The following is a 144,179-nucleotide window of genomic DNA, read 5'->3' as shown; positions in this document are numbered from 1 at the left end:
GGACATCTGACAGCCCCTTTAGAGAATGAAACGATGTAAATGTCTCTGAGCACAAGGTCCAATGTGGGAAAATAAAGGAAGTCTTTCTGGAGAAGAGAAGCTATGAACTGGGTCTGGAAGGAGAGAAAGAGAAGAAGAAGCCCAGTAGGAGAAGGTGTGTGCGAGGGAGGTAGCATCATGAGAGGAAATGAGGCGGGGGGGCATAACAGGAAGGGGACACTCAGGATTCCAATTTGGATGAAGTCATTATCCCTAGTGGTTCACTGGTAAAGAATCTGCCCCCAATTCAGGAGACTTGGGTCCGATCCTGGTGTTGGAAAGATCCCCTGGAGGAGGAAATGGCAACCCACTCCAATATTCTTCCTTGGAGAATCCCATAGACAGAGGAGCCTGGTGGGCTACAGTCCGTGGGGTCACGCATGAGTGGGACATGACTGAAGGGACTTAACATGCACACATGCTACTCTTGGAAAATAGAGCTTTCCTATGAGATCTTTTGGGCCAAAATAGCATAAAGGCAAGAAGCGATTACCTGAGGACGTGTTTTGCTATGGGATGCACAGAAAATCGAGAGGAAGCACCGATGCTCAAGACACAGTTCACAGTCCCGGTGGCTGGACGCTGAGATGTTGAGCGTGGTTCCCAGGAAGAAGCCTGATGTTGCCTCCTCCCTGCTTGGTGCTCACTGGCTCCACAGTGCTCCCCGCAAAACGCACGCTGGATGCTATCGTTCCGTTTTGTCATTTTTTGTAAAAGTGAAAATTCTGTTTAGCTTTCTTTCAGTTAGTGAGACCAGGTTCTAATGTAGGTCTTTCTTAAAAGCAAAGTGGTATAGATTAAATTTTTGAAAAGCTAAGAATACCTGTGTGTTTGCCAAGTAATAACCACAAGAAAGACCCCAGCAAGATTTCTGACCTTTATTCTGTGTCTGGGTATCTAAGAGTGCCCGTCCATTCCACCCCCTCCAGGAGCCTGTAGCCAGCACTCAGAAGACCATGCCATCCTGCCCCATCACCAGCATCCTGCACCTTGAACTTCACACAATGTCCTCTCCTCTAGGTCCTGATAGATAAGCTTTGTCTCAATGTGTCATCCTTAGCGGCCAAGAGCTGACCCCTGAAGTATGGCACCTTGAGGGATTTCTGAAAGGGTGAGGTGATGCCCTGTGCTTCCAGGCTGCATCATGGCTGAAATGGGAGCCTGAGGGTACTGGGAGGAGGGGGAGGAGGAGGGAGGGTGGAGAGGAGCCTTCTTAGGCAACTCCGGCCACATCTGTTGTTTCCTGTCTGTTCTGAAGCCCCAGAGAAGAATGGGCTGATCTCTGAGGTCTGACTGCCTCCTCACCATGTTTGAGCTTTCTGGTCAACCACCTTGTTCTCAAGAACATTGGATTAGACACATATTTTGATGGAGACTCAGAGCAAGAACAATTCTACATTTTAACTCATTGCATGTTTTTGGCAACAAATGTTTCACCCCCACACACTCTTTGTGATCCATTCTCCTAGTTTCTCTTTTCTTTTCCTCCCTTCTATCATGCTCTGTTTTATTTAATTTTGAAGGAACCCTTGTTGTGACTCAGTAAATTGACCTCATGGTCCATTGGATCAAGGCTGAAGTCTGGAAAATACAGCTCTAAAAGAACTCAGAATTCCTGACCCTACCTGCAGTCTAGATCATTCTTTGTGCATCCAAAGGAGAGCAGAGGGGGCCAGCTGAAGGGTACCTCCTCTTAGCTCCCCCAACACTCTGGGCGCATTAATACGGGATGCATGTTAGGATGTTCTTATCTGTTAGCATGTCTGCCCCACCCCCCCACCATCAGACTGTCACTTCCTTTGGAACAGAGTGAGTGAGTGAAGTTGCTCAGTCATGTCCGACTCTTTGCGACCCCATGGACTGTAGTCTATCAGGCTCCTCCATTCACGGGATTTTCCAGGTGATAGTACTGGAGTGGGTTGCCATTTCCTTCTCCAGGGTATCTTCCCGACTCAGGGATCGAACCTGGATCTCCCTCATCATAGACAGATGCTTTACCATCTGAGCCACCGGGAAGTCGGGACAGAGCCTGGACCTTATACATTTTATTGTATCCTATTCCTGGCTCAGGTGTGGAATGTAATAGGGGCCCATATATGCCATGTATTTCTTAAGATAAATTCTTCCATCCTCTTTCCATTGCTTCCTCTCCACATTTCTCCCTTCTTTCTTTTTTATGCATCATTCACTCTATAACATTTGCTGAACATCTTAAAGGGCTCACAGGATAAGGGAATAGAAAGGCAAGCATGTAGTACCTTGTGGCGAGTGCTACAGTGGAGGCAGATAAAGGGTTAAGGGTTGAGCCGGCTCCTTAGAAAGACTCTGCGTAAGTAGCAAATTATTTCCAGTGCGTTTTCAGGCTGGTTGGGCCTCGGGGGCCCTGAAGACAGCCTAGAAAAGAGATAGGAAAGACTTTGTAAGGTTTATCGATGTGCATATCCAATGCGGCATTTAAGGCTATAATCATTTAGAAAATAAAAACAAACATCTGCATTCTTCTCCTTCAAGCAAAAGTACCCAAGTGTGGAATATGCCACATGACGCTGCTCCTTTATTCAATTGATCAAATGGTATGATCGATAGGCCGAAGATGGAAATAAAGAAATCAATGTACACAGAGAGAATTTAAAACTCTGTTTACATAATCAGTTGATTAGGGGAATTGATTTGAAAGATACAAGTAAGAGGAAAGGGCTTAGAAGTAAAGCAGGAAAAAAAGTCATGTACTTCAGTGAAGAAAGAGATAAATGCGGCTGTGGGATGCTGGCGTAAGGTAAAGATGGAAAACGCAAAACTAAGACCAGACAGAGTTCGGTTTATAAAAACATGCTTTCTATTGACATTTAGGGTATAATATGTTGTAAAATCATGCATTTTCATTGTCATTTCTAGTTGCCTGTGGTTTAACAAGCAGTGCTGGGCCGTTGGAAAAGGCTCAGAGTTTTACTTTAGAAGATTACATCAGCCAAGATTCCCAGTCAGAAGCACAGAGAATGACTCTAACCGGTGTGAGCAGAGAAGCCGTCTAGGGAGAGGACTCTACAGAGCATCTGAGCTGACAGCCAGCGCGTGTACCCTGGAGCTTTGGCTGATTCATCCAAGGAGCCCTAAGTGACCTAGCCAAACGTTCATTTCAGGTATTATTGTTTTTCTTTGTGGAAACCTTCCTTCCATGGGTGCTAAAACCTTGGACTCAGCAGAACCTAGAATGCCAGAGTGAGGAATCACATTTATGTGGACGGTTCATCACGGAATGTCCTAATGAAAGCTTCATTCTCATGTCCACCTTCTTTCCTAGAATTGTGTGCTCCGGTCCCGCTGTGGGAGAAACAGCTGTATTGTTGTGTAACAGACACGCTCCACCCTCACAAGGTTTACAATTGCAACAGTTTATTCCAGCTTAGAAAAGCAACTGCCACTCAGCATGGGGTATTTAGTAATAGGAGTAAGTTTCATGGGCATTAACTTATTGCTTTACAGCTGGCTGAGGAGTAGATTTTTTAATGTTATGCCACCTAACAGGATAGTATTAAACCCTCTATACACCAGGAAAAGCAGTCATGACTGTTATTATTTGAGCCCACTGAAACTTCATATATATATATATAAATATATACATATTTATGTGTGTATGCCCAGTTGTGTCCAACTCTTTGTGACTCCATGGATTGTAGCCCGCAAGGCTCTTCTGTCCATGGAATTTTCCAGGCAAGAATGCTGGAGTGGGTTGCCATTTCCTACTCCAATGTATATTTATATATTATATATATGTATGTATATGGGAGTTGGTGATGGACAGGGAAGCCTGGCATGCTGTGGTTCATGGGGTGGCAAAGAGTCAGACATGACTGAGCGACTGAACTGATGTTACATACAAATTTAAGTCAGAAGGAAGGCAGCACATTGAAAGCAGAACTTAACTGTTACCATTGCACCTATGTGACGATGGCAGCCTGGCAGCAATTACACGCCAGTCTCACTAGTGTGAGCAAGGGGCTGGCAAGCGCTCACCATAAAGGGCCAGAGAGAAAATATTTGAGGGCTGCAGGCCATGTGAGCTCTGTCACAGCCACTCAACTCTGCTATTTTCGTAGAAGTTGTAGCTGGAGCATATACGTCAATGACATAGCTGTGTTCAGATAAAACTTTATTTACGTTACCAGGCACTTGGTCAGTGTGGGCCAAAGGTCAGTATTCAATGGCTTGTCCTCTAAGCCTCTTAGATGACATCTTGGCAAGCTTTGCTTCAGCTGTTATCAAAATCTATTAGCAAGGGCTTGCAATTATGTTAGTTCTAAAGATTCTCCTGTAGAACTTGAGTTTATAGCAGCCCTGCCCTGGAGCAGGTCAAGGTCTGACTCTTCCTATATTTGTAAATAGTACAAGCAAAGTTGCAATATGAGACTGAGTGTCTCTTTGCAAAAAACCCCTCTCAGATGAGATGTTTCAAGGGGCTTCAATCTAGAGGGGGAAGAGACCCTACAAGGAATAGGAGGATGTATCTCAGTTGGCAAGAGAGTCCTAGGACAGTTGAAAGGGTAAAGAGTTTTTCACATTCTCTTGCGTGACTTCATCCAACTTTTAGAGTCCCATGTTTTCCTAGTTAATGCCCTAACTTGTGGGTAAGAGACTTCATATCAATATAAACTCAGAGTAAAGTAAACCAGCCACCTGAAGATTAGAGTGTTTTGGTTTGTACCTAACACAGCCCTGCAGCTGTGCTGGACAATGGCTCTTTCACATGGTTGTTAAAAGCCCCCGGTGCTCAGCCCACACCTTGGCCAAAGTATTTACACATTTGGACTTCTCACTTTCTCAAGTGGGGGTAACTAGGGCCATTTTAAGTCTCTGGGCATCCTGAGAGGATGTGGAACCCATATGCTCTCTAATAGCCTGTGACAATGACCGCTGTGTCCCCACAGTCTTGGCTGGAAGGTGCATTTCATTCTGGGTGACTACAGTTAGGCATTTTATGAAGCGCTTCACAATACTGTGCCAGAGGCCTTAACACCAGCTGAATGTTTGCCCTGGGACCACAATAGGTCCAAACACCAATTCTCAATTTCTTTGATTTCCTTGTGTCTATTATCCATAAACTCCCTTGGTGCTTACAGATAGATGTCTGTATTTAGAAAATCACTTGATGGCATCCAATAGAAACTGAAAATATCTGATGGACAGAATATGCTGTGAATGTTTTCTGGGAGCTCATGGAAGGGCCAAGGAAACAAGGTTCAGAAAATGGGCAGGGAAATGGACTCTAGGAGGGAGCTAAAATCACAGATAGACCAGTCTCAGACCATGGACACAGAGTGTCAGAATATAAGGCCAGTTACACTAGGGAGGCCATAAAACTCTTCTCTTGGCAAACAGGTCTGGAAGGAGCAGGCAGGCTGAGGAGGCAAGCTACTGTCTGTTCAGAGTGATCCCTACTGTTGGTTCTATTGAGAAAGAAAATGGAGTAAATTTCCTGCCAAACGTTTTGCCTTTAAAAAAGTCTGAATGACATTTTACCAACGATATTAAAAATGTTTTTATCCTAAATTTAGAAAAAGTTGCATTTAATTAAGAGAAGAATATAGCCTAATTCACACACACACACGCACAGAATTCCCTAAAAATGGCAAGCTGCTCTCATACATTATCCTTTCAACATAGAACATTTTCCAACAGGTCGTATTTAATCTGTTTTCTCTCATGTAGAGACTCTGAGTGACAGAGGATCACATGATCCCAGGGCTGAGCCTGACCATGGAGTTTCCAGAACAGTCAGCAGGATTTCGAAGATAGTAGGTCTTTGTTGAATCAGATGCCTTTAAATGAGTGCCCATGTTCCTCTGCCTCACATCTGGCCATTTCCCTCATTTTCCTTTGCCCTATAAATCCCTAAATGTCACTTCTCAGAGTTTTTACTTGTGTGCTAAATGGTTTCTGCTGAGGAGAAGTTTAAGGTACTTTAGAGCAGCCAGCCCAGGGCTCCGAAAGTCTGGGCTCTCTCTCCTGCAGCCTGTGCTGCTAAGTGTTCTTGGGCAGCCCTGAGCCTGTGGGGGCTGGTTTTCTTACCCACAGAAGCAGGGAGCCCCCTTCAGAATTACGATTCTCTAGCCTGGAAGGCTGCAGTCCATGGGGTCGCTAGGAGTCGGACACGACTGAGCGACTTCACTTTCACTTTTCACTTTCATGCATTGGAGAAGGAAATGGCAACCCACTCCAATGTTCTTGCCTGGAGAATCCCAGGGATGGGGGAGCCTGGTGGGCTGCCATCTGTGGGGTCGGACAGAGTTGGACACGACTGAAGAGATTTAGCAGCAGCAGCAGCAGCAGTCTTTTATGAGGGCTCTTAACATGTCTGGTAGGTCAGCTCCATCACCCGATGACCTAGTATCCTGCTTCTTTACATAAAATTCCAACAGACGTTTCTTTGAGCAGCTCCTTTTCCTAGCCTTCTGGAACCTTCTGTTCCCCTGGACATTGCACAGGCAGCTTCCTGCACTTCTCTGGGTGGGTGAGGGCCCCTGTCTCTGAGGGCGGATGATGGAGCAGCCAGACTAGACTGCAGTGATGGCATCTCATTCTACAAAGCTTGTTTCGGGAGGTTGTCAGACAGGAAGCTTGAAGCAGAGGTAGGTGTACATGGATGTTTTCTTCTCTGTATCTGCCTCCATCTCCTTTATTACATATTTAGGATCAGAACTAAAACCCAGTGATATTTCACAGTATTTTTTCTACTCCTTCTTACTCTAATCCTCTTTTAAAAATTTTGTGACTGATTAATATTAACTATTTTTTAGGTGAGTGATTAATTTTTACTTTCTCAAAATTTCACACATAGTGTTAAAAAAAATGCTATTGTCAGGCCCACCCAACTTCCAATTTCAGCTTTCCAAAAACTCTAACATTTTGCTTTTTATTTCAATATTTACATTCAGTATTTCTAAAATGTCATGCTTATGCTTTTTGTTATATTTTAAGTGTCACTTGGTGTCTTTAAACCAGTCAATCCTAAGGAAATCAACTCTGAACATTCATTGGAAGGACTGATGCTGAAACTCCAATACTTTGGCCACCTGACTGAAAAAGACTGACTGATTGGAAAAGACTCTGAGGCTGGGGAAGATTGAGGGCAGGAGAAGAAGGGGGTGAAAACAGAGGTGAGATGGTTAGATGGCATCATCGACTCAATGGACGTGAGCAAATAATGGAAGATAGTGGAGGACGGGGAAGCCTGGCATGCTGTGGTCCGTGGGGTTGGACAGGACTGAGCAAGCAACTGAACAACAACAACCTGGAATCAAAGTGGAGGCTCTGGCGGCTTTCCTGTCCGCTTTCCCAGGTGATTTCCTTTCCCCAATACACGTAAAAGGCAAATGTCAATATTCAGTGTTTGCATTAAGATATCTGTATTATTTATAGCTATGTATTGTAGTCACATTTTTATGATGTCCTTCCCCTGGAACGAATAATTTCCCCTTTTCCTTTCTTTTGCTTGGTTGTTTATGTGCCAGTTATTAATTCGGCTATACACTTCTGAAGCCATTTGATCACATCGGGATTCTGTCATCATTCTCTTTTCGGCGGGACCATCCCCTTCCTGATGGTACAGAGACACGGTCACCCCCTCGCATGTCTGCTCCGCTCACCTGGTGAGCATCACGCTGGACCAGCAGCCCTCACTCCACTCTCCTGGATCTCCTCCTGTGTGCTGCCTCACTCTTCATCGGCTCACTTTCTTAGCTTGCATCAAGATTCACACTTGAATGAAGAATTCTGTGTTGGAAGTGGTTCTCCCAACACAATTTTAAAGACATCCATCCGTTGTCTTCTAGTTTCTATGCTGTTTTTAAGAAACTCAGACTTCAGCAATTTATAATTCTGTGCAAAGGACTTGTTATCATCAAATTTTAGGCGGAACACTAGCTGCAAATTTGTAAGAATAAGGCACTAAGAAGGTGACTGGAAGCTCTGTTTTATGGTTGGGATGGTTGGGTGATGAATGGCAAATTTTGCTCTGCCCTGGGGGGTAGGGAGTTGTTTCACAGAGAAGCTATCAACAGTGAGGTCTCTGTATTGTTTCGTCCAGATTGGTCCATTTCTCCTTGAGAGAGATTGTACCCTCACTGAGTATATTATGCTGGATAGCAGTAGTTTTGAGACAAGGATAAAATCTCATTGGTTGGTCTTTCAGTTGTCACCTAATCATCCTTTCTTTGGTACTGACCCTGCCCTTACTTGTCTCCTACATGTCTGTGTCTAGAGAGTATATTGCTAACAAGTGATGTATGGATGTTTGACTACTTATAGCAGAGTGATAGAGAAATTATGGAGAAGAAGGAGAGGAGCTGCACTCTCACGTTAGAGCATCATCGCTTGGTGTCAGGAAGGAGCGATCTGGGCCAGGAAGAGCCCCTCTGCCCTTTGATCCTTCACCTGAAACCCAGGCACAGAGGACTCACACCTCTAATGTTCACAGCTTTCCCTTTCTCTCTGTCTGTGATCCTCACCCTCCTCTACACGGCCCTAGCACGACAGGGCCCCTCTGCGGGGAGTCACCCCTCTCTCACTAGGATCATCCATACTCAGTCTTCTCTTCATTCCGCAAACATCTGTGGAGCGGCTGAAGTGGAGGGCTCTGCTGTCATTTGTCCACGGCACTGGTGGACAGGAGCGCTTCCTTCCTTCCTGGTGTCGGAGCACGGAGGAAAATGAACAGAGGGACCGGTGAACTGATGGACGGATGGCTTCAGGAAGTGGGATGCTCTCTTTAACAAGAGCCGCTGGAAATAGCCAGGTCAGGTGTCCGGTCATGTCTCCAACAAAACCAATGAAACCTGGATACCTCTTCCCCTAATAAAACATTTCTGCCTTAAGTGAAAACAGTTTCTTTAGAAAAGCCAAAATGTAGGTTCAATTAATGAAACGAACAGGGATAAATTAGGAGACTGGGATGAATAGATACATTCTTCTACAGATAAACAACAAGAATGTACTGAATAACACAGGGAACTATAGCCAATATCTTGTAATAAACTATAATGGAAAAGAAACTGAGAAAGAATATATAATACATATACATATATATATATATATTTGTATATGTATAACTGAATCATTTTGAAGTACACCTGAAATTAACACCACATTGTAAATGAACTCCATTTTCAATAAAAAGTTGCTTGTTTTGGAAAAAATAAACTAAAAAAACTCTCCCCAAACCATAAAAAAATCAGGATACATATTTGACTATATATAAACTAACACCAATTTTGTTTAAAAAGAAGCATGCTTTCCAGCTGGTGTGATAAAAAGTAAAATCCTGCTCCAGTCTATATATCATTGCTGAACATATATATATATATATATATAATTACATACATGTGTATATTTTGACACTATAAATATATACATAATATATGTTAAATGGAGAAATTGCATTGATAAATATCAATTGTTCACGCAATCTTTATGGAAGGCAATTTGGCTATGTATCTCAATTGTGTGCTGAAAATTTTAAACACTTTTATTTAATTACTGCTAGTAATTCATTCTAAGAAATAATCCAAAGAACTGAATTTGCTTGATGATAAGTGCTTATGGCAGTATTGTGTGTAATAGTGAAGAATCTAGAACCATCTAAATGTCCAACAATAGGGTAATAACTAAGCAAATTATGGAAAATAATTATACAGTCATTAAAATAATGTTTATAATGAGGTTACAGTAATACTATAGAAGAATTTATAATAAAAAATAAAACTACAAGAAGGCAAACTTAGAGCATGATGACATCCATATTAAGTACCAGTAAATCCATATACACAACAGAATGACGGTACACAAAAATGCCAAAAGTTATTGTTTCTAAGTAAATAACTTGAAGTGATTCAAAAATTTCTTTTTCCTGCACTTCTTTATTTTTCAAATTTATTGTACTGGATATTTTGTAATGGAAAACATAATAAGCAGTTAGAAATAAAGACACAAACGGGGCCAAAAATTAAGTTACATTAAATGTTACGTTTGGGCTTCCCTGGTAGCTCAACTGGTAAAGAACCCTCCTGCAGTACAGAAGACCCTGGTTTGATTCCTGGGTCAGGAAGATTGATCCCTTCGAGAAGGGCATGGCAACCCACTACAGTATTCTTGCCTGGAGAATCCCATGAACAGAGGAGCCTGGCGAGGCGCAGTCCGTGCATGGAGTCACAAAGAGTTGGACAGGACTGAGCGACTAAGCACAATGCAAGTGATATATTTACTAAAAAGGCAAATCATATAATCATCACTGCCTTAGAAAACTCAAGGTGTAAGTTTATTGTTCCCAAGGGGCTAAAATGGAATAATGATTTTGGACGCCATGATTCTGAATTTTTGCTGGCTCTGACTGGTTTGCAGAGGCCAGTGGCTGAGGTGCCAGCAGCAGCCTTCATTAGAAATCCTAACCCTGGGCTCTGGCAACCTCTGGGGCCAGGCTGGTCTCAGGACAGACATGCAGCCCCTCCACAGAGCCCTGTCCTTGGTGCTCAATTACCTGTCCCTCACGGTGTCAATTCTGCCAGCTCCTATGAGCTCTGACAAGATAAATGTTGGCAGGAGAAGATGAAACAGACTGACAGCCGCTGCATTCAAACAGGTCACTTACAGAGGAAAGGAGTTTAACAACATTAACATCAGAGCAGCCATTTTAAACGTCAATCTCCCTCCTCCAGTGATCAGAAAACATAGTCTCTTGGTTTTTATTCAGAGCTGATTCTTTTGTGGCTAAATGAGGCCAAGTATCACTCAGGGAGGCTGGACGCCTAAAGCAGACGTATTTTCCATCCAATGCTGTCACAAAAGGTAGAATTCTCAGATCTCCCTTCCTCTCTTCTATTTAAATATTCTTTCAAGTTTTAATTAGCAAAATCTTATATGTACAGGATGTCAAATATTACGTATATTTAAAAAATGACTGTTAAAAAAAAGAGGGGTGAAAATATAGCCTGACCATTTGGCATGCTTGTCCCCCTACATAAGCTGATAAAATGTATTATTAATTTTTTTAATCCAAAGTCATTTGCTTCTTCTGAAAAAACAGAAGAAAACATCTTGGGTAGTGCATCGTTTTGTGGGTTAAAACACCCCCACCACACACAGACAACCTGACAGTGTGCCAGCGAGTTCCAACAAGGGGGAAAGGAAACACTGGTTAAAGACAGCATTTCTGGAGATTTAGGAAAGCAAGTGTGCCAAAATGCCAGACTGAAAGCAAGGCAACCGGTTTAGACATAAGAATTTGAAAATCTTTGGTATCAAACATTTCCTGGGTTTTGGCTGCTGCTCCTCGAAGAAATCTTCATCTTTTTTACAGGACGTGAGAGGCAAAGACTTCCTGACTGGACCCTCTCCTTCAATCTGGAGGTCCAGCCTTTGGACCTTGACACGTGACACGTGGTCAAGGCAAACAGTCCAGCAGCAATGGCTTCTCACTTGTGGCTTCTCTGCCACTGAAATTTCCCAAGTAGCAAACTCCACAGATGGGTGGATGGGAAACACATACATTAAACCCATGCGATGCCTTTTTCTGTAACTTTCCTGCTTTCTTTTTACAGAAATTTGAAAATTCCTGGCATGTCAAGCCCTTGACCATCTTCCTACTTTTCTGTTTCAAATGGTTGTGTCTATGTTGGCATTTTGACTGGCTGGAACTTCAGGAAAAAATCTTTGCATGAAAAGATGTTCAAGAGGAAAAAAGATACAGATGGCACATGGGTTGAAATTTCACAATGCTGTGCCAAGTGGGATGACCAGATAATGAGACAGCTAAGCTTCATGCAAATATGGGATCTCTATCCACTTCTGGGGAATCTCTTCTGTGACTCCAGGCTTCTTTGAGATGCTCGGGGTGAGGGTGGTTGGAATCAGAAGTCAAGGCCCCACATATTTGAGAACTGAAAGACTTTTTCTCCAAAGCCGGCTTCCTGCTGGTTGATACCAAGGTTATTCATTATGCAAAGTTATTAGTTACATCACATTACTTCTGTAATCAGGCCTTTGATGATCAGTTTTAAACTTTTTAAAAAAAGAGTACAATTCTCAACAGACACGAAAAGATGATACCCTTACCTGGTCTATTAGACCTCTGCAGTTTTCTCACTGTGGCTGGATCTTCTATATTTTATGTCTTCTCTTATTTTATGTTCCTGACATTTTTTTTCTTTTTTCTTGATAATTATTACTACCTTTCAATCACTCACTCTGTCAGTAATTTGATTGATTAAGCATCAATCTCCCTCCTCCAGTGATCGGAAAACATAGTCTCTTGGTTTTTTTTCAGAGCTGATTCTTTTGTGGCTAAATGAGGCCGAGTATCACTCAGGGAGGCTGGACGCCTAAAGCAGACGTATTTTCCATCCAATGCTGTCACAAAAGGTAGAATTCTCAGATCTCCCTTCCTCTCTTCTATTTAAATATTCTTTCAAGTTTTAATTAGCAAAATCTTATATGTACTGGATGTCAAATATTAAGTATATTTAAAAAATGACTGTTAAAAAAAAGAGGGGTGAAAATATAGCCTGACCATTTGGCATGCTTGTCCGCCTACATAAGCTAATAAAATGTGTTATTAATTTTTAAAATCCAAAGTCATTTGCTTCTTCTGAAAAAACAGAAGAAAACATCTTGGGTAGTGCATCGTTTTGTTGGTTAAAACACCCCCACCACACACAGACAACCTGACAGTGTTTTGATGTTTAATCACTCAGCAAGGCCCTCTGCTTGCTGGAAGCATCTTTCAGTCCTGGATGCCACAACAATGCGCCTGGACCCTCCAGGCTCTACATAGAACCTGTTGCTTATTTTCTGTTTAGCATTGGATTCTCAGTCCATTTGTTTCTATTCCTAATATTCTGTCTCTAAACTCCAGTCTCAGAAGGGAAAAGGGCTCAGGGTCTTATGTGTGCATTCTTGCAGAAGCTCAAAAAGCCATCCAAACCAAGACACCTCAGCTCCCTCGGCTCTTATGCCCTTGGAAAGGTCACAAATGATGATGTATGATGTCACTTGCAAATATAAAAAGTGCTGTCACAGAGGAAGACAAATATCATAGGATATCACTTATTGTGGAATCTAAAAAACTATGCACATGAACTTAAAGAGACTCACAGACATAGAAAACAAACTTATGGCTACCAAAGGGGAAAGATGGGAGGAGACATGAATTAGGAGTTTGAGATTAAAATATATTTATGACTATATATAAAATAGCTAACTAACAAAGACTTACTGTATAACACAGGGAGCTCTATTCAATATCTTATAATCTTTAAGGGAAAATAATCTGAAAAAGCATATATGTGTACACACACACACATATACACACACGTACATATATATGTATATATATATGTACATATATATAAATCTCTCTATATGTCCATGGAATGCTATATAGTCCATGGAGTTCTCCAGGCCAGAATACTGGAGTGGGTAGCCATTCGCTCTTCCAGGGGACCTTCCCAATCCAGGGATTGAACACAGGTCTCCAACACTGCAAGCAGATTCTTTACCAGCTGAGCCACAAGGAAAGCCTTGTAATAATCTTTAAGGGAAAAGAATCTGGAAAAGCATATATGTGTATACAGACACACACACACATATGTACATATACACACACATATGTACATATACGTTAAAACTAACACTACATTGTACAACTATTATACTTCAATAATATGAAAAACGCTGTCATTACAGGATTCATAAACGGTGAAAGGAAACGCCCTCTCTCTCTCTCGGGAAGACCAAAGCAGATTTCTATCCGGGCTGCAGGAAACGTGGAACTCTGTGTGGTACAGGCCGCCGCGTGTCCGCAGGTCTGGGGTGTCGGAGGGTGCCGCCCAGGGACCCAGTGAAGGTGCCGAGCCCTGCGATCCCCGCCGGCTGTCCTGGACCGAGTCCCCATGGCCTCGCTCCATCGCCCTCAGGGCGGGAGGGGCACCCTGCCCCCGGGAGCAGAGAGGAGTGCTGCTTGGCTATCAGCGTTGCCTTGGAAACGCTGGTGGGGAGCCCGCTTTCCCCTCATTAAGGGGCCCGTCCATTTACAGTGGATTTTCTCCGGGGTTCCTCCCACTATTTATGCCACTTAAAGAGACCCTAAAACCCTTTCCTATTTGCTAGAAAGAATAAAAATGACATTTTTTACAGGACTTCAATATTTAAAGTCCTAACAGATAATGCGTGGTTTCAATAGTAATGCCAATTCATCGAAATCCCTCAGCGGCACATTTTTTCCCCCGTCTCCATGGATTCCCAGGCTTAATAATTACATATTTTCTCCCCCTTTTTTTCTTTCATCTCCTCCTTTTCTTCATATTCCACTGCCAAAGAATCTGTGCCACTTGGCTTTTCTGTGATCCCAGGGCTCTGATCAGATACCTGGGTCCTTTTGTGGGTTTAAGAAATCACAGACGTTCAGATTTGGAAATCTACAAAGCAGCTTCCCCCAACACACTCAATAAATGAAGAAAAAAAAATAAGATATAGAAAAAGATGCTTTATAAATGGGGATGCACGGTTTAGACATGGAAAATTGTTACGAGAACAAAAACGATCGAACGTTTCAAACACCTGACACCTTCGTTTTTTCTCAACAGAAGGTTGAACATGTTAAATGTGATTTCTGCTTTTCAAAGCATATGCCTGAGCGTTATTCTTTTATTTAATCCTATTCAACCATTGGACACTGTGTGTGAGGCACCAGTAACTGTTTTGCCCAGCGTGACTTGCTGCTGTTGTGTGACCAGAGTGACTGACTAGGTCTCCAGTGGATTCTAAGTGGAGCTGACATGTGCTTCGATCAGATGGGGATGTTTGAGAAGCAGAAGTCCACCATGGGCTCTCTGTCCTTCTCATTAGCTTCCTATGGGAACAGCAAGGTCCTAAGCCATGGCAGAATCGTGGTAGAAGGCATTCCAGGCCCTCCAGCCTTGGTCCGGCAGTTTCTGAAGTGTGGTAACAGGGCACAGAGCAGACCGCTCTGGGTGCCTCAGAGAAAGCTCTGCATTGACCCCCATCTCGGGCACAGATGCAGGCCTGAGTGAAGGACACGGAGGTGTAAGAGACAACGTCCTTCTTCTTCCAGATGGGTGCTCCTGCTTGTGTATGTGTGTGTTTTATTTTTAATCAGCATTTCCAGTAGTCACATATGGTTGCGAGAGTTGAACCATGAAGAAGGCTGAATGCTGAAGAATTGTTGCTTTCGAACTGTGCTGCTGGAGAAGACTCTTGAGAGCCCCTTGGACACCAAGGAGATCAAACCAGTCAATCCTGAGGGAAATCAACCCTGAATATTCATTGGAAGGACTGATGCTGAAGTTGAAGCTCCAATACTTTGGCCACCTAATGCGAAGAGCTGACTCATTTGAAAAGACCCTGATGCTGGAAAAGACTGAAGGTGGGAGGAGAAGGGGATGACAGAGGATGAGATGGTTGCATGGCATCACTGATTCAATAGACGTGAATTTGAGGAAACTCTGGGAGACAGTGGAGGATAGAAGAGCCTGGTGTGCTGCAGTCCATGGGGTCTCAAAGAGTCAGACACGACTGAGCTACTGAACAACAATAAACATCCCGTCTAGTTCATCTTTCCGTTTTTCCCTTAAACTAGCCAACCCCCACTGTTCAGGGTAGTTATTCTGAAAAGATAGGTCCTTTGGGTGTTGCTGTATTCCTATAGATATGAGGAAGGTAAGAAAGAGGCAGATGAAAAAGGCTTAGTAAACATCACCACTACTCAGAGTAGCTCTAAGGATTGCCTGTTCATTTGCACAGATTCACTCATGTGCACACCCAACCCATTTTCTTTAGTAAAATGAAGCCCCTGAGTTTATTGCCCTGTGTCTTCAGGTTTCTCCTCCAACTGGACCAGAATGCCCTCCACCCTACTGCTCCGGTACTCTGTAAGCATGGCGGGACGTACAGACAAGACAATGCCAGGTGATGAGGTATCTGGTCCAGGCTGGAAGGGCTCTGGGGTGAAAAGACTTCTAAAATTAATAAGTGCTTGCAGAGAATGTTTACTGTGGGAGGATACTTGTACCATGTTTTCTAGAAGAAAATCATCAGTGAGGAGCAAAAATAACAATTGTTTCATGCAGAAACCAACACTTTCTCACCTTTTATTAGAAATTGCTGAGATATATGTTACATATATGTATTTTCAAAAGAATGATTTTTTAAAAAATGACACAACATATATTCATTCAGCTAACTGCTCTTGGTCACCTGCTCTATTTTAGTATCTGAGATTAGTTAACCTTTAAAGGGGGACAGAAAACTTCTAGGGAAATAACAAGTAATGTTGGAACCCAAGAAGGGACCTGTGGTTTGAGGCAAAATATTTAGGTGTGGGCTCTATTTTTCAATTCCTACAATCATATCTTTAAAGCAAGGAGAAGCTCTGCCACGGTCATATGGTCTGGCAGGAGCCTGAGGTCAGAGACTTCCCTGGTGGCTCAGATGGTAAAGCGTCTGCCTACAATTCGGGAGACTGGGTTCAATCCCTGGGTTGGGAAGATCTCCTGGAGAAGGAAATGGCACTGATCTGTCATCCAGACAGGGCTTACATACTGAGCTAGCTCAGGCTGTGTCTGACATTCCTCCTACAAACTGGTTCTGATGCAGAGAGTGAGTTTAATTAATGATGGTTGTCACCCAAAGGGCCTGGGTCCAGAGATGTGGGCGCACAGAGGGGCAGCCTCCTCTCCCCCGGGGAGGCGCAGACCTCTTCCAGGAAAGTCAACCTAAATGCTGGGTCTTGCTTTTGTACTCTGTCTGTGCCAGCAGGCGGGAGGGGACTCATGAGCAGGGCTGGATGTGAGCAGAGCCTCCCAGGAAGATGGTGAGGAACCTTCAGTGTCTGGAGCAGACTGTCTGCTGGAGGCAGAGGGCAGCTTGGGAGGGAGTCTCGGGACCTCACCACAGCCCTATTTAGCTAGGATGGCCGTACCTGTCTTCTGATGCTGCTGTGAAGGCCGGCGATGACAAGCATGGAGGCCAGTTTATAAAGGGAGCAGAATTTGGCATATTTCCTTAACCCAAATGTGGCTGGGCACTGTAGTCACCTCCAGGATGAAATAGTCGCTTTCTACTGCACCCCCTCTTCTAAGACACAGATACTGAAACCACCCGCTGTCTCTTGCAGTGTTGCCAGGAGAGCTGCCAGTCGGAAATTTCGAGGCTGTCCCTCCCCTGCTCAGAGGACCTCAGTGGCTTTCTGGTGCTTGTAGGACCCCTGTGCAAACTGTTTGATGTGGTTTATAAGTGCCTCTGCCCCAGGGTTTGATTTCTCCCAGAGTGTATCCTGAGCTTGGACCTCTTGCATTCTTTCTACATGAGTTTGCCCTTGGGACCCAGCTTGCATGACTCCGTGCATGTGGTCCTTAGAGGCAGTTTCAGCTCTGGGTCTCAGAGTCAGCACAGAGTCCTCAGCCCAGATCTTTCTGCTCCAGCCCTTAAGGAGAGGGTTCAGCTTCTGACAGCCCCCGGTGGGGCCATACTGACTGTTCTGAATATCCCCATCCCTGGCGGAAGGCTCCAATAGTGAAATAGTATGAACCCTCCTGATGCAAAGAGCTGACTCACTGGAAAAGACTCTGATTCTGGGAAAGATTGAAGGCAGGAGGAGAAGAGAGTAGCAGAGGATGAGATGGTTGGATAGCATCACCGAGTCAACGGACATGAATCTGAGCAAACTCTGGGAGGTGGGGAAGGACAGAGGAGCCCGGCATGCTGTAGTCCATGGTGTCGCAGAGTCAGACACAATTTAGTGACTGAACAACAACAAAAATGAGCTGTATGTCTGAAGTTGCAGCTGCTGATTCTAGAATCCAAAGGGCAGGGACTCTGCTCACTCAAGAATGAGTCTCCTCCTAGACTGTCGGAGCTGACACCACGGTGGGGAGCACTTTGGCAACAGCAGGAGCTGAAGGATGCGCAGGTGGGGGCAGACATGTCAACAGAAACCCAGAGGCTCCAAACGTGACTCTTGGCTTGTAAGGAACAACAAGTAAGATGCAGTGAGTTGAAGGCACCTCCCAGAGCCTGGAGCTGGTTTGGAGAGATGTCGGGGGTGGGGAATTCCTAGGAAGAACAGAAAAAGAATATTCTTAAGAGGAGCAGTGCATATGCAGTCATCAGACAGTGAATCCTCTGCCTATCCAGAGACCCTGGAAGAGCTCAGGGCAACTGAAGCATGGGAGGTGTGGGCTGCAGACCATAGGCCCGTTCCTGGAGGCTGCTGACCAGAGGTGCTGGCCTGGACATGGAGGGCCAGGCGGTCTGTGTGATGCTGCAGAGTGGCCAGTGTCAGTCCTCAGAGCTTTACAACTACAGATGCCAGCGTTCCGTGCCAAAGCCTCCTAACAGTATAGGCTTGGGGGTCACCTGGGCATCTGTGTCCTTGAAAAGTGTCAGGAGGTTCTGACATGCATTTCCCAAATGATGACCACCATGACCCAGGCAGGCAACGCTCTGGAAGGTGAAAGTGAAAAGGGCATGGTCCACTCTCCAGGACCTAGATCTAGTTCACATGTTGGGTGAAAATAAAATATAAAATAAAACGAGGTTTCATGATGGATGAAATTTCTCTGAGATCTCAGTATTTGGGGTTGTGTCAGATTGTGTTGTTGCTGTTGTTGCTGTTCAGTCACTAAGCTGTGTCCAGCTGTTAGCGACCCCATGGGCTAAAGCATGCCAGGCTCCTCTGTAGCCAACTTCTCCCAGAGCTGGTTCAAATTCATGTCCATCGACTTGGTGATGCGCTCTAACCATCTCATCCTCTGCTACCCGCTTCTTCTCCTGCCTTCAATCTTTACCAGCATCAAGATCTTTTCCAGTGAGGCAGCTCATCACATCAGACAGCCAAAGTATTGGAGTTTCAGCTTCAGCATCAGTCCTTCCAATGAATATTCAGGACTGATTTCCTTTAGGATGGACTGATTTCATCTCCTTGCAGTCCACGGAACTCTCAAGGGTCTTCTCCAACACCACAGTTCAGAAACATAAATTCTTTGGTACTCAGCCTTCTTTATGGCCCAACTCTCATAGTGGTTAGTAAAGTATTAATAAAAGGCATCAGAACTCATGAAGGAGTTCAGCTGAGGAAGCTACCTTATTACTTCACCCTGAAGCAGCAAGTGCACCTCAGAGCCTGGATTCTGGAATCTCTGTGCATGATTAGACACATTCTAGTCACATTTCACAGAAAGCATGCTACTACAGGGAAAGCCTAAGAACAGGTGTGTGCATGGGGTTACAAGGACAGATGAGTACACTGAACACTTCGCAAACCTGTCATTTGAAGACAATGAGCACATCCTGTAAAGAAATGGAGAATCTGACGGATGCAATGTTTACAAAGGAGGTGAGAAACGTGGGTGTGTGCTACAAGCTTACTGGCTTCATAATCATCCATCCTTCAGCCTAAGATTCATGAAACAGTAGTGAGCACCAGAGATCCTAGGAAGGGCTGCTCTGTCCAGACCGTTGTGGGTGAGTGAAGCAGAGGCGAGCAATGACAGAGGATATGGGTGCTCGGGACAATGGGGCATCTGTAAGCCACTTTCTGGGGTGCTGCATGCCACCCCAAGAAGAAGTGTGTCTGCCGGGAATGGCAAGCAAGGAAAGTCCCCCAGGAAACCCAGGCAAATAGGCACTGTTCTCTGAATTCAGTGGGACACTGATTTCTTTGCTTAGAAATTTCCGAGAATTTAGGTTATATTTCTTGAAGAAGACTGCCTTTATGAATATCTTTTATCCAGTCTCTTATGACATTTAGAAAATACCAAATTTTTTTTTTAATTCCAAGTGTCAGAATTAACCAGGTCAGAAGTGAAATAGAAAAGTATGTCTATGTGTATGTCTGTCATTGTGTGTGTGTGTATGTGTGTGTATGTATGTTGAAGGTGGTACTCAAAGGGAATGGGCAGCACTTTGGTCTTGCCATATAGCATCTTGGCAAATATAGATGTAGAAATGTCACCATACTAAACTAAATTAGGTGTCTGTACTTGACAGTATTGCCTGCAGTTAGAATTTCAAATTGATAGTCATATTAATGCTTTACAGTCAGACTTGTATTTTTAATTTATTATTTTTTATCAAAGGATAATTGCTTTACAGAATTTTGCTGTTTTCTGTCAAACCTTAACATGAATCAGCCATAGGTATACACATATCTCCTCCTTTTTGAACCTCCCTCCTATCTCCCTCCCCATCCCACCTCCCTAGGTTGATACAGAGCCCCCATTTGAGTTTCCTGAGCCATACAGCAAATTCCCATTGGCCATCTATTTTACATATGGTAATCACGATGGTGTGATCACTCATCTAGAGCCAGACATCCTGAAAGGTGAAGTCAAGTGGGCCTTAGAAAGCATCACTACGAACAAAGCTAGTGGAGGTGATGGAACTCCAGTTGAGCTATTTCAAATTCTGAAAGATGATGCTGTGGAAGTGCTGCACTCAATATGCCAGCAAATTTGGAAAACTCAGCAGTGGCCACAGGACTGGAAAAGGTCCGTTTTCATTCCAGTTCCAAAGAAAGGCAACGCCAAAGAATGCTCAAACTACTGCACAATTGCACTCATCTCACACGCTAGGAAAGTAATGCTCAAAATTCTTCAAGCCAGGCTTCAGCAATACATGAACCATGAACTTCCAGATGTTCAAGCTGGTTTTAAAAAAGGCAGAGGAACCAGAGATCAAGTTGTCAACATCTGCTGGATCATGGAAAAAGCAAGAGAGTTCCAGAAAAACATCTATTTCTGCTTTACTGACTATGCCAAAGCCTTTGACTGTGTGGATTACAATAAACTGTGGAAAATTCTGAAAGAGATGGGAATACCAGACCACCTAACCTGCCTCTTGAGAAATCTGTATGCAGGTCAGGAAGCAACAGTTAGAACTGGACATGGAACAACGGACTGGTTAAAAATAGGAAAAGGAGTACGTCAAGGCTGTATATTGTCACTCTGCTTATTTAACTTATATGCAGAGCACATCATGAGAAATGCTGGGCTGGAAGAAACACAAGCTGGAATCAAGATTGCCGGGAGAAATATCAATAACCTCAGATATGCAGATGAAGTGAAGAGGAACTAAAAAGCCTCTTGATGAAAGTAAAAGAGGAGAGTGAAAATGTTGGCTTAAGGTTCAACATTCAGAAAATGAAGATCATGGCATCTGGTCCCATCACTTCATGGGAAATAGATGGGGAAACAGTGCCAGACTTTATTTTTTGGGGCTCCAAAATCACTGCAGATGGTGATTGCAGCCATGAAATTAAAAGACTCTTACTCCTTGGAAGGAAAGTTATGACCAACCTAGATAGTATATTCAAAAGCAGAGACATTACTTTGCCGACTAAGGGCTGTCTAGTCAAGGCTATGGTTTTTCCTGTGGTCATGTATGGATGTGAGAGTTGGACTGTGAAGAAGGCTGAGCACTGAAGAATTGATGCTTTTGAACTGTGGTGTTGGAGAAGACTCTTGAGAGTTCCTTGGACTGCAAGGAGATCCAACCAGCCCATTCTGAAGGAGATCAGCCCTGGGTGTTCATTGGAAGGACTCATGCTAAAGCTGAAACTCCAGTACTTTGGCCACCTCATGCGAAGAGTTGACTCATTAGAAAAGACTCTGATGCTGGGAGGGATTGGGAGCAGGAGGAGAAAGGGACAACAGAGGATGAGATGGCTGGATGGCATCACTGACTCAACGGACGTGAGTCTAGGTGAACTCCGGGAGTTGGTGATGGACAGGGAGGCCTGGCATGCTGCGATTCATGGGGTCGCAGAGTCGGACACGACTGAGCGACTGAACTGAACTGAACTGAACTGAACGGATAGTTTCCTTTGCAGCGCAAAAGCTTTTAAGCCTAATCAGTTTCCACTTGTTTACTTTTGTTTTTATTTCCATTACTCTAGGAGGTGGGTCATAAAGGGTCTTTCTTTGATTTATGTCGTCAAGTGTTCTACCTATGTTTTCCTCTAATAGTTTTATAGTTTCTGGTCTTACATTAGGTCTTTAATCCATTTTGAGTTTATTTTTGTGTGTGGTATTAAGAAGTGTTCTAATTTTATTCTTTTACATGCAGCTGTCCAGTTTGCCCAGCACCATTTATTGGAGAGGCTGTTTTTTCCCCATTGTATATTCTGGCCTCTTTTGTCAAAATTAAGGTACCCATAGGTGCATGGGTTTATTTATGGACTTTCTATCTTGTTCCATTGGCCTGTATTTCTGTTTTTGTGCCAGTACCATACTGTCTTGATGACTGTAGCTTTGTAGTATAATCTGAAGTCAGGAAGTTTGATGTCTCCAGCTCCATTCTTCTTTCTCAAGACTGCTTTGGCTATTCGAGGTCTTTTGTGTTTCCACATGAATTGTGAAATTTTTTGTTCTAGTTCTGTGAAAAATGCCATTGGTAATTTGATAGGGATCGTGCTGAATCTGTAGATTGCATTTAGTAGTATAGTAATTTTCACAATATTGATTCTTCCTATCCAGGAACAACATGGAATATCTCTCAATCTGTTTATGTCATCTTTGATCTTTTCATTAGTACCTTATCATTTTCTGTTTACAGTTATTTTGTCTCCTTAGGTAAGTTTATTCCTTGATATTTAATTCTTTTTGTTGGAGTGGTGAATGGGATTGATTCCTTAATTTCTCTTTTTGATTTTTCATTGTTAATATATAGAAATGCAAGTGATTTGTGTGTGTTGATTTTGTATCCTGCTACTTTGCTAAATTCACTGATCAGCTCTAGTAATTTTCTGATACTATCTTTAGGGTTTTCTAAATGGCAATCCACTCCAGTACTATTGCCTGGAAAATCCCATGGACAGAGGAGCCTGGTAGACTATAGTCCATGGGGTCGCAAAGAATCGGACACGACTGTGATTTCACATTCACATGTACAGTGTCATGTCATCTGCAAACACTGAGAGCTTTACTTCTTTTCCAATCTGTATTCCTTTTATTTCTTTTTCTTCTTTGATTGTTGTAGCTAGGATTTTCAGAACTATGTTGAATAATAGTGGTGAAAGTGGGCACCCTTGTCTTGTTCCTGATCTTAGGGGGAATATTTTCAGTTTCTCACCATTGAGACTAATGTTTGTAGTATTCTTATCATATATGGCCTTTACTATGTTGAGGTAGGTTCCTTCTATGTCCATTTTTGAAGAGTTTTAATCATAAATGAGTGCTGAATTTTGTCAAAGGCTTTGTCTGCATCTATTGAGATTATCATATAGTTTTTATTTTTCAATTTGTCAATATGGTATATCACATTGATTGATTTGCATAAATTGAAGAATCCTTGCATTCCTGGAATAAATCAAACTTGATCATGGTGTATGAGCTTTTTGATTGTTGCTGAAATCTGTTTGCTAAAATTTTGTTGAGGATTTTTGCACTTATATTCATCAGTGATATTGGCCCATAGTTTTCCTTTTGTGTGTTGTGTTTATTTGGTTTTCGTATCAGGGTGATGGTGGCCTCGTAGAATGGGTTTGGAAGTGTTCCTTCCTCTGCAATTTTTTGGAAGAGTTTTAGAAGGATAGGCATTAGCTCTTCTCTAAATGTTTGATAGAATTCTCCTGTGAAGCCATCTGGTCCTGGGCTTTTGTTTTTTGGGAAATTTTTGATCACAGCTTCAATTTCAGTGCTTGTAATTGGGTTGTTCATAACTTCTATTTCTTTCAGGTTCAGTCTTGGAAGACTGAACTTTTCTAAGAATCTGTCCATTTCTTCCAGGTTATCCATTTTATTGCCACATAGTTGTTCATAATAGTCTCATATAATCCTTTGTATTTCTGCATTGTCTGTTGTAACCTCTCCTGTTTCATTTCTAACTTTGTTGATTGATTTGATTCTTCTCTCATTATTTCTTGATGAGTCTTGCTAAAGGTTTGTCAATTTTGTTTATCTTCTCAAAGAACCAGCTTTTAGTGTTATTCATCTTTACTGTTGTTTCTTTCATTTCTTTTTCATTTATTTCTGCTCAGATCTTTATGATTTCTTTCCTTCTACTAATTTCGGGGGGGGGGGGGGAGGGTTTGTTCTTCTTTTTCCAGTTGCTTTAGGTGTAAAGTTAGGCTGTCTATTTGATGTTTTTCTTGTTTCTTGAGGTAGGATTGTATTGCTATAAGCTTCCCTATTAGGACTGCTTTTGCTGCATCCCATGGGTTTTGAGTTGTCGTGTTTTCATTGTCATTTGTTTCTAGAAGTTTTTTGATTCCCCTTTTGATTTCTTCAGTAACCTGGTGATTACTTAGAAATGTGTTGTTTAATCTCCATGTGTTTGTGTTTCTTACAGTTGTTTTTTTTTTCTTGTAATTGATATCTAGTCTCATAGCGTTGTGGTCAAAGAAGATGGCTTGATATGGTTTCAGTTTTCTTAAATTTAATGAGGTTTGATTTGTGACCCAAGATGTGGTCTAGCCTCGAGAATGTTCCATGTGCACTTGAGAAGAAAGTGTATTCTTCTGCATTTGGATGGAATGTCCTGAAGATATCAGTGAGATCCATCTCATCTGAAGTATCACATAAGAACTGTGTTTCCTTATTAATTTTCTGTCTTGTTGATCTGTCCATTGGTGTGAATGACATGTTAAAGTCTCCTACTATTATTGTGTTACTGTCAATTTCTCCTTTTATGTCTGTTAGTGTTTGTCTTATGTATTGAGGTGCTCCAATGTTGGGTGCATAGATATTTACATTTGTTATGCCTTCCTCTTTGATTGATCCCTTGATCATTATGGAGTGTCCTTCCTTATCTCTTATAATCTTTATTTTAAGGTCTATTTTGTCTCATATGAGGATTGCTACTCTAGCATTCTTTTGCTTTCCACTTGCATGGAATATACTTTCCCATCCTCTCACTTTCAGTCTATATGTGTCTTGAGGTCTAAAGTGGGATTCTTGTAGACAGCATATATGGGTCTTGTTTTTGTATCCATTCACCCAGTCTGTGTCTTTTGGTTGGAGCATTTAATCCATTTACATTTAAAGTAATTATTGATATATATGTTCCTATTGCCATTTTCTTAATTGTTTGAGGTTGATTTTATAAATCTTTTCTCTTCTCTTGTATTTTTAGACTATATAAGTCCATTTAACATTTGTTGTAAAGCTGGTTTGATGGTACTGGATTCTCTTAACTTTTGCTTGTCTGAAAAGCTTTTGATTTCTCCACCAATTTTGAATGAGATCCTTGCCAGATACAGTAATCTTGGTTGTAGATTTTTCCCTTTCAGTACTTTAAATATATCCTGCCATTTCCTTCTGGCCCCCAGAGTTTCTGTTAAAAAATCAGCTGTTAAGTGTATGGGGTTTCTCTTGTATGTTACTTGTTGCTTCTCTCTTGCTGCTTTTAATATTCTTTCTTTGTGTTTAGTCTTTGTTACTTTGATTAATATGTGTCTTGGTGTGTTTCTCCTTGGGTTTATTCTGTATGGGACTCTTTGTGCCTCTTGAGGGGATTGACTATTTCCTTTCCCATGGTGGGGAAATTTTCAACTATAATCTCTTCAAAAATTTTCTCAAACCCTTTCTTTTTCTCTTCTTCCTCTTGGACCCCTATAATTCAAAGTTTGGTGCATGTGATATTGTCCCAGAGGTCTCTGAGACAATCCTCAGTTCTTTTCATTCTTTTTAATTTATTCTGCTCTTCAGAAGCTATTTTCACCATTTTATCTTCCAGCTCACTAATTTCTTCTTCTGCTTCAGCTATTCTGCTATTGATTCTTCCAGAGTATTTTTAATTTCAGTAATTGTGTTTGTCTCTACATGTTTATTCTTTAATTCTTCTAGGTCTTTGTTAATTGATTCTTGCATTTTCTCCATTTTCCTTTCAAGGTTTTTGATCATCTTTAGTATCATTATTCTGAATTCTTTTTCAGGTAGTTTTCCTATTTCCTCTTCATTTATTTGGACTTCTGTGTTTCTATTTTGTTCTTTCATTTGTGCAGTATTTCTCTGCATTTTCATTATTATTATTTTTTAACTTATTGTGTTTGAGATCTCCTTTTCCCAGGCTTCAAGGTTGAATTTTTTCTTCCTTTTGGTTTCTGCCCTCTAAGGTTGGTCCAGTGGTTTGTGTAAGCTTCTTATAGGGTGATATTTGTGCTGAGGTTTTGTTTGTTTGCTTGTTTTTCCTCTGATGGGCAAAGGTGACTGAGGTGGCAATCCTGTCTACTGATGATTGGGTTTGTATTTTTGTTTTGTTTGTTGTTTAGATGAGGTGTCCTGCACAGCATGCTATTGGTGGGTGGGTGATGCCAGGTCTTGTATTCAAGTGGTTTCCTTTATATGAGTTCTCACTATTTGATATCCCCTAGGGTTAGTTCTGGAGAAGGCAATGGCAACCCACTCCAGTACTCTTGCCTGGAAAATCCCATGGGCAGAGGAGCCTGGTGGGCTGCAGTCCATGGGGTTGCGAAGAGTCAGACACGACTGAGCAACTTCACTTTCACTTTTCACTTTCATGCACTGGAGAAGGGATTGGCAACCCACTCCAGTGTTCTTGCCTGGAGAATCCCAGAGACGCCAGAGCCTGGTGGGCTGCCGTCTATGGGGTCGCACAGTCAGACATGACTGAAGTGACTCAGCAGGGTTAGTTCTCTGGTAGTGTAGGGTCTTGGAGTCAGTACTCACACTCCAAACGCTCAGGGCTTGATCTCTCGTCAGGAATGAAGATTCCACAAGTGGTTTGTTATGGCATTAAGTGAAATTAAAACAAATATCCAAAAATGAGAAAACAAAGATGAACCCCAGACAAATGGCAGTTACAAAATCAGGCAAATAATAATTAAAATGATGGAATATACACTTATACCTATACACCCTTGAACAAAGTCAAAATAGTCCAGCAATTATAAAGTACAATAGATTGACCCAGGGAACAAAGGAAACAAAAAATTATATTTACCAGTTAAGAATAAAACAACTAAAGCACAAACTGGAAAGCAAAACTAAAGCAAGGTGCCAAGCGGGGGATAAAGCAATGAAAACAAAACTAACAAATACGTTGAGAGGAAAGGAAAGAAAGAAGAATAGATATGCAAAGTTAAACAGAGGTAGATGAAGAGGATTTATATATATTAAAGATTAACTGCAAGGGGAAAAGAACAATAGAGTCAAATAAAGGAATACATGTGGAAAAATATAATAGGTTAAAAAAATTAAAAGTATAAAAAAGAGAAAAAAAAGATGGAAGGAAAAAGGAAAAAAAAAAAAAGAGAAAACTCCACAGAACTGCAAAAGCCCAATGTAGATGCAGAGGTTTATAACAACAATAAAAAGTATGACTGAATACACACACACACACACACACACACATATATATACATATATATACACACACACACACCCATAAGCAAAATCAAAACAGTCCAACAAAAATACAGTAGACTAACCCAGTGAACAAAGGAAACCTAAAATTATATCTACCAGAACAAAACTAACTAAAGTAAAAACTGAAAAACAAAACTAAAATGAGGTGCCAGTTGGGGAATAAAGCAATGAAAATAAAACTAACAAATATGTTGCGAGGAAAGGAAAGAAAGAAAAGAAAGACTAGTTATGCAAAGTTAGAGGTAGATGAAGAAGATTTATATACACTGAAGATTAAATGTAAGGGAAAAAAAGAGCAGTAGGAAAGGCAAGCAAAAGAATAAATGTAGAAAAAATATAATAGGTTTAAGAAAATTAAAGTTATAGAATAGAGGAGAGGAAGAAAGGGAAACTCCACAGAACTGCAAAGGCTCAATATATCTGGTTTTTTGTTTCTTTTTTTCAAATTTGGTGAGTGGCATTTCTGAGCTCTGTGTCTCTGAAGTAGACTCCCCTCACTTCGTACCTTGGAGGGCTTAAAGGAATGTTGTGACTTCTGTTCCAGGAGGTCAGACATGAGCCCTTTCTTTCCTGGATCTAGAGTGCCCAAACCGTTTTATTTTGTATTTCACTGAGCCTCAGAACTTCTACCTCAGAGGGGACAGTATGGAGCTCATTCCCCAAACATTTGAATGTCCCAGAGATGCATATCAGTCCAATGCCATTTTGCTTGGAATCAACCCTCACTCGTATCTGGGACTAAGCATTCCTGCTTTTTCACCCTGCTCTACTCTATGGGATTCCCTGGTGGCTCAGACAGTAAAGCGTCTGCTTGCAGCGCAAGAGATCGGGATTTGATCCCTGGGTCAAGAAGATCCCCTGGAGAAGGAAATGGCAACCCACTACAGTACTCTTGCCTAGAAAATTCCATGGATGGAGGAGCCCAGTGGACTACAGTCCATGGGGTCGCAAACAGTCGGACACGACTGAGTGACTTCACTCACTACTTTATGAATGCAGATTCTTAGCAACATGCACCTGGGTTGCTGTGCAAGGAATTTCCCAGGCAGGAATACTGGAGCAGGTTGCCATTTCCTTCTCCAGGGAATCTTCTCAACTGAGGGACCAAGCTGATTCCTGCTTGCTAAGATTCAACCAAGGGCCTCTTCTCCTGTGGAGCTGGCCTCACTCCTCCAGTTCCTCCTGAGCAGTGAACCATCACAATTCCTCACCCCACGGGGTAGCGTTCAGAACACTGCTTGCACTTATCAGACTGTCCCCACGTGTAGCATCCCTTTTGGATCACAGCATCTTGATGGTTGAAACCATGACTAACCCACCATTCAGTCCAACCTACATAATACCTATACTTTACATGTGACACATACATGTTTGTTGAATGCATATTTCCTTCTAGGTACATAACATTTCTTTCTTATAAAAAGTCATACTGGCTGATTCTGAATAGTGATATTGTGGAGCCAACAAATTTATTTTATATTTCACTGAGCCTCAGAACTTCTACATTGGAGGGGACAGTATGGAGCTCATTCCCTAAACAGTTGAATGGCTCAGAGATACATATCAGCCCAATGTCATTTTGCTTGGAATCAACCCTCACTAATACCTGGAATTGAGCATTCCTACTTTTGTTCTTATATAGGAATGTTCTTATTTCAGGACATATTTTTGTTTGTTTTTATTTCAAGGTGGAGGCCAGAATACATTAATGATGGGGGGTCCAAAGAAGAGAATGTACATTGCAGATGACATTCTACTTTTTATCGTAATATGTACTACATTTTTCTTATCAAATGTGTTATGTTTCCATAGCAGCAGTAAGAAGAAATCAGGCTGATTGCAGAAATAAAATACTGTTTCACCTTGAAAATGCATCCTTTGCTGAATTTTGTTTAATATAAAAAAAGGCAGTTTCTTTTCTATAATGAGTAAGTTATACAAATGCATAGATTATAACATCATGGTCTCTAGCATATGTACAAGGAGCAAGGATTGGATTTTGGTCTAAGGAGGATCATTCTTGAAGGTGAGAAATGTGAGCTAATAATTGGCAGGTGTAACAGTGGGGGAAAAGATTAGCTAACAGATATGCCAGTTATTAATTGTAGAATTCAGAGCATGGTTTCTGGAGGAAATGATTGCTCGTGAATCCTGTCTTGAATGATAGGTCTGTGCCAGAAAGTGAGGAATGATGGGCAAAGGGTGTGCATTCAGGTCACAGTGACCTGGGCTGCAAGCCCTCCTTCTTCAAGAGCTTCAGCTTGAGGGCTTTTTGACCTTCCTGAGGGCTGGTTTCCTCTTATTCAAAGTGCAGACAGTGACCTCAAACTCACAGCAGATAAGCGTCATTTACAGGGAATCATTTATACAAAGTGCTTGAGCAATCGTTTTCTAGATTGAACCATATCCTTTCGGCAAGATACAATGGTCCCCACCCCCCAGGACTTCAGGATGTGACTTTATTTGGAATCCTGATCTTGACAGAGGTAACTGAGTTAGAGTCTTGTCACTAGGATGGGTCCTCATCCGATATCTCTGGTGTCCTTATAAAATGGGGAAATTCGGATACAGGGTCAGACACTCCTAGAGGGAAGAAGACAACGTACAGACACAGAGAAAAGATGGTCATGCGGCTGGGGTCATGCAGCTACCGGACTCCAAGGAACACCAGGAACCAGCAGAAGCTGGAGAGACGCTGGAGGACAGTCCAGCCTCCCCTCCTGTGGAGCTCATCCTGGACCAGTGACACAAAGTCACTGAGGCCTGACAGCATCTGGATGCTCAGAACTGGAAGAAGACTCTGTTGCTGTGCCAAGGTCAGGGTGGTAGCAGAGGACAGAAGGGAGAGGGAGGCAGGACCACGATCAAAATATTCCTGTCTCCCACATTCGGGAATCTGATCAAATTTGATCCATCCTACTGCTTTGGTTGATTCTGAAAACCAGCAGTGGGAGAAACTGAGTGAGCAAGTGGAGGCGTCACGGTTCTCTGCGCATTTTCTATCATGAGCCTCTCCATCACTGCTCAGACTTTCTGAAGTGGCAGACGTGGTGACCCAGCCTTGCGTACAAATCTGTAGACTAAGGATGGTGATCTGTGTGGCAGTCAACCACGCCCAGGTCCCCAGCCCCCAGAAGGCCAGCATGCATGCCCAGGGCATCACAATTCATACAGCATAGCCTTCCTTTTATCTTCTCCCCTCCGAAGCTCAGGGTCAGGAAACAGCCTCCCTTTGAAGATGTGATGAGACCATTTGCCTCCGTGCTGGTAGGATGCTGTCCCAGCAGGATGGCAGCTGCAGATGCCCGCCTCCAAGCCCTGCTTAGGGGCTTGTGTGGGCGGCACCAGCCATGGAAAAAAGCTGGAATCTAACAGGCATGTGTTCTTCTGGCTTCTGCTCAGCTCCTCCCTGGTCCTGCAGCCCCGAGGAGGTCTCCCTCCTGGGAAGCCAGTGAGGAGGGAGCCGCCCCTGGACCAGTCCAAGGAGAGCTGGAGGCGGAGTGGAGGTGGACCTGCCCCTCCTCTGATCCACAGAGACCCGAAGGTACAGACACAGTGGGACTGACACCCCAAAGTGAGAGAACTGGCTGGGCTGATGGAACCAAAAAGCCAGTTAAGGCACAAGTCTCTCTAGATAAACAGAGCCGTTGTGTACTAAGCTTTGTCATAAAACCAGTTTCCCCAGATGCTCAGCTTCTCGTCTAGCTCCTGGGTGTCAGGCTTCATGAAGTTTCCTTTCCCTCACCTCTTTCTGGGACCGCTGTGTGATGCCTCCAGAACGGTGGCCATGCAAACACGTGGGGAAATCCGTTAGCGGGGCCAGCCCTGTAATGCCAGTGCCCCCTCCCTCGGTGCCTGAAGCTGGTAGATTATAACGTTAGAGATCTGCTCAGAACAGACAATGCCAAGAATGTCTCTCAGCTACAACTGTTCCATAATGGATGCTTTTCCGAAAGCTTTTCTTGGTCCGTCACATAGAAGCACAACAATCGTCGCCATTTACAGTGACTCTGGATTCAAAGACAAATTGTTTGCAACTGCTGAAAGCCATAAAGCTAAAATCTCCATCAGCTCCGAACACGGCCAGTTTAGAATCCAGAACTGTCACATTGTTATGTTCTCTTAAGAAAATTAGCTTTGCTCCCTCCATCATTTATAGCAACTGCACATTGTGCATGCTTGCCCAGTCGCTCAGTCATGTCAGGCTCTTTGCCACCCCATGGACTGTAGCCCCCCAGGTTCCTCTGTCCAGGGAATTTTCCAGGCAATAATACTGAAGTGGATTGCTATCTCCTACTCCAACAACTTACACATTATATATGCTGATATTATTGAATCATAGGCTTTTTATCCTAAAAGGGATTATGGAATCATCTAATCAGAATTTCTTTCATTTTATAAATGAAGAAACTAAGGACCAAATCACTGTGCTTCCCCTGGTTCTAGAAGCTAGTCATCAGGCTCGGCAGTCAGAACAATAGCCCAGCTTTTCCTCAGCATTGAAGTTTGGTGAGGGGAATGTTCTCTGGAGGACAACCTGTGGGCAGCAGAACCCATAGGGCTGTCTCTGGACTCCGGTGCTTGACTCCTGGAGTGCCCAAACTAATAACAAGGCTGGGTCGTCCTTTGAGTCTTTGCAGTTACCAGTTGGAGCCTGGACCTGATGGAACCATCTCTAAACAACAGAAATGTAGACCCGAGGGCTCCGACTCAGCCAACTTCTGAGAAAAGGGGAGCTGCTCTCAACTCTACAAGTGGGTGGACTGCCCTGGTTGACCAGAAGGTGATAGATGGGGGTGGGATACAGACCATAAGAACAGCTCCTCCAGATGGTCCTAATGCCACAGAGTTGGCTCTCATGGTGGGTGAGCATGGAGAGAGACCTGTCTCCTCACCTGCCCACGTGATGGGAATGGCTGAAAACATCTGTACCTGCAGTGAAAGCAGGTGGAGATACCCAGGGAACTTTCTTTCCTGGGGCCTCAGCTGGGAAGAATATTAGGACCCTGACCTGTGCTGCAATGGAAGTTTTTTTTCAGCGCAAGGAGCCAACAGAGTAACAGTTCAGTTCAGTTCAGTTCAGTTGCTCAGTCATGTCTGACTCTGCGACCCCATGAATCACAGCACGCCAGGCCTCCCTGTCCATCACCAACTCCCAGAGTTCACTCAGACTCATGTCCATCACGTCAGTGATGCCATCCAGCCATCTTGGGGCTGCTCTAAATACAGAGGGACACTCATCCCTGAGACCTCTTGCTGGGTCATAGTCAGAGGCCTGTGCCCACACCCAGGAATGTCCAGTAGGTCCCAAGGCCATGAGACCATGTAGAGGGACTTAGAGAGGATGGGTCCAGGACACAGCTGCTGCCCAGGCCCGGACACTCCTTCTAGGAAGGGTGGGGCTGCATTCTTGCAGTGGTGTCACCCAGTCCTTCCGGGGATCGTCCTGCAAGCTGCCTGCTAGAAATGGAAAACTATGTATCCTTTAATTGCTCATGATCCCTGCAAAATTCCCAGGCGTGGTGCCTGTGGGGATGTCATTGGAGAGTCTCTTGGTTTTCAGAGAAAGAGGGCAACATGAACCTGGGTGGCTGCTGACGATGAGAATCTCTCTGCTCCTCTCTCCTTTGCATGCTGTCTCTTCTTCCGTTCTTGATTTCTTCTACATTCTCATCTATTTCACTGGAGAGATGAGAAGTTTTAAGTGTGGAGGGAATGTAGCTATGACTCTTTTTGCTTCATTGCGTTTTAAAGATAGAAGATCAAGCCTGGAGAGGAGTAGTGTTTTGAGATAAAGAAAAGCAGAGCCCAGAGCCCAGACAATTCTTAATATGGGCTGGAACATCATACTACCTCACTGCTGGCCACCTCTTCTACACACACCTTCTTTCACCTTAGCTCCTGAACAGTTGGACAATACATGTGCTTCTCCATCTACCGAGTCACAAATTTTAATAACACAGGTGGTTTCAGATTTTCTGCAGCCTTGGAAACAAAACAAAGCCACGTGACCTCAATGGATTTAAATTTCTGGTTCATAGAGTCATTTTTGCTTCTGTGACTTCTAAACTCAGGTCTGTTATCCTCACCTTTGGAGGCCATGTTCTCATCTCTACCGGGAGGAGGTTGGACTACAGGGTCTCTAGAGGTCATTGGGGCTACAACATTTTATCATCTTTCTAATCCTTTCCCGGTCATTGGTCTGTTTGGAAGATACATGTTGGGAGGAGTAGGATGTTTAAGACATTCCCATCCAGTCAGCCTACACACTGAAGAGATTTATCTGTCATCCTTGAGGGTTGCTCTTTCTTAGATCTGCTCAAGAGTGAGCCATGGGACACAGCACTCCCTCCGTCCCATAGTGCCCGTGTTCCTGTGTGCAGCCACTGAACGGCTGTCGGTGTTCAGGGTGAGAGTTTCAGTACAGATTTTTTTTCCCCCCTTTGGCCACTTTCTGTGCTGCTTTTTGGATTAGTCTCTGGATCTGGCTGTTCCCATGAAAGCCAACTAGCTCACCCACATCTAAGAGGCAAGAATTATCTCGCAGTAACATTTCTACAATTTGGGGTTGTACTGAAGTCAGTCGGAACCTTGTACCCATCTTACAAGTGGGAAGTTATGGTGTATCTCATTAGGTAGACTCAGTAATACTTAGGAATATATTTTATTAAAACTATTTAAGACCTGTGCAAAAATAAGCACAAAATATTATAGAGAGAAGACAGAAAATGTCTAAATATGTAGAGGTAGTCTGAGTTTATAAAAAAGAAACATTAGAAGCTATAAATATAAGACATAAATAAAATAAAAAATAAATTAAAAGCTTATAAATATAAGGTAATAAATGAAATATTTAAAACTATTAAGACTATAAGGAGATCAAACCAGTCTATCTTAAAGGAAATCAGTCCTGAATATTCATTGGAAGGACTGATGCTGAAGCTGAAACTCCAATACTTTGGCCACCTGATGCAAAGAACTGGCTCATTGGAAAAGACTCTGATGCTGGGAAAGATTGAAGGCAGGAGGAGAAGGGGATGATAGAGGATGAGATGGTTGGATGGCATCACTGACTCGATGGACATAAGTTTGAGCAAGCTCCAGAAGTTAGTGATGGACAGGGAAGCCTGGCATGCTGCAGTCCATGGGATTGCAAAGAATCAGACATAACTGAGCGACTGAACTGAACTGATTAAAGTATATATTTTCTCCAAACTTTCTATAGCTTCAATATAATCCTATAAAATTCTATGCATGCTGTTTTTGAAGCAACTGTTGGGCTGTTTTAAAAACTGATATGGAAATTCAAAATCTGAAAAATATCCAAAATATTATGAGAGTTGAAAATATGATCTAAAGACTTGTGCCATGGGCCTAAAATGGGGAGGCTAAAACTCTAAGAATTCTAGCAAAAACCATAGAAGAAAAATCCTGCAATTCTGAGGTAAGAAAAGAATTCTTAGAGAGGACCAACAAAGCACAAATCAATAAAATATATGCATTTATGTTCCTCAAAGATAAAAACTTCTACTCTTTAAAGAGTTCACAATTAAGAAAAGAAAAAGTCATTGACTGTGAGAAAACATTCTCAGTCTCTATGACTGGAAGGGTTCTTATCTGAATCATGTAAATAATTTGTACAACTCAATACTAAGGGGAAAAAAGTTTGATTATACATACATTTATCTTATTAGTTTATCTTTTTGTTTTTATTTTCTACTTCTATATAACAAAGTACCACAAATTAAGCAGCTTAAAATTTACTGTCTCAGGATTTCCGCAGATTAGGAGTGCAGGCAGTGCTTAGCTTGGGTCCACTGCTAATAAGCCTCTTAAAACGATGTCACCCAGGGCTGAGGTCTCACCTGAAGCTAGAGCCCCAATTCCAAGTTCACCTGTTTGTTTCCAGGGATTGATTTCCTTGCAGGAGTGGCTTGTTCTTTGAGGCCAGCAATCTCTCATTCTAGAGCCTTTTACAAAAGTTTCACCAGATTAGGTTAGACCCCCCTCACCCCCAGGAAATTTCCCTGTTAATTAACTTAAAGGCAACTGATGAGACATTTTAATCACTGCTGCCAATCGCTGCACCCTGACTCTAGTCATGGGAATGACACCTATCACTCACAGGTCCTGACTGTACTCAGAGGAATGGATTACAAGAGCAGGTACGCTAAGGAGGCAGGGAATCTGGGGGGCAGACTTAAGAATCCTATACCCCATACTTTCCATATAACCCAACAATTCCACTGTGAAGGGTTCCTCAGATCAGTAAAAACATACGTTCACAAAAATACTGGTAAGGATATGCTGATACTAACCTTATTCATAATGATTCAAAACTGAAATAAACCACTCCACCAGCAGTTTAATAAACAATCTGTAGTTTAGTCACAACTCACTAATGTAAGGAGGAAAAAAAAAATGATATATGCTACAACCACTGATGGCTCAGTGGTTACAAATATCTGCCTACCAAGCAGGAGACTCATGTTCAATCCCTGGGTTGGGAAGATCCCCTGGAAAAGGGAATGGCAACCCACTCCAGTATTCCTGCCAGGACAATCCCATGGACATAGGAGCCTGGCAGGCTACCGTCCATGGGGTTGCACAGAGTCAGACAGGACTGAATCGACTGAACAGCAGCAACAGCAGCAACACAGATATGTCTCTAAAATCTATTGTGTGAAAAAAGTCAGGAATGAGAGTTCATATATTACAGTTCCATTAATATGAAATTCTAAAATGGGCAAAATCAAAATCTAATCAGGAGAGTGATAGGAATCTGATCCCTGCTTTTATAAGGAAAGGAAGGGCTGACTGCAAAGGAGCAAGACGGAACTTCCAGAGTGATGGAAATATTTTATGTTTTTTTTTTTTTTGGAGAGATCACAAATGCACATGTACGCGTTTGTCAAAACTCGTCAAACTATACACTCAAACATGTGCCTACTATGTAAATTATGCAAATTATATCTCAATAAAGTTGACTTTTTAAAAAAGAATGTTTCTATCAAAACCAAGCAAAAACAAACTCCAGAGGCCAGATTATCTCAGAACACATTTGGAGATAACTTCTCTGCTTGCGTATAATGTCACATTCATGCTGAAATCCTGGCTGCCTAGTTTAGTTACTCAGTCACGTCCGACTGTTTTGTGACCTCATGGACTGTAGCCCCCCAGGTTCCTCTGCCATGGGATTTCCCAGGCAAGACTGCTGGAGTGGGTCACCATTTCCTACTCCAGGAGATCTCCACGACCCAGGGATTGAATCTGCATCTTCTGTGTTGGCAGGCGGATTCTTTACCGAGCCACCAGGGCAGCACCCTGCATGGAAACATCCCTGCTTTTAAACACGCCTGCCAGCCAGTTAGGGGCCAGCATCTGGCATCTGTGATTGGCTTCATGTGTCTTGCAGTTTGTGGATCTTCTAGTATCTCCACAATTGGTTCATTTTCTGCCTGAAGCCTTTGTGCATCAACGTAGTCCTTTTCTTTAGCAGAACAAGGAATAAGTTGAAAGAGAACATAGTTTCTAACATCTGTAGCAAAGTTGATCACGATGGTATTAGCAAAAGGTTTTTCTTACAGGACTTCTTATTTTATACACGCACAGAGCAACATATTTCACAAGATTTATCTCCTTTACAAAAAGCAGTTCCAAAAATACACTATGTGAATTGTCAAAATTGTACTCTGCCACTTTGTCAAGGGAAAGGAGAGTTTGTCTTCACCAAGCATTACTGATCCAGTTGACTAGCAAGCAGGCATGGGGAAGAAGGACTGTGAGGTGATGGGCTGTATCCCGCTTGAATGATTGTAGATACTGGGGCTGCGGTAGGACCAGTGTGTGGGGGAGGGGCTTGGGGTGTTCTCTGATTCTTCTACAGGAAGCTTGGAGGCCCATGGGCATGTCGTGTACTTCTTGGCACCTAGCGGATATTCAATAGATGAATGAATGTATATTGGATATATATTAATATTATATACAGTTACATATAATACATATCCTTTTTATGTGTGTTTGTGTGTGCTCCGTTGTGTCTGACTCTGTGACCCCATAGACTGTGGCCCACCAGGCTCCTCTGTCCATGGGATTTCCCAGGCAAGAATGCTGGAATGGGTTGCCATTTCCTACTCCAATGTATAATATGTACATATATCAGTTCAGTTCAGTCACTCAGTCATGTCCGACCCTTTGCAGCCCCATGCACTGCAGCACGCCAGGCATCCCTGTCCATCACTAACTCCCAGAGTTTACTCAAACTCATGTCCATCGAGCTGGTGATGCCATCCAACCATCTCATCCCTTGTTGTCCCCTTTTCCATCCACTTTCAATCTTTCCCAGCATCAGAGTCTTTTCCAATGAGCCAGTTCTTCGCATCAGGTGGCCATAGTATTGGAGTTTCAGCTTCAGCATCAGTCCTTCCAATGAATATTCAGGACTGAGTTCCTTTAAAATGGACTGGTTTAATATATAATAACATATATGTCCATTTTTTTCAAACAGAAATGCCCAATATATAGTCAAGGCTAATTAAATAATACTTGAAACATGTTATACTTATCTCAGATTTTAAATAATTGTGAATTATGAACCATAAGACATTATAAAGAAATGTCTTCAATTCATATAAAAGAGCTGGTGAAGATATCAAGACCATTATCAAAAGCATGTTTAAATGAGATCTCAAAAAATGTCACCTATTTCATTCTTATGACATCCTAGTAGAATACTGGCCAAACTGATAATTTTGCACAGGAGCAAATATGGCCAGAATGTTGCTAACTCTCTGTGTTTTAAAACAAAACACCTAACTACGTAGCTAGCAGTCCCTGGGGGTACTCGCACCTGTCATCCAGCTGCTCACAGACGAGAAGGGAGTGCCTAGTATTTGGTGATTTCAATGTGTCCTGCACAATAAGGTCATAGGATGCACAGAGCCTGTAGGGAGAGATTCAGGACACCAGCAGAGGAAGTGGTGTGGTGTTAACAGAAGCTGGGTTCTGGGATTCCTGCAGACAACTCTGTAACTGAGACATGAGAGAGGAGATACGTGACTCGGGGAATGAAAAAGTGGAAGAAAAAGACAGAAGAGTGAGAAGGGGCACATCAGCGAACAGGTGAGTGCAGCTGGAGGAGAGGGGCGGGGGAGATGACCTTGCCAACTCACCAAGGGCCTCATTTGCTACCTTAACACCCCTGACCTCTGAGTTGCAGGCTTCAAGTCAATGACATTGCAGTAACGGCTTTATCACTGTGAATTTCAAATCTTACCATATGCTCAGGGATGTTTGAAAGTATGTCAACAACACACCAAGCTATGTTCTAAGGATGCAAGTCATAAAGACAATCATTGACAGAGGATCGTGGATTAGCCAAAGGAAGTCACATATGTGAAATGGATAAAAGTACACTCTTTCAGAATTGTCAAAAAGTAAGTGCATTCCTGAAACACCTGTATAGCAAATCTCAAAATATTTCATCCAGTGCTAAAAAATGGAACTCCAAACCACAAACAAAACCTTTGTCTTTTTTCCCAATTCTATAATGCAAAGTGTAAGTCATGTTTTACCCATAATTTCTTCTTGAATGCTCAATTTTCAAAAGCAATCAGAGTGAGTCAGATCCAAGGGTCTGTATTTCACCAATTTACAGAGTATTAAATTTACTGTTTGGTGGGGTAGAGCCATAAATTTGAGAGGATTGCATATGGAGCATGTAAAAGGTATTCTACTGCGTGGGCTTCAACACAGTTACTTATTTTGTCCTAGCCAAAAAAAGAAAACCATGCTGTGAATGTTAAACAGTTTTGTATTACTTAAAAAGCCTTTGGGTACAATTCAAGACCTTGACTTCACAAATATTAGGAATGGGACATTTTTAGTGCACGTTCTTATTAAGGCTGTTCAGTTCTAATGAGAATGAAATGCAGTGGTAATCACACTCATTTCCAGTTCTTTGTTCCTTTTTTAATTGAAAAGAACAAAACTTTAACAACCATTTACACATGTCCTTTTAGGCACATGACAAATATTCATTCAAAACTGACAAAAATAAATCCAAAGGTCTCTACAACAAAGTGCTTGGCTGTTAATTATTAATGGTTAGAGTAAATTTAGGGGCTTTCCAGATGGCTCAGTGGTAAAGAATCCACCTGCCAATGCAGGAGAGACTGGAGACGCGGGTTGTGTCAGGAAGATCCTCTGGAGGAGGAAATGGCAACCCGACCCAGTATTCTTGCCTGGGAAATCCCATAGACAGAGGAGCCCCGAGGGCTAGTGTCCATGGGGTTGCAAAGCGTGGGACATGACTGAGCAACTGAGCACGCATGCAGAGTAAATTTTCCGCAAAATATTTTGGGAGATTGAAAGCTAGATGATGTTTCCCTCTCTTCCATGTTACACAAGAAGAATTTAAAAGAGCGCAGCAAAATGCACAAGCACAGAGCGTCCTTAGCTCATGCCTCACTTGATAGGTGTTTGTGATAACCCCTGATGGAAGTTATCCTACTCCAAAACACAGTTCCAAGTGGTTCTGACTTCTGTTTTCATTCAAAAGTGATCACGGAAGTTGAGACGTTACCTGGAAGCAGATGATCAAATGTAGAGCTTGAGTTCTTCAGAATAACTATAAAACTCTTTCTACATGTTTTAGTATTTCCTTCCTCAAGGTCCCTGACCTGTGCACCACTGCTTTAAGAGACCTTCCCAAACAGCTCCTAATTCCTTTCAAACACTCGTGGACAATGCTTTTGTATAAGAGATTCAGTTAGCTTCAGGACCTGTAGAATTGCCTTTTGCAGGTAGCTGTAATAAAAGTGTATAGCAGGAATCTTAGACCTTAAAGGACCTTTTTGTGCATTAATTTCTAACTTCCAACTTAATGCCATTATCTCCTTCAATTTAAGTACTCTTGGACAATTCTCACTGGCAGAAAACAACACACTGCTTCAAAAACAGTCATTGCTGGATAATCTCAGCTACCAAAATTCTTCCTTAAAATAGGAAGCTATCAACATTGTTGACCAAACATATCAAAATTAGCGCAGGTCGTTACTATGTGTTTAGACTCATCTTTATTGACTGAATTTATTTCAACGGGTGTTTACTTGTTTCATAATTTAACTAACCGGAATAGCTACAATAAGACTTCCTTATATTGCTTGAAAGATGAATATGCTAAGATGAGCTCTTTGGGGCTAGAGAAAACAAGCTTCATGTGTTAATTTTGTCAACAGGTAACAACTTTGGGATCTGGCTCCTGACCAGTGCCCAGAATGACCTGCTCCTTTTAATGGAACCCAAGGTTGCTTTTGTGTCTGGGCAGCTGGGTTGCACCATTGACTTGTGTAGCGTTATTTGTAACGAAATATTGAGTTATTTATGCTCTGTCACCCTCTGTAACTTGGACAGCGCCAGTTTCACCAACTTAATTCATTGTTTCTAGTTCATCACAACATCAGTAGCAAAGTGATTATTATTAACTGTTTCTTGTGTGGTAATAAGAGTTCTGAGACTTTGATTTGTACTATTTCAATTAATTCTCAGAGAAGCACTGTCTGGCACACCAGTGGTAATTTGAAGCAAACTGCCTAAATCTTCAGAATACAAGAATTGTATCTGACTCTCTGTGTTACTACCTTCTTCTGGCGGTGGGAACTTAGAAAACTCACTTTCACTGGATGGGTTTCACTTGCCTAAACAATAAAATAAGTACTGTAATGGCTCCGTGAAATTATAGATAATACTCTAGAGGGTTAGAAATGACTACCAGAAAATCAAGAATGAAGAGATGCTTAAATTTCTAAAAAGTTTGCTTTAGTAAAGGGCATAGTACCATGATACTTAAAGTGTGGTTTGAGGCCAGCAGCACTGCCTGGGAACCCAGTGGACATTCGAATTCTTAGGCCCTGCCCCAGGCCCAGATCTACTGAATTAGAATCTGCAATGTCACAAGGCTCTCAGGTCATTCCTAAGCACGAGCAGCTCTGAAAGTGGGGTAGATTGTTGGGTTAAAGCTGCATGGAGAGGGCAGGGCTGCTGTGTAAGTCCTAGCTTCATACACAGCAGCTGTTTGCACAAGTCATTTCAGCCTCTTCATGAAAAAAAAAAAGAAAGAAAGGAAAAGAAAAACACTACTACCTCAAGTTACAGTTTAAAATAAACTAGATTAAATATACATAGGTGATCAATGCTCTACTAGAATATCACTGATATATTTTACATATTTGTTGAATCCAAACGTGGGTATTTTAAAACCATGCTTTCTCTTCTCTGATTTTAAAAATAATACCTCTTCATTGCAGAAAACTAGCAAAATGCATTTTTATGTGCAGTTTTTATTTCCATTTAAAGCTGTAAAAGACAACTAAAGTGTTTATGGGTATTCTGTCAAATTAAGTGGCTGTTGTAACAACAACAAAAAAAACCCAAAACACTTGCACTGCACTTTAGGAAATCAGATTCTATTTTCTTAAGGCAATTCTATGATAACAAGAACAGTACATGCAGTGTGTTTTGCATAATAAGCTTCATAAGGGGTAGAGGCAAGCTGAGCGAACCCAGAGTTGTGATTCTGGGAGAGGCAAGTACGGATCCAGAGGTGTCATTGAATAGATGGATGATGTCAGGCACGGCACTTATGTGTCCCGATCTGCAGTTTCTTCACCTTTGAGTCTGTTGTTGAGAAGATTTAGTTGAGAGGAGAGGCTCAGCTCAGGGGCCGACATGGAGTATGCCCTTCATAAATGGTGATGATCTCTGTGCTAGGGTGCGAAGACACTCCGTTTCTGACAGCCCATTCAAAGAGAAACTTGGAACAAGGTTTCATATCTGTGTGAGATTCCAGATACACAAAGTAACCAAGGCAGGAATGATAGGAGAGAGGACTGAGAATTCTCCTTGTGATGGAATTTGACATTGCAAAGGCGACAGTTCTCCTGTCAAAGCAGTGTAAACCACAGCTCTGTGATGGAAATGATTATATGAAATCACTTGACTATCTGCAAAATGCCCATGCCTTTTCAGACTGGGAGTGATCAGAACACAGAGGACAGTCTAGGAGGACCAAGGTGTGTTTGTCAGGAGTTTATTAAAAGGATGGGTTGCGAATCACATTTCTAGTTGGTCTTTAAAGCTCTTTTCATGTTTTCTGGTCATTGGGAACCTTTTCAAGTGAGTCATTGGGTGAGTAAATAGTTCATTATTTGTCACACAGTGATAAAGATTCTATAGAAGATGTGGGTTCAATCCCTGTGTTGGGAAAATCCCCTGGAGAAGGGAATGACTACCCAGTCTCCAGTATTCTTGCCTGGGAGGTCCCATGGAGAGAGGAGCCTGGTGGGCTACAATCCATGAGGTTGCAAAGAGTAGGGCGTGATTGAGCACTCAGCACTCAAGATCATAATGGGGATGTAAGATAGCATAACTGATAGAATCTGGTTGAAAACCCACCAGGTAAGAATTGTGTGGAAGATGACAAACAAGCTTTGCCACAGAGAAAAAGTCTGAACTGAGTTCAAGAAGAATCATTCCAAAGGAGCTACAAGAAGCAGCTCACTTCTGTCTTTGTCCTACAATGTGTGGCTGCAAAATGCAGTTGGCGTGCAGGGAAGAGGTACACTGTGCTGGGTGTGACGATCCTGCCCAAGGAGCCAAGTGTCCGGAAGAGCATTTCTGAGCCCAGCCTGCTTTCCGAGTTGCCACACTTACATGTGTGATGGGCTCTGTGTGTGTGATTAGCTCCAGCTTCCTGCCGACATACAAGGATTAGAGCCAGTTCCGCTCAGATGTCTCCTTCACTCTTCTTCTCACTCTTGTCATAAGAGTTCTTCTGCTTTTAATGGAAGATGGAAAAAAGTGCAATGTAAAAAATGATTCACATAGTAAAGGCTGAAGCAATTTTCTACAGAGTTTTGAAGAGAAATATGCGGACATAGACCACTTCCTAAAAGCACTTGTTAATATGAAATATGCTTTCTAACCATGCCATCTTTGAATGGGTCAACATAGTTGTGACTCTATAATTGGTTCATATGCACTGAAATGGGCTTCCCTGGTGGCTCAGACTGTAAAGAATTCACCTGTAATTCAGGAGACCTGGGTTCAATCCCTGGGTGGGGAAGATCCCCTGGAGGAGGACATGGCAGCCCTCCAGTATTTTGTCTGGAGAATCCCATGGACAGAGGAACCTGGTGAGTTACAGTACATAGGGTCACAAAGAGTCGGGCAAGATTGAGCAATTAACACTATGCATTGAGATGCTGTTTGGTTGAGGTCACTCTTGGGGAATCTCATGAGAAGGGGCATAGAGCAGCAACAGCAGGGAGCCTGCCGCAGGAACCCCGGACACCAGGAGAGAACACCACGCAAACACAGTTACATAAAATCAACATTTAACATGACAAGGGATGGGTCTCGAGGCAGCAGGGACTTCAGGCTGCTTGGATGGTTAGAGGGAGGTGGAACATGGTACCCCAGAGGAATCAGGAGTCTCTGCAGGTCCTCTTCTGAAAGGTGGACAGATTCCAAGTGTGCAGAGAGGAGAAGGAAGGGGAGAACCATGAGCCACAGTTGCAAAAAGTGCTAGGTTTTATCCTGGAAACATGGATTTTAAAATTCTTTTTCTGTAAGTCTCTCTCTGTGTTACTATATATAAAGTGTAAAAAAAAAAACCTGTTAGAACTCAATTACAAAATAATTTTCTATAACTAATTTTAAATTGGATACATGTACACCAATGTTCATTGCAGCACTGTTTACAATAGCTAAGACATGGAAGCAACTGAAATGTCCATTGGTCATACAATGGATGATTACTCAGCTATGAAAAACAATGAAATAATATCACTTGCAAAAACACGGATGGACCTGGAGATTATCATATTAAGTGGTAAGCCAGACAGAGAAAGACAAATATCATATGATATCACTTATGCATAGAATCTTTAAAAAAAGACACAAATGAACTTATTTACAAAACAGAAACAAACTCACAGATTAAGAGAATGAATTTATGTTTACCAGTGAGGGGAGGGATAGATTAAGAGCTTGAGGTTGACAGTAACATGTGTATGCAGTACTATATTGAAAGTAAAATGCCCTCCCATGAAATAAAGAAAAAAAAGAAGTTGGGAGTAAATAAATAAGAAATACAAAAAAAACAACTTTTCTGGGTGATAGAGTGTGTGTGTGTGGCCAAAATAAATATTAGCTGACTCAAGTAGACATATGAAAAATCCTTGGCCAGCCTGAACTCTTTAAAGTCAAATATTTACCTCCCTAGAGTTCTCAAAATAAAAGCTTCTAAACAATATTCTGTTTGGAAAACCATATTCTGATCACTAAACAATATTCTGTTTGGGGAATGACTATGATTGGTCTTATAGCCCAAGAGTTAAAGTTGGTTTTTTGTAGGTGAGTAATAGTGTGGGATACTCTACAAAAAGAGTGTCAGTAAATCAGGCAATGTTTGCTCTGTGGATATTACACACTTCCAAACATTGGTGAAGTTCCTCTGCAAACGTACATATTCGTCTGTAAAATAAACACTCCCTGGAAGGTGCACACTGCACATCACCTGGCTTGACCACGAGCAGCCCAGCTACCATCTCCAACCTTCGCACATGTTAGTAGAGATTTTGTTGTGGAAAACAAACTCAATCAACCAGACTCCCCTAACTCTGAGTTTGTAAATTGCTTAAAGAAGTGAGCTTGAGACCGTTCTTTTATGGTGAAAGAGTAAGAATGATTTCAGGGTCACTTTTTAAGGCAACTTAATAGATTGAGCTATTTTTAAGTGCTGTGGGAAACATTTATTTGCAGGCCACTCCACCCTATGGATTTAAGCAAGTTCCCTCCAGATCCTCTTGGACACGTGGACTTGCAGTCACTTTGAGGGTTTTACTGTCAAAGTTTTGTTTTGTATGGTCTTAAAAGTTGCATGCATTTATATTGTTCTCAACTTTGTCTTCTGTGCCTAGTTTCTATGAATCTGGGACATTTTCTTTGAAGAAAGTTACACTGGTTACATTGAAACAGCAGAAATGGATTAGCTCACTCTTCTGGAGGCTACAAGCCTGAAATCATGGTGTTGGCCAGGAGCGAGGAACGGTTCCAGGCCAGTTTGCCGACTTGCAGTGTTTGGCTGACAATATCCTGTATTCCTTGGCTCAGAGATGCATCACTACCACATCTGCCTTCTTCTTCACCTGGTGTTCTCCCGGTGCCCAAAGTCCCCCTTTTTATAGCAACCCAGCCATATTAGATTAGAGCTCACCCTAAAGACCTGATGTTAATTTGATCATCTACAAAAACCTTATTTCCAAATTGGTCCCATCCACTCACTCGTACTGGAAGTTAAAACATCAACATCCTTTTAGGGGCCACAGTTTAACCCATAATACCATAAATCCTCTGGAGAAAGAAATGGCGGCCCACTCCAGTAGTCCTACCTGGGAAATCCCATGGAGAGAGGAGCCTGGTGGGCTACAGTCCAGGGGGTCCCAAAGAGTTGAACACAATCAAACAACAACAGAACAGAACCATAGGACCTAGTGATCCCACATCCAGCTATTTTTCCTCAAAAGGCTTTGTGAACATTGTTGTTGTTGTTATTTAGTCAATAAGTCATATCCAGCTTTTTGCAACCCCATGAACTGTAGTCTTTCAGGTCCTCTGTCCATGGGATTTTACAGGCAAGAATACTGGAGTGGGTTGCCATTTCCTATTCCAGGGGATCTTCCTGATCCAGGGATAGAATCCATGTCTCTTGCATTAGCAGGCTGGTTCTTTACCACTGAGCAACCAGGGAAGCCCTTGTGAAGATTATATGAAGTTTATTTGGTTTTAAGTTTAAAAAAAAAAAATTTAAGTGTAGTCAATATACGATGATATGTTTAATTTCTGTCAGAGGAGGCAGCATGAAGAAAGTGACAACTGACGTCGTCTTAAAAGTTCTGGACAAGTAGATAGAGAGAAAAGGCAGTCCAGGTGGCGAAAGAGTAAAAGTCAGGTAAAGGAGTTGGGGTGCATAGAAATATGTGGAAAACCTATATGTCACTGATAGGAGGAGGGAAGCATGGGCGAGGTGGGCTTTGGGGAAATATCACTGCATCAGGGGATGGTCCAGGAGGCCATCAGCAGAGGAGCTCTGTGTTCTGAAGGCAATAAGGAAAGAAGGGACACACCTGGAATGGGAGAGTGATGATATTAGTGCTTTTGCAGCAAGCTTATCTTGCATGGGGTGCTGTGCAGCGTGATCAGAAAGGGGAGTATGGCACAGAGGCCACTCAGTGGTCTGTGAAAAAGGGAGGAGATGCCCCCTGACAGGAGCTCCCCCTGACAGCCTTCCCAAAGGCTGTCACTCAACTGACCTTGTACATATCAGCCCATTTTCTTTTAACATCAGTCCAGCAAAGGGTGTGTCTAAATGGTCAGAGAGGGTGTTGGTCCCTCTGGTTAGGCTAAAAGAGCAAGTATTACCTGATGCTGCTATTTCTTCCTTCTCCAATATGAGAAAAGCTCTTGATCATGCAGTGATACTGAAATAATGCAACTATCAGCTTTATCTTTGCAGAAAAAGCAGCAGCATTTTTTTCAGAATCAAATCTCTGGATCACCAGCATTAAAGATAATTCCAATGCCACCATTCTTCCAAGGCTAAATCTTACACCACTGTTACTACATCATTCTTCTAGGGGAAGGCACCTAAGCATTTAGGGCTATAGCTCAAATTGTGCAGATTCCCAAATAGCCCCTCACAGCAACATCTTTCAAGGTCAATGGACAGACAAACAATCTCTGTGAGAAAATCTGAGAATGGCTTGATTGCATAGTAAACTCATAAAGTTGGTGATTCAGGGGGCAAAGTTGAAGGACTTCTAATCCTTTAATTTTATGTCACTCTTTGAATATGATCGTAAAAGTAGACTTGGTATCCTCCTTTCACTAATATATCAGGAGACTAAGAGAGGAAATGGTGGTGGTTTAGTTGCTAAGTCATATCTGACTCTTTGCGACCCTATGGACTATAGCCTGTCAGGCTCCTCTGTCCATGAGATTTTGCAGGCAAGAGTCCTAGAGTGGGTTGCCATTTCCTTCACCAGGGGATCTTCCCCACTAGAGATTGAAACTGGGTCTCCTGCATTGCAGGTGGATTCTTTACCAACTGAGCCACCAGGGAACCCAGTCCCTCACCCAAATGTCACATTCAGTTCAGTTCAGTTCAGTGGCTCAGTCGTGTCCGACTCTTTGAGACCCCATGAATCGCAGCACGCCAGGCCTCCCTGTCCATCACCAACTCCCGGAGTTCACTCAGACTCACATCCATCGAGTCGGTGATGCCATCCAGCCAACTCATCCTCTGTCATCCCCTTCTCCTCCTGCCCCAAATCCTTCCCAGCATCATGGTCTTTTCCAACGAGTCAACTCTTCGCACGTGGTGGCCAAAGTATTGGATTTTCAGCTTCAACATCAGTCCCTCCAATGAACTCCCAAGACTTATCTCCTTTAGGATGGACTGGTTTGGATCTTCTTTCACTCCAAGGGACTCTCAAGAGTCTTCTCTAACACCACAGTTCAAAAGCATCAATTCTTCGGCGCTCAGCTTTCTTCACCGTCCAGCTCTCACATCCATACATGACTACTGGAAAAACCACACTCTTTCCCAATAAGTTGCTACCATTGCCTCCCTGTTTCTTCAGTGGAGCTGTGTCCTTTAGGACAAGCTCAGTGGCTGTGGGGTGAGAACCAGTCTGGAGAAAAGGCTTCAGGTCTCTCCAGATGGCTGGGAGATTGCAATGTACCAGGCAGACTTCTCACGTATGTAGCTTCAGGAAAGTGGAGGCTCCCTCAGGAAGGCAGCTCCGGATGCCGATCTGTCTCTTGTACACAACAGATGAGTTTGAGAACAATTAAGTCGAATGCACTCATACACCATCTCTGTGAGTTCTCCAGGAAGCATTTTAAGCAGGAAGCAAAATGTTTATTACTATGTAAAGCTCTGAGTTTCCTGGATAAAAAATCTGTTCCCGTATTTATTTATGCCTGTACTTCATATATACCTATGGAGAAGAGCAAAATATTTTAGGCAGGAGCCTCTCCACAAGGAAGGCTTGTATTTTTAAGGAAGATATTTGAAAGTAGTGATAGTTGGTGATCTGGGAACCAAAGGAGTCTGTGGTGGTGGTTTTAGTCTCTAAGTTGTGTCCGACACTTTTGAGCCCATGTTCTGTACTGTAGTCGCCTCTGTCCATGGGATTTCACAGGCAAGAATACTCCAGTGGGTTGCCGTTTCCTTCTCCAGGGGATCTTCCTGACCCAGGGATTCAACCTACGTCTCATACACTTCAGTCTCCTCATTGCAGGCAGGTTCTTTACCAACTAAGCCACCAGGGAATCCCTTTTAAAGGAGTGTGTGGCTTAATGAAGAATTCAGCTGAAAGTTAAAGCAAGTAAATAATTCCCCAAGATGAATTGCTGGCTGATTTGAAATCCAGTCCTCATCTTTTGATTCCCTGCTTCTGCTGTCTCCCTAAATTCAGTGGCTCAAAACACTAGCAATTATTTGGGTTTTTTACATTAATTTTTATTGGAGTAAAGTTGATTTGCAATGTTGTGTTAGTTTTAGGTATACAGAAAAGCGAATCAGTTATGTGTATACATATATCCACTTTTTTAAAGATTCTTTTCCCATATAGGTCATTACAGAGTGTTGAGCAGAGTTCCCTGTGTTATATGGTAGGTCCTTCTACGATGTGCGCTCAGTTATATCCAACTCTTCGCGAACCCATGGACTATAGCCTGCCAGGCTCCTCAGTCCATGGAATTTACCGGTCAAGAATACTAGAGTGAGTTGCTGTCTCCTACTCCAGGGGATCTTGCTGGCCCAGGGATTGAACCTGTGGCTCCTGCATCTCCCGTGTTAGCAGGAGGGTTCTTTACCATTAGCACCAAAGGGGTGTAGTGGTGTGCAATTATTGTTTTAATTTGCATTTCCTGGTGAGAGATGATAGTGCCTTCTTTTCCTATGCTTGTTTGCAATCTGTACATCTTTTCTGGTGATTTATCTGCTGAGGTCTTTGGCCCATTTTTCAAGTTGGTTTGTTCCTTTTCTGATGGTTGAGTTTTAAGAGCACTTTGTGTACTTCAGAGAACAGTCTTTTAGTGGATGTGCCTTTTGCAAATATCTGCTCCCAATTGGTGGCTTGTCTTGTAGTTCTCTTGATATTGTCTTTTGCAGAACAGAAGCTTTGAATTTTAATGAAGTCCAGTTTGTCAATTATTTATTTCATGGATGGTGCCTTTGGTGTTGCATCTAAAAAACATAATTACCTTACCTAATGCCGTTTAGGTTTTCTGCTGTGCTATCTTCTATGATTTTTATAGTTTTGTGTTTTATATTTGGGTCTGAGATCTATTTTGACATGATATTTGTGAAGTGTGTAAGGTCTTTTGCATTTGAGCACCTAGATGCTCCAGTACTGTTTGTTGAAAAAACTGTCTTTGCTCCTTTGTGTTGCCTTTGTCTGTGCATCAAAGATCAGTTGACTATTTGTGTAAGTCTATTTTTGGACTCTCTATTCATCTCATTGATCTATTTTTTTTCTATCCTTTCACCAATACCAGGCTCTCTTGATTACTATCGCTTTATAGTAAGTCTTGAAGTCAGATAATGTCAGTTTTCCAACTTTCTTCTTCTCCAATATTAGGTTGGATATTCTTGGTCATAGCTTTCTCTATGGTTGAAAGAATATTGCCTCTGGAAACCCATGGGATCTCTCCCATTCCCTCAGTCTATGAGCTTTAAATCTCTTTTACATTATTTAAGACATTATTTATTTATTTATTTTGATGTGAACAGTTTATAAATTCTTTATTTAATTTATTACAATATTACTTCTTCTTTTTATGTTTTGGCTTTGTAGCATGTCTGATCTTAGCTCCCCAACCAGGTAGCAGATCTGTACCCTCTGCATTGGAAGGCAAAGTCTTAATGACTGGACTGCCAGGGAATTCACCTTTTTTGAGGCTTTTAAGAGTGAAAATTGTGTAAATTAGGTTTCTGTCTTAGCCATGCTGTTGTTTTGACCTACATCACTACTGTGAGCTGAGTTGTATAGTTGTTAACGCACTCCTGTGCTTGGACCATTGTTTATATTGCTGTGGTCACTTTACTTACATGTTGAGGCCACAGTACTATAGTGAAAAGTGAAAGTGTTATTGCTCAGTTGTGTCCGACTCTGTGTGACCCCATGAACTGTAGCCTGCCAGACTCCTCTGTGCATAGAATTTTCCAGGCAAGAATACTGGAGTGGTTTTCCATTCCCTTCTCCAGGGAATCTTCCCAACCCAGGGATGGAATACAGGTCTCCCACATTGCAGGCAGATTCTTTACCATCTGAACCACCAGGATACACTTATGTAATCCCAGGGATATTATTCTTCTTAGTGTAGCTTCAGAAACAACTTCAGTACATACAACACTTTCAGAGAAAGTCTGTTTCCTGTTGAACCCTGCATAAGAATAACACGTCTTTACCCATGGTGAATTTAGAAATGTGATTCTCTGGGTTAAATGTCCTTTCCGTACATTGTTTTAGTTTTAGGACAAACATAGCATTTTACTTTGATTACACAGGGAGTAGATGTGAATTTAAACTAGTGGAACTCAATTATCAGACTGATTAAACAAGAAATATATGTTGTCTGTTTTAATCTGCTTAATTATTGAAACAAGCTTTTCTTTTAAAATTACTCCATTAGTCAAAAGAGCAAAATCAATGCATATTCGATATTAATTATACAACAGATTCGAAGTTGAGTCAGGTTTAGCACAGTCCAATAATGTGGTTTTCTTATTGGTAAATTGAAAGTTCATTTACTGAAAGAGAGTAGGGTGCTTTTGACTGTGTTTAGAATCACCATGAAGGCCAAGTTCTAAATGTCAAAGCCATCTCAGACTCTAAGGGGTTTGTTTAAGTGTATGCAAGTCTGGGTGAGGGGTGTAATATGGCTCTGTTCCCTCTGCTTTTAGAAGAAAAACTTTTAAAAGACCCAAAGAATAAATTACTGAGATTCAATTTATAATTTTAAGATCTAGTCTAATTGGCCACAGCCATATAAATTGAGTCCAGGTAATTTATTCTTTGGGTCTTGACCAAAGAGAGGGCAAAACAAGCATGATTTTTCAATGATTTCCATGCCATGAAGTCTGGAAGTAGAATAGAGTTTATATGGGCAAGAAACAATTTTCTATTCTGGATACAATAATTCTCAATGCATACTGATTTCACACTTTCTAATTTGTCAGTTCTCTTATCTCGTGATGAATGGACAGAGAGAAAGAAGATGAAGGTAGCATGCCTTTTAGGATGCTTTGGGATTCTTATATATAAACAGACAGAGGGCTTCCCACCAATTTTTCCCTTTTCCTATCTTCCTCTCCAGGTCTCCTGCACATATGTTTCCTAGGGTGTCTCTCTCAGATCTAAATCACCAAGTCGTGTATATCTTTCTCTTAAGAGACAGCATACAGACTCAATGTATGGCAAAACCAATACAGTATTGTAAAGTAAAATAAAGTAAAAAAAAAAAATTTTTTTTTAAATAAAAAAATAAAGGAGAGAGAAAAAAAAAAAACAAAAACAAGCCCTTAGAAATGAGTAATAAAGATAGACAGTGGTGCAGCCATTAATCATGTGGTTGGCATTTAGGTCATTTTTGATGACTCACCGCTCATTTGCCAAACATTTGCTGCTTCCTGAAAACCCTTGTCTTCACACCTTTGTGTCTGCATTCCTTTCTGAGTGCTGCCTGCCTGGCAGACGGCTGTACATGCTTAGCTTCATTTCCTATCTTCAAGCTTCTACATCCAGCTCACATATCACTTATTCTTGCCACCCAATGTCCATTCAAATTTCCTCTGCTAAAACAATAGTCTTTTTTTTTTGGAGAGGCGTTCTTTTTTCAAGGCTCTTAACCTATGAAGATTGGATGGATCTGGCTTCACCTCCAAGCATTGTGATGGGTGAACACTGATTGGCCCACTCAAAATAAAACATTCACCTTAATTTGTTGTGTTTAGTCACTAAGTCATGCATGACGCTTTGTGACCCATGGACTGCAGCACACCAGGCTTCCCTGTCCTTCACCATCTAACGGAGTTTATACAAACTCATGTCCGTTGAGTTGGTGATGCTTTCCAACCATCTCATCCTCTGCTGCCCCCTTCTCCTTTTGCCTTCAATCCTTCCCAGAATCAGGGTCTTATCCAATGAGTTGGCTCTTCGCAACAGGTGGCCAAAGTATTGGAGCTTCAACTTCAACATCAGTCCTTCTAATGAACACCCAGGACTGATCTCCTTTAGTATGGGCTGGTTGGATCTCCTTGCAGTCCAAGGGACTCTCAAGAGTCTACTCCAGCACCACAGTTCAAAAGCATCAATTCTTCAGTGCTCAGCCTTCTTTACGGTCCAACTCACACATCCATAGATGACTACTGGGAAAACAAGAGCTTTGACCGGTAAGATACAAAAGACTTCTGCTGGATCCTCCTGAAAACATGCAAGTTAACACTATGCCTGGTGTCCTTGAGCCTGGAAGAAATGTAGTACTGGAGCTGATGCAGACATCATGCCCTGACATGTGATTTGAAAATGTAGCCCCCTCCCACCTGCTGAATGGACCCAGCAGAGAAAAATAAGAGTCTGGTGAAGCCAACTGAGTTCCTCAACCCAATCCTCCCTGGAACAAGTATTAGCATCCCTACTCCATAGATACTCTCTCATTCTTTAAGGCAATTTGGGTTGTGTTTTTGGCTGTTTTCCATGGATAACACATTAACTGACACGCTTTGCCAACCATACCAGGCAGAATGGATGACTCCCTTCTCTGCATCCTCAAAATGCTTTGTTTATAGCACTATTGGATCACTTGTCAAATGGTTTATAGTTAGTTATATGTGTCTCTAAGCCTCTGGAGGGCATTAACTGTGGTTAATTTCTCTTTCCAACTCCCAGCTGCAAGCACAGAGCCTGGCACATGGTGGGGGCTCCATCAGGGTTTGTTCAATTAACTAACAATTTTACTGCTCTTCCTCTGTCAGCTTCAAATTGGCTTCCCTCTCTGTGTTTACAAGCTTCAACTCCCACAGAATGGGAATGTATCAGCACAATGTTTTAATGATCAAAATAATTAAAAGACAATAGAGCTACATTATCTTGACAACCTCCTCAAAGGTTGAACCAAGTCAGACACTGTTAACTAATTACCATCAGAGGGAAACCAAATGTAGGAAATTGTCAATTATCTGCCAAAAACTGTCACCATGGTTTTTAAGGCATATTTTTCTGGACTTAGGTTATTTCAATCCTTCTATAAGCGTCAGAGACCTTTGAAAAAAAATGAAGTATGAGTATCCTATTGGTGAAAAGATAACCTTTCAGGGATTTTAGAGGAAAAGAAATAGCAATTCCTGAGAGTGCCTTCCAAAGCCTTATAAAAATGCTACCAGCTGAATTATTACGGTATTTCTACTTCATTTCAGAAAATCCATGCCTGCCATGTTTGAAACATACCAGCAAATTAGCCATCCAGACAGCACGAGTGCTTCCATTAGGCTTCAGATCCTTGCTGAATCTCTCCCTTGCTCCCACATTCAGCAAACAGCTGGCTCATGCTTCCCATGTGCATGTAATCAATAGAGCAGACTCGTCATTTTTTCACTCTGGTTGCTCGACAAAACCATGCAGAGTGAGTTCACTCCCACTGTCTGTATATTTATGTTTTATCACAATTTTCACAATATCCTTTCCTCACCTTAAATGAATGGAAAGATCATATTAGACTTTTATCTGTTATTTCTTGCCCTGATCACTAAAGCCAACACATGCTGCTTCTGTTTTTCCATAAGATACTGGCGCATTTATCATTAATTGGCCTTAAGAGTGTTTTTTGTACTGTGCTCAGTCGCTTCCCAACTCTTTGCAACTCTGTGGACTGAAGCCCAGCACGCTCCTCTGTCCATGGGATTCTCCAGACAAGAATACTAGAGAGGGTTGCCATGTCCTCTTCCAGTGGATCTTCCTGACCCAGGGATCGAACCTAAGTCTCCTGTGTCTTCTGCATTTCAGGTGGATTCTTTACCGTTGAGCCACCAGGGAAGTTCAGTAGTCCATTATCATTAGGTAATGGTTTTTCCAGTGGTCATGTATGGATGTGGAAGTTGGACTGTGAAGAAAGCTGAGCACCGAAGAATTGATGCTTTTGAACTGTGGTGTTGGAGAAGACTCTTGAGAGTCCCTTGGACTGCAAGGAGATCCAACCAGTCCATTCTAAAGGAGATCAGTCCTGGGTGTTCTTTGGAAGGAATGATGCTGAAGCTGAAACTCCAATACTATGGTCAACTCATGCGAAGAGTTAACTCATTGGAAAAGACTCTAATGCTGGGAGGGATTGGGGGCAGGAGAAGAAGGGAAAAACAGAGGATGAGATGGCTGGATGACATCACCAACTTGATGGACAAGAGTTTGGATGAACTCCAGGAGTTGGTGATGGACAAGGAGGCCTGGTGTGCTGCAATTCATGGGGTCGCAGAGTCGGACACGACTGAGTGACTAAACTGAATGGACTAAATAATGCTCTTGAATTTCACCTTCAAAGTGTGGTTCCAGGAAGAGGAATAAAGTAATATGGTGGATGCTAGGACAATTGGCTGTTTCTGACTCTGGGTTTATGGTTCTTGGTGATATGTGAAAAATCACTTCTCTTTCCTTGACCTCACAGGCTTGTCAAAGAAAAGAAATTGGTATAGGTAGTCTATAAAGTGTTAGTCACTCAGTCTTGTCTGACTCTTTTGCAACCCCATGGACTGTAGCCCACCAGGCTCCTCTGTTCATGGGATTCTCCAGGCAAGAATACTGGAGTGGGTTGCCATTTCCTCCTCCGGGGGATCTTCCCAACCCAGGGATCAAACCTGCATTTTTTGAGTCTCCAGCATTGACAGGCAGTCTCCTGCTTTGAGCCACCTGAGAAGACCACACTAGAGTATATGTGTGTGTGTGTGTGTGTGTGTGTGTGTTAGTTGCTCAATTGTGTCTGACTCTTTTGCAACCCCATGGACTACAACCCATCAGGTTCCTCTGCCCATGAGATTCTCCAGGCAAGATACTGGAGTGGGTTGCTACTGCCTTCTCCGGGGCTCTTTTTGAGCCAGGGATGGAACCTGGGGGCTCCTGTATTACAGGTCAATTTTTTACTGTCTGAGCCAGCAGCAAAGCCCATAAGAATGGTAATAATATTAATATTTTTCTAATATTGTATTGATTTTCCCTGAGAAGGTGACTTGCTGATCCTTGTGCATGGAATGCAATGAAGGTTATTCACAGAACACTTAGAACATCTTGCTTACATTTGGCAATACACATTTCTTTTCTTTCAAGTTACTTTGCCAGTTGTTAACCGGGGAACATAGGCTTGCTTAAAGCTCTCTTTCTTGTTTTGGAAATAAGGAACTGCAATCATGTGCAATAGAGCGTTCCTTACCATTGAATCACACGGAATTGTGCTAGTATTAGAATAAATTCTTGGAATATTAATGAATTTTGAAATATATTACTTTAAGGGTTCTTCTTTCTGTTTGTTGATAATATAACTCAAACTGTCTGATCTAGAGAATTTCTAGTGGCTTGTAGAACTCTACTCAGGCCTGGCCTGCTCCAGGAGAAGGCCTGCCTGGAGTCCTGAGCCTTGGTTAGACACCTCTTCTCTGTACCACCCTGGTGCACACCAGCCTTTGCACCCCACATGCCATCGTGTTTAGGTCCTTTCAATTATATATCAATTTTCTACACATTGAATTCCTTGAAGACAGTAGTTTGTGTTCCTCTCTATATGCCTAAGACTCAGCCTAACAGACAGCACATTATAAAAATCACAGTCAGTGTATGGAAAGTAGATTAAGATAGAACTTATTAACAAAAGTCTTAAATAATACTGATAGACTAAATTGCAATGCAAGAGATGTGTATGGGAAATAGGAAATGAATTAACCAGGGCTGGGAAGACATAGAGGAAAAGAAATAACATTAGAAAAAGAAAAGTACGAATAAATATGAAAGGAAAGTAATGTGCTTTTTATGATTAAGAACTATGATTAGTTCAATATGGCTCAGGAATGTTAGAAAGTCAGGTTGAGGGGAAATTAGAAGAAGCTTTGAAGATTAGGCTGAGACTTAATGGACACGTCGATTGGCCAGGCTGAGATGTTTATGAATATATCCTGTGGGCAATTCAATCCTGCATGTGTGTTATAAAGATAGAATCTCCCCAAGCCTCAGTTCCTCACATGTGAAGCCAAAAGGTTAGATTTCAAGGTGACCCCTAAGGTCTCTTTATTATCCTTTCTCTATGATCTAGGGCTGGACTGGCTTACTCCACACTGACAGCCCTTTGGAAAGTGTTCACCTCACTGGGTCAGCCTTCTCTAAGACAAGGGTATCAAGTAAACACAATTATCACCTTGGCCTGTTCATTTAGTTTTCTTTCCTAACTCTCTGTTTATTTGTTTTCTCTTTTTTGTTGATTTATAATTGACACATAACATGATATCAGTTTCAAATGTCAACATAATGATTTGCTATTTTTGTACACTAAGAAATGGTCACTGCAAAAAGTCTTCTCTTTATCACCATCATATTTACAGATATATTTTGTCATGAAGAAAATTTTTAAGATGTATTTTCTCAGCAACTTTCAAGTATGAAGTACAGTGTTAATATCTGTAGTCAGCATGCTGTACATGACGTCTCCCAGGCTCATGCATTTTATAACTGGATGCTTATACGCTTTGACGCTCTTCAACCATTTTGCCCACTCTCTAGCCTTTCCTAAACATCTTGAAGACAATTCTTTAAGTAGCTCGTGCTCAGTTATGTCCAACTCTTTGCGACCCCATGGACTGTAGTCCACCGGGCTCTTCTGTCCATGGGATTTCCCAGGTAAGAGTACTGGAGTGAATTGTCACTTCCTCCTCCAGGAAATCTGGAGAAGAAGATCCAGGGGATCTTCCCAATTCTTTACCTCAGGTCTTTAGAAGCATAAGATAATTAGTTTAAGAGAACCAAGCACATCTTACTGCCCTCAGAGAAGTGCTTTTCTGTGGGCACAGCTCAGTCAGAAACCAGGACCTAGAACCAGAGCTGGGTTGACTTCATATTGAGAAGGGTGGAGAAATTCTGAAAAGGAGCTGGAAACTGACACCAGAACTCCAGAGTATGTGGTGTAGGTATGAGCAAGGAAAGATCTGGAACTCTGAAGTCATTGTGGCCAGGCCCAGAGAGGGCCAAATTGACTCGAGGAACCCCAGCAGACTACTGTGGCTGGTTAGTTGTGTGTCCATGAGTTTGCATTCCTAACCACTTCCCATGGGTATCTCCACTTGTGTTTCAGAGAAACATAGAGGCCCCAAGTTACTTATGCTGGTTGGAGGCAAACTGACCATGCAGAAGCTCAGACTGGCCAATACAAAGGCACTTTGGCAAATAGCTCAGTGAAATGCATTTATTATCGTACACAGCAAGCAATTGGAGGAGGAAATGGTGACCCACTCCAGTATTCTTGCCTGGGAAATCCCAGGGACAGAAGAGCCAGGTGGGCTACAGTCCATACGGTGGCAAAGAGTCGGACACAACTGAGCCACTGAACAACAACAGTAGGAAGCAATTTGCATCGTTCTGTGGCAAAATAAAAATGGGACATGGACCTTTGGGTATAAAAAATTTTTGTCTGCTATAATCTAGACTCAAAGAAAAAAAGAGACTTTATATATGAGGAGTTCCTCTGACTGCTTCTTTCACAAGATGCTTCGACTCGGTCATTTATTCACACATGTGGGATAAAATATGACCCAAAACACATGAAGTTAAGATTTTGAGCTTTCAGAGTTTTATAGGAACAACGAGGATCATAAAACACACCTCAATATACAGAGCCAGGTTCACACGTTTGTAATCTGTGTTGTTACACCAGGCCCATGCCTCAGCAGGGTCCCACCATTGGTTCAGAGCACCACCTTGAAATTCTCATAATTTTTGAAAAAGAATGCAATATTTTTATTCTGTGCTGCAGTCCTATAAATTATGTAGTGATCCTGTCTGTGTGTGTGGATAGAAAGATGGATAGATAGATGACAGATGATTGATAGATGATGTATAGAAATAGATGATGATAATGATGATGATGATGATGGTGATATAGAGAAATCTGAGTGAAGAAAATGAATCTCGGGGATGGGGATCTATTTTCTACCATATGTTGAGTGGTTGGACCTTTATTTTCCTGCAGAGTCAGTCCTATTCTGCTCATTCACATCCTGCCTAAAAAGAACATTTTCATCCTGTTATTAATAGAGAATTTAAATGCTCTAAAGCACCTAATTTTTATGAGCTGCACTAAGATTAGTTTGCACGCTTCATTAAATGGAGTCAACATTATTTATGTGGGTATTTTAAAAGAGATTAGAAAGCCACTTTTTCCTGAAAAGGTAGTATATTTGTCAATAACCTTCTCTTGACTTCTCTTTATCATAACCTCATGCCTCAGAACCAGCTAATCCTCAGTGAGAAAGATGCCGCATGAACTCAAGATCATCCCGGATAAGCAAACTTGGACTTTGGGCCTGAGTTGCGCAGTGACTAAGGGAGATGCGTTCTGAAGGCCGTTCTGTGACAGCTGAGGATCCTCATATGGAGAGAAAGGGTCACTATGACAAGATGAGTGTATTCTACAAAATAAGTTGATTGAGATTCTCTAAACCTCAATGTTAATCCCCACCACATTATTATTTTGATGATTACATATGAGTGGTTTCCGGCCTTCCCATCATTCAGTTACTCTACATTTGGGTTGCATAAAAATATATATGGACTTCCCGGATGGCTCAGTGGTAAAGAATCTGTCTGCCAGTGCAGAAGATGCAGGAGATGTGCATTTGACTCCTGGGTTGGGAAGATCTCCTGGAGAGGGAAATAGCAAACCACTCCAGTATTCTTGCCCAGAAAATCCCATGGCCGGAGGAGCCTGGCAGGCTACGTAGTCTGTGGGGTCACAGCATCTGACATGACTGAGCACACAAGCAAAAAAAAATATATATGTTTTCTTTCTAGTGAAGGAAAAATCAGTGATTCCTGAATTATTAGAGCTGGAAGGTTTATTTGGCATTACTCACTTCATTGTTTTACACTTTTTTAAGTATTTAGTATTAGCTTCAAATACCAAATATTTGAAACAACAATATCCATTAAATCCTGGCTTTAATAAACTAATGTTGTTTTTCAAAGCAAACATACACACATATGCGTGTGTAACTACTTTTTCCTAAAGTGTATCTATGATGATCTAAAAACCGATTTATGTTTTTCTCTAAAAATATACTACAAGTTGAACAGAGCTATAATTCAAACTTCTCCTGGTACACATGGGCCAGTGAAAGCAGAATGAGCTTATTAAATTAAAAACATAGATTATCCCACAACCCAACTAAAAATCAGTCTTAAAAATAAATTTCATGGTCTTTATTCTGCAATTTCTTACTTCTACCTTTTTGGAAAAGTCACTTAAAATCCTTGAGCCTCAGTTTTGTCATATGTGGGACCTGAGTTTAATCAGCATCCTAGCTCATAGGATATTCCAAAGCAAGGAGGAAAGTTAGTGGGAGAGGTGACAGTGACCGATGACATGTGACCTGCTCAAGACAGTGAATATAATTCTGAGTGACAGAAGAGACCACCACCCAAGGTCACAGTGTCATCATAACACAGGGGTGGTTGACAGAGCATGAACAAAACCCAACTTTCCTAACTCTCCATTCAATGACCTTGGTGCCGAATGAAATAAGCTAATTAGATGTTGAATAAACTTCCCTGAAATCATGCTTCTGTTTCCAAAGCACTGGGTTTTTATATGGCTGATGGTGTTCACAGATCACTGATAACAATTTTTGATGAAAATATATGAGTACCGTATTGCCTAACGGTCACTGGTTCCATAATTCTTTTCTGACATGGTGGCCTCCCTGCAATTTATCTCTGAAGCGAAAGGTAGGATGGTTGGTTCCTTTCTGATTTTTCCTTTCAATCTAACATATGGTTCTGTTTAAATGTGTCCATGTTTGCAACTTACAGTTGACGTTTTTGGCACTCGGAATAGTATCTTGCAATTATACTTAGTTTAGAAAGAAGGGTTTGCTTTAACAGCAGAATGCATGAAATAAAAAAAGTGCAAGTCAAATTTATTGGCTGCTGAGAGTGCTCGAGAATGTAGACGTCTGGTCTGGGGGAACTCAATGGATTTCTGTTCTTGGTACATGCACCCACTTACGTGCTCGTGTCCACCCCCATCCTCACAGCCATTACATGAAAGCATCTGAGTGTTGTACAAGGCTAAAGCTTTTTGTGTTAATCTGTCCCATATGGAGTAGGCATTAAACAGACACCGAATTCACTCAAGGCCTGGGGGTAAGCAGGCATTTGTAACACGGGGACACTGTCAAGGGACTTGTGTAGCAAAGAATAAGGGGAAAAAAAAAATAGAGAAATGAGCAATAGAGAAATGTGAAAGTAGTACCTTCTAGGCTACATTTAGCCTGAAAACAATTGTTTTTGAAGACTATGGTGGTTGAGGACATGCACAAACAGCTGAGGGGGCTGTCCTTGGAGGAAGGCTACTTTCCTGCAACTCTGAGCCCAGGAAACACAGATTTTCCCTGTTTCTGGGTCTCCTTGCAGAAATTAGACCCAGAAAGAGAATGATTCAGTGAAACCCAATCATATCCCAGCACCAGATTCTAGACATGTGGAAATTAATGAAACACAGGAGTTCTGCAAATGTAACAGAAACGCACACGCAGACCCCTTTGTAATTTAAGCAGGACGATTTTATGTTTTAGGTGCTCAGCTTTAAGCAAGTGAGAGAGATATTGAGAGAGTTTGGTGGCTAGAGTATCTATACTCAAAGCAAGACATGACCAGGCCAGTTGGTCACGTCTCAGCTGATCCCAGAGATCTGGCATGGCTCCAGGGCAACAGAAGTTTTTGGAGCAAACTAGGAGAGAGAGGCATTTGTATAGGTGACCTTGGTTCAAGGATAGATTCACCCTCCTCCCCCCAGATGGGAGGAATGGAAACTTAACACCAAAACACAGCAATTAGATTGGTTTGTTTCTATAATGTCCTATGTATATTTCTCCTTGTTTATTAGATTTAAAATAGCTTATTCTAGAACGTGGATCCATTTCGTCTGGGCAATTTTACTCTTTATCTGTCCTCACACAGTTCTCAAAGGACTTTCTCAGGTGATGCAACCCTAACATCTATTAATGGAGACCTCTTACACAGAATGAACCCATGCAAAGCCTGAAGTCATTTACCAAGCAGAATACATGCCCTAGTGGGTTTGTGAAGAGATGGAGTTTGGAGTTGGATGATGTCTAAATTTTCATTTAGCTCTGAGGCTATTATTCAGTGAAAGTTCCCTGGCTTCAAAACCCCTAGCAAACATGACTCCTTGGATTGTACTTCTACCCTGCTTCCAGGGTACAGAACAGCTCTGTGAGTCATTCAGATCAACATTCTTCTAGTTAGTGCAGTTCTGTTCAACAGATACTCAGAATGTGCTATGAGCCCAGTACCGAGGGCACAAAGTGAGGAAAACAGGCTTAATCTCAGTTCCCATGGAGGTGACAGTTTCGAGGACCAAATGTCACTCAAAGAACCAGAATCAAAAGGACACCCATGAGAGTGCATAGACGCAGTTGGAAGGAAAAGAACATGATTTTACGCACCTCGTTACCAAAGAGTCTGAGTCAGACTGGACAGTCAGGGAAGGATTCGTGGAGGAGGTGATATTTGAGCCAAAATCTGGAGTAAGAGAATTTAACACGGGAAAGGGGAACATGAGAGATGGAACAGCTAAGCCCAAGGGGAAATTGTGACATTAAAAAAAAAAAAAGCCTAGATAGAGGCCAGTGGTCCAGAGTAGAAAGGTGGAGAGAAGTGATGGACCTTCCCTAGTGCAGGAGCTGCTCACTGACTCAGAGATCAGGTGTTGATCCTAAAGGGTGGAGGAAGACACTGGTTTCTGAGCTGAAGGTTAACAAAATTGGAGTTGAATTTGAAAGCATCAATTTGGCATCCACTTACCTAGAAACAACCAAACCGAAATAGTCTTTGTATCAATAGTCAGGAGATCCAACCAGTCAATCCTAAAGGAAATCAACCCTGAATATTCATTGGAAGGACTGATGCTGAAGCTGAAACTCCGATACTTTGGCCATCTGACGCAAAGAACCAACTCACTGGAAAAGACCCTGATGCTGGGAAAGATTGAAGGCAAAAGAAGAAGGGAATGGCAGTAAGTGAGATAGTTAGATAGTATCACCAACTCAATGGACATGAATTTGAGCAGACTCTGGGAGATAGTGAAGGACAGGAAAGCCTGGCATGCTGCAGTCCATGGGGTCGCAGAGAGTCAGACATGACTTAGCAACTGAACAACAACTCTCTTTTACACTATCTTAGTAGATAATTCTCAGAAAATCTCCACTGCTAGGTGCCCGCTCGGCGTATCAGTGGCTGGGCTAATTAGCACATGACATCTTAGACCTAGTGGATACTACATACTGGGGTTTCCTGGCCATTTTGTGCAGAAGAGCTTCTTTGACTTCCTTGAAAAGTTTTGAAGTCATTGGGAAAAAGCTGCCAGGAGACACAGAGAGGTGTCTGAACAAAGACTGTGTTTGGAGAAGAAATAGAATTAACAAACAAGACTGAACAATGGAGTTTTGAGAAATGGGATGTGGGAAGAACAGCCCAGAAAGGCATCAGAAATCCAGTTTCCAATTAGATGGAACACAGAGCCGCTTTGCACTTCTGTTTACTTGCTTATAAAATAGGATCTGTTCATTCACACAGCACTTGTGCTCTTTCTTGTTTTTAAACAATGCAGCCATGTACCAAATCCTGTGCTAAGCTCAAGGGATTAAAAAAAAAAAAAAAAAAAAGTGTGGGGCTAGCCTTCAAGTTGGTTTTCCAGGTGACTCAGTGGTAAAGAATCCACCTGCCAACGCAGGAGATGCTGGAGACTAGGTTCAATCCCTAGGTTGGGAAGATCCCTTGGAGTAGGAAATGGCAACTGGCTCCAGGATTCTTATCTGGGAAATACCATGGACAGAGGAGCCCAGTGGGCTACAGTCAGTCCATGGGTGGGGGGGAGTCCCAAAAGGGTCAGACATGACTGATAGACTGAGCATACACACAGCCTTCAAGTCGCTGGTATTCTCCCTAGGGAGGCAAAAACCCAGCATGTATCAAACCCTGACCCCCTTCTAGACACTGGGCTTGGCGCTTTCACATGCGTTCCATTTTTTTTGGTTCTGAGCACAACCAGGTGAGATCAGAGACCTCTTGGCTCCCCTCTTACAAATGAGAAAACAGAAGGAGAGAGAGGGGGCCCTCGACTCAAGATCTGCAAGTGGCGGAGCCAAATGTCACACACAGGTCTGTGCGATTCTAGGCCCCTCGTCCACCCCACGGTAGCACAGTGTGAGCAAGTCATGAGAGAGCAGACCGAGGAGTGTTTGCGCTGAGGTATGTGGCAGGAATGAGGGCAGCAGGGTGCGGAGACGCTAAGAATAGCCCCTCTGCCGCCGTGCAGGGCTGTCCCCAGGATCACAGGCGCTGATGGACTTGAAAGTGCCCTGGACACTAAAAAGTGCCGTGTAAATAGAAGGGATTACTCTCACCCACACAACCGGATCTGCTAAGTGGAGGCTCTGAGTAACTCTCAGGGTGAGGTTGCAGGCTGGGACGGTGGCTATTTCATTCATTCATTTCCAGGACTTTCTTGGCATTTGAGACACCACCGCAGGGGTGGGTCTGCCAGCCAGCAGTCCCACACTTTTTAAATGGAAGCCAAAACCTGACAGCTGTGTGGGGACATTCCTGGGCGCTGAGTGCTGGAATGACACTTAAGGTTTTTAATCTCCAAGCCGAGAGGGAAAGGGTTGATCTAGCCTGGAGCGGTCCCAAGGAGCACCCTCCTTCTCTCCCTCTCCTGGGCCTGAGACTCCAGAACTCAGAATCAGAGTCCTCCAGTGGTCAGCAACCCCCCACCCTTCCAACCCCAGCCCCTCAGCTGTTTCTGGTGGGATTGCCTGGGTTGGGCTGAATCACGTCTCTACCTTGCTGCTGAGGCAGGGTGGCGAGGCGGGGAAGCAGGGGGTGCTCAGGAATGGCTTGGGGACAAAGCCTGTTTAAGATTACAGGGGTTTTCCAGGCTGCCCTGGGTGGGGGCTGCGTGGATTATAAACAGCTGTGTTCAGTAGCCAGCGAGTGACACCAGGGCTTTGTGACCTGGCTGGAGTCCTTGCGGAGGCATCTGTGGCCAGGCTCGGGGCGGAAATTCTCACACTGGCAGTCCGGGTGTTGTGGTTAGTGTGGGCACTGCCCGTCTGAATGTGTGTTAGTGTGTGTCCCGAGGGAGGGGGGGATACAGAGCGGGTGACACTCTTGCTTTTTCCTTGTCAGGAGAATTATCCTCTCAAGTAGAAAAGCAGAGAGACGGAGACAAGAGAAAAGGCGGAACTGGAGGGTCAGATGATGAGCATCTCCGTGCTGGGAGCGGAGGAGGAGGTGGAGACCTTCCTGACTTCCAGCCACGCGGGAAGAGACGTTTCTGAGGAGTATGAGAAAGACTCTGTGGTTTACACAAACGTTGTTGTTCAGCTGCTAAGTCGTGTCCAGTTCTTTGGGACCCCATGGATGGCAGCACGCCAGGCTTCCCTGTCCTTCACTGTCTCCCGGAGTTTGCTCAAGCTCATGTCCACTGAGTTGGTGATGCCATCCAGCCATCTCATCCTCAGTCATCCCCTTCTCCTGCCTTCAATCTTTTCTGACATCAGGGTCTTTTCCAGTGAATTGGTTCTTTGCATCAGGTGGTCAAAGTATTGGAGCTTCAGCTTTAGCATCAGTCCTTCCAATGAATATTCAGGGTTGATTTCCTTTAGGGTTGACTGGTTTGATCTTGCTGTCCAAGGGAATCTCAAGAGTCTTCTTGCAGGTGGTGCTAGTGGTAAAGAACCCACCTGCCAATGTAGGAGACGCAAGATATGGGGATTCAGTTCATTGGTCAGGAAGATACCCTGGAGGAGGTCATAGAAATGCACTCCAGTATTCTTGCCTGGAAAATCACATGGACAAAGGAGCCTGGTGGGCTACAGTCCATCGGGTTGCAAAGAGTCGGACACGACGGAAGTAACTTAGCATGCAATAAGAGTCTCAGGTTTTCAGGACTCCCATGTGGCACAATACCTACTTGGACTTGAAATACCTTTTCCAAAAAATGAGTCAGTCTAGTTAAGCCACCGGAATATTAAATGCCAGGTTTCTCTGAAAGAAAACTGCAGAAGTGTCATCCATGAAGGACCACAAATGTGCCTAACTTTGGACCTGGTATCCACACACATCATAGCTCCCATCCACAGAAGCTCTGGCCTTGTGCTGATTTAAGTAAACCATGCAGAACACTTTTACTTATATTTTTGTGAGGACCGTGGGGTCACAGACAAAGGGTTATTTTCATGTCTGTCTTCAGCACTATTATTTTAAGAAATCAATATCACCCACCTTATCTAGGAATGCTTTTGGGGTCATGACCTGACCCGAACCATGAATGAACCCCAAACTGAATGGAACCATATTAATTTGCAAAACCAGCCACTGAAACTGAAACCGTGTAGTGATTTTTAGCTGAAATGTACACTGAAACGACATCTTCTAAAAACGTGACTTGGCTTGATATATTTCGAAAGCTAATGAAGGGATGTAAAAACGTCTCTGACCGATGGGTCATCCAAGCCTTATTTGTAATATGAGTCAAAGCACATGCAGTGTGACTAAAATAATTAAAGAAGAGAAAAACCATGCAGGACCTTTGCCACGATTGAGCCATCAGCTTTCCAGACGGTTCTGCTGGGGAAAGTGAGGGTGGGGTGGGAGGCAGCCAAGGCTGGGAGGGGAACAGGGGCTGAGGGAGCAAGGCTGAGCCTGGGAGTCAGGCTGGGAGGAGAGAAGGTGAAATAGTGAGTGGGGGATCTCTTCCTGGGGATTTCAATGAACAGACTGAAGCCTTCTCTTAACGCTGATGAAAAAGGAATATGCCAGATGGCAAGTGATCCTCACACTGATGACATAATTGAATTAGAAACTTGCCTTGGTCCACGCCACTTTGGGGTACTACTTTTAATTTAAAGTACAGCTTTGTGGTGGTAGATCCAGACTGGGGATGCAGGGTCAGGGAGGAAAAGGAAAGAAAGAAACTAGAAGGACTTCCCTTGTTTCTTGCACGAAGGACTCCCTGAGAAAGCAGCCCCCGAAGGCCCTGATTCCTCTGCGGTCCCTGCCCCCACGCCCAGGCCTCCAGATTCACCTTCACGTCCATCCTGTCTTAGCCTCGCCCATCTGTGGACAGACAAATGACTGTATGAATGCCCCAAACACTCTCCTTGCTCTTCCATCCTCCTCTTTGCACCATGCCATGCCAGCCTGAAATGCATTCATTCAGGGTCCTTTTCCCCTGGGTCACAGGCCCTGATTCTCCATCTCCATCTCCATCCCATGCAAATTCCTCCATTCCCTTGCTTGGGTGTTTGTATATTTGGTCTCTCAGTTGTGTCTGACTCTTGAGACCCCATGGAGCCCTCTAGGCTCCTCTGTACATGGGATTTCCCAGGCAAGAAGACTGGAGTGGGTTGCCATTTCCTTCTCCAGGGGACTTTCCCAAACCAGGGATCGAACTCACGCCTCTTGTGTCTCATGCCTTGGCAGACAGATTCTTTACCACCGTGCCACCTGGGAAGCCCTCATTCCCTTGCTTAGCTGCTTTGAAATAATCCTTTTCCTTCAAATACCCTCTACTTGAATTATCATCTTATCTTTCCTTTTACTTTAATAGTTGTATTCACTTCCTAGGGTTGTCTTAACCATGGTTTACAAAGCATTCGGCCTAAAACAGCAGCAACTTATTTTCTTTCAGTTTTGGAAGCTAGAAGCCCCAAACTGAGATGCGTGTAAGGTTGTGCTCCCCTCACAAATTTTAGAAAAATGGCACGTGTTGAATTCTGTTCCCCCAAATTCACATACTGAAGTCCTAATGTCCAGTTCCTTGGAATGTGACTTTGTGACTTAATTTGGAAATAGGTTGATTGTAGAGGTAATTAGCTAAGATGAGGTCATACTAGAGTAGAGTGGCCCCACTCCAATCCAACTAGTGTCCTTGTGAAAGGGGGGCAAGGCGATACAGCAGAAGCCCGGGGAGAATAGCAAGTGAGGATGAAGCCAGAGAGCGGAGTCATGCATCTAGAGGGAATACCAGACAGTGTCAGCAAATCACCTGCGTCGGGAGAGGGCAGGGACTGGCCCTTCTCCTCCCTGAGGACCTCCAGAGGGACCATGGGCCCCCAGCATCTCGATTTCAGACTTTCTCCTCCAGAACTGTGAGACAATAACTGCGCATTACCAAAGCCATCAGCTGGTGGTGCTTTGTCCTGGCTGCCTGAGCAGACATGGGGAGACCTGTTCCCTGCCTCCCCCAGCTCTGCTGACTGCCAGCCATCCTGAGCACCCCCTGGTTTGCAGCCGCCCCCTCCGAGCCCTGCCTCATCATCACACAGGTTTCTCCTGTAGCTCTGGGGCCACACTTCCCTCCTCTTACGAGTCATCTTGGCTGAGCACCACCCGAATGGCTTCGTCTTAGCCTAATTCCATCTGCTAAGACTCTATTTTCAAATCAGATCACATTCACAGGTGCTGAGGGTGAGGACACTCTTTCTGGGGGACATAATTCAATCCAGACTCCTTGAATGGGCTAAGCATGCTCCTTGTTTCTTCCTCAGAACCCAGTTACTCTTCCATCTTTTCAATGCAAAGTGCATCCTACTGCAGACACCCCGAACTGGGGTCATACCACTTTCCTCTTCATCATTTTAGTCTCCGACGTTCTCTTCTCTTCCTTTCCCTGACCTTGATGAGATTGCCTCCCAACCACTTTGAGAGCAGACTTCCCACCTTTCTGATTTCCTGGGCCTTCTGCTGTGGGCATGCTCCCCAGGCCTGGCACTCAAAGCACTGGTGATTCAAACTGTATCTGCCTGCCTCTCCTCCCTCCTCCCTCCCCTTCTCCCTCCTCCCTCCCCTCCTCCCTCCCCTCCTCCTTCCTCCCTTCCCTCCTCCTTCCCTCTCTTCCCTCCTCCTTCCCCTTCTCTGTCCTCCCTCCCCTCCTCCCTCATCCCTCCCTCTTCCCTCCTCCTTCCCTCCTCCGCCTCCCTCACCTCCTCCGCCTCCCTCCCCTCCTCTCTCCTTCCTTCCCTCCTCCCTCCTTCCTCCCCTCATCATTCCTCCTTCTCCTTCATTCTCTGAGCACGGAGACCGTGTGATTTAGGCACCAGCAGAGTCGGACATGACTGAAGCAACTTAGCAGCAGCAGCAGTCCTCACACAGAATAAACACGCGATAGCTCTTAAAGGAAAGAACAAAGACTTGAAAGAATGGGACCTTGTGAATTTTCAGAAAGGGAGAGTGACACAGCCTCGACTTGTGGTCTCTTTATCCCGCCTTGACAGATGGGACCAGTGAGGCACTCATCATGTTCTGCTCAGTTGCACCCAAGGTAAAAGAAGGGAACAACTGTGTGGTGTCGTGGAGGAAGGATCTGGGGGCTGTGGACACAGGCCGATCACTGCTGCCTCTCCCCAGGATGCATGGGTGACGTTTGAGGGGCACCTGGGCTCCAATAGCCTGCCCACCAGTGGCGGCTCTCAAAGTCCTTGTCTGACTGTGAAATGAATGAACATCAAGGACAAATGTCCTCCTTCACAGGGGCATGACAGAGACAAATAGAATATTCTTACTTCTCTAGTGGAAACATTTAAATCCTAGCATGAAAGACTAGAAGTAAAGAAAAACATCATAAAGTGGGCAGTAAGAAAACATCTTGAATCTGGACAGGAACGAGGGCGGGCTGCTCCCACCAGTCAGGAGGTGTTTTGCAACTGCCCTGGGCTCCCCATTCAGCAGACCACCCCCCAGTGCAGGTGTGAACAGGTGTGCTCTCTACTTGGATGGAATTCAGAACCTTCACTTCACATGAAGGACCTTTGAGCCTGAGAGGATTCAAAACAAGGTCTTTAAAGTTATATGGAAACAGTCTCATTGTGAGAGCCCTTCTGTGAAACAGGAAAGCATGGGGATGGCTTTACACGAGGCACCATGCCACCCAGGTCCTTTTGACATTGGCTTGTGCAGTTAAAGAAATGACATGATTTGGGTAATTGAAAATTTGCAAGGACCATGATAGAATAGTAAAAATGAGTAATAATGGGTTGTTTCAATTTCTTCTCATTTCCAATTCAGAGCAGGAAATGAGACAGCACATTAGGTCAATGGTTATGAACTAATTAAGGGGCAAACTAAAAGCAATTTCAATTTTAAATAGGTTATGCACAGAATACGCAATACCTTACAAGTCTGTCCACTTACAGGCTTACAGCTTGGTTTCTAAGGCAGATAATATGGGTTTCCATCCTAGTTCTTTCATTTATTAGCTGTGTAACATCAGGCAATTTACCCCAACTCTTTGGATCTGGATTTGCTCATCCGCAATATATACACCTCACAGACTCTTGTTAAAATATTACTGTATAGCTCATGTCAGCATCCTTCCTGCAGAGCTGGCTAGAGGATCTGTGTGTGATATTTTTAATCAGCATCTGACTTCAGATTGGGGGAAGCCAGAAAGGAAAACATCTCACTAAAAATTAAAATCAGCTGGTTGGGACCTCACCCCTAGATTCTAGCATTCCTTGCTTTGGTACCTTAAGCCGTTCATTAAATATTCATGGGTATTGTTCATCTCTGAATCTACCTGGTAACCCTGGAGGAAAAAGCACATCCTGTGTCCTTTGAAAGGTTACCCTGAGCTAACGGACATGCTTGGATGCTGGTTGTGGGCAATCGAAGAGCAGGCGATGATGGAATGAGGAATGAGGGAGGCTGGAAAAAAGGCAGGTCAATTTAAGGGCAGGACTTGGCTTCTGAGCCACACCAGCCAGAAGCCTGCCTTGGGCTACTTAGACCCAGAATCTGCTCTGTGTGTTCTCACGTGGGTGGGAAGTGCACCTTGCCCCAGGAGCCCCTGATTGAGATCACAAGGAGAGATGCCTAGAAAGCACACAGGACTTTTCCTGCAGCCCACTTGCAAACTCCACCGTTTCTCCAAAAGACTAGATCAGCAGATTCTATCTTCAAAAAGATGACCTCATCAACACAGAAACCATTTGTATCTATAAAAGGCAGAGTAACTGGTAACTACCAAAGTGAAATATTTTTGCTGCCTGTTTGAGGTTTCTTTATGTCTTGTCCTAATGGATTCCAGTCAGAAATAATGGTGAAATAGGGTCCAGAGCTCGTGAGTGGTGACATGCTTTGTGCTCCAATTACTCAACTAAAGATCTTTACAGTTTGCATTGCACAGTGATTCACACATCAAAAAGGTCGTTCACCAGGGCGGTTTCATCTCATTCATGTTGGAGGATCATTTTGTCTTTGAGAGAGAATTGGTGAGAGAGTGACTTGAAAAAATATTTGCGCCACAAGAGAAGAGTCCCTTTCCAATTTTCAGCAAGGAAACTGACTAAGATCAGGGAAGGAATTGTGGGGCGGGTCCCAAAGCATGTGTGCTCTGTAGCATATGGATCCTGGGCAAACAGCCCTGAGTGGTGGATATTACTGTGTTTTATTCAATAGATGAGGAAACTGAGATTGACACAGGTTAAGCAATAGGGCAAAGGCTCTATGATTAGTTGATAGAAGAACTGGGATTTAAACGTGTTTTCTAGCTATATATGTGGTTTTACTTAAATGATACTGAGAGACATATCAATGTAGCCTACTTATAAAAAGTATTTTCATGGGATAGGCATAATAGCATATCTGACCAAAAGGAGAAAGTAATTTGTAAAGGCAGACTGAGGTTGATAACTCTTGTGTCTTGCTGTTAACCTGGATGATGAAAGCACAGATTTTGAATTATGCAGGACTGGGTGCCCTTCTTCATCCTTTGCTTCCATGGCAAAGTCACAGGAATAGAGAAGAGCAGGGAAAGCATGAGCCAGGAGAAAGAGGAAGATGGATGCTTTGACCCACTGACTGTGCAGCTTGGTGAAGGTGGCCTGGTTCTGGAGAAGGAGAAGGACCTGGAGAACTATCAACAACCTCAGATATGCAATTACACCAGTCTAATGGCAGGAAGTGAAGAGAAACTAAAGAGTCTCTTGATGAGGGTGAGAAAGGCATCATCAATTGGCGGCTGAAGACTTTTCAGAGGCACCCAGTTCACGGGAGCATTGCTTTCTAATACTCTAGAGATGCCACTTTGCTGACAAAGGTCCACATAGTCAAAGCTATGGTTTTTCCAGTAGTCATGTATGGATGTGAGAGTTGGACCGTAAAGAAGGTTGAGAGCCAAAGAATTGATGTTTTCGAACTGTGGTTCTGAAGAAGACTCTTGAGAGTCCCTTGGACTGCAAGGAGATCAGACCAGCATATCCTAAAGGAAATCAACCTTGAATATTCACTGGAAGCCCTAATGAAACTGAAAGTCCAATATTTTGGCCACCTGATGTGAAGAACTGACTCATGGAACAGATCCTGATGCTGGGAAAGGTTGAAGGCAAAAGGAGAAGTGGGGGTCAGAGGAGGGGCTGGTTAAATAGCATCAACAACTTAACGAACACAACTTTGAGCAAACTCTGGGAGAGAGTGGAAGCCTGGAGTGCAGCAGTGCATGGGATTGCAGAGTCAAACGTGACTTCATGACGGAACACCACCACCACCAAAAGGTTTGTCATAGCGTTCCTTCCCAGGAGCAAGCGTCTCTTAATTTCATGGCTGCAGCCACCATCTGCGGTGATTTTGGAGCCCCACAAAATAAAATTTGCCACAGTTTCCATTTCTCCCCTTCTATTTGCCATAAAATGATGGGACCAAATGCCACAATCTTAGATTTTTTGAATGTTGAGTTTCACGCCAGCTTTTTCACCCTCATCAAGAGACTCTTTAGTTCCTCTTCACTTCCCACCATTAGACTGGTATCATTGCATATCTGAGGTTGTTGATATTTCTCATAGCCACTGTCAACATGCAGAAAGTGATCAAACCCACCTGATACAGCTCAGGTGACTCTGGCTGTGTGACAAATCACCCCAGAGCTGTGTGTCTTGAAACAATGATCACGTCCATTCTACTCACAGACCTGAAACTTGGATGAGACTTGATGGAGGTAAGGCTCCTTTGCTGCTTAAAGGCTGGCATCATTGAGAAGCTCACCCACTCAGGTCTGGTGACTGATGTGGTCACTGGCTACAGCCTCAGCTGCGCCTTTCAACCAGGACCCCTGTGTGGTGTCTAGCCAGGTCACCTGAGCATCACCACGATATGGTGCCCACTTTCCCAGGGCAGGGTCTCAAGGTTCAGAGGGCCAAGCAAAGCAGGCCTGCTTTTCATGAGCTTGCCTCTTGAGTCGCATGATGTCACCTCTGTCACATTCAATTAGAAGTGAGTTACTAACGCCGACACGTGTTCAAAAGGAGGTAAGTTGGACTCCGCATGTTAGGAGTGGAGTGGCAAAGGACTTAGGAGCATATCTTTAAAATCATCACAGATATTCCCTCTGTATAAGGGAGGAACAGCTACCCTGGAACCCCTTGGTCTTCCTCCTGCCACTAGGATATTCTTACTTTTCTCATTTTGTGTCTTATCTTTCCTAGAATGTTAGCTACATGAGATGATATCAGTTTTGCTCAATATCAGATTATAAACATATAGCACACTGTCTAAATGTTTTCTGCATAAATAGTATTTCACTGCAGTCACTTGTTTATTACATTTTCTTATCCTACTGTTGCCCGAAGGCTTGAGCTGTGTTTTATGTAGCTTCATAATCCACTCTCCAGGCGTGATAGGGTATAATATAGAGTGAGAACAATAGCTACTTGCGACAGGAATTAATCAGTGCATGGTGACAGCTGCCTTTGTTACCTGTGCATATATGTGATATTTGTGTGGAGGTGTTTTTGAAAGTCTTTCTATTTGTCTGCTAGCTGCCGTGAGAACAGACATTTTTCCTGCAACTCTTCATTCAAGTCTAGGAAAGTATTTAGTACATAGATAACACATTGGCTTCCCTTGTGGCTCAGCTGACAAAGAATCCCCCTGCAATGTGGGAGACTGGGGTTCAGTCCCTGGGTTGCAGAATAAAAAGGCTATCGATTCTAGTATTCTGGCCTGGAGAATTCCATGGACTGTAAAGTTCATGGGGTCACAGACACAACTGAGTGACTTTCACTTCACTAACATATAAAGGAGAAAAGGAAAGATATACCCATTTGAATGCAGGGTTCCAAAGAATAGCAGGGAGAGATAAGAAAGCCTTCCTCAACGATCAACGCAAAGAAATAGAGGAAAATATTAGAATGGGGAATACTAGAGATCTCTTCAGGAAAATTAGAGATACCAAGGGAACATTTCATGCAAAGATGGGCTCAATAAAGGATAGAAATGGTATGGACCTAACAGAAGCAGAAGATATTAAGAAGAGGTGGCAAGAATACACGGAAGAACTGCACAAAAAAGATCTACATGACCCAGATAATCACAATGGTGTGATCACTCACCTAGAGCCAGACATCCTCGAATGCGAAGTCAAGTGGGCCTGAGGAAGCATCACTATGAACAAAGCTAGTGGAGGTGATGGAATTCTAGTTGAGCTATTTCAAATCCTGAAAGACAATGCTGTGAAAGTGCTTCACTCAATATGCCAGCAAATCTGCAAAACTCAGCAGTGGCCACAGGCCTGGAAAAGGTTGGTTTTCATTCCAATCCCAAAGAAAGGCAATGCCAAAGAATGCTCAAACTACTACACGATTGCACTCATCTCACAGGCTAGCAAAGTAATGCTCAAAATTCCACAAGCTAGGCTTCAACAGTATGTGAACCGTGAACTTCCAGATGTTCAAGCTTTTTTTAGAAATGGCAGAAGAACCAGAGATTAAATTGCCAACATCCACTGGATCATCAAAAAAGAAAGAGAGTTCCAGAAAAACATCTACTTTGGCTTTATTAACTATGCCAAAGACTTTGACTATGTGAATCACAACAAACTGTGGAAAATTCTGACAGAGATGGGAATACCAGACCATCTGACCTGCCTCCTGAGAAATCTGTATGCAGGTCAGGAAGCAACAGTTAGAAATGGACATGGAACAACAGACTGGTTCCAAATTGGGAAAAGAGTATGTCAAGGCTGTGTATTTTCATCCTGCTTATTTAACTTATATGCAGAGCACATCATGAGAAACACTGGACTGGAAGAAGCACAAGCTGGAATCAAGATTGCTGGGAGAAATATCAATAACCTCAGATACTCAGATGACACCACCCTTACGGCAGAAATCGAAGAAGAACTAAAGATCCTCTTGATGAAAGTGACAGAGGAGAGTGAAAAAGTTGGCTGAAGACTCAACATTCAGAAAACTAAGATCAAGGCATCTGTTCCCATCACTTCATGGCAAATAGATGGGGAAATAGTGAGAGACTTTATTTTTTGGGAGTTCCAAAATCACTGCAGATGGTGACTGCAGCCACGAAATTAAAAGATGCTTGCTCCTTGGAAGAAAAGCTATGACCAACCTAAACAGCATGTTAAAAAGCAGAGACATTTATTTTACCAACAAAGATCCATCTAGTCAAAGCTATGGTTTTTCCAGTAGTCATATATGGATGCACGAGTTGGACCATAAAGAAAGCTGAGCTCTGAAGAATCGATGCCTTCAAACTGTGGTTCTGGAGAAGACTCTTGAGAGCCCATTGGATATCAAGAAGATCAAATGAGTCCATCCTAAAGGAAACCAACCCTGAATATTCATTGGAAGGACAGATTCTGAAGCTCCAATACTTTGGCCACATGATGCGAAGAGCTGACTCATTTGAAAAGACCCTGATGCTGGGAATGATTGAAAGTGGGAGGAGAAGGGGACGGCAGAGGATGAGAGGTTGGATGGCGTCACTAACGGGATGGCCATGAGTTTGAACAGGCTCCGGGAGATGATGCAGGACAGGGAGGCCTGGTGTGCTGGAGTGCATGGGGTCACAAAGAATAGGAAGTGATTTTGTAACTGAATAACCGGAAAGATAGCTGGGGAGGAGCTGGGTTGACTGTGGTGAAGAGTAATAAAGACAGGTCACATTGACATGGAGTGAGTCCTGTTCATGGTGGTTTTGCATGCGTCAACTCATTTAGTTCATGCAGCACCTGGATCAGTCCAGCATCAGGTAGTGCTTTCCTGTCATGTAGATAAGGATGCTGATGCATCTGCGCCTTCCAAGGTCTGGCGGAGTCACAGAGCTCAGAAGGGTGAGTGACCTGAAATCTGTGAGTCTTCAGGAACTCCAGTGATTGCCCATCTGTTGGCCATGCTGCTTTGAAAGCTACAAGAAGATGGCTTTTAAGGAAAGCTATTATAAAGGTGATGCTGAAGGGACTTTGCAACCCACTAGCCTAACTGCTTGCAAGCCTGTGGGCATGGTGCAGCCCGAGAACCACATCACTGGCATGAATCTGCACAGTTCAGTGACTATTGGAACTGGCACTGGGACCCAGGTCTCCCTGGTCTCAGGTCTATGCCCCTCTTCTGTGTCTCTCACGTTCCTCCAATAAGACAATCCCTATTCTAATGTGCATTATTAGTTTCCTATGTGGTTTCACTTTAAAAAATACCCATGTCTCCCCAGTCAACCATATCCTCTCCATATGGAGTTTAAACTCATATAAATCAAATGAGAACATGACATGCAGGAATGAAGGAATGACTGCTGGATTTTTTTCTTAAGATTAAAATGACTTCGATGAATAGGTATTTATGGGAAAACACTAGAATCTTGACACATACCTTAATGCTGAAAACATATTTTATTGGCTTCATAAATAAAGGGGAGGAACTTTAACAGAAGCCTTGAAATTAATCGCGGCTGAACACGATGATTTCTTGGCTGGCATCTTTTGCAGGGAATGGGTTGTGAACCCCTGCATGGCTGGAGCCCTGGCAGAGAGCAGACCGGGCGTCAGAGCAGTGGCATCACAGGAGCCTGCATCTTGGAGACACGTGAGGGCTCAGAGCTTGGGGACGAGACAGTTAATGCCTCCCCGTGCGAGCGAGTTATATCACACAGCGCCAGTGCGAGGTCAGCAGTCTGGCTGGAGCCCGGACGGGGCTGAGTGTGCCAAGCGATGCCAGGCACCCAGGCAGCCCTGGAGAGGGTTTCCACATCTAGGTTTCGTTCCGCAGCTTGGAAGAAGCTCTGACAATCGCCTGGAGAAGGGAAACGAGAAGCTGCATCCATGATTCCCAGACCAGCCACTTTGGAGCACGGACTTCTCCCAGCTGGAGCCCATTGCTGCTGGGACAAAGGGAGCCCGGGCTGAGACCCAGCTCAGGTGAGATCGGCTGCGGGCTTTGAGGTCCTGTCTCTGCCGTGTTAGGAGAGCGGAAGTCAGTCTGCTGGGACTGGATGCTGCCATCAGGCAGATTGATGGCTGAATGCTGTTGCCTTTTCTCTAATTCCTTTTTAAGAAGCGTGAGCTAGTCTGACGATGCTCTTTGGTCAGAAAGCCACCTCTAAAATCAGGGAGCTGGTTTCCTAGAGAATCCAGCAGCTGGGGGATTCTGGCTCAGGCTCTCAGCAGCGTCAGCAGCAGAGCAGAGTCGGATTAGCTCGTCCCCAGAGGCGACTTCTCCATGGCGCCCCCAGATTAATACTAGGATGGTGGCTATGCAATATGCCAGGGGACCTGGGGTGCTGACTTCTAACGCAGAACCCATCCTGTGGTTACCAGGGAGCTACGTGGTCTCGGGAAAGATCAGGTAACCTCTTGGCATTTCAGTTCTTCACTGAAAAACGTGATTAAATATTTGCTGCGACAGGTTTGAGCTCCTTGGGGTCAGAATTGTGTCCTGCTTACCTTTGTGGCCTGAGTCCTTGGCACAGGATCTGGTGAGCAGAGTGCCTAAAAATTACGCACCAGCTATTACAGTGGTTTCAAACAGAAAACAGCAATAAAGCATGGGTGTGAACTTGGAAAGGCCATGGCACCTAGGTTATCATCGCAGGGAACCCAGTTAGCCGTTCAGATCCTTTGCAGAGAGAAGGAGCAGAGCAGAATCCTGTGTGGTGATGTTGCCATGAATTGAGATCTGACAGCTCTGAGGCTAATGCGGGTACCCGGTTGGTTCCCCAGCCCAGGTGGCCTGTGCCCTGGGTGAAGCGAGATCCCGGTGACAGATCTCAGGGACAGAAAGATGTAAAAGCCTGAGAATTTAGGGGACAGTCTGCATAAAGCCTAGCTACAAATGCCCAAAAGCTCCAATGACCTTGAGCCATACTCACGTTGGTGTCAGTCTCCAAGATGTCTGACCCACTGGGTGCGGCCTGTCACTGGCAAGCCCCGTGGCAAACAGGATTCATAATTGGACAAATACCTGCTTTTGATCGCCAGAAAAGCCCTCCAAATGGCACCTCTAGCTGAACTCTTGACAAGGCAGGTATGACTGTTCCTTTCTTGGTTGACACTGTCAAGCCTCCTCTCTGCCTTTAGGGCTGTGTTCAGTCTTCCTCTTGTGACCACCAGGCTGATTCCAGCCTCTGAGACCTGTCTCCTGCTCCCCTGTGCCCTCTGGTCTCGTTTCCGGACTCTCTGCTCCACGCGGAGCCTGCTCTGTGCTCATATTTTCCTGCTGGCTCTCTGGTGCTCTTGTCATCACATCTGTTTCCGTGGGACCCTCTGCCTGTAGCTGGGAGCCTGTACCACTTGTATTATTTGCTTAAGACCAAGCTTAGCTGCAGCTTCCTCCAACAAGCTCTCTGGGGCTCATTCAGGATCTTCTCTTCCTGCCCTGAAAGCATCCTGTGTTGTTTCTATTCCATTGCATTGCAATCACCCTGCTGGAGGACAGGGGATGTGACTTGGGCATCCTGGTGCACTCAGAGCCTGACCTGCAGTAGAGAGAGCCCTGTCTGACCACATGTAGAAAGAAAGGCTGTCCACTTCTGGGAAAGGCTTCAGAGGCTTCCAAGATTTCTGTGGTTCTCCCCAGGATGGGAACCCAACGACAAGATCAGGGAACTAAAACAGGAACGCAGAGTCCAGACACCAGGACTGGGGGCATCAGGGGGGCCCTGGCTCAGAAAGCTGAGCAGGAAGGTTCACCGGGACCAGGGCACCGAGACCCTCCCACGGGGCTCCATGACTGCCAGCCTGGGTTCACCCTGGACGGGGACACTGAGGCACGGAGCTAAAGACCAAATCTAGGTTGGAATGCTGGGGCGGGCAGTAATGGTCAAGCTGCATTATTCCAAGTGTTCGTACTTGCATCACCTGGCTCTCACAGGACCGTGCATTGCAGTGTGATGTGGGGGCATTTGCACAGAGAGACCTGTGAGACTGTGAGTTTGTCCCCAAATCAAAATCCATGGCTCCCTGGTGTGGAAGGAAATGGGGCCACTCCTGCCCTGGGAATCTGGGTGCACAGGCAGACCCCTGGCCCCAGGAGCCGGGCACATGGAGGAAAAGCCCCTGAGTACCCCTTTGCACAGAACTCACTAGGGGAAGGTTAAATAAAAACACACAGGTGACAAGCAGTGTCTGTGAGTCAGAAACTGCCTTGTGACAAATACATCTCAGACTGGTTTAGACGTGAAGGGACATTTTGGGGGTCAGGTAACCAAAGGGATCAAAACACGATTTTGCTCCTGTTCCTAGCTGAGTCTAGGGGTTCAGTGAAGTCAACAGAAATCCACGGGTGTTTGTGTTTGTTTCGTTGTTTTCCCCACCTCTCTCTCAGGTCTGCTTTTTTTAATGAGATGGTTTCATTCACAAGCAAACAATGCCCAGAGGGCAGGGCAGAGGCTACCTCTGATGGTTCTAATTAGTAAGCTCCAAGACAGAAGACCTCTTTCCCCAGAGTTCAAGAGAAATCCCAGTGTCCTTTGTGCGGCCTCATTTGGCTCCCAATTCCATTCTCCATTCACGGCTCAGACAGTAGGGAATCTGCTATAGTGCAGGGGACCTGGATTCAGTCCCTGGGTGGGGAAGATGCCCTGGCGAAGGAAATGGCTACCCACTCCAGTATTCTTGCCTGGAGAACTCCGTGGACAGAGGAGACAGCTAAGGGGTTTTGTTTTTGTTTGTAATTGGAATATAGTTGCTTTACCATGTTGTGCTGGTTTCTGCTGCATAACAAAGTGAGTCAGCCGTACGTCTATTTACCCCCTCCCTCTTGGACATCCCTCCAACGCCCCCCATCCTGATGATCTTTTTCGCATGGCTAAGAAAACCAAAAATGAGATGAAAAGACAGCCCTCAGAATGGGAGATAATATTTTCAAACAAATCAACTGACAAGGGATTAATCTCCAAAATATACAAACAGCCCATGCAGCTCAATATCAGAAAAACAGACAACCCAATCAAAAATTGGGTGAAAGACCTCAACAGACATTTCTCCAAAGAAGACATACAGACGGCCAACACACACATGAAAAGATGCTCAACATCGCCCATTATTAGAGAAATGCAAATCAAAACTACTAGGAGGTATCATCTCACACCACTCAGAATGGTCATTATGAAAAAATCTATCAGCAATAAACGCTGGAGAGGGTGTGGAGAAAAGGGAGCCCTCTTACATTGCTGGTGGGAACGTGAATTGGTGCAGCCACGATGGAGAATAATACGGAGATTCCTTAAAAAAACTAGCGATAAAACTACCATATGATCCAGCAATCCCACTACTGGGCATACACCTCAGAAAACCTTAATTCAAAAAGACACGCACCTCAGTGTTCAGTGTAGCTCTGTTTACAATAGTCAGGATGGGGCATTTACAACAAGGCTTTGAGATTCTGAGTAAATCAGTGCAAGAGGTTATTTTCTGTTTCTTTTGTGGACATTGGCCATTTTACTAATCGGTGAGATTGCTCAGGGGCTTCCCTGGTAGCTCAGCTGGTAAAGAATCTGCCTGTAATGCGGGAGGCCTGGGTTTGATCCCTGGGTTAGAAGATTGACTCCTGGGTTGGGAAGATCCGTTGGAGAAGGGATAGGCTACCTATTCCAGTATTCTTGGGCTTCCCTAGTGGTTCAGCCGGTAGAGAATCCACTTGTAATGTGGGAGAACTGGGTTCGATCCCTGGGTTAGGAAGATCCCCTGGAGAAGGGAAAGGCTACCCACTCCAGTACTCTGGCCTGGAGAATTCCATGGGCTGAGATTGCTCAGAGTCTAACTTCTATCTCCTGTAAGTGCTTCAGTTGTGACATGAATTTTCCACTCTGTAAAATGGTGTGGGATGTCCAAACTCAATTTAATTGTTCTCGATTAATCTCGATTGATCTAACAGTCATTAAACCCCTCGATGGGTCACTGAAGGGGCCCTGGGAAGGGCAGGTGTTCACAGCCTCCATCCTAGACAAAGCCTTGATTCCCTTGGCAGAGAGACAATCCAGGTCTTTTGATGGAAGTTCTCTGGATAGTTTAAGGCGAAAAACAGAATACTTTCTCTAAGTTCAGTTTAAATATACAACATAAGGCACTCTCTAAAGAGGACCCTCAGTTACTAACCTGTTTGCATGACATGTGTGTGTGTGGCTCAGTCATGTCTGACTCTTTGTGATCCTATGGACTGTAGCCAGCCAGGCTCCTCTATCCATGGGATTTTCCCAGGCAAGAACACTTGAGAGGGCTGCCATTCCCTTCTCCAGGGGACCTTCCCAACCCAGGGGTCGAACCTCATCTCCTGCATTGGCAGGCAGATTCTTTACCACTGAGTTACCAGAGAAGCCCGATTTTCAAGATATTTTCTGTATGAAATGTGCACATTCGTCCACATAAACACAGGAGATGAGCTGGATCGTCTTGAACGCCCTGTAGCTGGATATCATTTTTATTTGGTTATCTTTGGCTTAATATTTATGAGACGTGTGCTTGGATGCCCTTGAGCCTCTCAACACCTTCCTTACTGAGTTCAAGACTCTGTGGCCCTTGCTTGGTGAATTAGGTGTGCGGACTATTTCTGTGACAGGAGGTGAAACTGAAGGCTCTTATTGCCCTGGACCTGACATAGAAAAGTTGTCTCTGGGAAGGCTGGTCCCTTCAGCTCAGAGCTGACAAACTCAAGTGGCCACACAGGTGAGGCTGACAGTATGAAAGGGTGATGCCGGCCAGGTACAGGGGAGCAGGGAGTGCCTGTCCTGCCTGGGGCTGACTTGCTGAAGACCCTGGTCCAGCATTGCAGGGAAGTCAGAACCTGAACTTGGAGTCTCCTGGCTGTGAGAGCCCCGGTGCACCCAAACACCTTGGTGGGAGGGAGGGGTCTGAGGGCCCCAAGTTTGCCACATCTGCTTGGTGCCCTCAACAGAACAGAGGCACCTCCCACTGGGAGGCCCAGTCCCCAAACCCAGACCCAGAATGGCTTAGAAGTGGTTAGCAGTTGGAAGATACAGAAACAGAATCAATTTGAATGAAAGCATCTTTAAAAGAAGTTTCAGCTCTGGTTTGCCTCAGGCCTTACCACTCCCTGGTATCTTACCCTAGCTCCCAGGCCTGCATCTGTGCTTCCTCTCTGTTCCCTATAGGCGTCTGCACGGTAGGCTGTGTGTACAAACAGAGGGCTCCTGGGTGGTGCTAGTGGTAAAGAATCTGCCTGTCAAGGCAGGAGATGCAAGAGACACAAGTTCGATCCCTGAATCAGAAGATCCCCTGGAGGAGGGAATAGCAACCCACTCCAGTATTCTTGCCTGAAAAGTTGCATGGACCAGAGCCCAGCGGGTACAGTCCACAGGTTGCAGGGTTGCAAAGAGTCAGATGCAATTGAGTACGCATGCTCAAACAGATGGGTATTTTAGTTTCTTGTCTGTTCGGGTGTGACTCACTGGAGATCTAGGGTCGAACCAAAAACTGCAGGACCAGAAATTGTTATAAATGACATCCTGTGGCCCACTGGCCTTGGGAAGGGGGAGGGGGTTTCCTTTCCACCCGAACTTTCCCCTTCTGGTCTGTAACGTGCTAATTGTGACGTTGGAAACAAAATGCCTGAAGCGTGGATCACAGCGCTCGATCCATAACAGAAACTCAATGTATGAAACCTAATTATTGCCGCCATGAGCATTTTATGAGGAATATTTTTATTAGAATAACCTACCTCACTGGACCCAAATACACAAATAGCCTTGGAGTCACTGCAGAAAGGCCTGTGTTCACAAGCTTACAGGGCTCCTCTGCCAGGGGTTTCTTAGGACAAACACAATAGAGGCGAAATTCTAAAGCCCCAATTAAGTGGAAAAGGTCGCTTTTACGGTAACAATAGGGCAGAGCTAAGCAACAACAAAAAAAAAGCTACTTAGTTTGGCAACCTTTGTTCCGAAGAATCTTCTGAAGAAGCCCCCCTGGAACCTTCTGAATGGGGCCTGAGCCAGGCTTCTTAATCCCCTGCCTGTCTCACATAGGGTTAATTGAAAGCTGGGGAGGAGGGGGCGTCCCCTTTTGTGGCAGACGCTGGTCAAAGAACAAAAACCAATCTCCAGGTTCCAAAGGGCTGCTTCCTCCATCTCTGTGCTAAAACCACCCGGTGACCCCTCTTCCTTCTCTGCCCGGAGGGGTGGAGAGAAAGGTCAATCTTGCCAACACACCGAATTTACTGGAAAAGGTGGGAAGCTCCACCTCAAGCTCCAAATTTGAATGCAGACCCCCCGCCCCCGTCAGACACTGTGGCCCTTCTTCATCTGGGGGGGCCACAGACGTCCCTCTGGCTCCGGTCGCAGCTTGGGCTGGAGGCCTCCACTCCCCACCCCAGCCCCACCCCCAAACAGCAGGTTGCACCCGGTAATTAAACCTCTGGGGCCCAGAGATTTTGGACTCCAGGTTTGGAGAAACATGACAGAAAACCCGCCCCCAGCTCCTCCTGCTAGCCTGTGGGAATTTTCTTTAGTTACACATGGCTTCCCAGGTAAACAAGCTTGGAAGAAAAAAAAAAAAGTCACTGGCGGGAATTAAATTAGCACCTTAGCGTTGCTTGTAATGAAGCAGTCTGCTTAATGAGATGAGCATGAACTGATAAGGTTGAAAACAGAGGAGTGTAGCCAAAAGTGGAGGCTTTGCTCCCGCTTTCATAGGTCCTTTGCGGAACATCCTTATTAAATACGATGATTTCTTAAATATGAAGGTGCTTTGTTTACAATCGACAGATTGGAGTCATGTGGATCCGGCTCTTGTTACCTAAGGACTATGCTACAGGGGTGCACGCGTCCTCATTCTCTGGGCTCCCTTTCTGGAAACGCTCATGGTTCCACCGTCTGTCTGGGAGTCTGGTCTGAGGGTAAAGGAAGGCTCTGTAAGGCCATGCCCTGAACATTTAGGATATGGGTGGCGCTGCTGCGGTCCATTCATCTGGGACTCAGACACTGCCTTCGGCACACACAGGCCAAGAGCCGTCGGGCACATGGCGGGGTGCAGTAACTCACCCGGGACCACAGACGGCACGTGATGACATCCAGACTCAAGGGGAGCTCTGCTGATCAGACCCATGCTTCCAGCACAGACCGAGGCCCCCAGACTCCGTGCCCATACGGTGCAGGAGTGTCCACACAGTCCCCAGCATCTGTGTCCAAGGAAAGGGACCGTCTTGCCTGACCTGGGGTTTGAGGCCCACCTGTGAATGTGGAGTCTGCCCAGGTGTCCCTGAGGCTACAGTTAGACGGGCACTTCGGCTTGGACGTAATCACAGGGCAAGTCTGCTGGTCGGGCTTCCCTGAGAGCTCAGTTGGCAAAGAATCCGCCTGCAGTGCAGGAAACCCCGGTTTGATTCCTGGGGCAGAAGATACGCTGGAGAAGGGATTGGCTACCCACTCCAGAATTCTTGGGCTTCCCTGGTGGCTCTGCTGGTAAAGAATCCACCTGCAATGCCGGAGACCTAGGTTCAACCGCTGGGTTGGAAAGATCCCCTGGAGAAGGGAAAGGCGACCCACTCCAGTATTCTGGCCTGGAGAATTCCATGGACTCTAGTCCATGGGGTCACAAAGAGTCGGACATGACTGAGTGACTTTCACTTAATGTCTACTGTGTCGGTGGAAGAAAGAAGGACACCTTCAAACATGTGCTGGGGATGCGCGTGCAGGCCGCTCTTGCGAGACCTGTGTGTGTCCAGGGTCACCCCGTGGTCTTTCACGGGGGAGGCTGGGTCTCCTGGTGTCCTTCCAAGGGTGGACGTGGGCACCCCTTAGCCTGAAATCTGTCCTTCCAGGGACACAGAGGGAAGAAGGTGGGTGTCTTCTTGACTTCCTTGACCTGGCTCCCCGCCATTCCTCCAATAAGGAGCGCATCCTTGTTGCATGAGGTGAAGACAGGAGACCCGGTTCCCAATGGGCCTCACTGCCTCCCAACAGCGTGACCAAAGCAGACTGCTGAGTCGGTCCTCAGTCCCTCAGTCATCTTGAAGCTCCATTTTCGGCCTGATAAACCCATGTCCAAAGGATCGTGATGATTTAAAAAAAAAAAAAAGAAACCCAGAGCCGGGACGATTCAATGGGAGGACGGTGCAGCTGAAGTTCGCTGCTGACCTGAGCCCCATGTAGGAGGAGGAGGACATTCAGTATTGTTAGGCGGCAGTGACTGGTCCCTTCATCCTCTCACCATCCCCATTGTCCTCATCCTGCCTTCATCGTCCCGAGGATGGACGTGGGGAGGCCTCCAGGAGGGGGTTCAGGGGAAGCAGGGAGACGGCATTTTCCTTTTCGTCCCCCTCAAAGCACGTTCTGTAGAGACTTCCAAATCAGTGTCAGCAGACAAAGCTAGTTGTTCAGATAGAGATGGTGATGGGAGACGGGCTGTTTAGATGCCAGGTTCTGGGCGTTTGGAACCAGCGGTCACTACAATGGCTGTGGTCGTAGAGCTTATGATAGCAGGGATAGAAGAAGGAGTTGACGGTCAGTGAATATTTACTCTACATCCCAGATGCTCTTTATTTACCCGGATTTTCTATTTCTTACAAAAACCACAGAGGTAGTAGGGGTTTCATTTTCCCTGTGAACAGACAAGGGGTCTATCCGTTGGAGAAATGAAACGCTTGGCCCAGGCACCACCTAGCCAGTGGCCAGGGCAGCTCTGGAGGATCCGTGTGTCCATGGCTCCCTGTGTGCCTTGTCACAACACATCCTCCCCTCTGGGCTTATTTCCTTGGGAACAGAGGTCTTGGGGAAGAAAGCTCTGGGTGTGTGTGTGTGAGGCCGAGAGCACGGTGGATTCTAGTGAGCGCCTCATGAGTGATGGTTTCCCCAGCCTCCTTCATCCCAGGCACAATTCAAACCCCCGGTACAGCCAAGGGACCCAGGGTTCCATCTGAAATGAGCTGTGGGCAGGGACCTTGGCTGGCGCTCCCCCTAGTGGCAGTCAGCAGAACCGCCCTGTTCCCTTTGGGCAAGCCCCTCCTTGACTTCATCTCTCGATAGACTGCAAGTTTCTTGAAGGCAAGGTCTCTCTAGCAGTTTACTGTCCGCCGATGTCTTCTGAAAGCTGGGATCACAGGGCATTGAACAAGGTACAGTGACTTTCTATGAGCAGCTATCGCCAAGGGGACAGAGGATAGGAACCTAGGCAGGACAAACACACAGGTATCCGAGGATGGTTTTGGGAGCAGAGAAAGGAACGCCTGACTCTGCCCAAGAGAAGTGATCTGAAAAGGCACTGAGGGTGGGGAGCAGCACTGGGTCTCCACCTAATAAAGGCACCTGCTTCAACAGGTGGGTTCCTGGGCAGCGGGGCAGGGCAGGGGGTGAAGCCGTCAGAGCTAAAGAAACCCCAGGGACAATGGAGTTGGTCTCCAGCAGTGGGGGAGAGAGTGTGAGGAGACAGCAGGTGACTTTCCCAGCTGATGGATGCTCTTTACCATCTCCATTTTAAACAATTTAATTTTGGCTGTTCTGCGTCTTTGTTGCTGTGCTTTTCTCTACCTGCAGCAAGCAGGTGAAGTAAAAGTTGCTTAGTCGTGTCTGACTCTTTGTGAGCCCATGGACTGTATATTCTGGCCTGGATTCTCCAGGCCAGAATACTGGAGTGGGTAGCCTATCCCTTCTCCAGGGAATCTTCTCAACCAAGGGATCGAACCCAGGTCTCCGGCATTGCAGGTGGATTCTTTACTAGCTGAGCCACCAGGGAAGCCCAAGAATTCTGGCGTGGGTAGCCTATCCCTTCTCCAGTGGATCTTCCTGGCCTAGGAATTGAACTGGGGTCTCCTACACTGCAGGCAGATTCTTTATCAACTGAGCTCTCAGGGAAGACTGCTGCAAGCAGGGACTGCTCTCTAATTGTGGCCATGGGCTTCTCATTGCAGTGGCTTCTCTTGTTGCTGAGCACAGGCTCTAGGGCACTTGGGCTTGTGTAGTTGCAACAGATGGACTCAGTAGTTGCAACTCCTGGGCTCTAGAGCACAGGCTTAGTTGCTCTGCAGCATGTGGGATCTTCCTGTATCAGGGATCGAACCTGTGTCTCCTTCATTGGCAGGCAGATTCTTTACCACTGAGCCACTAGGGAAGTCCCCGCGTCTCTGTCTTTGAAAAATCACCTGTAAGATGCAAAGCAACACCTGGATGGATACTTAAGAGAAACGGAGAATTTTAAAATTTAAAAAAAAATTAGAAAACCCAAACGGAGAATGAAACAGGAGTAAGACCCTCAGATATTAATATTCCTCCCCCTCCCTGCAAAGTTTCAGCTTATCATTTACCTCGCGAGTTATCCCTAATGAGGACAGTGGCCAATAGTTGAATACATAAGTTGTTAAATTCAAAGCCAAATAGCAACACAGGCATAGTCTACTATGTAAGTGATCCATGCCTAGTGTGCACTCATCGGCATGCACTCGGTAAGCGTTTTTGGTCCAGACCGTGTGTACAGGGTCCCCACAGGGTTGGAGCACAGAGTCAGCAGGGTTGTGAGAGGCTGAGCTCACATCACAGAACAGAAGAGACGCCCGTCCACGCTCAGGCATCTGAATACCCCTTTGGCATTTGCTGTGCGACTCTCTGTGTGAGCTCCTGCACCTCTTTGCCTGGACGCCTCTTGGAAGGAAGATGTGTACCTCAGTCAGGGTGGGCCTCACCCCGAAGCAAGAGCTGAGGACCACCGCCTCCCTGGACGGCTTCTTAGCGGGTGGGCAGGTGAGACCCTGCCCAGAGATGTCACAAGGCGGGCTGGCAGGGGCCCGGCTGACCTGGAGCTTTAGACAGCTCCTGAGCCACAGCCTTGGGCCTTGCACTCGTGAAACCTCAGCCCAGAGTCAGGGGTGAAGCTCCATGGGGTCTTGCCCCGCGTGCCTGAGGTGGGGTCCCCTGTGATGAGCCCCCGGGCTCCCCTGACCTTCAGTCCCCTCCCTGAGTCCTTCTCGCCTTCTCAGTGGACGCTCTTTAAAGCCGTTGGAGCCCACACTTGTGTTTCGTTTCTGCTGTCAGAGACCCAAGGCAGCACCAGGTCCCCTGCCCTCAGAGCTCCTGTTCAGGGACAGACCAGGCGAGGAAGGACCACCTCCCGGCGGCTGAGGAAGTCCCCGTAGGCGTGAGGGAAGTACTCAGTTGCCTAAGGCGCAAGCAGGAACTTAACTACATCTCATCTCTCCAAGCTACTGTGTTTTTTTGATTTTTTTTTAAGAAGGAGAAAGCACTGCTTTGATCTTAAACGAGACAAATGTTCTTTGGATGGGCCCACCGCGGGGCATCAGGAGCAGGACTTGGCAGGGCTCCGGAGCCAGCAGGCACCAGGCCAGGTGGTGATTTCTTCTGGGGCATTTCCCCTGGTGGCCGGGGGTGGGAAAGGGTGGTGTGAACAGACCAGGCTGGAGGCTGTTGTCACTGGGTGGGGGTTGGATTTCACTCTGATTTGTTCGCAGGTGGCTTCCCGGGGAGAGGCTGTGTTTCAGCAGAGCCCCCGTCCTGCCTCCCTGCCCCCGCCCTGCCTCCCTGCCCCCGCCCCTAGGGGCACACGTGTACAGTTAGGGGAACACAGCGGGGCTGGAGCTTTCCACCATACACCCCGCCCCGCAGAGTCTGCCGAGCCCCTTCTCAAATGTCCAGATTCCCTCTGCCGGGTTCCCCAGAGCAGATGTCAGCCTGGCTCCTATGACATTCGCTCATGAACTTCACAGATGCCGAGTGACGGACCCCTGGCTGTTGCGTGTACTTTGCTGCACGTTCCGAAAGCACGCTGGTGTGGTTTTGTAGAGACTCTGCTCCCGGTGAAATTCTGATTTCTGTTCTCATCAGCCTTGCCCTAGAACTTTGCCAGGGAAGAGGAACCCTAGCAGCCCCCAGCCTTCCTGCTAGAGGGAATGGCAGACTTAGGAAAAGGAGGTGTTTATCCAGGTTTGCCAGGTTCAGGGACCGGCTTGGGGCTCAAATCTCTGCTCCGAATTTCTCATCCATCTGGGCTCTTTATGTCTCAAAATCTAACTCCATATTATCAGAACTTTTACAGATGGCACATTTAAAAATAAATGGTTCCGTAATTTTAATTTTTTAAAGACTTTATTATTTTAGAGCAGCTTTAGGTTCACAGCAACATCAAGGGAACACACAGAGCCTTCCCATGTGCTCCAGATCCCATAGACGCATAGCCCCACCCATCATCAACACCCCCACCAGAGCAGGACCTCAGTTATGCCTGATGAACCTGCCCTAACGTGTCACCATCACCCAGAGTCCACAGTTTACATGAGGGTCCCCTCTGGCTGTTCTGCGTTCTGTGAGTTTGGACAGTGTGTGATGACACGAACCCACCTTTACGGGTCTCACCGAGTGATTTCACTGCCCTAAACCGCCCTGTTCCCTGTCCATTCATTCTGACTCCCAGTCCCTGGAAACCACTCACCTCTTTACTGTGTTCATAGTTTTTCCTTCTTTGATGTTTTTTGAGGTTTCATTGCTAGCCCGAGTGGTTATATGAGTAAAGAGTTCCACCCACCACAGCCTAGGGGTCAGATCGGCCAGGTGTCCACCTTCAGGACAGAAGCATTTCAGGAAAGCCCTGACAATAGCTTCCTTGTAAGTATCAGAGGCTTCCTGTCTCCATGGCAACATGGTTCCTCCCCTGCTCTGAAAACTGATGTCCCTTCTGGATTCTGTTGCGTGTCTTTCTCTTATACCCTCCACCTTCGCTCTTTGGTACACACCCCACCCGGGCACCCATATCCTGGGTTCCTGCCCAGCTTTCTGGGCTCTCCCAAGCTCTTTGGACCTAGCTCCTCAGGCAGGACTTGGTGCTTGTGCTGACCGCTGCTCCTGTCCCTGGAGATGCCGGCTGGGTTTCAGAGGGATCTCCTTGGATAAATCTCCAAAGAAAGAACAGATGCCATGTTTAAGCCAGTCTTTCTGATGTGGTGCACTACCTATCCCAGAGTCTGAGGTCTTGTCTCAGGGTTTCTAGGACTTTGGGTACAAAGCCGTCACTCGCTGAGCTGGACTCCCTGGCTTCAACCACAGCCCTGAGTCAGTGTGTGGGGTGAGTCCGCCTCCAATGCAGGGGGCCCCAGGCTGCTGGGGGAGGCACTGTGGTGTGGAAGAGCCCATGAGCCTGAGTGCTCCGGGACGGGGGACATCGTCTCCTCACTTGCCAGTGCACCTTTCTGTTCTTATGAGGCCATGAGACTAGGGATCCTGCAGACATCTGGGCTGCTGGCTGCAGCTATGTGTCCCACCCCCCGACATACACACTGCCCGGAAGCCGTGGACGAGGTGCTGGTGGCCATGCCCTGCGACGGAACACCCGCACCACATTGCAGACGCTGCCACATTTCCACGTGACCATTCACTCATGGTGGGGGTCCCCTCCCATTGTGGAGAACCACAGCCCACCCCTTCCCTGTCTGCTCCCACCTGGGCTATTGCCCTGCCCTCTCTGGCTGGTCCAGAGCAGCTGGGGTCATGGAAACTACTCAAGACCAGGGGTCAGAAGGCTCAGATTCTAGGCTCCCTCTGCCACCATGGACCGGTGGCAGAAAGTCGCTTTCCCAAACTTTGGTTTCCAGTGGACAGAGTGGGGGTGTCTCTATGCATTCCTGGTTCTCTACGCAGGGCCCCTGTCTGGTTTCTCTGTGCCAAAAATACTTTTAACTAGGTTCTAACCTCAGATGCTTGGGCTCGGGAAGTTGGAACAGGGTTCAGACAGAAGAAACTTGGGGCACAAAACAGCTGCAGAGATATTGATGGGCTCTGCTGGGTCTCGGTTACAGTGTTCCCCTAACTAGTCCTTGCTGGATCTTTAATCACACCCCCAACATGACACCAGCAGCCTGGCCCTGTCAGGACAGCATCCCCAGGCTGTGATGCTGTGCGTGAGATGCAGCCTGCGATTGTACGTCTTCTGCTGCTCTGTCGGCTCCAGATGCTCTGGGATCCCCGGGTCATAAGTCGAGGATCAGTTGTTGTTCAGCCGCTCAGCCGTGTGTGACTCTTTGCAACCCCAAGGACTGCAGCACACTAGGCTTTCCTGTCCTTCACTGTCTCCTCGAGTTTGCTCAGAGTCATGTCCATTGAGTTGATGATACCATCCAACTACCTCATCCTCTGTCATCCCCTTCTCCTCCCACCTTCAATCTTTCCCAGCATCAGTGTCTTTTCCAATGAGCTGGCTCTTCTCATCAGGTGGCCAAAGTATTGGAACTTCAGCATCAGTCCTTCCAATGAATATTCAGGGTGGATTTGCTTTAGGATGGGCTGGAAATCAGCAGGGACCTCCAGTCATAAGTGAGACTGAATCAATCTTAAGATGCTTTCTGGGAGCAGCATAGGAGCAGCCCCCGCACGGCCAGCATTCGCAAAGCCATGACCAGGTGTTCATGGTGGAGCCCCGAGTCCCCAAGGACTTTCCTTGAACAGAAGGACAGCCCTGGAGTTGCAGCCCTGCAGAGTCTGGCCTCATTCATCTAGGTGCCCACCCTTCACCGGGCAGCTCCACTTGCTGAGGTCACCCTCGCTGACAGGCACTCACTCCCATCAGCAGAGAGATGAGACGTGACCTCTGCTGCTGTCCTGGCCCCTTTGCCTACGGATTAAATATGTCAGTAGAAACAGTGCTAATGATGAGTTTGTCGGGAAAAGTTACTGAGGTTTCCTTGGTATTTCCACCCCCTTCTGTGGATAGGTTTTCTTTCTGAGAAAATAGGCAAGACCGTGTGGTCTCCTGCCTCTGGGATTACTAATATTCCACACCACAGGCCCCGGAGCAGAGGAGCTGAGGCAGCTAGATGGCATTCAAGGCCTTGTATGTGAAAGCCTGGGCTTCCCAAGAGGAATCGTGCTGGACAGGCCAGCAGAGGAAGCCACAGGGATGTGGGGGATGCAGGGATGAGAGGCCAAGAAAAGGCCCCAGAAGGCTTGGGTGGAGCTTGGGATAACTTCCTGTCACTGACATCATTGTGACTGTGGTCCAGGGAGTCCCCAGGACTCTGCTCACATCCGAGATGCTGGGGGATACAAGGATAATGGACACAGGCCTTGGGGACAGGGACAAAGAATCCCTGTATCCACACTCAGCTCAGATGCAGCCCACCTCAAAGGGAGCACAGGAACTGGACAGGAGTTTATCCTTGGGGCCCTCAGGGCTGAAGAACAGAGAAGGCGTCCCTGAGCGGTTGGACTATACAGAGCCTTCTGGAATTTTGTTCAAGTCTGGGAGGGAGGGCTAAAGATATGACTCATTTGCAGTGAGAAGGTTGAAGAAGCATTTGGATCAGATTTTATTTAACTTGGAGAAGTAATGGCACGTATAGCCTCAGATAGCTCTTCTGAGGCCTAACAGGCTTGCGGGCCCTCACAGAGGGAAGGGGGTAGAAGGTGATGTGATGGCCTGTCTCCTGGTGTTCATCTCCAGGGAAACAGAAGTTGTCTTCAGGAGACGGAGAGGTACAGGGCCCACACCGCCACAATGCTGAGAGCAGAGCGGGGAATGCCCTCCATCCGGCCCCAGCACAGCTGTGCTTAAGCTATGCCAGCATCTTCAGTGGAGACAGCGAGGGAGGGGAGGAGAAAGTGCAGCAGGACAGGAGGGTGTGTGTGTGTGTGTGTGTGTGTGTGGTGTGTGTGGTGGTGGTGTGTGTATGTGTGTGTTTGTGTGTGTGTGGTGTGTGTGCATGCACTGTGTGTGTGTGGTATGTGTGTGTGTGTGGTGTGTGTGTGCTATGTGTATGTGTGTATACATGTGCTGTGTGTGGTGTGTGTGTAGTGTGTGTGTGTGTGCATGGTGTGTCTGGTAGGGTGTGTGTGGTGTGTATGTGTGTGTTTGTGGTGTGTGTGCATGTGTGTGTGTATGTGTGTGGTGTGTGTATATGACTCATGTGTGTATATATGTGGTGTGTGAGTGGTGGTGGTGTGTGTGGTGTGTATGTGTGTGTGTGCAGTGTGTGTGTGTGTGTGTGATATGTGTGCTGTGGTGTGTTCATGTGTGTGTGTGTGGTGTGTGTATATGAGTGATGTGTATGTTTGTGGTGTGTGCATGTGTGTGTGTGGTGTGTATATATGTGGGGGGTGTGTGTGCAGTGTATGTGTGTGTGCGGTGTGTGTGCAGTGTGTGTGTGTGTGGTACAAGAGCAGACCAAGCTACACAAATATTTCATTGATTCCCAAGTTGGGCTAGTCAGGAATAAACACTTTCTGGCTGGTAAACGTTCCGTAGGATTTCAGCGTAAATTAGTGTTCGTTTTTTATGAGGAGTTTTACATTTTTCTTTCGTGCTGGAGTGTGGTTGATTTCCGCTGCTGTGCTCATTTCGGGTGCACAGCAACAGAGACTCAGTTATCCGCATGCATGCACCTGTTCCTTTTCAAATCCTTTTCCCATTTAGGGAAATTGAGTAGAGTTCCCTGTGCGATAGAGCAGGTCCTCGTTGGTTATCTATTTTATATGTAGTAATGCATATATGTTAATCCCAAATGACTAACTTATTCATCCTCACCCTCATCTCTTCCCTTTGGTAACCAAAAGGTTGTTTTCTATGTATGTGAGTCTGTTTCTGTTTTGTAAATGAGAAGTTCATTTGTATCTCTGTTTTAGATTCTACATGCAAGTGATTAAGTGATAAAAATGTATGAGCTTTAAACACACACACATGCCTCTGTTGCCTGCCCCCCGCCCCCGGACCCTGCCCCCTGGGGCAGACCTCAGGCCCAACCAGCATCTGGAAGGTCAGAGCACAAGGAGGCATCAGTCCTGGGTGGCTATCACCCTGAGTGCCCCAGGGGAGCAGGGTGGCCTGCATCGCTGCTCAGAATTACCCAGGCTCTTCACAACTCACAATCTACCCAGCCAGCCAGAGGGCAAACCTTTCTGTTAGGGATCCAGAGGGCAAACCTTTCTGTTAGGGATCCAGAGGGCAAATCTTTCTGTTAGGGATCCAGAGGGCAAATCTTTTTTGTGAGAAGTCTAAGGGCAGGTATGTTCATGGTGGTGGCTGCAAGGGAGGGGGGGGGGACACCTGCCTACAGCCCTTAGCTCATGGCCTGGCATCAGCCTGAGCACCCTTGGCTCACAGAGGCCTCTGCCCGTAGTGCCTGGTGCCCCACAAATTTCTCACAAGCATCACAGATTTGGAGAGAGACCTGGGGAAAGGCAGCTGGCTTGGGAGTTCATCAGCCCCACATGGAGAGCATATATATTCAAAAAGAACGATGGCACCCCACTCCAGTACACTTGCCTGGAGAATCCCACGGACGGAGGAACCTGGTGGGCTGCAGTCCATGGGGTCACACAGAGTCGGACATGACTGAGCGACTTCACTTTCACTTTTTACTTTCATGCATTGGAGAAGGAAATGGCAACCCACTCCAGTGTTCTTGCCTGGAGAATCCCAGGGACGGGGGAGCCTGGTGGGCTGACGTCTATGCGGTCGCACAGAGTTGGACATGACTGAAGCGACTTAACAACAGCAATAGCAGGTAACAAAGTAGTCACGCATGGATGTGAGAGTTGGACCATAAAGAAAGTTCAGCTCCAAAGAACTGATTCTTTTGAACGATGGTGTTGGAGAAGACTCTTGAGAGTCCCTTGGACAGCAAGGAGATCCAACCAGTCCATCCTAAAGGAAATCAGTCCTGAATACTCATTGGAAGGACTGATGCTGAAGCTGAAGCTCCAATACTTTGGCCACCTGATGTGAAGAACTGACTCATTGAAAAAGACCCTGATGCTGGGTAAGATTAAAGGCAGGAGGAGAAGGTGATGACAGAGGATGAGCTGGTTGGATGGCATCACCAACTCAATGGACATGAGTTTGGGTAATCTCTGGGAGTTGGTGATGGACAAGGAAGCCTGGTGTGCTGCAGTCCATGGAGTCTGAAAGAGTCAGACACGACTGAGTAACTGAACTGAACTGAACTGAACCAAGGAAACAAAGGGGCTGTTAAAAGCTCCAAATAGGAGCTTCCTTTCCCAGCAACATCCCAGCTGCTTTTCAAATAGGTTCTGTGGTCTTGCGTGCTCTGCTTACCCTCCCTTCCTCTCCTCCTGACTCAGCTGAAGGAGGATGGAGGTTTACCCTTCCTCAAAGGAGAGCAATGCAAAGGGCAGTGTCCTGTCTGCAGAGACAACCCTGAACAGGGAGGCATTTTCCAGGTGCCTCTGCAAGGCAGGACGCTGTTTGGGTGAAAAGCCTCTCTTAAACTCTGAGACCCTTTCAGCACATGTAAGCCTGTCTGGTGATGTCTCCAAGTGTCTGGGATGATGACTCCAAGGGCTTTTATTTCAGATACAGTCACCTGCACAGCTTCACCCTGAATGTCTCGGGAAAAGTCCTTTGGGACTGCTTTGCTTTTTGAAAGGAACCACGATGACTTGGCCTTTTGACTCAGCTGGATGTGAATGTGGTGGCTTGCTCTCTCTGCTCCAAAGCTGTACAGAAACATGTGGAAATGTTCTGTTTCTCAGATCAAAAACCATGTGTGCCACATTTTCCCAGACCTGATCTTAATGTAGATAAAAGTGAGAAACCCAGAAGGGAGCCTGCTGTCGAAGGCCTGCATTGTATGCTCTAATTTAATCATCGTGTGCCTTGGGATTTCTTTGCATAAATTACAACCACAGCATCACTTTCACAAAAGGTGGCCTCTAATCAGTTCAGATCTCCGAGAGATGGCCTGCAAGTCCAAGGCAGAGAAGGGCTGCCCTCCACCCTCCAGAGCTGGAGGCGGCACCTGGGGCTCGTGGTGGACGCCCGTCCACCAGCACCTCCCGGTTCTTCGCCTACTCAATTCGTTTTCTTTTTCACTTGACATCTGCTAGCTGCTGGGTTCTTATTTTCTGGGAACAAAGGGTCATTGGCAATGGGTGCCACCCTGGTGTCTGGAGAAGAGGGGCTTCCAAGATGCCCCCCGGAGTAGAGAAGTAGTGGAGGGAACCGTCCTCTTCAGGTACCTCCTGTGGCCTCCTGTTTCTTGTCATCTCCTTTTCCCTTCCATTGGACAAATGCAGTTGTTAAATTGTCTGCATTTTCAATGCTCCTGGGTCTTCATCAGGGAATGCACTGTCTCTCATGCTTCTCTGAGCAGACCTGGGCCCATGGCCTCCCTCTCTCCAGGCCTAGGAGGGTCTGTCTCCCTCGGAGCCCTGGGAGAGGTTTTGTAAGCCCCTGCATTGAAGGCAGGCCACCAGCCAGCTGTGCGTGTCCACATGGTGCCGATCCCAGAGCGTATGGACAATCCCTCTGGAAGAATGGGGTTGAGAAGATTTCTCAGGATAGAGGTAGCTCATTTCCATCCTTGGAGCTTCCCCTCACAAAGGACATTTGCTGTAAAGACAGAATTGAGTCTGTGGAAACTTTATTCTTTATTTCCCAGTGGGTTAACCCTAGAGGAAGTGGAATTTTTTTCACATTTTCCCAATAGAGTGATGTTTTTAGTGCCCAAATCCTCAAAACAGAACGAAGATCGCATATCACACCTGTATGGGCAACAGCAGGAATGTGTGATGAAAATTCAGGGACTACAAGGGGAGAGCTGCTCTTCAATAAAGGTTAAATGAATGAGTGAGAAATTCAATAGTGTCCATGCTGCTGAAAGAAGTAGTGGTCATCAACATATGCAGGTGTATACCACCTTTTATGACCACAGCAATGCAAAGCCTTCAGTTCAGTTCAGTTCAGTTCAGTCGCTCAGTTGTGTCCGACTCTTTGTGACCTCATGAATCACAGCACGCCAGGCCTCCCTGTCCATCACCAACTCCCGGAGTTCACTCAGACTCATGTCCATTGAGTCGGTGATGCCATCCAGTCATCTCACCCTCTATCGTCCCCTTCTCCTCCTGCCCCCAATCCCTCCCAGCAGCAGAGTCTTTTCCAATGAGTCAACTCTTCACATGAGGTGGCTAAAGTACTGGAGTTTCAGCTTTAGCATCATTCCTTCCAAAGAAATCCCAGGGTTGATCTCCTTCAGAATGGACCGGTTGGATCTCCATGCAGTCCAAGGGACTCTCAAGAGTCTTCTCCAACACCACAGTTCAAAAGCATCAATTCTTCAGTGCTCAGCTTTCTTCACAGTCCAACTCTCACATCCATACATGACCACAGGAAAAATCATAGCCTTGACTAGACAGACCTTAGTCGGCAAAGTAATGTCTCTGCTTTGGAATATGCTGTCTAGGTTGGTCATAACTTTCCTTCCAAGGAGTAAGCCTTATCTCCTGTCAAATCACCATGAGAACCATTGATATTTATTCCTGAGGGCAAAATAGGAGACCAGCAGTCTTGTGAGTGCATGCAGGTGTGTGGGTACGTGTGTGTGTGTGTGCATGGACACACACACGCCAACCCACCTGGACAGCCCCGTTCTGCAAGAACCCCTCTTGTTTTGTGTGTTTTCATGAGGTGAGGGGTCATGAGTCAAAATGCTTCCTTGGAATGATGAAGGAATGTCAGACCATACAGCCTGAGCCAAAAGTCTTCCTCTGACTCAATTTACATGTATAAATATAAAGTTCTGAGTGGAAGAGAGTAGTGAAAACAGAGATGGCTATGAAAGGTAGGAAGTACACAACAGATGCCTTTTTCTTTCTGCAAATCAGATTGTTCTGTCTTATGAATGCTCCTTTAATGCTCCTATGAGGTCAGACTTGGGAGATGTTTGGGTTAGTAGCCTAATGAATCTCTGGTGTAAGACTGTGTGTGTGTGCCTGCGTGTGTGTGTGTGTGCACATCCACACACACACACGAATGCATATGTTCCCATCCATGCTGTGTAACTGGAGTCAGTCTGGACCCAGTGTCGTACACATTTACCTGGCAAACAGCCCTCCTCCTCCGTTTCAATGGGACCTGCCGACATGGGAACCCAGTTGTGGGATTAGTGTTGGGGCTGAAAGAAAAACTTGGCTTCACAACACTCCCCAGTTTTGTTTCTATGTGTTCCTTGTTTCATATTTCCCCCTCTTCTTTCCTTAGATTAAAAAGAGAAAAAAGCCATTGGAATGATCCTGAGGGGTTTCTATTCGTTTAAAAATAAGCCTCCTCACTCAGTGGGACCTCGGATATTTGGGAAGTTATCAACACTGGCTCCGGAGTCGGGCAGAGATGGTGTGCGTCCTGGTTCCCCTGTCTGCTACGCGGGATCTTCCCATCGACTCTGCCACTCCAGCCCTCTTACTGAGGGTTTTCTTACCTGCAGAACAGAGGAAGCTATTCTTACCCTGCTGGGTCATAGTATTGAGTATAGTTCACGTAGGAAAAACACACGGTGCACAGCAGGCATTTAATGCATAAATAGGCATTATATTACTTTGTCTGTGGGTGTGTATCAAAGTGCAATGCCCTTGAAAAGTGAAAATGAAAGGCGCTCAGTCATGTCAGACTCTTTGGGACCCCATGGACTATACAGTCCGTGGAATTCTCCAGGCCACAATACAGGAATGTGTCGCCTTTCCCTTCTCCAGGGGATCTTCCCAACCTAGGGATTGAACCTAGGTCTTCTGCATCGCAGGTGGATTCTTTACCAGCTGAGCAACAATGCCTTTTTATGTATTTAAAGCAAGTACATTACAGGTTAAAAACAGAGGTTTACAAAATGCCAGAAATGGGCAAATTCAAAATATTTGCAAAGCTTTCAGTAAGGAGATAATACAAGAGGGTCTTAGCTCTGCCATGAGTTAGCTTATGTAGCCTTAGACAGGTCATGTCACCTCCCTGGATTTCAGCTGTGTCACAGATAACCGTAAAGAGTCAGTGCCTCCTATAGGCACCTCTGATGTGTCCCCTGGAGGGATGTGTGGGTTTGTACCTCCACCTCCCCAGCTGGACGCCTGCAGATCCACTTCTGGGTTCTCCTCCTGGGAGACTGCGGCCCTTCTTTTCATGTCTCACTTTCCGGAGGTTGTGGTGGGTAGTGGTCTTTCTGGTCCTCAGAGGCAGGGAGGCTGAGCCTCTGCCCCACCCCATGGCCACTCTGATGTCAGGCCTCCTCCCGCTGGCCACCCTGCTCCTCCAGGGCTCTGCTCTGCTGAGTGGGAGGTCGGAGGCCCCGTCTCTCTGGAGCCTCAGGGGCACTCTCTCATTTCCTGCCACCGGGAATCAGCCACTCCTCAGCTCCGGTTCTGGCTGGGGCCTCTAATTCGCTCACCTCCTCGAGTTCCACTCCCCCTAAGAGGTGGGGGGCAGACCCCGGGCTCCTCCAGCACGGGGGCATCAGGATTTCCCACGAGAACCCAGGAGGCTGCTGGAGTTGGCAAGGACTTGTCATCCAGGTGGTGCGCCCTGGAGCGGACCCCCAGAAGCAGAAGGGACAGCCTCCTCCACCGTCTGTGGGGACACAGAAGGAGGGTCCCTAGTGAAACAAAAGACATTCCCATCAGCGGGGGCCGGGTGGGAAAGCAGCCGGTGGAGACGCCGGGGACGGAAGGTGACCAGAAGGCTGAGTCCCCAGAGACAATTAGAGACAGGCCAGCAGGCAGCAGCTGAGGCCTGGGCCCGGAGAGCCATTTCCTTTGCAGGGCTGCTGCGGAAGGGCCCTTACTCTGTCTCTGCCCTGCAATTTGTCCACAAGGGAAATAACAGCCCGGGTCTCATTGCTCTGGGCGGTAGAGAGGACAATGACCCGCCGTGAAAAGAAAGATTCTGAGGACGGGAGAAGCAGGCCCACACGGTGGCAATTCAGGCGCCCTTGGATGCCATGAGCACGCTCTTTAATGAAGCCCCTCTTCTTCAGCACATCCTGCTGAAACGCACCTGCCTTCCATCTGCCCGGTGGAGCAGCCAGAGCATGACTTCAGGCCATCCTTCCTGAGTTCTGCCAGGGATTGTTCACGCGAGGCGGCCACGGGCTCACTCGCTCTTTCTCTCTCTCCTTTTTCTTGCTCTGAAAGATTCTATGAAAACCATATTAAAAAGTATGTGAGCCAAGCGATTCCATTTATCAAAGGGAGAAAGCTGTAAATAGCATTCATTCCGAGAATAGCAAACAGTACTACCAGATTCCTAGGCAAAGGAGGAAGGCCAGAGTCCCCTTAATTGACCTAATCTCCATTTCATGCCCAACGCTGCATCTGCGCCTGCAAGCTGGAACACAAAATATCTTCCTCTCGCAGAATTATTTTCTGCAGCAGCAGTAAACAACCAGGGCCTGAGACATGGGTGTGTGCACCGTTTGCTGAACGACCCTGTCCTGTTTGGTGTCGCTGTGGTGGTAGCTTTTTTTGGGTGGTTTGGTGCTGACTCCGTTCTGCAAATGGGTTCCACTCACATGGGCTGGGCAGTGGGCAGGGCCCCATGTCCGGCCAGGAGGCAGTGGAGTGCGCCCGTCTGCCCTTCTGGAAATCTTGCTGTTGCCAGGATGGCGCTGAGGCATTGCTCAGGGCCCCTCCCCTCCTCTCTCACAGATGTTCTTGCATTTTCAGGAGAGGCCCTGCGTGAGCTGCTTCCCTGTCCATATGTGCCTGCTGGCTCCAGCAGCAGGGGAGGCTGGCACAAGCCCAGCCCAGGCCTGGCACCACCCTGGCCGCTACTGCAGCTCAAGCTGCCTGGCTATAGCGCTGGCTTCAGCAAAACCACACCCTTTATACCTCCTGGGAGAACGGCTGTCCCAGGAAGAGGGAAGAGAGGGCCCTTATTGATTTGCGCAGGATGCAGAGAAACTGCAGGTCTCCTTATCCAGAACTCCTCGTCTGGGGTGCCAGTCTTGAAAGATGCCTGTGTCCTAGAAGCTGTGAGTGGAGCCTCGGAAGCGGTCGTCCTGGGATCCGAGGTCCTCCTGGGTCCTTCTGGCCGTGAGGGCTCACCCGTCAGACACTGGCTCCTGCTGGCTGATCCTCTGTGCCTGGGCATTCTCCAGGCTTCCCTGACCACCAGCCCCCTCCCTCGCCAACGTGGTTTCTGGACGCACACCCCTCTCCCTGCCTCCTTCCATCCTCCTTGACCTCGAGCTTCTCTGTGCATTGCCCTGCAGGCTCAGGACCTCTGGGAACACCCTTGTTTCCCCATTGTTTCATTCTTCCGTGATCAGCCCAGTACTCCCTGGGTCTGTGGAGCTGAGAGGACTCTTTTTTTTTTCTTTCTTTTTTTTTTTAATATGTTTGTAATTATTCAGATAAAAATTGCTAGGCTCTGATTTATCTCCGCTGCCTAAAGAAAAATGGAGAATTAAACGCAATTCTGCTTTGAGAAAAACCCACCGTTAAAAACAAAATGATGATTCAATGGAAGGTATTGAGGAAAATCTGCAGTTTGAATAAGCTTGATGATTTTTAGCACTTCCAATAGATTGCAATCCCTTAGCATCATTTATTAACTATTTGGAGGCTGTGGGTTGATGATTATTATCTCTCCTTTACAGACTAACAGAGGTGTCCACTGTCTCCCAGAGTGGCTGGGGAAAGGAAAGAAAGAGAAACCTGCCAGGAAAATAGTCTAGCTTCTCAAATGGCACATAATGGCTCATGAAATTGAGGAGAGGAGTAGAGACAGAGAGGGAGCTAATATTCGGGTGGAGTCTATTTGTTTGCAGCTAAGGCCTGGGCAGTTCTATGTGGGACATGGTTTGAAGTCAGGGATTTGGTTTCACCGTTTGCACAGGAGAACACACACACTCTCCCAGGTTAGAGGGGTTGGGGCAGAGTGTTCTCTGGGGAAGGGGCTGTGTCTTGCTCAGGGGTGCCTCTCGGGTCCAGCAGCCTGGGCCACTGTCCTATAGGATCTTGAGTGTGCCAGCCCTGCCCACCTCCATGGGTGTGAGTGATGTGCCCAGGACACACCTCCAAGATTCCAGGGCTCCTCCTCCCCTGTGGGTGCCCCTTCCTGGAGCAGCTTTTCAATCTTTCCATTGTACAAGGTACACCACTCTTCACAAAGCTTTCTCTTGCCTCCCCCCCGACCTTCGCTTGATGCTATACCTTTCCCTTCAATGTTCCCACTGACAACGGAGACTTTGACTTCCAAGTTTATGCTCATAGTGCTTTCTATCCAGCTCACATCTCTCTGCTGAATCCTGGACAGACAGCTTCAAAGCCTGCTGGGCTCCTTAATGCCCCCAAATGTCCAAACGACCCAGGGGTCTTTGCTGTCTCTGCCCTGACCTCGTCCTTCACTGTCTGCTTCTTCTCCATGGAGTTCACCTCAGTAGAATCAGTGGCATTCGGACAGTTAACCTAGACTGGCGATGCATCCCTTCCTTCACACTTTCACACCCCCTTTTAATTGACTTACTGAGTCTTGCTTCCTCTGACGCAGGAAGATTTTTGGACCCCCTTTCCTCCCGTGACCCCTGCTGGTGCCTAAATTCAGTCTCTGCCCACAGGGATCCAAGGGCACCTGATGGTTTCCTGTCTCTGGTTTGCTCCTCACCCTCCAAAAGGTATTCCACCTGCTGCAGCTTTTTGCATAAAAAACTTATTTTCCAGAACTTAGAGAATAAGCTCTTTAGCCTGACACTCGAGTCTCTTCAACAGAGCTCCCAATCACTCTGTGCACCTGGGCAGGCTCCTGGCTACCCTCTTCCCGAGAGGCTGTGTGCAGGGCCTGGCAGCTCTGCTTGTGTCCCTCCACACATGACACCATTCCTCCCTTTGCATGATAAATCATGTTTTAAGATGCCTTTAAATGCTATCTGTGCTATATAATAATAATACTACAACATATGGTATTTGCTCTCCAGTGCATGCCATGTGGTATATGACGTACAGTATATGTCATGTGATATAAGTTATCTGGTATGCACTATGTAGTATATGCTATCTAGTATATGTCATACTCAGAGAAGGCGATGGCACCCCACTCCAATACTCTTGCCAGGAGGATCCCATGGACGGGGGAGCCTGGTGGGCTGCAGTCCATGGGGTCACGAAGAGTCGGACATGACTGAGCGACATCACTTTCACTTTTCACTTTCATGCATTCGAGAAGGAAATGGCAACCCACTCCAGTGTTCTTACCTGGAGAATCCCACTGGCGGGGGAGCCTGGTGGGCTGACGTCTATGGGGTCACACAGAGTCGGACACGACTGAAGCGACTTAGCAGTAGCAGTAGCAGCATATGTCGTACTGTATATACCATGTGGTATATTCCACATGGCATAGGTCATGTAGTATATGCTTATATTCAGTTCAGTTCAGTCACTCAGTCGTGTCCAACTCTTTGCGACCCCATGAATTGCAGCACGCCAGGCCTCCCTGTTCATCACCAACTCCCAGAGTTCACTCAGACTCACGTCCATCGAGTCAGTGATGCCATCCAGCCATCTCATCCTCTGTCGCCCCCTTCTTCTCCTGCCCCCAATCCCTCCCAGCATCAGAGTTTTTTCTAATGAGTCAACTCTTCGCATGAGGTGGCCAAAGTACTGGAGTTTCAGCTTTAGCATCATTCCTTCCAAAGAAATCCCAGGGTTGATCTCCTTCAGAATGGACTGGTTGGATCTCCTTGCAGTCCAAGGGACTCTCAAGAGTCTTCTCCAACACCACAGTTCAAACGCATAAATTCTTCGGTGCTCAGCCTTCTTCACAGTCCAACTCTCACATCCATACATGACCACAGGAAAAACCATAGCCTTGACTAGACAGACCTTAGTCAGCAAAGTAATGTCTCTGCTTTTGAATATGCTATCTAGGTTGGTCATAACTTTCCTTCCAAGGAGTAAGCGTCTTTTAATTTCATGGCTGCAATCACCATCTGCAGTGATTTTGGAGCCCCCCAAAATAAAGTCTGACACTGTTTCCACTGTTTTCCCATGCTTGTATAGTATACCGTATCTAATATATGCCATATAGTATTAATATATACCATGTGGTATATGCTACAAGATACATGCCTGTGGTGTATACTATCTAGTATATGTCATCTAGTACACACCCTGTGGTATGCGCCATTTGGTACATGCTATAGAGCGTATGCTATCTCCTATATGCCATATAGAATATATCCTGCAGTTCATGCTATGCGGCATGTGTCATGAGGTACATGCTATTTGGCATACATCCTATGATAGATCAGTGCTATTCTCTCAGTCATGGATGACTGTGGCCCCATGGACTGTTGCCTGCTAGGCTCCTCTGTCCATCGGACTTTCCAGCAAGAACACCAGAGTGGGCTGCCATTTCCATATGCTGTACAGTATATCCCATGTGATATATGGCATGGATTGTATGACATATGCTGTAGGTGTCATATGATATAATGTGGTGGAATATGCAACCAGACCTTATGAATCAAAGTCTAAGTTTCATCTCGAGCCCACCCATCTGCCTCCCACTCTGGATGCTCTGCCCGCTCTCAGCGGCAGCCTTGTATTGGCTCCAGGTGATACGAGGTGGACGCTGACGCTAGAATGATTCTGGGAGCCTCTCTGCTGTCTCAGGGGCTGAGAAGAAGCCCCTGACTAGCTTCTTCATCCCAGGCTGAGGTGAATGTCTGCCTGTAAGGCGGCACCCTTGCTGAGTCATTAGCAAGCTGTGTGCTTATGTCCATGATGACTCAGCACCTGTGTGGTTGTTGTTCAGTCACTAAGTCACATCTGACTCTTTGTGACCCCATGGACTGCAGCGTGCCAGGCTTCTCTGTCCTTCACCATTTTCTGGAACTTGCTCAGACTCACGTCATTTGAGTCAGTGATGCCATCCAACCATCTCATCCTCTGTCACCCTTTACTTTGCTCTTTTCAAAGTACTTTCCATTCATTCCTTACTCAGGGCAGGGGATTTCCATCCTATCATTCAAAGAGGTAATAAAGATTCAGAAAGGGTAGCACATTTTTCAAGGCAGTGGTTAAACCCTGGTTTCTCCTGACTTGGACCACTCTGTGGGAGGCCCACATCCCTTTCTCTTTCTCTGTCTCTCTCCTCCCCCAGGCCCCTCTCCTCTCTGATCTCCCCCCATCTCATTTTCTGGCTACTCAGAAGTCTTGCTCTTTGCCTCGGCCCCACACTATAACCTGGTCTTCTTCTGAAGTGCACCAGGGTTCCCTGGTCCTATAAAGTCCAGAAGTATGAGGAGGTGACAGGCATGTAAGCGATGCTTTGATGGAGGTGGATGGACCACCAGAAGGGAGCCCTGCTTCCAAGGATTCCCCTGGTGGGCTCTCAGTTTTTATGCCAGAAGATAGACCCAGCTTCATCTGACTCACTGTGTCTTTTACGTAATATTGAATTTACATTGGTTTTTTGCATCTTGACCAAGATAATGTGTGATAATCAGAGTTAAGTTTCCCAGAGGTTTTGCCCACACTCATTTGAAGTCATCAATTAAGGGGTCTGATTAAGTCACAAGTATTAGTGCAGCACTACATTGTGCAAAGTTCATCAAACTGTAGTGGGAAAGGGACCTGGGAGGCTTTCAAAACCTGTACTTGGCCTTATCTCTAGAGATTGTGACTGAGTCACAGGATTCCTTGCATGCTAGATGATTCTTTACCTTTTCCAGATTTCCTGAGATATAATTAGTGAATAAAAATTATACATACCTAAGATATGGTACCCCACTCCAGTACTCTTGCCTGGAGAGTCCCATGGGGTCGCTAAGAGTCAGACACGACTGAGCGACTTCACTTTCACTTTTCACTTTCATGCACTGGAGAAGGAAATGGCAACCCACTCCAGTGTTCTTGCCTGAAGAATCCCAGGGACGGGGGAGCCTGGTGGGCTGCCATCTATGGGGTCGCACAGAGTCAGACACGACTGAAGCGACTTAGCAACAGCAGCAGCAAGATATATAACTTGATATAAACAGATAAGAATCCCACTCAGAGAGTTTCTGGTAGAAGGAGAATTGACTTTACATTTAGACAGACTTAAGTTCACAGTTGATCTTTGCTATTCATTAACTTTTTAATTTTGAAACAAGTGTTCATTTTTTGACCTTCAGTTTATCACTTAGAAAAAAAAATTTATGTCAAAGGATTGTCCTTAGGGTTAAAATAAAATCAATTAATTACATCATTAATATAAATACCCCCATGTTCCTCATGAAAATGGAAGATTGCTTTTTTATGTGAGTAACTAGTTTATTAAACTATAATGATATGTAAATAAAAATACTACAATCCATTGGGAAATACACTGGCTGCTTTATTTAGTTTGAGAAATGCATATGATTAATGTATTTCTATCTCTGGAAAGTGCAGGAATTACTATAGAAAATGATTATAATAATATACCTTGATATTTCAACTTCCACAGTGTGTTAGGCCAAGTACCAAAAACCTGTACCTCTAAAACTGAGCAGTAATTCTGATTACTCAGTTACAAGCATGGTTTATGTGTATGGCTGAATTTATAAAGAAGGATGGAAGGTCAGGAGCAGCCAAAATAAGGAACAAAGTATTAGCACCCCTGGGCTGGCACAGCAGGTTGGCTGGAGGCGGGAATGTCGCTCCACTTTGTATATCACGAGGCTTCTGGGTAACCATCAGAGGAGACGCCGAGGGAAGCCTTGGAGCAGATCTTAGTCTCCCCTCCCGCCCTACCTACAGGATAAAAATCAGGTACTAGGTGAGTACATCTTAGCAGAAATCACACAAGAAAAACTCTGTTCATCAGCTCAGTGAATCGACAAGTTTTCTGGGCTAATTCCACCTGGGATAAGGTTTAAGTAAAAGGAGGGGGTGGGGGCAAATTCCCCTGAACATGTGTGGCTATGACCTACCTCGTGTGGTGTTGGTAATCAAATGGAGGATATCAAAGCTGTGAAGTCAGGGCAACCTGGCAAAAGCAAACCCAAAGCCACTCTAGAAAACTCAGGTCCACCAGAGAGGAGCCTAGCATCGCCAAGTGCAGAATCCCTGTGCCATGAGGGTGCTGGAAGGATTTAAAGACGTCAGAGGAGGAGGTGAAGTCATTGAGAAGACAATGACCACTGCAAAGATGTCAGGTAGATTTTGGAGAAAAAAGATAAAATGAAACTCTTAGAAATGAAAACTGTCACCACGGAAGTGACGATAATTCAGTTCAGTTCAGTTGCTCAGTCATCTCTGACTCTTTGCGACCCCTGGCAGCACACCAGGCCTCCCTGTCCATCACCAACTCTTGGAGTTTACTCAAACCCTTGTCCATTGAGTCAGTGACGCCATCCAACCATCTCATCCTCTGTCATCCCCTTCTCCTCCTGCCTTCAGTCTCGCCCAGCGTCAGGGTCTTTTCCAATAAGTCAGTTCTTTGCATCAGGTGGTGAAAGTATTCAGCATCAGTGCTTTCAATGAATGAATATTCAGGACTGATTTCCTTTAGGATGGACTGGTTGGATCTCCTTGCAGATAATTAGAATGAGATAAATAGTATGTATGTCTGGACGTAAGAGAAATCTTAACATAAAAGAGCCGTCCCACCTTTGCTGTTATCTCCCAGAGAGAGGCTGGACGTATGTCTCCTCAGGTTTGCACAGTTGGTGAGTGAGGGAAAGCTACAGTTCAAAGGTGCTTTGCTCTGCCTGTGGCCCATGGCAGGGGTACGCCTTACAGAGTGCTTTGCGCACCAACATAGGCAAACCACATCACAATCAAAAGAATTGTCATTGGCCAGAAGAAAGACTGACTTCTGTGGACCTCCCTGAAGGAAGGCGGCCTCCATGGGCCTCCTTAAAGGAAGACGATAACACGAAGGTCGTAAAGTATAAGAAAAACAGAACAAATCTGTGTGTCTTGGGTCTACCAAGGATTATCTGTGCACTCTCAAGGCCATGGGAACCTAAACCAGAACTCAGGGAGTTTTGGTTTTTCTGTGATATCGTGAGAACTATCATAATGAGAAACATAATTATATGGAGACAAACCCCCAGTGGTTTCTAAGCATCCTTCTCAGCCTTTAACAAATAAAGACATATACATTTTGCATTCACGCTAAGGAATCAATAATAAATTATAAACAGAATAGAAACTATAATACAGTGGTGTGGTGTCTGTAGATTTGTACGGCCCCTGGAGTGTGCTGCTGTAGTAATGTATGCTCTTTCCTGACTTGAAAATATTCACAATTCTTTGTGAATCCAGTTCACCATATCAGTACAGGAACATTGGAATGGAAAATGTATTTAGAATTCTATGGGCTCCATTCCTCCATTGCATTTCAATTAGAGACACCATTTGTCTTGGGTCTTTTATCTCTTGGAACATTCTCCCATGTGCTGTCGGAAGATAACGTGGTTTTCAGGTCTTTGAAGTTGTCGGGTTTTACTCTGTGTCTCCACACGCCCCATAGGTGTATGTAATCTGGCTGTAACAGAGTGTTGTCATGTCTTGTTGACTAATTAAGCCCCTTCCCTTGAAATCCCAGCAGCTGAAAGTTCAAGTGTTAAACGGTGGGACGGTGAATCCAAAAGGGAGCGAACACCGAGCAGGCCCAGCCCCAGCTGGGTTTCATGTTTCTGCTTTTCTTTGCTCTATTTCCTGTCTGTCTGGCCAGGGGCTGCCTGATTAGAGATGCTAGTGTGTTCAATCTAGAGCCAGAGACACTATCTAAATGTGAGACTTGGAACCAGCTGATATGCGATGAGAGACAGCAGATTCTCATAGCTTGGTATTGCAGTGGCAGAGAGAAAATTGTCATCATCAGCTGATTTGTTTATTCACAGGGCAAACACTGAGTGTCTACTGTGTGCTGGACACTGGGAAAAAGACTGAAGCTACAAAGGTTTGTAAGACAAGATTTTGCCCTCAAAGTACATGATCTGGTGGGAAAGAAAGACAGACAATTGCGGGACATTGTGGTGGGGATTGAGACAGGGTGTCTTAGGAGTTCTGAGAGCTTGGAAGAGAGGGGCAGACCATTATCTTTGTCATAAGCAGGGGTTTAATCAGACAAGGTGACTTTGAACTGTATGAAAATCAGTTCAAAGAAGGATGTGAATCGAAGAAGGAGAGGAAGCAGGGTCTAGCTCATCATAAAGGGCCACACATTTCACAATCTAGGCTTTTGGTAAAAGACTTGAGGGTTTGTTGAAATATTTTAACTGAGAAGTTCCAAGGGAAACCTTGAGGTTAAATCCATGCATTGACAGCGGTGCTCAAGGATGGACTTACTGGGGAAGAAAATGGAATCAAACAAACTGGGGGACTCTTTTAAAGAAAGGGAGACATTGGGGCTTGGGGCTGAGACAGTGACCGATTCTAGAATTACTGAAGGTGCTCGTTGGCAGATGCAGCACGCAGCTGAGGTGAAGAGGGCTGGAGTCCTGTCTGGCTGCCTTGAGTGGAGAGGATGCTGCTTGTTAAAGCTGGGACTGCGGACAGAAGACAGCACGCTTCCAGTGCTGGTCAGTTGTGGTTTGAGGTACCAAGGAGGCATCCAGGTGGAAATGTGGTGACCAGCTGGCTAGTAGTGGCCAGAGCCCCAGAGAAAGATCTAGGCTGGTATATACATAGGTTCCTAACTCAGAAGCTTTCCAGAGCAGTTATAAACCAGGTGTGTAAACCATAAAACTACAGGTAGCAACAAGAAAACTATAAAATTCTGGAGAATGATTCAATGTAAAGAAAATGGAAAGAAAGAATCCGAGAGGCAGAGTGGGAGCCAGGGCCTCAGGAGGAAAGAGAAGACCCAGAAAAGAGAAGAATCATCAAAGCTAGAAGGAGAGATGCCATGGAGAGCTTGGGTCAGCGTAGAAGGGACCCCTGCCCACTGGACTTGGAAATCTGAGGGCTCAGGTGAACATGAGATGAGTGATGTCAGAGGATTAAAGGATGAATTAAACACTAAGCAAAGCAGAGAGGTGTGATGGAGGTGAAAGAGGAGCTGAGAGTTCCTCAGGCTCATTTGCCTCCGTCTGTAGATGAAGAGATTGAAGTCCAGTAAGGGTGTTTACCCAGCACACTTACAGGCTTGAAAACTGGGCTCCTATAAGGGACTGGAAGAAGCATGCTTAGAAAGATGGCAGCCGGCTCTTGCGGATAGTCCTGAATTCCAGAGCAGGAATACAAACTTCGCTTTATTGCCGTCATCAGTTTCAACACGGAGCCACTGAAGTTTTTGTACTGAGTGCCGGCATGTTCATAAGAACATTTAAGAAGATCCATCTAAGGTAAATGAGCATGAGGCTGCAGGAAGATAAAGGATGATAAGACAGGAAGTAGAGATTGGAGACAATAGCAAATTCAGGTGAAAAGGGCTGGGCTTACAGGATGCGAGAAAATTAGAGAATCATGAAGACTCTGTCAACATATGAACAGAGGAAATGAAACTGAGATGAAGGCTAATTGCAGGTTCTCTCCATTCTTGTGTTGAAAGAAGAGAGATTCACTGGTAGGAATAGGAAAATCCAGAAGTATTGTTTTTGACATGTATCTAATGACTCTTTTTTTTTTTTTTGGCCATGCTGCCCAGTTTGAGAAATCTTAGTTCCCCAACCAGGGATTGAACCTGGGCCCTTGGCAGTGAAACCACGAGTTCTGACCACTGGACCTCCTGGGATCTTCCAAAATGCTTTGTTTTTCCATGGTGCTTCTGATTTCCTGGAGAAGAACCTAGATTGTACCAGGAGGAGGCTAAACAGCCTAATATATGTCTTTTAAGGTGTATGTGCTCACTGATGGGAGAACACTGAGCAACTTCCCCGTTATCCCTGAGTAAATTCTTTCTGACTCTCATGCTGCTGTATTCCCCAGCCCAGCCATTGGAATGCAAGCCCCTGGTGGTCTGCCTCACCTGTCAGGAGCTATTGAATAACAGAGAACAGCAGTGAGGGCTCATGTTACTAATATTCCATTACTTTTGCAAAGGAGACAAGAGTACATTCATTAGTACACTATGAAATATTACCCTAAATAAGTAAAATTAAATTATGCTTGTCAAAATAAATGAACACTGCACATGCCACAATTCCGTGTCTCTAATTCTTTTAATTATGTTTTTTTTTCTTACTTGCTAATTTGTGAAATTTGCTAACTCACAATGGGCTCCCCTGTCATTAGTGAGAATGAGCTGACTTCTGCCTAGCAGTTTGCACACCCTGCTACCCGTGGCTTCTGGCGTGTTCTACCTTGGCCCCATACAGACTAATTGATTGCTTCTTTTCCTCTCTTCAAGCTTGCTGCAAGCTATGTATTAATTTTCACCTTTTGAAATCGGTGATTAGGAGACAAGCATTCTCTCTGCAGATGGAAGGACAGCATTTCGCTCTGAAATTGGAAATTCCAGTCTACTCAGTGACTATTCTTGCCTTCTTTGAAGTGTGGTGTGTGTGTTGTGTTTTCTTCTCAGTGAAGAGAAATGATTGTGTTAATTTCCAACGTGTGACTCTGCTGATCCATCACCCGGAGGGATGCAAAAGCCACTTGGCCCGGGTGTTCCTTGGGAGGGCTTCAAACCCAGGCGGTGTTCCCTGAGTACCTTCTTGTAGTGTGATGTGTTCTGAAAGAGTTTTGCAAATATCCTCTGATCCATCCTCCCAGTATTTCTATAAGTGAAGCATTTTGAACACCTTTTAATGAATCGGTAGCTCAAAGCAGTTAGAGGGATTCCCCAAGTTCACGTACTCGTGGGAGACAGTGTGGGAACGCTTCTCCCCATCACATGTTTCTTCTTGATACTGGTGTGTTATGGGCTCACATCAAACTGCCCGGAGATTGCATATGATTAAGAGACCATAGAGAAATGGAACCTGTGAAGAGAGAGTGAGAGAGAGAGATGATGGTGGGAAAGTGTTAGAGGCAGGAGTTGAAGACAGGCTTACATAGTTATCTCATTCGTAATTTTAACTATTTTTTGAAAGATATGTTTATTGACGAAAATTGAGAAAGGTACAATGAAAGAATGGGCTTCCCAGGTGGCTCAGTAATAAAGAATCTTCCTGCCAATGCAGGAGACGTGGGTTTGATCCCTGGCTCTAGAAGATACTCCTGGAGGAGGAAAAGGCAACCTCCTCCAGTATTCTTGCCTGGGAAATCCCATGGACCGAGGACCCTGACCGATTAGAGTCCATGGGATCACAAAAGAGTCGGACATGGCTAAGAGACTGAACAACCACAACAGCAACGACAGGGTTGATGCCTAGCAGCGCTGCCTTGGCATATTTTGTCTTTTAATATTCTCAAGCTGGGATTACACAGACTCCCTTGACCATGCACTGGATCTCTGGACTCACAGAGCAGGAAGAAGACGAAGGACGCTCCCTGACCTTCTCCCAGGCTGGGCTCTGAGGGGCTTCCCGCTGGCTCTGTTCTTCCCTGGGGGTGTGACCCGGGGAACCCGGCACGGCCATGCTGTGTGCCTGCTCACGCTGAGGCCACCAGGCTGGAGACAAAGATTAGACGCAGGGAAACCCCAGGAGCTCAGTGTGGTTCCGGCACCCGCGGGTGAGTGAACGCACCTGCCAGCCTCAGGCCGCATCGGCTCCCCCAGGGAGAGATGGTGTTCTCATGGAGACCTGCCCTGGAGGCTGAGCTGTGAGGGAAAGTAAAAGAAGTGGATTCTGTTTTAAGCCACTAAGTTTGGGGTGGTTTGTCACATAGCCATCATCACTGGAACACAGGCATAGTTTTCCTTTCCTGCTTATGATCATATTGTACCAGGCTCCTCTGTCCATGGGATTCTCCAGGCGAGAATACTGGAGTGGGTTGTCATTCCCTTCTCCAGGAGATCTTTCTTACCCAGGGATTGAACCGGGTCTCCCATATTGTGGGCAGATTCTTTACCATCTGAGCCACAAGGGAAGCAATTAAGTATATGTAATGTCTAAAAGAAAAACTTTTGCAGATACATTTCTTTGGTCTAATTATGAGAATGTCCATATAGTAAGGGGAAACATTTTTTTGCTGAAACTATCTGATACTTTGGCCACCAGAGGTGAAGAGCCAACTCATTAGAAAAAAAACCTGATGCTGGGAAATATTGAGAGCAGGAGGAGAAAGGGATGACAGAGGATGAGATGGTTGGATGGCATCACAGACTCAATGGACATGAGTTTGAGTAAACCCTGGGAGTTGGTGATCGACAGGGAAGCCTGGTGTGCAGGTGTCCTTGGGGTCGCAAAGAGTCCAACACAACTTAGTGACTGAACAATAGTTTGCTTTAAAACATCTAATGTAATCATGAACCAAATCCATTGTGCAGAGGTTTGACTGTGGCCAATTCAATAAGATAGGTTTGGCTCAGATGATTTTTAATTCTCCTTAGAAAACATTTGGATTGGGTCTTGGTTCGTCAGGTGATCACCAGATCCAACGCCATAAAATAATATGTGCTAGTCACTCAGTCGTGTCTGACTCTTTGCTTCCCCATGGACTGTAACCCTCCAGGCTCCTCTGTCCATGGAGATTTTCCAGGCAAGAATACTGGAGTGGGTTGCCGTGCCCTCCTCCAGGGGATCTTTCCAACTGAGGGATAGAACCCAGGTCTCCTGGGTTATTATGAAATAATGGTAACATGAAATAACTTACGTTCTCTTAATACTGAAGCAACACTAGTTGCCTTATTCATTTAATTTAAAGACTGTCAGCATCAGTGGGGATGTCAATCTAATATGCACTAGGGGGCTACCTTATGTTTTGGGGTGTTTCTAAACATGGATGTCCCACATGGCATAGCATCTCGCACTGTTCACTGCATCCCCAGCCGGGGAACTCCATATGAATTTTGCCCTTCTGGGGAACTTTACTCCCATTAGTCCATCTTCCCATGGCTCCTTCTCCGTCTCAATACTCAGGTCTTGCTTCCTCCTCAGATCCTGATCATGTAAACTAAAGAGTTTCCCATATCTCTCTTAAGCCCATCACCCTATTTCATATTTTAAAAGTTCAGTTCAGTTCAGTCACTCAGTCGTGTCTGACTCTTTGCGACATCATGAATCACAGCACGCCAGGCCTCCCTGTCCATCACCATCTCCCGGAGTTCACTCAGACTCACGTCCATCGAGTCAGTGATGCCATCCAGCCATCTCATCCTGGGTCATCCCCTTCTCCTCCTGCCCCCAATCTCTCCCAGCATCAGAGTCTTTTCCAATGAGTCAACTCTTCACATGAGGTGGCCAAAGTACTGGAGTTTCAGCTTTAGCATCATTCCTTCCAAAGAAATCCCAGGGTTGATCTTCAGAATGGACTGGTTGGATCTCCTTGCAGTCCAAGGGACTCTCAAGAGTCTTCTCCAACACCACAGTTCAAACGCATAAATTCTTCGGTGCTCAGCCTTCTTCACAGCCCAACTCTCACATCCATACATGACCACAGGAAAAACCATAGCCTTGACTAGACGGACCTTATTCAGCAAAGTAATGTCTCTGCTTTTGAATATACTATCTAGGTTGGTCATAACTTTTCTTCCAAGGAGTAAGTATCTTTTAATTTCATGGCTGCAATCACCATCTGCAGTGACTTTGGAGCCCCAAAAAATGAAGTCTAACACTGTTTCCACTGTTTCCTCATCTATTTCCCATGAAGTGATGGGACCAGATGCCATGATCTTCGTTTTCTTAATGTTGAGCTTTAAGCCAACTTTTTCACTCTCCTCTTTCACTTTCATCAAGAGGCTTTTTAGCTCCTCTTCACTTTCTGCCATAAAGGTGGTGTCATCTGCATATCTGAGGTTATTGCTATTTCTCCTGGCAATTTTGATTCCAGCTTGTGTTTCTTCCAGTCCAACGTTTCTCATGATGTACTCTGCACAGAAGTTAAATAAGCAGGGTGACAATATACAGCCTTGACGTACTCCTTTTCCTGTTTGGAACCAATCTGTTGTTCCATGTCCAGTTCTAACTGTTGCTTCCTGACCTGCATACAGATTTCTCAAGAGGCAGGTCAGATGGTCTGGTATTCCTATCTCTTGAAGAATTTTCCACAGTTTCTTATGATCCACACAGTCAAAGGCTTTGGCATAGTCAATAAAGCAGAAATAGATGTTTTTCTGAAACTCTCTTGCTTTGTCCATGATCCAGCGGATGTTGGCAATTTGATCTCTGGTTCCTCTGCCTTTTCTGAAACCAGCTTGAACATCAGGGATTTCACGGTTCACGTATTGCTGAAGTCTGGCTTGGAGAATTTTGAGGATTACTTTACTAACATGTGAGATGAGTGCAGTTGTGCGGTAGTTTGAGCATTCTTTGGCATTGCCTTTCTTTGGAATTGGAATGAAAACTGACCTTTTCCAGTCCTGTGGCCACTGCTGAGTTTTCCAAATTTGCTGGCATATTGAGTGCAACACTTTCATAGCATCATCTTTCAGGATTTAAAATAGCTCCACTGGAATTCCATCACCTCCACTAGCTTTGTTCGTAGTGATGCTTTCTAAGGCCCACTTGACTTCACATTCCAAGATGTCTGGCTCTAGGTAAGTGATCACATCATCATGATTATCTGGGTCATGAAGATATTTTTTGTACAGTTCTTCCATTTATTCTTGCCACCTCTTCTTAATATCTTCTGCTTCTGCTAGGTCCAGACGATTTCTGTCCTTTATCGAGCCCATCTTTGCATGAAATGTTCCCTTGGTGTCTCTAATTTTCTTGAAGAGATCTCTAGTCTTTCCCATTCTGTTGTTTGCCTCTATTTCTTTGCATTGATCGCTGAAGAAGGCTTTCTTATCTCTTCTTGCTATTCTTTGGAAATCTGCATTCAGATGCTTATATCTTTCCTTTTCTCCTTTGCTTTTTGCCTCTCTTCTTTTCACAGTTATTTGTAAGGCCTCCCCAGACAGCCATTTTGCTTTTTTGCATTTCTTTTCCATGGGGATGGTCTTGATCCCTGTCTCCTCTACAGTGTCACGAACCTCATTCCATAGTTCATCAGGCACTCTATCTGTCAGATCTAGACCCTTAAATCTATTTCTCACTTCCACTGTATAATCATAAGGGATTTGATTTAGGTCATACCTGAATGGTCTAGCGGTTTTCCCTACTTTCTTCAATTTAAGTCTGAATTTGGCAATAAGGAGTTCATGATCTGAGCCACAGTCAGCTCCCGGTCTTGTTTTTGTTGACTGTATAGAGCTTCTCCATCTTTGGCTGCAAAGAATATAATCAATCTGATTTCGGTGTTGACCATCTGGTGATGTCCATGTGTCCATATGTTTTAAAAGTATGTATCATTATCTGAAAACACTCTATCTCCCTGCTGGTTTGCTTGTTCCGGCCTCTCCTATTTTCTCTGGAACTGAAACTGCAGAGAGCAAGACCCTTCCTTATTATTTACTGAGTTATTCCCCACTGCCTGACACATGCCTGGAAATTAGCAACTGTCCCATAAATACTTGTCAAGTGAATACATGAAGCAAGGATGGATAAGGACTTGATTTCCTTAACAGAAAATCCTTAAAAAAAAGGTTGTTTTTGATGTGCTGACCACACCTGTCCTCATCCTCTCTTGTCATTCTGGCTCCCGATTCTTTCCCACCCTGTTTTGAATTCTGCTTTTGGCTGTCTTTGCAGACAAGGCAAGCATGTTGCATTCAGATCCTCTGCTATCTTTCTGCATCCATTTCTTTTATTTACCCTGCCTATAGCATCACACCAGTCAACCAATTCTAAAGGAAATCAACCCTGACTATTCACTGGAAGGACTAGTCACTGCTGAAGCTGAAGCTCTGTTATTTTGGCCACCTGATGAGAAGCGTCAGTTCATTGGAAAAGATCCTGACGCTGACAAAGATTGAGGGCAGGAGGAGAAGGGGGTGACAGAGGATGAAATGGTTGGGTGGCATCACTGACTCAATGGACGTGAGTTTGAGCAAACTCCAGGAGATGGTAAAAGACACGGAAGCCTAACATGCTGTGGTCCATGGGGTAGCAGAGAGCTGGGCACGACTTAACTACGGAACAACAGCAAGCTGTAGCACAAAAGCCCTTCACATACACACACCTGAAAGTTGCTGGATGTAACTGGTTATATAAAGAGGAATGTTTGGCTGGGAGAATATGACAGTGACAAGCTCCCAGAGCAGCACTTTGGAAGCCAGGCGGTAGCCTGAGTGTTCCAGTTCGGAATTTCCCTATTATGGAGAAAATGAGAAGCAGGGAAGAGGACTCTTTTCATCTGTCTTCAGACGGGCTTGGCACAAGCACATGAAAAAATATTATCCACTTAGTTCCACTGGCCTGGCAGTTGTCGTAAATGTATCTTAAATTCCTAAATGTATCTTAAATTGCATTCTATCCTCCCATGGTATAGTCAGAGGTTTGATTTCTGAGGCTACTAGCCAGACACACATTTTAACAAAAGCTGAGGTCCATTTGTCTATACTGGAAATATATATTTTTCCAGTAAGATAAATATATATATTTATGAATATATATATATGAATATATATAAAAATGAATATATATAAAAATGAATATATATAAAAATGAATATATATATATATATATATAAACAGATCCAAGTAGGGAAGTAGTCACAGAGGAGAACTGGTTTTCATTCAGTCTTCACCCTGGTACTATTTTTGACGGAAGTGTAATCTACACAGAGTAGCAAGCGATGCTTTGAATACTCTGAGGTCTGACTCTGACATCCAAAGGTGGTTTTCACAGAAACAGCTTCGCAACCATCAAATCTATATCCACTGGTGGAATAAAGGTTTCAGTCCCATTGCATTCCAATCAGAACTTAATGATTTCAATGCAGATTAACTGTGGGTTGCTCACTCTATCTGATTTTTAAATGTATCCCTGGAAACTAAGCTTGATGCTTTGCCAAAGAGCGGGCCTTTGCCCTTGGCCTTGACAAAGCTATTCTTCCTCCAACAAGCCCCTAGATAGTTACTCTCCAGAAGGACCAAGAATCTCACTCTAATGTGTCGGGGTGCAGGGAGGGAAGGGGGTTCAGGAATCACACAAGAACTACAGTGCTGGGGGGAGAAGAGCCACTCGTCTGGGTGTCAGAACGTGTGAGACCTCAGCCTGGATGCCCACGGGCAGGACCTCTCGGTTCATTCACCCAACAGTCAGCACACGGAGCTGCAAGGCAGACTCTGCGTTGTTTCATTCTGTCTTTTTAGATGGCAATTCACTTGCAGTTGTGATACTTTGAAGATGATTTAATCTTTCATTGAAAGAGTCATGCGAATCAAAACAAGCAATGGTGACTGTGCAGGCAGTACTCAGCAGGAGTGAAGGAAGGACAGGAACCAGATTTGAGAGGATGACAGATTTTAAGAGCTTTGGAAACTGCTCAGCTGTGGCAGAGGGGGAGATGGGGCAGGTGAGGGAGGCTTGCAGGACCACTCCAGAGCAGATGCCCTCAAATGCACCGGGTCAGGATCCGACAAGCCAGTCGGTAAAATTAGGTTAAAAAGCACAGTTTAATTTACTTCTCTCTGGCTCCATCGATGCTCCTACCGAGAACAGCAGCTCTTCAGACTCCCTGACCTCCACTTCCCATTCTGTGAACGCAGCCATCGCATCCCTGAAGTGTCCTCCTCTGGCATGATGCAGCCACTGCCCCTCGTTCCTCTGGCCCCACTTGGTCTACCAGAGGCCTGGCCCTTCCCCCGTCTGTGTTAGTTTTCTCCAGCCCCTATAACAAAACACCATAGGTCAGGTGGCCTAAAGACAGCAAATAGAGAAATGCAACATGTCACAGTTTTGGAAGCCAGAGGTCCAAGATGGAGGTGATTCAGAAGGCTACGGGGGAAGTCTGCTTCTGGCCCCTCTTTTAGCTGCTGCTGGTTTGCTGGCATCTTTGGCCTCCCTTGGTTTATCGATGAACCTCCCCCGTCTGTGCTTCATCTTCCCTTGATGTTGTGTATGTGTGCAAGGCTGTGTCCAAGCATCCCCCTTTTATAAGAACTGCATTAGGGCCTGCCCTGCTCCTGCCTGGCCTCATCTTAACGAATCACATCCACAACAGCACAGTACACACATCAGGCCACATGCCCAGGTGCTGGGAGTTAGGACCTCGACATGTGGCTTCCCAAGGTATATGTTTCAGCCCATGACACCATCTGGTGCCAGGACCAGCAGATATGCTCACCAGGATGGGGAAGACACTGCCTCCCGTGGCCCATGTTGGAGGCACCACCGTTACTGTTGATGAAGCATGAAGCTTCCACGCTGGGTATTCTCTCCAAGGGTAACTACCTGTGCATGCAACCACTGGTGTGGTGCTGCTCTGATCTCGGATGTTCCACCCTCCCAGGAGACCACAGGGAAATGTTGTCCACTTGAGATTTTTCTTTAACACATCCCCCTGGCTGGGCAGTTGAGCACAATCCACAGACCTGGACTATTGGATGACTAAAGAAGAGACCCTTGTTTTGTCTAATGATCCCTATGACGGCTTTTCATAGAACATGGACAGGTGATGAAAAGGCTGATACTGAAACCACTGTTCATCATCACATCACTTCACAAAGTCACATGGCAACATTCTCAAAACCACAGTCTTTTCATTGTCTCTCTTAGTCTTGCAAGGCCTTCTGTGTTTTATAAAACATGAATGAAGTTAGGAGGAGATAACAATGAAGAATGGGTCTTATTCATATATCAAGGAAAAGTAGCAAATGATTTTTTCAATTCTGTGTAAAGCTACTGAGGCCATTGTAGAACTCACTGTGTACATAATACCGGATTTGAGTCAGGAAGTTATGCATTAAAAAGATGTTGTCAAGATTCAAGTTACTCCATGGAGGATGGCATGGATATAGAGTGTTGACCATAGTGAATTCCCTGTCAGTGAATGTGGTCAAGTCCAAGGTAAATGATGAAAGGCCAAATAGCTGGGCAGAGAGCCAGGTGGTGACTAACTCATCATGGGGGTTCAGTGTCTGTCGGAGGGATGAATGAATGAATGGAAGCATCATACGCATCACCAAAATTCATTGACTTTAAAGTGTCTCTTAACCCTGAGGATCTACGAGTCTATAATTATCTTGTCCCATATCAACCTGCGAAAAACTAGCAGTATTCTTTCTAAAATGTGTGTGCAATGTAAATTACTTTGATGCTAGCTAAGCCATAGATTCATATTTTGGCATTCTGAGAGAGGAAATTCTCTCTGAATGCTCAATGCTGATACGTGTATTGGCTGTCTGGCATGCCATCATTCATGCCATCTGTTCTGGTGGCATTATGCCTAATTGCAAGGTGGCCTGACAGTTTTAAGGGGCTTTGCATGCCAATCACATTTGAGCTTAGCTAGCTAACCTGCAGAACTCAGAACATAACAAGCTGAAAAAAGTTGCCCTGCTGGTAGATCGCAACTTCAAATGAAAAGATCATGCCTCATTAAAAATGGCCACGTTTTTTTGAGTGTGATAGGTACCCTTCAAAGAGTCTCTGTTGCGTTTGCCTTTCCCTCAGTGACCACTGCTATGGACAGGTCATGTGCGAAGAGGATATAATTGACAAAGATTCCATCTTGTCCAGCCTGAATCACTGACACGTTATAAATGTTCAGGATCCCTAAAACTCTCATGCTTGGAAATAAATGCAGCGACCTGCCAGAATTTCACAGCATTGTCTTCCTATAATGAGCAAACATCTGTTCACTCAAATACAGTTTATCTTTTGGAAAAGATGCAGTCGGAGGCTGGATGTGGGTGCATTTGCTTACCTCCTGGAATTGTCATGGAAAAGACCCAACATAAGCATTAAAATATGTAGATTGCAAAACAGGAAATTAAACTGCTTTCTTGACACTGAAAATCTGGGAGTGTACACTTAGGCTTACAGCTGCTGGTTACAGATGAGAAAGTAGGCTCAGCGATGTTAAAAGACTTACTTAAAATCAAATAGGCAGCTTATGCAGAACTGGGATTATATCAGCCAACATACTCTCCTTTCTTCCAACATTACTGGAATAATGATATTTGTTATTCTGGTGAAAATGGTCATGGTGGCTCTAATCAAGTCTGGATTGACCATGATGTCTTTTTCCTTTTTACTTTCTCGTCCTGTAGTAGCTTTTTTTTTTTTTTTTTTTTTTGCAGTATCAACCCAACTGACCATGCATTTAAACATATGTCTTAAGTATTGTTGTCATTGTTAGTCACTAAGTCATATCAACTCTGCATCCCATAGGCTGATTTCATATCCCTCCTCTGTCTATGAAATTTCCCAGGCAAGAATACTGGAGTGGGTTTCCATTTCCTTCTCCAGGGGATCTTCCTGGCCCAGGGTTCAAACCTGCATCTCCTACTTGGCAAGCAGATTCTTTACCATTGAGCCACTAGGGAAGCCCTTTGTAAGTATAGTAACATATAAAATATTTTGAAGATCTGATGTTTTTCATCTTATAAGTAAACTCTTTGAGATATTTAATAAGAGTTAATATGTCATATTTTTATGAAGTGATCTCTGTTTGGAGCCGAGCTCTCACTGTATCTGCTGCAGACAGATGCTTTTGTGTTCTCATATATTTCATAGTATAGTACTCAGTACATAGCAGAAGCACAATACTATTCTGTACTGAATAGAGAGGAGTGAATAAGAGCAGAGAAGGTGGGAATGGAAGGGAAGGAAGTAACACTGCCCACGACTGTGTACATGAATGATGGTGGCTTCCGAGGGCGATGCTCCTCACACACTATTTCTAGGCATCATTCTCTATTTAAACACATTTGCACGCATGCATGACTTCAATACTACATGCACTGAACTTGACAGAGCCTAGTTAAGACTATATTTTCATCCCATTTTAAACCTACCTTATTGGTCTTCTTTACTTCATTTCTGAGCGGTTAGTTCTCATCCCTATTTTCATCATAATAATGTATTATAATACACTCATTTGCAGTCATTAAAACCTCCAAGGTGGTCTAAGTCAGCATTTGTATCTCACTTCTATATTTCCATTGATTCCTACCCCAGGATTCAGGTCTCAATAAGGCTCTGCAGCCTTCCACGGGAAAGCACGGTGTCATCTGCTCTGATTCTTCATCTCAAGTTATACTTTCTAGTTTTTTACACATGCTTAAGGAAGGAGCAAGGATAAGGCCTCTGTGATTAAGGACCTCTGTGTGGATTCCAGAATATTGGTTAGTCTCACTGGAGCAAATACTGTGGGTTTAACTGAAGTATAATTGGCTCCATGTACTCCTTGTTCTCCCTGCTAATGTCAGATAACTCATTGATTGTGTCAGATAATGCATTGATTTTGTCAAATAATGCATTGATTATGTCAATTCAGATCAGTTCAGTCACTCAGTCATGTCCAACCCTGCAACCCCATGGACTGTAGCATGCCAAGCTTCCCTGTCCATCACTAACTCCTGCAGCTTGCTCAAACTCCTGCCCATTGAGTCAGTGATGCCATCCAACCATCTCATCCTTTGTCGTCCCCTTCTCCTCCCACCTTCAATCTTTCCCAGCATCAGTGTCTTTTCCAAAGAGTCAGTTCCTCACATCAGGTGGCCAAAGTATTGGAGTTTCAGCTTCAGCATCAGTCCTTCCAATGAATGTTCAAGACTGATTTCCTTTAGGATGAACTGGTTTGATGTCCTTGCAATCCAAGGGACACTCAAGAGTCTTCTCCAACACCGCAGTTCAAAAGCATCAATTCTTTGGCTCTCAGCTTTCTTTATGATCCAACTCTCACATCCATATGTGACTATTGGAAAAATGATAGCTTTGACTAGACAGATCTTTGTCAGCAAAGTAATGTGTCTGCTTTTTAATATGCTGTCTAGGTTAGTCATAGCTTTTCTTCCAAGGAACAAGTGTCTTTTAATTTCATGGCTGCAGTCACCATCTGCAGTGATTTTGGAGACCAAGAAAATAAAGTCTGTCACCGTTTCTATTGTTTTCCCATCTATTTGCCATGAAGTGATGGGACTGGATGGCCGACAGACGATGAGAAGATTAGATAGCATCACCGATTCAATGGACATGAACTTGGGTGAACTCCAGGAGATGAAAAGGAACAGGATAGCCTGTTGTGCTGCAGTCCATGGGGTCCCAAAGAGTCGGATATGACTGAGCGACTGAACTGAACTGATAGGACCAGATGCCATGATCTTCGTTTTCTGAATGTTGAGTTTTAAACCAGCTTTTTCACTCTCCTCTGATAATGATTTCACTCTGCGGGGGACTGCCCGTGAAGGGTTAAGTCTTGGGAGCTGCTCGGCGTTATGCAGAGCCTTAGGCACGTCCCTAAGCTCCCTGTCCCGCCCCCCTGAAGAATTTACTACCCTTAAGGCTCCAGGACGTCTCGGTCTTGCAACATTTCATAGAAGATAGATTAGCTTATTGATAGAAGATAGATTATCTATTTGTGATCTGCACACAATGGTAAGGGTCTTGTGATTGTATCTGGAGATTAATATACAATCTTGTGAATGTCAGAAGTCATGTACTTTATCCTATATATACTGCAGCACAATAAAGGAAGGCATCAGCCATTTTGGTCTGATCCTCTCAACCCCATCTTTTGTCTCTCTCTTATTTTTCTTAGCAGGGACGCTCCGTTCTCTCCCTGTGCAGGTGTGACTCTTGCTTGTGCTGGCCGCGGCACACTCTTATCTGATTATGTCAGATAATGCATGGATTGTGTCAGATAATGCATTATCTGATGTCAAACTCTGTATTCCACATGACCCAAAGTACCTTTAGTTCAAAATGAGTTCTCTAGATGAAGGATGTGTAATAGCACAATGTTTTAAAGTTTTTTTTTGACAAAATGTGGTATTATCAATGTTTATGGGAAAGCAGTGAGATAATGCATCAGTATGGACGATGTTCAGTTGCTTTCCTGGGAGTCTTTTCTTGCCTATAGGAAAACCCCAAATTCTTGCTCTCCAAAATCTGCAGACGTACACACCTGCTCGGGGAAATACAGACCTCTCCCAAGGGAAATGAAGAAACTTGGCAAAAGACGTAGGGCTACCTAAAAGGAAAATGCCAGCACCTTCCAGTTAGAGCATTCCTCTCCAGCGGAAAGGCAGACACGTCCCTATAGCAACACAGACCTTCCCAACAGCAGAGGTGTCTGCCGTTGGGGTTGCATTCACCTCTGGAGGTGATGCTGCGTCCACCACTCACCCAGGTGGAATCCAGGCCCATCCTGAGAGTCCCTCCTTTTCCCCTGGGAAGAGGCTGGTGTCCCCATGAGTTTGTTCCTGATTGTGGGAGCGGTGCAGTTATTTCCAAGCTGGCATAGGGGAACTGGCTGGCTCTTGGTCTTTTCTTGGGATGGCACCCATTCTCTTCCTGAGACACCTCACTTGCACCAGCCTGGTGGTGATCCTGGGGCCCTCTGCCCTGTCTTCCCTTTTCTCTCTCCAGCTAGGGTTCATTTCTAGTATCCCCTTATTTAAAGTTCAAAGAAGAATGACAGATGATCTCTGAACCACCTTTGACTACTTCTTAGCAATTTCTGAAAAGGATGAGTCTAGCTACCATTTTTAGAAAGCGACAGACTTGTCCATCTTGGTTCTCAGCTTAATGGCTCTAAAAATGAGGGAAAATGTATATCCAGTTACATTTATTTATATCCAATCTTGATCTGAAAACTCTCCGAGGTAGTTCTTAGAAAAATAATATTTAATTAGTTGAATAATTTTTTCTAGGAATTCACTCAATCCCTGCGTTTAGGACTTTTTATTGTATGATGACCCAAAGCAATCTTCAGTTCAAAATGAGTTCTCTAGACAAAGGATGTATAATAGTACAATGTTTTAAAGTTTCTTTGATAAAATGCAGCATTATCTTAACAATGTTTATGAGAAAGCAGTGAGTCATTTTCTCAAAGGGCAGCAGAGATCAAAACGCTATATAGATGGTCCAGGTGCCATACATACAAATTGAAAGCCTGGGATTCACTTAGTTCTTAATGCACATAAGTAACAACACCGTTTTGATAGCATTCATTTTCTGATCTGTAAAGGAATGGAAATTAAATGTATCTCAATGAGTTAACCTAGGGTTTGCACAATGTAACATAATGTCTCCTAACCGACACATAGAAACATTTCTTTAAATTTGTGAAAGAAAAATATGATTTATTAAAATCAGAGTCTTACCTACGTAAACACATTTTGAACCATTCACATCTCTCAATATTTCATTTCAAGAAATCCGGATAAATATTATATCCCCATATGATGGATGGGAAAATTAAGCCCAAGGTCATATTTGCTAAATAAGTAAGACCCTTTCTTGAAAGACAAATCATAGCATCATAGTTTTTATCTTCTATCATGACTGGGGAGTGAAATCACTTCGCAAAGCAAGAATGTTCTCGCGTGCTGTCTGGGTCAATTATCATCATTTGGCCGGTCCTTCTGCCTCTCACAGGGAGGCCATGTCAATAAGCCAAGCCCTCCAAGGCTTCATGTGGCTGCAATTAAGGTTCAGCCCTCCCCTGGGATTTTCAGAATCTGGGCATATTGTGGATAAATCCACACCATCTGAAAAGGTGGGGAGGAGAGAAATAAACAGGACAGGAGATTGCCAGCTTTCCATGAGACATGCTTGCTTTTCTGCACCCTTCTTCGCTTCAGTGATGACTTTTATGTTCTATTGATTTTCATGTTATTTCCCATTTTTGAGCAGAATGGCTTGAAGCAATAGCAGCAATAAAGCCATGTTCCTGTCAGTCATCTCTGTCTTTCTCACCCACACACATGTTCTCTCCATTGCGTACACACAAACACACATAACTCTTGTGAGTGTTGAGTTTCCAAAAAGAGGAAAAAAGGCTGAGATTTCTAGGACAATCTAGGACCACCCCTCAAAGCTTTTAGAATTTGGAACTGTTCTTAGAACACATCTGAAAAGGGATGAGCGCATTGAACTCCAGCACCTCTGATCTTGAGGGCTGGCATCATGGACCCACCAACTTTTTCAACTTTGGCATTTTACCCAGAAATGCATTCCCCCACCCCCACCCCCACCCCCAGTTTCTGCCCTGTGTTAGGCCATGTGATATTATTCAAGAGTATCTGTAGAATAATCCTGAAGAGGACAGCAGGGCAGAGTCAGCATAAAGCCAGGAGGAGTTAAAGACCAAGGGCCATGGTTGACAAAATCACAAGAAGCCCACCTGGTTTACACACCTGGTGGAATCTTCAGGACAGTGAATAGAAGGGATATCACTCCCATGATAAGATTGGATTACAAAGCGGAGCCGGCCCTAAGGTAGAGTGTCCTGGAAACACTGAGCTAAAGATGGGCCCGTATAGGTGACAAGCCTAATCCTGAACGTATGTGTACTCAGTTGTGTCCAGCTCTTTGTGACCTCATGGACTGTAGCCCGCCAGGCTCCTCTGTCCTTGGACTTCTCCAGGCGAGAATACTGGAGCGTGTTGCCATTTCATCCTCCAGGGGATCTTCCCAGCCCGGGGATCAAATCCCCACCTCCTGCAAGTTTCCTGCATTGGCAGACAGATTCTTTACCACTGAGTAGCCTGGGAAGCCCCTCATCCTGAATAAAGATGAGCAAACCAAATACGTAAATAAGAACAAAGTATGAGCAGGGAGATTTTACGTGAGGAGGATACTTTATTTCTGGCTTTGAGATGGGGGTGACCACCTGTCAGGGAAGATAGGAGGCCTCTAGGAATGAGTGGTACCAGCTGTGTGAGTCCTTCAATTTTGTTCTGTTTTTTAAAGATTATTTGGCTGTTCTGTCTGCCCTGCATCTCCCTGTGAATCTTAGGTTTGGCGTGCATTTGTTTGTCCTTAAGATTATTTATTCTACACACAAAAAAATAAATAACTTTCTTAGGTACAGGCAGCAATTCCTTCACCATTTATGGAAAATCAAAAAGGTTTTGATGCTGGAACACTGAATCTGGTGTCCTATTTCTCAATCACTTTATATTTATCATCTCATTTACTTTCTTCGGGAGGCAGTGGGCTGGTTGAGAATAACTGGCGTAACGGAAACACTGGGACTGTAGCTGAGAACGAAAGAACAACCTGAAGGGCAGGGGTGAGAAACAGATAGAAATTCCAGGCCCAAGTGAAGCCACAGCCGCAAGCATAAGTGATGTGGTCAAGGTGTTCGGCACACATCACACTGCTTCATAGGCATATACTGAATTAATTAATAGGTCAAGGTCAAGAATTTGAGTAATGGTGTGGGATTCACATGGAGGCTCTCTGAGCCGTGCGGAGGGCCAGAGGGTCATTTCTGTGTGGGTGTAGCTGCTGCCTGGGTCCCAGAGAAGCTGAGTAATGAAATTATACAATCTACATTGTATAATTGTGTCCTCCTCTCTTATTTCCCTTTAAGTCCAGTTCTTTTGAGCCTAACTGAGATACACGTTTATGACATTTGATTACTGGCTTTTCAAGCACAGCGTAACACAGTCTGTTTTCATCTGCTGTTTGCTTAGCGCTCATCAGATGCTGGCCTCCCCCAGCAGCCTCTCAGTGGAATCAGCTCGGGTCTGCATGCTAGTGTCTTAGCTTGTTCCGATGCCATCAGAAAATCCCGCAGACTGGGTGGATGGTAAACAATAGAGATTTATCCTTCACAATGCTGGTGGCCAGAAGTCTAAGATGGAGGCACCAGCAGGGTCCTTTTCTGGTGAGGGTCCTCCTGGTTCACAGTTCACACCTCGTTTATGGAGGAAGGGGCGATGGAGCTCTCTGTGTCCTGTTTATAAGGATCTCCTAGAACTAACGCCAAAAAAAGATGTCCTTTTCATCATAGGGGACTGGAATGCAAAAGCAGGAAGTCAGGAGATACCTGGAGTAACAGGCAAGTTTGGCTTTGGAGTACAGAATGAAGCAGGGGAAAGGCTAAGAGAGTTTTGCCAAAAGAATGCATTGGACATAGCAAACACTCTCTTCCATCAATGCACGGGAGGACTCTACACACGGACATCACCAGGTGGTCAACACCAAAGTCAGATTGATTATATTCTTTGCAGCCGAAGATGGAAAAGCTCTATACAGTCAGCAACAGCAAGGCTGGGAGCTGACTCTGGCTCAGATCATCATTTCCTTCTTGAAAACTTCAGGCTCAAATTGAAGAAAGTAGGGAAAACCACTAGGCCATTCAGGTTTACAAGAACATGTGTTCCATTTATGACGGTTCCTCCCTGGTGACCCTCCCAGCTCCCAAAGGCCCTGTCTCCTAACACCATCACATCTGGGGTTAAGACTTCAATATATGAATATGGGGAGGACACAAACATTCAGTTTCAAGCACAGGTCAAACGACATAATCTTTCTATGACTCAACCTCTTTGTTATTAAAAAACGTGAATAATCGTCACACCTACCTCATAGTTTGTTTTGAGGATTAGATGAGTTCATATATGGAAACTACTTAGAATAACATCTGTCATGCTGCTACTAAGTCATTTCAGTCGTGTCCAACTCTGTGCAACCCCATAGACGGCAGCCCACCAGGCTCCCCCGTCCCTGGGATTCTCCAGGCAAGAACACTGGAGTCGGTTGCCATTTCCTTCTCCAACATCTGTCATAGATAGTATTAATCTAAATACACATTAATATATTCCACTGTTCTGAAAGGTATCTGAAAAACTATACTTCTCACTTCTCCCGGGATTTAACAAGTACTTGGGTAGATATAACGCAGACATGAAATAACTGCAGCATAACTAAGTAATAAATCTTGTTTAATTGCCTGTAAGTACAATGGGTATTGGGGCTTCCCAGGTGGCACCAGTGGTAAAGAACCCATCTGGCAATGCAGGAGCTGCAGGAGACACAGGTTTGATCCCTGAGTCGGAAGATCCCCTGGAGGAGGGCACAGCAACCCACTCCAGTGTTCTTGCCTAGAGCATCCCATGGCCAGAGGAGCCTGGCAGGCTAGAGTCCACGTGGTCACTAAGAGTCAGCCACGACTGAAGAGACTGACCATGCATGCAATGGTTATTCAGAGGTCGAGAGAGAATCTGGAATTGGCACAAGCAGAGAAGATTCCTAAAGAGGATCAGGAGTCCTCAAAATACAAGATGCCGCTTGTTTCTGCTACACTGTTTCTCCTCAAGTCCAGCCTTTTTGGCAAGAGCAGCTACTGCCCTAACTCCCCCCCACCCCCACATTATACAAAATATTGCCATGTTTAAACCTTGGCCATGAGCATTTGTGCAGTTATATGAGGAATGGAATGTGTATTCCAGAGGGATCTAATTCCATATATCACTCAGCATCTAAATAGCATTTTGGAGTAGGTTTTAGGGTTCTTTGATTAATCCTCTTCCCCTGACAGGTTTTAAATAATCTATTCAGGACGTTTAGAGCTTAGCAGAACCTAAGCACCACCTTCGTATTCTGGAATTTCTCTCCATGGTCACTGCTACACATTATTCTCCAAGGTCAGGGTGGGGAATGGTCTTCCCCGGTGGCTTAGATGGTAAAGAATCCGCCTGCAATGCAGGAAACCTGGGTTCAATTGCTAGGTTGGGAAGATCCACTGGAGAAGGGGGTCTACCCACTCCAGTATTCTGGCCTGGAGAATTCCGTGGACTATACAGTCCATGGGGTCGCAAAGAGTCAGACATGACTGAGTGACTTTCACTTTCAGTTTCAGGGCGGGGCACATCCAGCACTCGGTCAGGCAGACTCAATCCAGCCCTGCGGGTGCTGACCTGCTGGGCTCCACCAGCACCTGCATCAGGCGGTGTGCCTTCTGTCTGGCTGGTCCTGCTTCCTGGATACACTGAGTCTTCTTGAAAGGATTTCTTCTGACTTAGGATGGCTCACCTTATTTTCTGACATTATGACATGCATGCAGTACTAATGGCACATGAAGTTTGAATTCTAATCTTTTCCAAGGTGAGCGACATGCTGTGAGAAACCCTCTGGTGAGGCTGGGCAGGGACAGTCCCAGCTCCTGTGAGCCCCGTGATCCAAAGGGTAAATAGCTTCCACCCTGACAACTGTTCTGCACCCAGATGACACTTCCAGCACAGTATTCAATAAATCACAGGAGATTTTCAGCACCCTGTTATAAAACAGGCTTTGTTCTGGATGATTTTACCCAACTGTGGACTAATGTCAGTGTTCTGAGGATGTTTAAGGTAGTCAGTGGCACCTCACTCCAGTACTCTTGCCTGGAAAAATCCCATGGGCGGAGGAGCCTAGTGGGCTGCAGTCCATGGGGTCGCTAGGAGTCGGACACAACTGAGAGACTTCCCTTTCACTTTTCACTTTCATTCATTAGAGAAGGAAGTGGCAACCCACTCCAGTGTTCTTGCCCGGAGAATCCCAGGGACGGGGGAGCCTGGAGGGCTGCCACCTACGGGATCACACAGGGTCGGACACGACTGAAGTGACTTAGCAGCAGCAGGCTACATTAAGGCGTTAGGTAAATTAAATGCATTTTTTACTTACAATGTTTTCAACTTCTGATGCATTTATCAATCTCTACTTACATAAGTCTGGTAAGTAGAGAAAGATCTGTACATAAAATAATACATATACATAGAATACATTTATACTTATACATTAAATACAGTATAGGAATATATGTTATATATCATCTATTTTTACATAGTTTAAGTATGTACAATATGCAAATTTTTATGGTTTATCAGGTTTATATAATGTCGTCGTAATTAGAGAAATATCTGTACATAAAATAATACATATATATAATACATTTGTGATTATTATATATAATACAGGAATATATGTCATATATAATATATTTATATAATCTCTAATATGCACAATATAAATATATAACATATTTATACATTATATATTATATACCGTGTTTTATATACATGTATTAAAAATCAAGAGTCTTCCATTCCAGAGACAGTAAGAGCATTATTTCTCTTTGGAGCCAGCATGGTAAATAATTAGCATGTGTATGTTGAGTGGAGGACAGAAGATATTGTTGAAAAGGAGAGGTCAGGCAGCGAGCAACAGCTAGGAGCAGGAATCTACCACCGGCCTCTGCAGAGACTCCCTGTGGGTAGGATAACACGGTGAGGAAGGGTCTGCCTTTTGGAAAGAAGCTGATGAGATTTCTTGGCCTGTATTTGCCACATATTAACTATCTAGTCTTGGGCAAGCCTCTTTGCATTCTTATCTGAAAAATGAGATTAGTAACACCAGCTATGCCATAACGTTGGTGAAAAGACAAGAATTGAAAGTAAAAGAAATAGAATAGTTGTGTTAGAACAATGCGTAACACAGGATAACTTTGTCATAAATATCAGCTTTAGTCATTATTATTTTATCCACTTTTAAATGAAATGTTTGAGAAAACAGCTGTACCAGACTTTGATAGATAACATAGTATTTGAATCACCCAACTGACTCCACATGTTTGGTTCCCATTCTTACTAAAACAATTCCTGACTTTGCTTCTTTCATAGCTCAGTTGGCAGAAAATGAATTCACATTCACACTGAAATGAACTTTCCAGCCTGTGCAACACAGCCTTCCCACTAGAAAGGAACATACTGATATTATGATTCTGGCATTAAGAACTGAGTCAGTATCATTTAATCCCCCTGAGACAAATCTCTCCTGGGTATAAACAAGAGTGGATTTCTGGTCAACCCCCCATCCCCAAGCATGTTGAGTTCATTTGAGCAACATCAATAAATGGGACCTTTAGTGGTCACCTGTGGTGCCAGTTCCCGCATCTACTTAGAACCCACTGAAGTGTCCCCAGGACACCCAGGGGAGTCCTATGCACACTGAAGTAAGTGGGAAAGGTTGGTTCCATTGGCCTTGCTTCCCTGGGGTTTGTTAATCCTAATATGATCTGATACAAACATTTTTGTTCATTATTCTTTCCAGCAAAACACCTACAAAGATACCCATCTGATTGTTATATCCTATATTTTAGCTCTTGCTGCTGGACAGGCTGCAAAACCAATTGGGATGTATGCAATCTATTATAGGTTGAATTGTGTCCCCCAGAAAGATATGTGAAAGTCCCAACTCCCAGTGTCTCCAGATGTGACTCTATGTGAAAACAGGGCCATTGAGGATAAAATTGGTTAGCATGAGGTTATGATGGACTGCAGTGAGCCCCAAACCCAATATGATTGGTGTCCTTAAAAGAAGAGGAGAGGCACAAATAGGAGAATGACATGTGAAGACAGACACGTGCTAACCAAGGAAGGCCAGGGATTGGTACTAAGTCTAGAGAAGGAAGTGGCAAGAAAGACTCTCTATAGATTTCAGGGGGAGGATGGTCCTGCCAACACCATGATTTTGGAGTTCTCCTCTCCAAAACTGTAAAACAATAACTGTGTCTTGTGCTAAGTCTCCCAGTTTGTGGTGTTTTATTCCAACAGCCGTGACCCCCCACCAGCAGCCATTAGAACCTTTGGCCTCACTGACCCTGGATTTGCTTAAGGCACCATCCTATGCTGAGCATATGTTTGACATGAGGTTGGAAAAAGCAGCACTTCATCTTAGGCATCAAATACAAACAAATAAGAATATTTGGGATCCTAATGTGAAAATGCCTGTTTCTATTAGTTGGCTCTGATTAGCTATCTGCCTTTTCCTACTAAAAGGAAAATCCATGGTGTAATTGAATTAGTCAGTCTTTTGTAAATGAATGGTTTAGAACAGAATGGCTTTATCAAGATATCCTTGTAGGATTTTTATCCCTCATTGATTCCATCCCAGTAAGTGCAGGCAATTCAACATCAAGAAAAAGAAGAATATGCTGAAGATGCATTATTTTATAATGTAGAGAAGCAGACCTATAGAGATTCTTATAGACTTTGAATGCCAGCCAGATTTTGAAAAGGGCTAAATTCTTCCAAGTTATTTGTTATTTTGGGGAACTGGATCCATACAATAGTGGAAATTTTACCATATCAGTTAATATGATAGAAAAATGTGATGTATCGATTATCCTCTGGTCAAATACTCCATCTCATAGAGCTCTTGACTCAGACATTCTGACTTGACTGGATGGGTTATCAGCCAAGGAATAAACTGGCTGATCCCATGAAAGCATTATAGTGAGGGAGGTGCAGTTGCTGGAAAAAAAAAAAAAAGAGTGCCATAAATTTTGTGTCCGGTAGCTCTTCATGCAGACTCACATTCTACACAGATGGCAGCACATTTCAGTTGCATAAGCAGCCCCTTATCACCATCTCTCTCTTTTGTGTACGTTACCATGGCAAGCAGAGCCCAAGGCTATTGGCAGAGCTGGAAAAAAAAATTTTTTTTAAATGATTGCCACTGCTTTGGGATTAGGTAAACTGCGAGGACCCAGAAGCAGGGCTTTCCAGTTTGAGGACTTGCGCATTTGCCAAATGAGTGGTTTTGAAAATTGGCCTTCCTTTGCTGAAACATGTTTTTCTACACTCTAAGAAACCTCCGCTTAAAAGGGAAATGTTGTGTCAGGACACAGGAGGCAAATTGAACACTGTGCCTCCTACTTTGTCTTTATTTTCATTTTCTCTTGTAGAACGAAGACAGGCCAAATACAAGCCACATTTATATTCTACCACCCTTTTTGGTGGCTTCCAGGAGACAGTCTGGAGGCGCTTGACAGAGTAACCCCACTTGCAGGAGCATCTACTATGCCTAAGAGACAGCTATGAATAACAGGTTGACCAGAAGTCCAGGTGAGCCAGGAAACCTCCTGGAAGCATTTGAGATAGATGTTCTGTGACCTCAAGTCTACAGAACAGACTTTGACAAAGGCACATGGGAATATTGTCCAAATGCCCTTCTTCCAGTCTCACGATTTTTAGCAGAATATATTGACAACAAAGAGCCAGGGTAGTATGGAGGACCCCCAAAATAAAAATCATGAAATCCTGGAGGTTTAAGTAAGGAGACCCTCCTTTCCAACTTGCTGCCAGAGGTAAAAACTAGTTGAGTTGGAAGACTAGTTGCAGAGAGAGGATGGGCAGTGGGGAGGTTGGTTCTGAACCAGCATCTACAGCCCACAAGTGGTAAAGGAGAGGGAGGTACACATTTCACCATCCTAAGAATCTAGAAATGTGGCCACAGAGCCTGTCTCCTCAGAACAGGACTTTTGGACTAGAATCTAGAGCTTCCTCCACGGCATCAAAGTGTCTTCTCTTGTTATTAACCATGATAATGGAGACCAGCGATCTCAGATGTTTCATCTTTAAATGCTCTGCAATGGTTACTAATTGCGGGTAACTAATGGTTACCTTCCCCAGCCCGAGGGTGGGGGAGGGGTGGTAAGCTCATGCTGTCTTGGCTCAGCATCCAGATCCCAGAAATCTGAATGAGGTTTAGGGTTTTATTTGGGAGCCGTGTCATCCTACCATGTATGTTGCGTGCCCATCAGCTGTTCTAGGCCCAGGGGAGCAGAAGCAATAAGCTGCTGCTGATGCAGAGGGCAGCCCTGGAAGGGGTGAGCCTGGCGTGGGGGCATCGGGGGAGGGGATGAATACAGCTCAGCTGCACGTGGATGTTCTGGGGAAAGCCCACTTGGTTGCCGTGTCTGTAGTGGCACATGTCATTTAATGAGAACTGAGAGGGAAAAACCTGAATCATTTACTTACTATCTGATGATTGAGTCTGGTATGGAGACAATTTAGCGGAGGAAAAAATGAAAACACGGGAACCTGAAATATCACTAAATCTTCAAGGCAGAAAGCACTTGGTTATTGGCCCACATGCCTGGGGAAGTCCTGATGGCCTGGGGCTGCTCTTGCTTTCCCATGGACAGAAGCCATGAAGCCTGAGATGACATCACGCTGTGTGTCCATGGCCTTCTACACCTGCCCTGGTCTAGGTGTCCCATGAAGTCCAGGACCCCAGCATCCTCTGTCTTCCCTTTAAGAGGAGAACTTAACAGCATTCCCCTTGAGTGTAGGCTAGACTTGCTTCCAAGACACAAAATAAGGAGGAAATGATGGTGTCTGACCAGGTCATAAAATCTACAGCAGCTTCTTGAGTGCCCTTCTCCTCTATCTTTATCTTTGTCTCTCCCTCTCTCTCTGTCTCACACACTCTCCTCTCTGTCCCATCACTTGATTTGAGGGAATCTGATTGATTTGTAGATGGGCTTACATGCCAAGAACTGATGCCTCCAGATTCCAGGCACATGAGGTAGCACCTTGGAAGCCCACAGTCAAGCTTTCAGAGGTTGTCACTCCTACCCAACAGCTAGACCATCAGCTTTCAGGATACCCTGAGCCAGAGCACTGTGCTAAGCTGAACCCTTGTTTGTTCCTGACCCTAAGAAGCTGTGTGTTAGGCTGAACTTCCAAGTTTTGGTGGTAACTTGTCACAGGCCAGAGATAATTGATATACCCTGGACTCATCCTTTCACACAGCTTTTCTAGTCCTCTGGCAGAACTGCTCTTACCTGGGTCATTAGTAGATCCAACCTGCCCTCTGAATTCCTAAACCAATATATAAGCTCTTGAACCCAGAATCCAGCGTTCTTGTTGGCATCTAAGGGATTAGCTTGGAAACCTTAAATGGACCTTGTTATATTTGTTACACTTCCTAGAAACAGCTTCATCCTGGTTGTTTGGTTGGGAAAGTACAGGAAATGTAAGGGGGTTTCGTGAGAAGATGAATGGCACTGAAGCTGAGCTCTGTTGTTCTTGAGTGGGAGTGAAGGGGTGGAGGTAATTTTAATGTGGCAAACAGTGGGCATGGGAGTGCAGCAACCATGTGGTATCATTTATTCTGTGACAATCATTATTTCTTGACATTAAATTAATATCATTTCCTGTCGCAATTACAAAGGTGCTTTTTTTCTCCAGTCTTCAAAATAAAATTTCACCAACACATATTGAGTAATTACATGCCTGAACTCTGGCATTTTAAGTATGAGTAAAACATTGAAATTCAATTCTATAAGGGACACAGACATCTCTAAATCCCTGAGTAACTAGATTAAGAGCTACTCTGGATATATAAAGGATATGTTAATTGAAATGCTTTATGGGAGAGAGATTGCATGAAGATTAGGACTTTATGGAAGAAGGGGGAACAGAGTCGAAATATGAAACCTGTCTAGAATTCCAACAGGGTAGAAGTGGGGAAGAAAATATTCCAGGTGAAGGAAACGCCCTAATCAGAGGCTTGAAGATGGAGGAAATACAATTTTAATGCAGACTGAATTATCTGAGTCATTCAGGAGATAAGACTGGAAGAATCCACATGGCCATTGTGGAAATATTCATAGGGGTCTGGCTCTTTTTTTGTGTTTTAAAACCCATTCCTATCAAATATCTCAACTTTGTTAATGCTGTCATCATGGTATTCTATAGTTTTCCACGGTCTTTGCAACTTGCAAAACATTTGAGTTTCATTAGCTCATAGAAATTTACCAGAATGAATCAAATTTAGCAAACGGTTACAGCTTCTTCCAGTGGCAACAGGAGGGGAGAACAAGCTCAGAAACACAGAAGGGACTCGTGAGACATTAATCATCGTGTTTCTTGGCACCAGTGCTGATCACACCAAGAGGTACTGGCAAAAGCCCAAGAGAAAATGAATATGCAACATTTAACCTTTTTCCTTCAAATGACATGTACTCCTTTAGGTGTGTTATCTGACACTCAGTATAACAGATACCCTAGAAAGCATGACTCTCTCTCTCTCTCTCTCTCTCTCTCTCTCTCTCTCTGCAATCCCCAAATTTGAAGTCCAGTGGATCTGCTTACAATTCTGTGAAAGTGTTCATATCTGGTATCCCAGATATATTAAAAAATTCTGAATTTTTTTAAAATTTAAATAGTACAGTTCTTTCTGTACTGTTTCATACAGGCCTGTATGATTTTCTTTATTCTTTTTTTTTTAAATGACTGGCTTTCTTATTTGTATTTTCTAGATTTGGCTGAAATTTGATGTTAGCTCTTTTATGAATAATCTTAATGGGATACAGAATTTTCCATCATTAATTACTAAACTGCTAACTTTGTATCTGGATAATTGCTAAAAATAATTAAAAGTTGAAGTAAATCCTTTGAGAAGTCCACACCTAAACCCAAGTCATTCAAATTCAGGGCCTCTCCATAATTATATTATGAAGTAAACATAAGATATGTTACTTTCTCATCATGACATTTCCTAAGCATCCCGTGAGAGCATCATCAGGAGAGAAAATAAAAGAAATATTTAGTACCAAAATAGGCCAAGAGGGCAAAAGATGTTTCCTATCTCATACCTGAGTGTCTTACTCTTGGAGCTCTTCATCTAAAAGTGATATTTGTAGAGTGTTTTAGAGTTTAAAAAGAATATTCATCCCCTTTTCATGTTATTCTTTCAGTATACTCTGAGTCATCATCAGCCTTATTTTTCTAATGGAGAAACTCAAGATCATAGAAGTTAAATAATTTATTTTGCTGGCCTACGTTTTGCCTTAATATCTTTGAAATAAGGATCCATCTCACAATTAATGCATTAGCAATTATGCCTTTGTGGCAGTATTGTCTTTCATATCAGTGTTGCATATACATCTTCAAGTCAATAAAATATGCAAATTCCAAATTTCATGTGGCTTATGAGTAGTGTTTAAAATCAACTCTGATTCCAAATTATTAATAAGCCTCTTCCCATGAAACTGCTACCTCACTCAAGATCATCTGTGAAAAATAAATCAACCAACAGAAAAAAATTTGAACACAGTGGATTTTGAGCTGCAAATACATCTGTATTCAAAATATGCAAATATTATGTGCTGCATTGCTTTTTAATAACAAAATATCAGTGCATTCCTATCAAATTTGAATTATCTATATCTTTTTGTCATTGTTCAGTTGCTCCGTTGCGCCAACTCTTGGTGACTCCATGGACTGCAGCATGCCAGGCTTCCCTGTACTTTCTCCCAGAGCTTGCTCAAACTCATGCCCATTGAGTCGGTGATGCCATCCAACTATCCCGTCTTCCGTTGTCTTCTTCTCTTGCCTTCTATATCTTTTAAATCAGTGTAATTATGTAAACACTTACCAAGAGTGTCTTTTGCGCAGGAGACGCTGCCCTTCTTTGTGAAACTTCTACATAGCTTCTTAAAATTCATATTACACCCTTATGAGAGAAGATGATGGGGATATAAATTGACAAGCAATCCTACTATGTAAGAGGTTTGTGTGCAGAACTTTTACAGACTTTGCCTCATTAAAATTCCCTTTTTGTAGACAAGTAGACTGAGGTTTATAAAATTACGCTTTCCCCATGATATCAGAAATAAAATTGTTGAACTGAAAGTAAAATCAAATCTTCTCACTCACCAAACCAATTTTCTTCCTTTATTTCATGTAAGTAGGTAGCTCTTATATAAGATATGAAAAGAGACACACAATTATTTTGGTGTTTTGTAAGAAGAGAGTTTTGTAGTATATGGAGAAAGCGAGTACAAAATAATCTCTCCTCTAATCAAACAAACTATCTTCTACTTTGTGAGCAAACCTCCTGCTGGGGATATTTCTCAAGAGACATTCTCATCACAAATGGAGTATGAAATCAATAAAATGATCAAAGAGTTGGCACAGGAGAAAAGAGAAGGCCCGGCAACTTTATTTGTTAATAAAAGTACTAGATAACTAGAAACTTCAAATTTGCTTGTGAATTCTTTTCATTTCATAAAGATACTTCTATCCAAAAAAGGAGGAGAAAAGGGACATTTTTTTCAACTCTAACCCTGAGCTGGGCACTGTATGTTTACTATCAATTTTTATTCCTAAGACAACTCTGCGAGTTATTATAACTCTTGCAAGTGTAAATATGTTGCAATGCAAATAGCTTGCCCAGGGTCACATAATTGTGTTTCGTTCCAGAACCACAGGACCTTTCTACTCTATAACATTGATGGGTTTGGAGAGCCCACCATGTATGCACATTGGCCAATAAATGAACAGCTGGAGTCTGAAGACTGCCACCCTCCTGCCTGGGATACTGACTCAGCTAAACTATTGGAGCTTCTGTTTGAGTTCCGATAGAGTGGAACTAAATGAATCTGAATTAATACTGATCATATATTTCATTGATCACTATTAATCTTAAAACCTGTTTTCCACTCTCATTTATCTTCATGATACTCCATTGCTGATTACCATGGTTATTGTAGTTGTTCTTACATCATAAAACAATATTATTTTTCAGATGAGGAAGAGTACACGTGTAGAACTGACAAGGTCACACAGATATTATGGGATAGATCTCACATTTTTAGCTCTTTCTCAAATGTGTTTTTGGGGAGAGTCCAGGCATGGACAGGTGATGGACTTACTTCCTTGGTATATTTACAAAGGTTGAAGATAATTCAGTCAGAGATGTTGGTGTTTTGAAAACCAAAGAGTGGCAGATACACCTATGTTTCCTATGCAGAACATTCAAAGCACACCATGGGGCTGATGTTGGAGAAAGAGTTCGTGTGAGTGAAATGGATGTTAGTAAGAGTTCTCAAAGATGGAGACGCTGTGGCTGGAGAGAAGGAGACTGTCTCAGCAGCACAGACTTCATCCTTCACAGGAGGCATGATGTGTTTCCTTGGCTATCTCCATGCCCTTGGAGAAGGGCACGGCAACCCACTTCAGTATTCTTGGCTAGAGAATCTCATGGACAGAGGAACCTGGCAGACTATGGTCCATAGGGTCACAAATTGAAGCAACAAATTGGTCAGACAGAATTGAAGCAACTTAGCACACGTGCCCTTGACCTATCTTTAAAGAAAGGCAAACTGGTGGGTCCTTAAGAATTTGAGCTGGAGGTGGGATGGAGATTCAAGAAGGGGGGACATATGTATACTTATGACTGACTCATGTTGATGTAAGGCAATCAGTCAGTTCAGTTCACTCAGTCATGTCTGACTCTTTGCAACCCCATGGACTGCAGCACTCCAGGCTTCCCTGTCTATCACCAACTCCTGGAGCTTGCTCAAACTCATGTCCATTGAGTCGGTGATACCATGATGCATGTATGGCAGAAGATAACACAACGTTATAAAACAATTTTCCTCCAAGTGAAAAAAAAAGAAATTGAGCGCTAAGCAGTCTTGACCCCGGCTTCTCCACTGAATATCTCTGAGACCTCAGGTGGCTTACCTCTGTTCCCTGTGCTTCAGTTTCCCCCCAGGAAGTCATGCTGATCTCACTTTCATCTTTCTCAGACTTTTCATGAGAACATATAAAGTGCTTGGAGCCATCTCAGACACAGATTTGGGAAGGAGGTGTTAGGGACTGTTCTTCCACCCGCGATAGCTTCCATGTTCCTATCTGTAGAATGGGGATTGGTGTGATATTCTAACAAGAATCACATGAGATACAGATTTATCAAAATACATAAAAGCAGAAAGTGAAGAGGAACTAAAGAGACTCTGATGGAGGTGAAAGAAGAGAATGAAAAAGCTGACTTAAAACAACATTCAAAAAACTAAGATCATGGAATCCAGTTGCATCACTTCATGGTGAATAGATGGGGAAAAAGTGAAAGCAGTAACAGATTTTATTTTCTTGGTCTCTAAAAATCACTGCAGACAGTGACTGAAGCCATAAAGTCAAAAGATGCTTGCTTCTTGGAAGAAAAGCTGTGACCAACCTAGACAGCATATTAAAAAAAACAGAGACATCACTTTGCTGGTAAAGGTGCATATAGTCAAAGCTATGGTTTTGTCAGTAGTCAGGTATGGATGTGAGAGCTGGACCATAAAGAAAGCTGAGCAAGTTGATGCTTTTGAACTGTGTTGCTGTAGAGTCCCTTGGACTGCAAGGAGATCAAACCAGTCAATCCTAAAAGAAATCAGTCCTGAATATTAATTGGGAGAACTGATGCTAAAGCTCTAATTCTTTAGCTACCTGATGCAGAGAGCTGACTCATCAGAAAAGACCCTGCTGCTGGGAAAGATTGAGAACATAAGGGAGCAACAGAGGATGAGATGGTTAGATGGCACCACTGACTCAATGGAAAAACATGAGTCTGAGCAAACTCCGGGAGATAGTGAAGGACAGGGGAGCCTTGTGTGGTGAAGGACAGGGGAGCCTGGTGTGATGCAGTCCATGGAGTTGCAAAGAGTTGGACACAACTTACTGCCTGAACAACAAAGTAATAAAAAAGAGACAACAGTGGGAGAAACCTCTCAAAGAACAAGTACCAGATGCCTTTCATTCATCAGGAACTGTTTTGTACAAGAGATACTAAAACAAATAAGACACAGATTCTGGTCCTCAGGGGCTCACAAGAGAGTAAAGAATCCAGACATACAAAGAAACATTTCTCAAATGCTGGCAGGATTTTCCTGGAGTCCTGAAGAGAAGGGAGGAGATGAGTCTGGAAGCCTGTGAATGTCCATGGACTCATCCAAATACAAGGGAAGACTAGCTTCCTCTTACTGAGTTTTACACCAGGTGGTGTCATGGAGCCAGGACATTGCACCAGAGCCCAGGTGGCCTCCTCTTTGCCTTGGCTGCTGTGTAACTCGAATTATTGCTCATTTCTTTGTTTCAAACTACTCATCTGTCTTTGACTGACTGTTTGCTGACTGGAAACACCTCCAGCGCTACAGGCAGTCAGAAGACAGAGGGAAGTCTTTGAGAAGTTGGCTATTTTGTTGGTGAGAACAGACTTAAACATGAAAACCCATTCATGGGTTAGGATTGAGCAACATACATCTGCTCCCGTACAGCGGGGATCAGTGTCACTTCCTGGAGGAGGTCAGAGTACGAGCCCAAATCTGGGACAGAATTATTCCAGGTCTCTAGGAAGGTGATTCTAGGGATGAAGTTGAACCTTGGGCTTCTGATTCAAAGATTAAAACTAATCTTCCCTCCTCTCAACAAGTATTACTCATGATCTATCTGCCCCCCGCCCGCCCCCCACATGGGTTTTGTCACTTTCCAAAAGTGAATTTAAGTTTCTTGTAGGAATTTTTAAATTCTCTTACCAGTTTGAACACTCTTTAGTGACAGAGCAGCTTTTAATTATCTTTGTTGCTCCAGCACTCAGTAACTTAATGCAAGCTCATGACATGTGCTTATTAATGGTGGTAACAAATGCATAAATAAAGCAGAAATGGAGTGGTCCCTAAGTGTGGGGCAACCTCCTGAATGTCCCTCAGCAAGAGTTCTAATAAAGGGAATAAAGTTTGATGGCCAAAACCATGAATAAATGGGTCTGGATTTCAGCCAAGTGATCTATCACCAACCAGGTGAAGAGGGTGACCCAGGCCGGGGACCCTAGGAAGGAGGTCAGCTCACAGCCTAGCCTTCTTCCACCTGCCCTGTTTATAAGCTTTTCTCTAGCTTCACCTCCCCTATGTTTGGCCCCAGAAATGAAGATGCCTTCTTTGTCATCATTGTGGGTCATCCATATCCCTCTAAGTGAGTCCAAAATGGAGAAGCAGACACCAGGCAAGAGGCAGGTGCAGAATGGAGAAACAGGGTCACAGATGGGAAGTGAGAATGGAGCCTGCACCCTGCATCGCCCCCCTCCCTCCAGCACCTCTCCCTCCCCTTTCTCCTCCTCCCCTGGCAGGACTGCTGTGCCCCCTGGACTCCAGGAGGGCTTCCCCTGTGGGGGCGAGAAGCAGGAGAAGGAGGTCTCAGCTCTGTTCCTGAGGGGTGGCCTCCAGCTGTTTCCCCGAGTGAGGGTCTTCAGAGACCCTCTCCTTGCACCTGGTTGCATGTACATCATCGTTTTTGTCTCCTGGAAGCCTCTCGGAGCTCTTCCATCCCCTCACCCCAGTACTGGTGCTGGGGGCTATAATAGCTCAATTGATGGCAGCCTCCAAAGTCCTACAACCCACCCCAAGCTCTGTCATTAGCATCTTTAAAAATAAAACTTTATAAATCCTCCTATTCAGGGTCTATTTCCTGTTAGAACCCTAACAGATGTGGACCCATAGATCAGAACTTAATTGCCCAGCACAGAGTGGTTTTATGTTTTACTTCCTGCTCCCCATCTACTCTGTAAGTTTTGAGACACTTTCTTTACTCTGTGACCTGAACACGATATTTAGTTTGCGTAGCACTTCAGTTTCCTTTTCTCCAAAGTACAATTAATAACTTGGGTTGTTCTAGGCTTCAGACAAGATAATGCATGGGAGATGCATGTACAGGTCCTGGAAAACAGTAGATATTGGATGTATTTCAGCTTTGAGAAGTCCTGAATATTCATTGGAAGGACTGATGCTGAAACTGAAACTCTAATACTTTGGCCACCTGATGTGAAGAACTGACTCATTGAAAAAGACCCTGATGCTGGGAAAGATTGAAGGCAGGAGGAAAAGGGGACGGTAGAGGACAAGATGGTTGGATGGCGTCACCATCTCATTGAACATGAGTTTGAGTAAACTCCAGCAGTTGGTGATGGACAGGGGGGCCTGGGGTGCTGCAGTCCATGGGGTTGCAAAGAGTAGGACGCAACTGAGCGACTGAACTGAACTGAACTGAACTGAGTCTTGAAGCACCTTATTCTTTCCACTTTAGTAATAAATGAAAAATACACATCATTGTGTGTCCTGAGTGGGGTTTTATAGCAAAACAGTAAAAGTCAAAGATGAGAGGAAGTTGTTAATTAAGAAAAAAAAAACAAAAAACCAAAAAACAGAAACTAAGAATCACACCATGTCAGTGATATGAGCCTCACAAACATCACTGCCTCACCCCCTCTATGCCCATGGATTCTAGAAAAAAAGAGAAAAATAGGTCTGCTCAAAGGGTCCTCTGAACAGTACAATTCAGGGAGGTTTTATGAGAGATTATATAGCTCTGGAAAGAACTTGATCAAACATGACAACAGGCTCACTGATAACGTTGTTGTCAGTTTACTCGATTGAGTTTTCTGAGAAATACGGGATTTAATTAGAATCTATTCTCTGTTCTCTACCAATGTGAGCAGAGAGGTGCATGCCAGCTGACCCAGAACAAAGACGTCGAGCTCCAAGCAGAGCTGCCCACTCCTCATCCTTCCCAAGGCCAAGTAATTAGAAGTTATTAGGCCTCTCATAGCCGAGGCAGAGAAGAAAAAGCAGGAGCTTCTCAAAAATGTGAATTATCTTCTTGCCTGAAAGGAACACAGAGAGAAATTCCACACGTGTTTCTCTGAAAGGCAGGGCTGGGCTGTAAGATTACCCCCAAATTATTCAGGATGAAGTAAAAGACAGTTTTGAAAACATGAGGCCCAGGAGGCATCTATGTGAGCAGTGAATACAAAAACCCTTCGTTTAGAAAGAACACCATTTATCGGAAATTTGTCTCCTTTTTGCCTTCAGTCTTGGTGACTGGATGGCAGAAGTTAAACTTGGCAATGCATATTTCCCGCCCTTATGATGTAGGAGAGGGTCTGTTGATTTTCAAGAAAAAAATGAGTGAAAACTTTATTTTTTGCATTAAAGCCAGAATGGTACATTTTCTTTA

The sequence above is a fragment of the Capra hircus genome, chromosome 11 (assembly GCF_001704415.2).
Source record: "Capra hircus breed San Clemente chromosome 11, ASM170441v1, whole genome shotgun sequence".
NCBI lineage: Eukaryota > Metazoa > Chordata > Mammalia > Artiodactyla > Bovidae > Capra > Capra hircus.
The sequence above is the reverse complement of the archived record's forward strand: the minus strand, read 5'-3'. Positions refer to the sequence as shown.